The 140,531-nt window shown below is 44.5% G+C and overlaps 7 protein-coding genes and 1 long non-coding RNA gene across 16 annotated transcripts in view; 5 read left to right on the top strand and 3 right to left on the bottom strand.

Moving 5' to 3' along the window:
* B4GALT1 (beta-1,4-galactosyltransferase 1) overlaps positions 1–11,814 on the top strand; it is a 27,259-nt gene extending 15,445 nt beyond the window's left edge. Inside the window, exons 3-6 of the mRNA XM_014888143.2 lie at positions 4,510–4,697; positions 6,116–6,238; positions 7,762–7,866; positions 8,445–11,814. Coding sequence (XP_014743629.1) covers positions 4,510–4,697; positions 6,116–6,238; positions 7,762–7,866; positions 8,445–8,580 — 552 coding nt within the window. The 3' untranslated portion in view covers positions 8,581–11,814. The remainder of the gene's footprint in view (positions 1–4,509; positions 4,698–6,115; positions 6,239–7,761; positions 7,867–8,444) is intronic.
* Positions 8,559–38,473, bottom strand: LOC148219781 (uncharacterized). Of its 4 annotated transcripts, none has more exons than XM_088156850.1 (4): positions 37,270–38,473; positions 30,602–30,717; positions 29,375–29,462; positions 8,559–24,388 (listed from the first exon to the last, which is right to left on the bottom strand). In XM_088156850.1, the coding sequence occupies exons 1-4, from the start codon at positions 37,291–37,293 to the stop codon at positions 24,296–24,298; spliced, it is 321 nt and encodes a 106-aa protein (XP_088012976.1). In that variant the 5' UTR covers positions 37,294–38,473; the 3' UTR covers positions 8,559–24,295. The 4 variants fall into 4 exon arrangements, 2 of the variants coding, with proteins under 2 accessions (XP_088012976.1, XP_088012977.1); XM_088156851.1 differs by having other exon boundaries at positions 8,559–19,029; XR_015799584.1 differs by lacking the exon at positions 37,270–38,473 and having other exon boundaries at positions 8,559–19,214; positions 30,602–36,793.
* A 134-nt stretch (positions 38,474–38,607) lies between these two features.
* Positions 38,608–46,470, top strand: SMU1 (SMU1 DNA replication regulator and spliceosomal factor). The gene is made up of 12 exons (XM_014888140.2): positions 38,608–38,761; positions 39,025–39,235; positions 39,343–39,495; positions 40,105–40,215; positions 40,581–40,709; positions 41,641–41,760; positions 42,162–42,278; positions 42,469–42,596; positions 43,371–43,497; positions 43,889–44,056; positions 44,350–44,502; positions 45,145–46,470. Exons 1-12 carry the CDS (start codon positions 38,736–38,738, stop codon positions 45,241–45,243), a joined length of 1,542 nt encoding a protein of 513 aa, XP_014743626.1. The 5' UTR covers positions 38,608–38,735; the 3' UTR covers positions 45,244–46,470.
* Positions 46,471–53,933: 7,463 nt separating this feature from the next.
* DNAJA1 (DnaJ heat shock protein family (Hsp40) member A1) lies at positions 53,934–61,224 on the bottom strand. The gene is made up of 8 exons (XM_014888142.2): positions 61,079–61,224; positions 60,789–60,966; positions 59,595–59,699; positions 59,267–59,494; positions 58,054–58,168; positions 55,992–56,107; positions 55,323–55,423; positions 53,934–54,541 (listed from the first exon to the last, which is right to left on the bottom strand). Exons 1-8 carry the CDS (start codon positions 61,208–61,210, stop codon positions 54,323–54,325), a joined length of 1,194 nt encoding a protein of 397 aa, XP_014743628.1. The 5' UTR covers positions 61,211–61,224; the 3' UTR covers positions 53,934–54,322.
* On the top strand, positions 61,216–71,538 carry APTX (aprataxin). Of its 4 annotated transcripts, none has more exons than XM_014888152.2 (8): positions 61,216–61,860; positions 62,608–62,744; positions 63,437–63,483; positions 65,149–65,457; positions 66,829–66,888; positions 69,702–69,928; positions 70,757–70,860; positions 71,160–71,538. In XM_014888152.2, the coding sequence occupies exons 2-8, from the start codon at positions 62,615–62,617 to the stop codon at positions 71,312–71,314; spliced, it is 1,032 nt and encodes a 343-aa protein (XP_014743638.1). In that variant the 5' UTR covers positions 61,216–61,860; positions 62,608–62,614; the 3' UTR covers positions 71,315–71,538. The 4 variants fall into 4 exon arrangements, with proteins under 4 accessions (XP_014743638.1, XP_088012974.1, XP_014743639.1 ...); XM_088156848.1 differs by having other exon boundaries at positions 62,474–62,744; XM_014888153.2 differs by lacking the exon at positions 61,216–61,860 and adding an exon at positions 61,882–62,091.
* On the bottom strand, positions 71,379–107,438 carry ELP1 (elongator acetyltransferase complex subunit 1). Its single transcript, XM_014888144.2, has 36 exons — positions 107,232–107,438; positions 106,001–106,153; positions 104,339–104,420; positions 102,385–102,465; positions 101,958–102,043; positions 101,288–101,387; positions 100,329–100,419; positions 99,717–99,840; positions 98,357–98,447; positions 97,118–97,348; positions 96,687–96,857; positions 96,086–96,185; positions 95,282–95,464; positions 94,358–94,464; positions 93,762–93,865; positions 92,963–93,016; positions 92,759–92,864; positions 91,967–92,082; positions 91,154–91,227; positions 90,495–90,573; positions 90,145–90,224; positions 89,115–89,255; positions 87,933–88,018; positions 86,738–86,886; positions 85,805–85,928; positions 85,288–85,385; positions 83,946–84,147; positions 82,941–83,002; positions 82,319–82,381; positions 82,139–82,199; positions 81,432–81,545; positions 80,748–80,859; positions 79,477–79,604; positions 78,933–79,087; positions 77,858–77,936; positions 71,379–76,870 (listed from the first exon to the last, which is right to left on the bottom strand). Exons 1-36 carry the CDS (start codon positions 107,385–107,387, stop codon positions 76,803–76,805), a joined length of 4,011 nt encoding a protein of 1,336 aa, XP_014743630.2. The 5' UTR covers positions 107,388–107,438; the 3' UTR covers positions 71,379–76,802.
* Positions 107,439–107,508: 70 nt separating this feature from the next.
* On the top strand, positions 107,509–115,383 carry LOC148219780 (uncharacterized). Its single transcript, XR_015799277.1, has 2 exons — positions 107,509–107,629; positions 113,709–115,383. It is a non-coding gene; the product is annotated as an uncharacterized LOC148219780 (long non-coding RNA).
* Positions 115,384–118,247: 2,864 nt separating this feature from the next.
* TBC1D2 (TBC1 domain family member 2) lies at positions 118,248–139,024 on the top strand. Of its 3 annotated transcripts, XR_001403951.2 has the most exons (15): positions 118,248–118,526; positions 120,222–120,709; positions 121,338–121,470; positions 122,427–122,568; positions 124,225–124,361; positions 124,946–125,130; positions 126,206–126,592; positions 127,436–127,546; positions 130,203–130,390; positions 131,367–131,837; positions 132,968–133,088; positions 135,090–135,275; positions 135,912–136,033; positions 136,696–137,579; positions 138,231–139,024. XR_001403951.2 is itself a non-coding variant. In XM_088155890.1 (14 exons), the coding sequence occupies exons 2-14, from the start codon at positions 120,302–120,304 to the stop codon at positions 136,895–136,897; spliced, it is 2,793 nt and encodes a 930-aa protein (XP_088012016.1). In that variant the 5' UTR covers positions 118,248–118,526; positions 120,300–120,301; the 3' UTR covers positions 136,898–139,024. The 3 variants fall into 3 exon arrangements, 2 of the variants coding, with proteins under 2 accessions (XP_088012016.1, XP_014743617.2); XM_088155890.1 differs by having other exon boundaries at positions 120,300–120,709; positions 136,696–139,024; XM_014888131.2 differs by having other exon boundaries at positions 136,696–139,024.
* The last annotated feature ends 1,507 nt before the right edge of the window (positions 139,025–140,531 follow it).

The following is a 140,531-nucleotide window of genomic DNA, read 5'->3' as shown; positions in this document are numbered from 1 at the left end:
CTTGGCTGAAGTCAGGGGGATGATGTTTGTGAAATGTCCAGCGTGTAACAGGAGCCAGTGGAAAATAATGTATTATGTTTCACCTTGCACGCTCCACCCCTAGAAAAACCCAAACCCAGTGCCTGGAATAGCCGTTGGAAGATTTTTCAGGTAAATCTGAGATGAGGACACATGGCTGGGCACGCTCTGACCAGAGGCCATCTATGCCACACAGGTGACTCCCTCAGTGAATTTGCAGTGTCTCCCTCAGCCCTGCTCATTCCCACTATCTCTATGTTCTCCTGCACCTGTGGTCATTGCCACGTGGATGCTTAGGTCTAGAAATCAGTCTTCTCACTGCATTTCAGCCCATGCAGATGCCCACACAGACAGACTAAAGTTTGGGAAAGGGAAGATTAGCCAATTCTCTGAAAACTGGGCAGTTGTTCTACCATTTTCCACTGGCCCCTGGTACTATTTGCAGTGTCTTGGAAGCAGTTTTCCAGAGAGTTGTGTGAGTGTGGAGTCGTTGGGGCATCACTCTTATTTGTGTTACTTTGCAGGAGGGAAAAAGAGATATGTGGGCAAAGGAGGGAATTGTGCTCAGCTCCTGCTTACCCTTGCAGTGGCAGGGGAGGCAGCTTTCCTCTTGGGCTGCTCTCTCCCATTGCCCAGTGTAATTGTGCTGAGGCCTCGAAACACCCTGTGACAGAGGAACACCAAAGTATCTCCTGATATCTCACTGTGGCTCTGGAAATTTGTTTCTACCTTGTCAAGTCCACTGGATGAAGGACTTTCCCACGGACATTGCGTGTGTGGTTCAAGCTATCTCAGTGTATCCCTGACTTAGCTAGCAAGCTCCCACTGAAGGTGGTGGCTCTCTCCTCGTTGGCCAGAAACATACATCCTCACCGTTACTTCCCTGAGATCTGATGAGCGTAGGATTCAGGTGAAAGAGATATAGCCACGTTTCATCTGTGATCTGCTATCACAGATCTGCCTCCTATATAGACGTGGGAGGCAAAACAAAGTCAGGACATGTGTGTTCTTGCTGGTTTGCAACCCCTTTAGTTTGAGTAATGATTCAAAAAGCCTCAATTTTTTTCTCTCTAGGACTAAAAAAAAAAAGGAACCTTCCTTTGGCAGGTCTGGCTGAACAAACCAGATTCAGCTGAGGTAAGGGATTGGAAGTAAAAAAGCCTGGATTTTGTTCTGCTCAGGCTCATCATTCACCTCTAGGGGCAAGCACAGTCGGTGTCAGACCTTGCAGGACTGAGGCAGCAGTTTGTTCTGGGAGTGACAGAGAGAGTTAATTCAGGAGCCAGAAGCAGGTGCTGGGTGCCAGCACTGAACTCAGACATAGGTTAAGTTTAAGGACAAGAGAACATTGGGAAAAAATTGTCAGGAAAAAGAAAATATAAAAAATATGCTCGGACTACATATTTTCTGTCTGAAAGCTTAGGAAAGCATAGAGGCTATGTTTAGAGCTTGACTGCATTGTCAAACTAGCAGTCCTCTGTGCACTGCCTTGCTCTTCAGGATAATGCTTCTCTGTCCAAGCAAGTTCAAACTAATCAATTTCTTTGTGACAAATAGCAGCATTCCTGGGATGACAAGCTACCAGGCAGAGGTGACGGATGGAGTTTTTTTCAGCTGTGCTTTTCCCACTTTCTCAAGGGTCACTGGTGGGTACTGCACTCTGTGCTGACTTGGAAGTTTTCACAGCTCTGCTTTGTTGTTTGGTTATTTTTCCAAAATGTCGGGGATCAGTCAAAGATTGCAGCATGCATGTGAGTTTGGAGAGATTTGAATCTGAGACACTGCAAGCATGCCAGTGCTTCCACATTGCCTTAGGTAAAGAAACAGAGCTTCTGCAAAAAGCAAAACCTCTTGTCAGTTTTGTTCTAATACATCGTGTTAAAGCCCCACATACCTTCTGGGACAGAAAACCAACCTCCTGCCCTCAAAGCAGTCACAGTTGATAACAGCCTTACAAAGTTTGCTGCATGAGCTGCATGGCTTGGAGAGGGTTCTTTGTTTTCTTGTATAGGTTGTGATTCCCTTCTTCCTAGTCTTTTGGATGCCAGAGTGTGAAGCTGTGTGGCCATTTAGGAGGAGAGTGGCAATGCCCACATGAAGTGTTTGCCCTGTGTCCTATACCTCTCCATGCATGGGGCTCCAGTGTGAGCTCTGCCAGGGTCCTGTGGGTGAGGTGGCAGGAAGGGTCCGGCATGCTCTTGGTGCAAAAGTCTCTGTGCTTTGAGGTTGTTTGGGGAGAGGTTTAAAAACACAGCTCCTCCTAGCACTGTTAATCCCCATATGTCACCCAGAAGAGTTAGAGGCTACCCGAAGCACAGGTTAATTACAGCTGAGCCTCTGCTGGTAACAAAATCGGTGTGAAGCGCCCTTTGCCTTGAATTTCATTAGGGAAAGAGCAGCCAAAGGGTCTGAAATGAGGCCACTCTCCTAGACTGGTCCCAGCAGTTGCTTTGAGGTGTGAGCACTTCACCTCAGCATCAGGATGAGTCCCCCTCAGAACCCTGGAGCCAAGTTTGGGTTTGGTGCCATGGGACCTGAGGAGTGCTGGACGGCTAGGGCTGGCAGCCCCCTTTTCTGGGGAACGAAAACCCTCCAATCTCATTACCTCAGCTGCTTCCTCTCCCCAGCCTCTTTGTTCCACTTGCCTTCATTTTCTGTAATCGAGTTTTTACTCCTCTTGCTTTATGCATGATGGTGATCGTCCACCCACCACCTCAGTATTGTGTGAACCCTTTTGTTTTGGGTGAGGATGCTGAAAATTTGCTCAGATCCTCTTCCATGAAAGCTTACTCCTCCCTGTGAAATCATTTATGCCCAAGGCAGGAGAGGAATGCTTTTGAAAACTTTGGTTTGACACTTGCATTTTAAAACGTACATTTGGAATATACTTGGGGCTGTTTCAAGAACCTGCATTGGCTCTTCAGCAGCAGATCTATTAACCAGTCTGGATTAAACAGTTACCAAAATGATTGCTTATTAACCAGGTAAAGCTGTTACAGAAAATATGCTTTAAGCTGCTGCTCCATGGGCACAGTATGTTGTCTGTCCTTGATTTGCATCCCATGTTGGGTGTGGGTAGTGCAGGATGGGGGGGATAGCTTGCACAGTGGAGAAGTCCTTTGTCTTGACACTGCTCAGAGAGTGTGGAAGAGTAAAGGTAGAATGGATTTGGCAGTCTTGGTTTCCAGGCTGGGAAAAACCTTCAGTTTCTTTGAGTGATGCCCTATAAGTTTCTTTCTGCCTGCTCTATTCCCTTGTACAGGGTTTGGGTTTGAAGCTGCTGCTGCAGAGTGGGGTCTTCGATTGGAAATCCTTACTCTCAAACCACCAGTATTTTTGAGTTTGGGGTATGATCTTTTAGCTTTTCTAAAGTGCTCAGCAATTTGCGAGCCTGTACTTGTGTTCAAATCCACATGTGGTTTTGAAATGTTTTTGCCTGAAAAAGGCCAAACAGTTTCTCCTCAGGTGCTTCATTGCTTGGGGAGGAAAGTGGAGGTTTTCCTGCCCTGCTCTCTGCCAGTCCTCTCATTAGCTGTGCTTGCTGTGGGATAAATATGCCCTGCTGTACTGTCAGCTCTTTCCAAGTCCTTCCCATCATGGTGAGAGCCTTCCTGATGTCATTTTACCAGGGAGGCCCCCCCAGGATAGATGAACAGTGGTGGAAGAGCACCAAAGAAGGGGATGTTCCACCGCAGCAGTGGCAGTATCCATCTGTGGAGCAGTAGCCCTTTCAGGACGCAGCTCGTGTTGGCCTGCCATGCAGTAACCAAGGCTGTGTGTCACAGCCACGGCTGCTCTGGGCTTGGCAGAGGGTCAGAGGTGAGCAGCAGAGCATCAGACCTTGGCTCCTGGTGCTGTCTCGTGCTTTGCAAATCAGGTCTGGCATGTGATCATTGTGGCTGCACCACAGTCTCACAGCCATGTTGTGGCAGAGCCTAGGAGGAGGGTGCTGGAATTCCGACCACAGCAAGGTTTTGGTCCATGGTCTTTGTCGTGGCTGTAAGCTAAAGCATTGCCAGTGTTTCTCTCTGTAGCAAGAGTCCCTTCTTCCAGAGGAGCTCACTTCTTTCTGCTTTTCTCTGCCACTCCAGGAAGCCCCACCTGCTTGCCCATATAAGAAAATTCAATCCTTAAATTCCTGTGCAGGGAGTGGGGCATAGGGACTGCTTAGTATCATCAAACTTGCCCTCTTGGAGGCTCCCGGCAAGAGATGGGAGCAGAGCTGGGTCCAGCCTTTCCTCAGCCATTTTTTCTGTCCCCATGGTTTGTGGCTGTCCCTGGTGTTGTCCTGCAGGCAGCATTTGGGGTCACGGAGTTCTGCTGCAAACATGCCATGGGTGCTGCAAGGGCAGTGCTGGGGCTCGAGCTCAGTCCACCATAGGCATGCCAGCCCTCTGCAGCAGCACTGGCATCTGGCAACAGGTAAGAAATTGCTGATACCCAACTGTCAAATTTAAGTCACTTAACTGTTTTTATTTGTTTTTAAATTAGGATGGAGAAGAAGAATTTAACCGTGCTAAACTGCTGAATATTGGATTTGCAGAGGCCTTGAAGGAGTATGACTATAATTGCTTTGTATTTAGTGATGTAGACCTCATTCCAATGGATGACAGGAACACCTACAAATGTTACAGCCAGCCACGACACCTCTCTGTATCCATGGATAAATTTGGATTTCGGTGAGATACCTTTTGGAGTAGCATCTTTTTTCTAATACCACTGCCAGCCTAGCAGGGCAGGCGCAGTGTTACACATCCCCGCCCACTATTGAAAGCATGGGAAAGCATCTCTCCCAAAAACCTGTCTTAACGTGCACGGCCCTGCAGGGAGCGGGTGGCTGCAGGGGAGGAAGGCGAAGAAATGCAGCTGAGCAGTTTATTAAAATTCACAGCTTCTGGAAGGTGAAATGTAGGGTGAGGAGGAGCTAAGCACCCTTCATTTTGCAGATGCCCACATATCCCTTCTTGTGTTTCAGTCTGGAAGCTGGAAGACAGCTAGTGTTTCCACCCAGTCTGAAAAATGAGACATTCTCACACAGTGAGAATTATGTGCAGCTTTAAAAAGACTGCATCACACACTATTTTAAGAGCAAGACAAAATTTTTTTGGCTGTTTGGTTCTATGCCACTGAGAGACCTAGTACGTGAGAGCAGCACAGAGTGAAATTTCTTGCAGCATATATTTGGGTTCAGCAAGCCGTTCTGAATAAAAGCGTGTCTTGCTTTTTGTTTTCTTTTTTTTTTTTTTTTTTTTTCCCCTTCCCCTGTCCCAAATCCCCAAGGAGGAGTTTAAAAGCTCATCTATAAAGTGAAGACTGATTGTGACCCTGTGGTGGCCAGTAGTGCTAAAGCTATAGGGTCCTTACGTGTCTCCACTTCAGACCCAAGCCCTACTTGGAGCAGGACTGAAACTGGCACTGCAGCAGCTGCAGTTTTTTCTTGCACTGAGGTGAAACTTAGAAATGTACAGCCCTGGGGATTCCTCTGCTTGTTAAACCAGAGACAAGTCTGTACTACGTCCTGGTGATCCCTGTGTGGACCCTTTCCTTATGCTCTGTGTCTGAATTTCATCTGTCCTCAATCTCCTGGTGAATTGTCCCCTTTCAAGTGGGAGCTGGCTAGCTTTCTGTATGCAAGGTCACACTGCCAGCTCAGTTTTGGGCTGCAAGCTTTCTTTTGGGGCACTGAGGAGTGTGGAGGTGAGTGGTAGAGCTGCAGGAGGAGAAGGCTCTCTGGCACATCCAATGTCTGCCTGAGCTCTTGCTACTCCTGTGGCATTCATGTTATCTTTGGTGAGGTGATATGTATTTCAGCCTGTCTTTTGAGGACAGTGTACTGCTTAGTAAAGGGCTGCAGCTACTTCCAGTTGCAAAATACTTCTCAAATATATTTAGGACTGACCCCACCAGTTTCCTCTCTTTCAGCTGAGTCCAGGGTACCAAAACACTTGGCTGCTTCCTGTGACAGGAAAGTGCTTTGCAGTGGGTGCTGGCTGTGTGAGGGCTGTGTGAAGGGCAGCAGCAAGCCCTTTTCAGGCAGGCAGGCTACCCCTTGGCTAGCACCTCTTCTCCTTTAATGTTCTCTTTTCTCTGCTCCCAGGTTGCCTTACAATCAGTATTTTGGAGGCGTGTCTGCCCTGAGCAAAGAGCAGTTCACAAAGATCAATGGGTTCCCAAACAATTACTGGGGCTGGGGTGGTGAAGATGATGACATTTATAACAGGTAAATAGTTTTTCCTCCTTGGTACCCTGGGGTGCATCCAGGGTGGGGATGAACATAGACCCGCTGCTCTCACCTGGGTTTGGGGGACATGGGGTGTCTCCAAGCAGGAGGTGAAGGTGGTCTGTGGGCAACCTACTGGCTCAGCTAGAGCATGTTTCTGCTGGGTGCTGGCACCCCATTTCTCAGCTTCCAAGGGTTCGTGGGGAGGGGGTCTAGTTGGAAAAGTCACACCCCGGCCCCCTCCCCCTGTCATGGTTCATTCTCCCTGTAGCCTCACCAGCATCCAGTGCACTGACTGGAGCACTGTGCTTCTGGGTCTCCTAGCACAGGCTCAAGGAAGGGGATTCAGGACATGGCAGTCGAAGGTGGATGAGACCTTGACCCACATTGCCCAATGCAGCCCAAGATTTATTTGGGTCTGCAGCCTTGTTAGCAGATGCCTTTGTTCCCAGGAGAGTTCCATTTGTCAGGCTCCATTTGTAAGCAGTTCTGTATAATGCTGTGAGCCATGTGAGCTTGACTGGAAGGAAGCTGAGCAAGGCTCAGAACTGCAGGAGAAGAGGAAGGTGTTCTCACAGGGCAGTCTGGGAAGACCAGAGCAAAGGATGAACATGGGGTTATGCTACCTTACAGCTTCACATATCCACAATATTCACTGAGAGAAATCATCATGAGGGGCTTGTATTTGGAAGCCCTTCTCAGTGGCAAAACCACTCTGTGATCTTTTCTCTGAGGTTTCTGAGCTCTTCTGGGCTTCAGGAAGGATGTTCCAAAAAAAAAAAATAAAATTGTACCTTCCTGAGGTTTTGTACTTCTTCTGTTAAGAAACTAAGAGAGGGACAGCTTTCCAGTAGGGCATTCAGAGCAAGGTGGCAGTCGTTTCTTTTTGGGGCACTTGGGTTTTTCTGATGCTACACAGAGTGAAAAGGGGAGAGGCAAAGAAGAAATCAAATACTTTTTCATCACTCATATCCATGAAAAAACTCTGCAGGTGCTCTGTAGAGAGCATGCAAACAAAGACAGGCTGTTCTTCATCCAGTAGGTCCCAGCTGGGACCACTGAGACTGACCATGTTTCTCCCTTATGCTGCTTCACTACCATTCACGTCGGTTTCCCCCAGCACTGCAGCTTCCATGTCACAAAAAAATAAGTGTTCCTCTGGCTCCTATCCAGATGGTTTAAAAACTAGATGACTCCTACTCAAATTTGAGTCTACAGCCTGAAGCAAGGTTAATGTGGGCGTTGGGTGTTGTTTGGAGGAGATGGAGGTGTTAGTGAGGGTGTGGTATATTATCTTGGTGTTGGCAGGGGGAGGTTTCTACTCCGCACCATAGATAAGGTGTCTGTGTGGAAAAGGACTGGCTTTCCTTCCTTGTATTGGCAAGCTTGGAGGTGCCTTAGTAACATCTCTGCTCAAAAAAAAAAAAACAAACCAAAACTTAGGTAAAACCAGTGGTTATTTGTGGAAGGTGTGGCAGAACATCCCACACCTGCTGGATGTTTAATGTACTTTCTTTCTACAGGCTGGTGTTTAAAGGCATGGGGATATCCCGTCCGGATGCGGTCATTGGGAAGTGCAGAATGATCCGGCATTCCCGGGACAGGAAGAACGAACCCAACCCTGAGAGGTGTGTCTCACCCTGTCCCACAGCAGGTTTAGGGATGTCTCCTGCCCTTGCTGCTCTGACTGCTTGGCTTTCTCTTTGCCGGGCACAAAGGTCCAGTGTGGAGAGGTTGCAGCCATCTCCTCCCTGACTGAGCTCTCTGCTCTTACCCCGTAATCTGCCACCTTCCTCTTGCCAGTTTATTATCTGATTATAGACCTTTCCCCCAACATCGCAGTATGACAAGAAGATCTCTCTTCTTCCTTTTTTATTTCTTACACGCAGAAAATTAGATTCCAAGCAATTGTTTCCAGCTTGTCTTTGGGGTATAAACCTCTGTTCTAGTGCAGAGCGGGAAAAGGACCTTTGTGATTTAGAAGCTTGGCTGCTTCTTCCTAGCTAAAATTTGACCCCGTAAGGATGCATTGGCCCACTGCTCACACTGGCCAAATCTGGGAGTTTATGGCACTAATACTCAGGTTTTTCTTGAAACACTTGAGATGCTGCCTGAGAGGCATGCAAAAATCAGATTGTTTAAACATTTTTTTCCTTTCTTTCTTGTTTCTACCCTCTCCCCCACTTTTTTTCTTCCCCTCCTGCAGGTTTGACCGAATTGCTCACACACGGGAGACAATGAATTCTGATGGCTTAAATACACTATCCTACAAAGTGTTAAGAACTGACAAGTACCCTCTGTATACAAAGATCACAGTGGATATTGGCTCCCCCAATAGCTAACATCAGAGACACAACAGAGACTTGCCTATATTGCCCAGGATATCTGGCCTCATTGATGCATTATATGCACTGGTTTTATAACAGTTGCAATGAACCAAAAAAAAAAAAAAAAAGGCCTCTTTTGGCATGCCAAAGTGTCTCCAAATTGTTTGGACAAGTGCTTTTTTAAAAAAAAAAAAAAAAAAGTAATTTCAAACTTGACTTTACACAACTTTCTAGCTCTCCATCATTTTGTAAGTCCAGAAGCTGTACATACAAGTTGTAAATAGTTACTTTGCCAGAAATTATTGAATCTGATCTATTTGCTGCAGTACTCCCCATGTTGAGTTCATTGCTGGACTCAAATTTTTCTGATTATGGCCGTGATGTATCAACAGTTGCTGCCCATGATATTTGGTATTTTGAATGAGGTGCGTGCAGGCATTCTTTTTAACTCATTCCTGGTTTTACTTTATGAAGGACTGTAAAATGCTGCTAAAATTGTCCAAGTTTACGCTTTGCATTAGATTTTTTTAATGGAGACAGCATGATACAAGGTTTTTTTCTCATAGTGACCAAAACAAACATCTTCTCTATGTGCAGAGCAGGTGTCGAACAATCAAGTCTGGATTCAATGAATGTCATTATTTCATTTAGTCTCAAAGGAGGCTTTGAGTGAGTTGAGACAGTTTGCCAGAATTTGTGGGTAAGCTCCCTGCATAGTGTGGGAGCTACACAGATGACCTCTCTATAAACCGCTGGCTTCAGATAACCTTACTTCTGGATATGATAGAGATTATTTGCTTCAGCACAACACCACCTGGGATTTTTTTGGGAGGGGAGGAGTTCAGAGAAGGGTGGGTTTGTGGTGTTGGTGTGGGGTCTTTTTTCCCCCATGAAATAAAGATTAATTTAATTGCGCAAATAAATTATGGCCTTAAAATTTGCTAACACTTGTTAGCAGTGATAGGAAGTTACCACGCTATTTAAGCATTGTCTGAAGCTTCCTGAAACCAAAATTTTCTCTTGCAAGATTGTGCATAAAACTTGAAATATTTTACTACTTTTGTTGTTGTAACATTTTAATAGCTTTTAAAAGTAATTTGTATATCATAAGCAGTATATTTAATACCAGATTAAAGTAGGGTGCAGCGTAATAGGATATGATTCAAAGCCTCCTTTATCTTTAGACTAGTAGGCTTTTTATGTGTGTCATTATATATAAGCCATGTATTTCGTTTGGTCTGCGTATTTGTCTATTAAATCTCCTACAGTGCTGAGATATTCACAGCAGGGCTGACATCCAAATGATTTTTCTTTGCCTAAAGCCTGTTTTCAATGTGTGTTCTCTATCTGGAACCTCCCTTCTGATTGTCTCAGGCTTGAGGGGCATGCACATTCTGCAGTACTATTTTCTGTCAGTGCACCAGGGCACCACCTGTACAGACCCTGCTTTTCCTCCCCTTGATCGTGTATGCGAGCCTCAAGCGCTGACACCCAAGGAGCTGGTTTAAGTGATTTAAAGCTCTTAGCCAGAACTGAGAACTGAATTCTTTCTGGTGAGTACCTTGCCACCAGCTCTGACCACAGCAATTTGCACTTCCTTGGCCTGTGCTGAAGTTTGTTAAAATCAGGGACACTTGTATTGGGGATCATCTTCAGCACTGCCTTTTTTTTTTTTTCCTTTTTCCCTTTGTTTGATTTAGTTTGTTTTTTTTGTTACATTTTTTGAGACCTGAAGGTTTTGCTGAACCCTTGCACTGCAGGGGTGGGATCCTGCAGGGACCAGGGAACAGTGCATTTCTTCTTAGGCCAGCAGAGGCTCACAGGATGCATAGAGACTTTAATTACTAGATACCTTTTCAGTCTCACTTTGGAAAAGCCTACACCTCCTTTGGTTCAAAGCACTTTCTGGCTAGACTTGCTCCTCCAGTCATGGTGGGAACTGAGGAAAGATGGGCTTGCATGGAGCAGGAGCAAAGTTCAAGGAACGAGGCTTGTGGTTAAGAGTTTATCCTTTGTGCTTATCATTTATTAAAAAAATATACAATACAGTAGTCCTTATGGCAGATCAGGCTCCAGGTATTAAAGATGCAAGGGAGTAAAAGAAGATATGTTTTACAAAATGCAGGTCAATGTGTCTCCCTGTAAAACATTGGCACGGGTGTAGTTTGTAGCAGTAATGGAGACACAGGAGAGAACTATTTTTAATTTTTTCTTTTTTCAAAGCTGCCTTAGAAGGAGGGTCTCACTTCCATGGCTGGCAGCAGATAACCAAAAATTTATTAAGGCTGCACTTGAAAATGCCATGTGTTTGCAGAGAGCACCTCAATTTTGTGCTGAGCCTTTTGTAATCAGGAAGGATTCAAGCCAAAGACTCTTCAAGCCAAGACGAAGAGTTGGGACCTTCAGCTGTAGTAGTGTCTGACTGCTACAAGGCGAGTGGGGGAGACGCTGGCAGCATTCCTTGCAGTGAGATTCTTTGACGGTTAGAAAAAAGTTATTCCAACAACTCATTGTTTGGCTGTATGCAGAAATTATTCAATGTCATGGAAGTGGGATGATCACTTGTTTCTGCTGTTGCGATAAAAAGTTTCTACAACATGTGCCTTGAAAGAGGGAAGAAATGGAAACTGGAAAATCAGGAAATCTGAAAACCCTTTTCAACAGAGAGGTACTAGCAGTGCAAGAAGCTGCTGCATAGTTTCTCTTCCACTGCTAAAGCCACAAGCCGTGTAAAGAACTGAAGCCATCTTTCGTAGCTCATGTTGCCCTTTGGTGCTGACCTGTGATTTCTAGATCTCATTGTCTCTGTGTAAACTGTATCAGTGAAACTCATTAAATGCTCTTGACTCGACCTGGCCATGAAATTTCTCTCCCTGGGATTTTCAGGAGCCACATCCACAAATATTCCTGTTGCACAGAAGCCAATTCCAACTGTGTCCTATGGTGGGTGGTATTTTTTTCCCTCCTGTACCAGTGAAAATGCTCAAAGTGATACTGATTGTAACTAACGGTTGAAATCCAGAAAAAAACAGCTTCAAAGGAAACGCTAATGCTTGGCTTCTTTGGGATGACTGACTGCTTGTTAGCATGAGGAAGGGTTCTCATATGCTGCTTTTTCCCAGGACACTACTTGTATACTGGGTTTCCTGTAGATGGTTTTGCTTTTGCATTCTCACCATTTATATATTGAGGGATGATTAATCCAGTGTTCCTTCTTTACTATTGATCTCAAATAAAAATATTTTCAGTTACAACGTTTGGCAGCATTGCTCTGGATTACCCCTCTGTCTTGGTGGGTTTCTGGCTCATGGAGTGGACTAGGCTGTGCCTTAATCTCCTTGAGATCTCCAGCTTTTCCTCCCTGTGGCTGCCCCCTGAATTAATTCTTCTGTGCTGCAAAATTTTTGCCCGTTAGAGACACACACCTAAGAGTCCCCAGATGACACCAGAAAACTGTAGGGTGGTTCCTTTTTCTGTGAGTAGACGGACAGCATGCACTCCAAACTGAAATAAGGTAGGGGATGCAAACTCTCACTCAGACTATGACTGCTTGGGGGAACAGGCCACTGCTTGCTCCCTGAGTGCTTGTGGGTTTGGCTAGAGTGTGGAAATGGAGAAGTAATTCCTGGGAAACTGAAGTAAACACGGGCCTGTGTTTCTTGGCAATTTCTCACAAAAACAGTTTCTGTGGAAGAGATCTTTCTGGCCAGACTGTGGCTACGGCTAGGCATGAGCTCCAGTGCTCTCCAGGGAAAGGTGGGCTTGTTTCCAGCTGAGACCAACTACCAGCCCAGGCTGGCACAGTGGGCAGGACATCCCCAAGCTTCTGCAGCTGCTGTTGCAGGCATGCTCTGAAGGCCATACTGATTCAGGTCTCTGGAAAAGGGCAGTGACCTCTGCCTGCTTTATCCCTTCACAGCTGCCTCCGAGGGCTTTGGGGACAATGCAGGACCATCACTACAAGGAAGTTGCCAGCAAACTGGGGTGCTGCAGCAAGCTTGGTGGTCCCTGTTGTATCTTCTGTTGACTCTTGAACCCTGAAATATTGCAAAGGAATCATGGGTTTTACCTTTTCATGCTTCCAAATTTGGCATCTATAGGCAGAAAAACAGTCTGAGAGCAACCTTCCACTTCCTCCTGCAGATGGGAGGAGTATTCTGTGGGCAGAATATTTCTGACCATAGAGTACTGAGCTATTCCTCCTCTCTTCACCCTGAGTCGGTGAGGCTCAGTGGCTGGAAGAAACCATGTGTGGAAATGTTGTCCCTTGTTGAAAGCAGCAGCTGAGAAGTATCACCAGGATTTCACCCTTCTCCCCACTAGTTACCAAGGCTTCCCTGGACCAGATGAGCATGTGGCTGGTAAAGGATCTCTTGACTCTTGCTGTGAGACCACATTTGCTCTAGCAGAGCCTTCTCCACCTTGTGCTCCACCTGCCTGCCAAGAGCCAGGATGAACGAGCAGAGGTTTCTTGCATTTATCCCATGTGTTTATTCTGCTACACTTTTCTGTTCTCCAGCCCACAGGAGGAAAAAAGAGCCCAAAACCCACAACAAAAAAGAAGCTGTTGTTAAAAGTTCTAACGTGGAGTTTGCTAAACCTTTTCACCCTCTGGGAAGGAGTCTGAAGTAGGCATGCTTATCCTTTGTTCTTGCTTTGTGTCTTAGCACAGCACTGCTGATTGTTGGATCTGTTCTTATTTGACTGCATCCAATGTGCAAGATGTCTATGTACTCAGGGACAATGCACTCATATCACACCTCTGTTTTCTGTCAACCCAAGACAGCAATCTCACTCCTGAAATCTGTTTTCCTTATTCAATCACTGCTCTAAATAAAAGAACCAGCAATGCAGATGAGTGCACAAAGATCTCTGTAGAGACAGGAGTGACTTGACTTCCGAAATCTGCACTAGGCTTTGCAGTGATAAGCTAAGTGGGGAAAATAAGGGGTTTGGGTTAAGTCCAAAGACTGGACCAGTGGACTTTTTCCTGATTACCTTCCTGCCTTTCACATGCATAAAAATTATTTCCAAGAATTCTTGCTCCATGATTTTTCCAAGGATGGAGATACTGTTCATAATAATTTTGTAATTACTACACAAGGATGGAGGTACTACTGCTGTTTCACATATCCTTCTCCTTGCCCTCCCTCAAGGTGGAGATCATACTAGGTTTTTCCTTCAGCCTTTTCCGATTTCCCATGATATTCCACCATGGCTGACAGCAGCTCCATTGACGTGAACTGATAACTCATCTAGGTTAGTATCATCTATTCTATTCTCTAAGTAGTCCTTAAGTCTCACATTTGGTCTTCCCACCTACTTCCAAAACCAAGCTTGTGAACACAGAGATCTGGGAGCAGGCTTTGCCTCTGAAGATGCTACAAAAATCCATTGATCATTGTGGTTTTTTTCCATATTGTCCAGTACCACAGTGTTTCCTCCATCTGTCAGTGGATATATATTTTCCCCAACTTCTAAAATACCTGTAGGGTCCTTTTGTACTACCTTTAATGATCCTTTCTAGTCTGAAGGTGGAACTAGGCCATGCTCAATACCACCTCTAAGTACCCAAGCAAGCAATGTTTACTACATTCTTTTGCTGTCTATCATATTTCCCATTCTTTCATGCTGCTTTGTGGTTGTTATTTTTGTTGGGGTTTTTTTGTATGTTTGCTTTGTTTTTATTTATTACTTTGCTAAAAGAAGTGCCCTTTTTAGTCAAACATGACTTCTAGTGAAATTCCCCATCTTCCTGCAGAAGGGTAGGCTTGAGATATTCAGGATGAGGACCATGAAAAAACCCTTCCCAAGGAGGGTGATGCAGTCCTGGAATACATACCAAGGTGCTGGGGGTGCTGACACCTTGGAGGGTTTCCAGGGTTCATCAGTGGCTCCTGGGCTGTGTGACTGACATAGCAATAAACTAGCCACAGCCAAGCCAGAGCCAGTAGAGCTGCTGGAGGGCAGTCCCTGTGTGAAGGGACACAACTGCACTAAGGTCATGGCAATGCCAACAAGGCTGGAGAAGCCTGCAGGGCACTTACAAGGAAAGAGCAGGGAGTCACACGATTGCCTGTGCTTTCCAAACCTGCTTTACACTATATTTTACTAATCAGAACTTGGCATAGTGTTTACACTGTGTGACCATCTGCCATGCTGCAAGAGAGAAAGGGAGGAGCTGTGAAGCTTTCCAGCTTTCCAGGTTGTGTCCAACTCATCCAGAGCTGGCAAACCTGCTACGCCCATGTCTGGGAGCATGTGGAGGTGCTGCTGACTGTTGGCACATAGGAAATCACATTAAGAGCTCACTGACTGGGTTGGGATTTTTACATCCTCCAACTTTCTCTCAAGAGGGAGAGAAACAACCTAGTCAAAAAATGCAAAGCATTGGTAAATTCCTATGTGAAAAAGAGTTTGAAAAGTCATCCCTTCAGCAGCACCCCACCTAGTAAACACCTCAGTTTTATTTAAAAAAATACAATCTGCAACTGAAACAGAATTTAAAAAAAAGTCATTGCCAATGTATCTCTTTTCCATGGGATTTAGTGACCCCTCTAAGGGGAATGTGCTGACAAGTCTTCAGGGGAAGGGCAGCACTGATGAAGGGGGTCTGGGGTCTGAAGTCACGGCACTCCAGAGCAGCATGTAGCCAGAAGATGTATTTGCAGCATAACTGTTCTTGCCACTTCCAGAAATACTGTCAGAGATACATGCACCCAAGGAAGAGTGAGATGTGCCAGAGAAGAGACGAGGATGGGGAAAAAATCTGTATTGAAGGGAAGAGAGATGATTCTTCTGTTCGTGGTCCAAATGTGTCCTTCTGATTGTAATACGATGAGAGCTGATGCATTCTTACAGAGGAGGCAGTGGTTTGGTCAGCCCTGGCACTGGGGTCTTCATAAATTTAATGCATCCACACATCGACTGATCAATGCCTGGGGATGTGCTTGACACAAGGAAGTGCAAAGACTGTGTAAGGACACCAGTGGCACAGCTGAGGTGGGGTGTGTTGGTGAAATAAGTCCACAGAGGCAGCCTCAGAATGTCACAGAAGCAAAGAATGGCTGGGGTTGAAAGGGACCTTTAAAGACCATTTAGTTCTGACTTCCCTGCCATGGGCAGGGACACCTTCCCCTAGACCAGATTGCTCAAAGCCCCATCTAACCTGACTCTGAATACTTCCAGGACTGGGGCATCCATGTCTCTCCAGTTTTTAGAGATGTCATGTGAGACGGTGTCAAACTGTTTGCACAAGTCCGAGTAGGTAACATCTGATGCTCTGCAGAATGGCTAAATTTTGTTCATTTCAGGTGGAAAACATTGACTTTCTGCCTGTGTCTCTAAAACTTGCTTTCTCACCCAGCTGCTAGAAATTTACCTCACATATTTACCAGGCCTAGGTGTTTTTCCAAAATTAGGTCTAAACAGGAGACCTACAAGGGAGCACAAAGCTAAGGGGACAGGTTGGATGTCTCTGAAGCAATAGGAGGAGGAAGAGTACACTTCAACTGACAAATCCCTGAGTGATGATAAAGTGTGAATTCAGATTTACAATAGCTTTGAGTAAAGGGATTGAGCAAGAGCTCTGGAGAGATCCTTCCCTGCCATAATCATTCTAAACCACCATCATACCCTTAAAGACCACAACTAAAGAGGCAGCAATTGACTGTGTTTTGGTTACCTCTAACTTACATGAACATTGTGGTACTTCTCAGCAAGAATCCTGGAGAAACAAGGTCTCAGCACCCTTGTTAATATAACAAGGATTGCCCCAGACAACACAGAGAACAGGAATGGAAACTAGGATTTCTAAGAGATCTACTTAGCAACCCTCAAAGTTGTGATCTTACTGCAGTGAGAATTTCTGGTGGACAAGATGTCATCTGATTGCAGAGGTGGTGATGGCCTTTAACATCTAAAGGGCCACTAAGTCTCAGAGTTGGCTACTGCAAGGAGCAGGGCTATGACTGGCTGATGTGGCTCCATGCCTTAGAGTTGCTCTCTGCAAAATCAGCTGCTTTGAAAATCAGCATGTCTAAACTACTACAACTGGCCCACCTTTGAAGAATTTTGCTAGAGAGTACTCTGTCCCACATGTGCTAATTATATATAATACTGCCCAAAATGATTACACACACTGACACTTACACATTAAACCCATTGAGAACTGGAACATTAGATGGGTACAAAAAGCTATGCTCAGACACAGCTGTAGCACCATGCACCCGCTATTGCCAGCTCAAAAGGGTTTTGCCACCAGGCAGATGATGAGAATATCCATCCTCAGAGATGTTCAAATGCCATCTGGACATGTCCTCGGTGATTAGCTCTGTGTGGCCTTGTTTGAACAGGGGGTTTGGACCAGATGATCTCCAAAGTTCCTTTCCAATCTCAGCTGCATGCAGTCTCCAGGAGAGCATAGCTGTGTGGAGTAAAGTTGCTCACAGCCCCATAGCTGTGGCACAGAACCCCCCAGAATCACACCATATTTGGCATCCTGGCACTTATTCAAGGTGTCTGAGCTTCTAGACAGCTCTTAGCCCTTGTTCTCCACCCCCTTTCTTGCACAACACTAGCAAGTGTTGCTTTCCCACATCACAGCAGGTGCCTGACCCTGTTACTCAGATCTGTTTCTCATTGCTCAGCTGCTGCTGCTGCTTTTCTTTGGAACACTTAACACAGGCTTTGCCCAGCTTTTGAGGCTGCACACCTAACCCACTGCCAGTGAGTTATTTATAGTTCTGGAGCCTCTGCTTCTTGCCTGTTCCAAAACTCTCAAGGCCCCTGCTGCTATTGTGCTTACTTCACACATTAGTAACAAGAGACACCTGGCACCACAGGCCAGTTCACACACCAGGCACTCATGAGGAGCTGGCAACACATATAACAGGCCACAACAGGGTCTTGGTATGCTGAGCATCCACTGTTTCAGTATAAAGGTTGGGGCTGTTACCAGCATCAGCAGTGTCCTTCCTTGTGGAGCCCCAGGTGACGGCAGCAGATGGCTAAAAAACAAATCAGAAATCTCAGAGCAAAAACTTAGCTTGCACAAAGACAGCAGAGCTTGCTGTCGGACCCTATGGGAACAAGGAATACTTATTTTGAAACGAAGCCAGTCCTTCTTATTCACAAGGATATTCAAGCTGAGAGCATCTGATAGTATGTCCAGAACGAAAGCACCAAAATGCAAGCAGTCTGTCCAAGGACACTGAATCCTGACTGTCTTGGCTTCAAAGACAGATGTCTGCTAAGGAAGGCAGGAGGTTCCCTTGAAATGGCAGATGTAAACCCCCTCTCTCTGAATTATTATAATTTTGAAATTAAGGGGCTCTTAGGCAAAGATATGAGAATAGGAATAACAGTTCTTTACTAGTATGTGTAAATAAAAAAACTATACAAACAAACTACAACTTAATAGGAAAATTAAAATAAAATGCAGTAGTACAAAAAAACACTGACAGAATCAGAATACAACCCTGTCAGTCAGGGTGTTGGTATCAGTCCCATTAAATGGTGGCTGCAGTCCTCCTGGATGACAGATGTGGTTCTGTTGAAGCAGTGATTCTGTAGAAGGGTGCAGTTTTCCTCCAAAGGTCCAGTGATAGTGTGGAAGGGTTTGATTTTCCTCTGGAATCCAGTGGAAAAAGGCTGGCCTTATGTTCCAAATCTCAGATTTCATCTAGGTAGGAAATGCTTTGCTCCTCCCCCTGGGTGGAGCGTCTCCCAATGGAATGATGTAATATTATCAGTCATTCCGTAGGACCCAATGGGATGATGTAATTTTATCAGTCATGCAGTGGGACTCAATGGCCCATTAACAGACGATATCTCCCTGGAGGAAGGAGGGGTCCCATAGAAGATAAAGAACACTGCCTCACCTGATTTTAACAGATGGTCCATTAATAATAGAAGATATTCCCTCTGAAGACAAAGATCACTGCCCTACCTAGTTTCAAGAGACGGTGATAGAATACATAGTTTTGGTTACATCCTGCATTGCAACCTACGACAGTGATGCAGAGTTAAACAGACACTCACTACTGAACTCTTATGGTGGCTCCTGTGTTGTTATCTCAGGAAATGTCCTGCTTTTGAGTCTTGACTTCTGGTAACTGTTAGGAGCTGATTGTGATCTCTTGTCTCTCCATTTTCTTTGTCTCTGCTCCTCTTCTGGGAACCATTAAGAAATACTTACTGCACTTTGTCTCTTTATCAGGATGCTTTATGTCTCATCTTCCAAACACTATTTTTAATGGCTTCAGTATATCCTGCTTTAGGCTGTCAAATATTTGAGACCATCCAGGGGTTGGAGTGGTCTGGAACGCAGTTGGAACCTGCAGTTGGAACCTGTAGTCAGCTAATGCAGACACCATCCATGACTCCCCACCCTGTGGCCGCTCTTGCCATTTGTTCCTGCAGGTGCTCCTTCACCTACATACTCTTCATCTGGTCAATGTTTTCCTTGCAGAATAATGAAAACCAGCATAGGATTTCCATGAAGATAAAAGAAGTAAGGGTAAAGGAACAGTTGGTGCCTTATAAAAATGTTGGTTTGACGCTCAGGATTAACAAAGAGGCTGAAGACCGCTACCACAGTCACCCATGAGGCACAGTAGTGTCAAATAAAGTTGTTTTGTTCTATTTTTCTTTAAAAATAAAACAACCAACCAAAAACCAACCAAGAAAAAAAAAAACAACAAACAAAAAAGAAACAAAAAAACCCAAACAAAACCAACACAAAATAATAAAAAGAAAGCAGTACAGGATTACTGTTTCAGTCCAATAAAGGGAATGGTTATTCTGTTATATAATTGGATTTCCTCAAAGCATTTTTTCACTTAATATCACATGATGCTTCAGTAACACCCATGCCTTATACAAGAGAAACAGGAGTTTAAAAATGGTCTGGTGACCTTTCAAAAAGTAGCTGTTACAAAACCTTTAAGAAGTTTGCATATGGCAGAAACATGGTGGCATGGCAGATAATGTCTCTGTTCTAGGAGGCTCTGGATCTAACCAAATCGTTACAGTTTGGTGAAATAAACTTTAACAAATTACAGAAACATAACTATGGCAAATAATGTCAAATGTGAGATCTGCCTTGGAAAGCAGTGTTGCAGAGAGATTGAAGTGTATCTGTGGGTAACACCATGAGCTCTTTGTGCTGCAGTTAATAAGGAAAATGCAACCCCCAACTGTAAGAAAGTAGGTAACAGCATTAGAAACAGACAGCTTTGGCTTCTGTGCACAGCCCTGGTAGGCAAAGCACTCAGTTCCTGTCTGTATTTCCAGAGGAGCAAGGACACATGCATACTCAAAGAACTGCAGAAATAAGCAAGTAGTGCTACAAAAATTAACCTTATACTCTACATCCAAGAGGGAAAAAAAAATCTGAGCCTGGTTCAGAGGTACAGCACAAGGGAAAAGGGAAAAGGCTGTAATATTCCCCTCTAGCCTTCAGTCAATAAAGTCTCTGCTGTGCTCCTCCCTCACACTAGGCATGTCTCTGGGGAGGAGGCACTGACAACTCTGCAAGAAACTTCTGTCTCTATGTTGCAACAAGACTGTAAGCCAAGGCTCAGGCTGCAGAGCTGGACACTGGCAGGAGTCAGGAAGAATGACTCCATGCCAACTGCATTTTATATTTTAGATTCTCATAAGTGTATTGTAAGAGATTAAAGTGCTGAGCTATTTTGGAAAAGCAGTGAGTTAAAATGACCAGTGTAAGCAGTATGCTCAAATGGCACAAGGTGGATAAGCAAAACTGAGCATACCTCTGAGCCGAGATGGAACTAGAGATCTGAAGCCATTCATTTGGGTGGATATTTCACCTTAAAGGGCTGAAATTATTAATTCCTAGTGTTGTCTCAATTGTCAGGGCATTTCCTTAGTTTCTGTTCACAGTATGAGCCTCATCACTTGAGTATATTGGGGAGAGCTAGGTGAATGCCTTGCATCCACCTGTCCAAGCACTGTCTGTCCACCTTTCCCTCTGCAGCTTGTCCAGCCAGTGAACCTATTTTTTCATATCACTTATTTTCCAAGCTGCAGATGTCGACAGTCCTGGGATATTGACCTTGGCTCTGACCAATCCCTTGCCGCCTGTCAGTGAGAGAACAGCCCCTCTGCAAGTGTCAGGTGCAAAAGCCCCACTGTGGGGTCAGTAAAAGTGGATGCAGACATCTGGTTTTAGCAAACAAATTCTTATTGAATTCCAAGCCAAGAGCAATGCAGCTTTTCCTTTGTCTCTGGGAAGAGGGGACAAGGCCCTGGACCCCAGATGTTTTCCAGCAGAACCCTTCTGCCAGAGGAGTACCACATGTCCAGAAAGATGATAAACAGAGCTGTACCCTGAGGGGGTTGGTCGTGAGACAAGGAATCTTGGAAGCTGAGAGCAACAAGGCCCAGGACAGGGAGAAAAGCAGACAAGCCCCCAAAATCCCTGCGACAGTGCAATACAGCTACTTGGCTCTCCACAGAAATGCCTGAAACCTGCACGTGCTCTTACTAAAAGAGCCTTGTGATGAAAAAGCCAGAGGAAGCCCAGGGGATGGCTGCAAAGGAGAGGAGCTTGATTGGCTCATTTGCAGAGTGGAGTGGGAACAGATGCCCCTCTACCACCTTGACTCCTCTAGTTGTATTTATATTCCCTTGCCACTGCCTCAGAGCTGTCTCCCCAGACCCTCCAGCGGAGCTGATGTTAAGGCAGCACCTGGGGCAGAGAGGGGTGGGCTAAAGTTTCATCCTAAACAAGCTGAGAGACAGAGGAACTTGCACAGTTGTCAAATCAACCAACTTCTCCTTATCTGTGTTGTGATTATTTCCTCCCCCTGCTGCATTCCTTGAATAGCAATACTTGTTTTGGAAATTCCTCTCCCCAACATTTCAGGACGGAAATCTTTGAGGATGCAAGAGCAATCTCAAAGTGCTGCAGGTGTCACTTGCTCTAGAAGTTGCACTTGCTCTAGATCTGTGTGACAGGCTGTCCTACCCATGTGGACCCATGGGGGTGCCCGGGGAAGCAATGCCCCAGTCTGGCAGCTGCTGAGGATGTCGTTTTTGTTTTTGTTGTCCCATCACTTACAGGCCCTCTGTGGTTCAGCGCCTTGCTGCACAGCAGTGGTGGCACAGGGAAGCAGTTCTTTCCTTCCAAACCTGCTGCTCCAACTCTCAACCTCTGCTTTGGCTGCAGCACTGTGCAAACCAAAGGACAAACTACCTCCTATGGCCAAAGTACTGCAGCTCAGCAGGAGGGATCTGGCAGTAGTGCTGCCAAGCCCTTTGGCATGTTTTGCTCTCTCTGGTGGCCACCATATAGTATTTAATGTTTTGCCCACTAAAACATTATTATCTGTACTGGTAATCTGGCAATCACAATTGCACAGGTGTCAGCATGGTGTTTCAGAGAACAGCCAGTGGTTAACTGGGGGCTCTGGCCCATGTTTGAGTATGCTGGTAGGAAGAGTAGTCTTGGGCTGAACACTGCATTTTGTGAAGTCAAAAATCAAGGGAGGGAAAGAGGCTGTGGCATAGTTGTATGCTTTTCAACCCTGGACAGCTGGTTGGTGTCCTGGTCCCCTCAAGAGACAGCTGCAAACCAAGCACACAGGGTATACTCCCATCCTGACCCAAAGAGGACTCAGTAGGGAAAAGGACTGTTGGCACTGAACTGAGCAGAGGTGCTCTTAACCTAAGCCTGATGTCAGCAATTGCTCGCATGACTAGAAGGCAGATCAATGTCACAGATCAGGGGCTTGTCTGTCATGTTTCTGGGGAGCCTTCTGGAGAAGGCACAGAATGTGCTGATGCACAGGACAGTGCCATGCTGCAGCACATACAGCACTCATTCCAACCTGTGAGATGCTGGACAGGTGGAAGGAGGGACACCCAGGTCTGTTGCTATGCATAAGCAATGAGTGCACACCTCATGCCAGCAAAGACCGTGCAGATATTTACAGGCCAGACCACCCAGGGGCACTGCTGTCAGGACCCCCAAAATCTGCCTGCTACAAAGCAGTACTGCTTCCTGCAGGCTGTGGGCTTCTGCTTTGGCCAGAAAGAGGCACTTCATCCACATGAAAGATCCTTAAAGTAAGAGAGCAAGTCCTTTGAACTGCAAACTGACCCAAAGGGTGAGCAAAAAGAGACAGGAAACAGCCTGCAGGGCACCCAAAAAGCCAGGTACCATGGAGTTGGATCAGAGGCTGAAAACCTTTTGCCATACCCATTCTCTCTCTCTCCTGCCCAAACACTGCATTGTGCTGTGGGTCCACACTGCGTACAGAGCAACATCTCTGTGTATCTTACACTGGGCCTACTCTACCTGGCAAACATCATCTTGAGGATCGTATTATGTCTCTGTTCATATATGCGGTTCTGCAAGGTCCTTGCATATAAAAAGGCAGCAGAGACATCTTGCATTGGAGCACAGGACAAAGAATAAGGCTGCTGGGCTATGGAGGTGCCACAGCTCCAGGAAAATCTGGGTAGTTTTGGAGGTCAAAACTTTTGCGCCATTATAGGAATGTCAGTCCTTGAGTCAATGCATAGAAGAGAAACAACACAATCCTGCACACTAAAATCCTATGGCAGAGAAAGCCTAAGTTGCAACGTTTGTTTTGGCAACCTCCAAGAAATAAATTTTTATCACTAATGCTAATTCACTTCACTACACACACACACTATAAACACATTGTGAGACAGCTGACGAGTCCTGGGAGCTGTGGCTGTATTGAGGAGAGGAGCTTGGGGTGTTCTGGACCCAAGGGCAGGTTCTGTTACTGCTTCTGACAGACATTCTCAGTGGCAGATGAGGCAAGGAGACTGCTCGCAGGTTACAGGAGTTCCAAGTCTGGACATGCCTTTGGACATGAGGTGTGAAACCAGGCAAGGGTCCGTTAGAAGGAGGAGCCAACTTCTTTACAGTGGAGACGGACAGGGAACACACAGCCAAGAAGGGCAGCAGGGGGTTGGGGATGGATATGAGCGCTGAGGGATGGACCTGGGACAGGTTTTTCCACATTGTGCTTCGAGCTCGTTCCTGCCAGCAATCCTGTGATGCACCCAGAGGAAGCAAATGACCTTTCTCAGAGGAGTTTCATGTTTCAAGCACAGCTTGCTTCCAGCACACCAGTGTTTACACAGCGCTTACTGGTCTCAAAATAGAGCACTTAAAGAAACACTGGGGGGTTTCCCCACATCCTTACAGTGCCATTTGTCACTGGTAGAGTTGTACAGGGGGACACAGTGAGCTGGTAATTTGAATTTGTTCACACATTCATCAGAAGAATGCCACATAAGAAGAAAATATATTTTGCTACACATGTAAGATTGAACCTTATCTTGAATGCCAGAAAGTGCTCAAAAGACTAGTTATGTCGTTTCCCAGTCCAGGGAGGGGGAGTTGTCTCTCCATTTCTAATTGGCTTGCTTTTGGCCATCCTGAGCAGAGACACCGAATCTTTTCTTACACCCAAACTCTGCACAGTGAGTGCTGAGGATACTCACTGGGTGCATATCCTGGTCGGGGAGCAGCATGGATGGGTGCATGACAGATAAAGCCTTGCCTTTCCAGACAGACTTTCACCCGACTGTTCTCATTAAAAGCAGATGATCAGAAGCCAGGGCTCGTGGTGAACTGCCTGAGAGTTTTATGCCCTCTGACTCCCATGGATGCAGAAGGCAGAGTTTGCACTGCTGGTGCTAATGATAATTTGCAGGTCCCAGCTCAGTACATGGCCTCAGTTGCAGTGGGACATGAAGAGCTCAGAGTGGTTCTTGCTAGTCCTTCACACTGGTGACTCCTGCTCTCAAACTGCAGCTGTAAAGACAAACACAGTTATCTCTGTGCCTAAGGGATGAGAGAACCATGAGAACCATGCTTCAGCTCTCCTGCCATCCAACAAGTTTGAGCCAGTGCATAACTGGACACAGCATTTTGCACAATTGCACAGTCCCAGCCTGCACACGGCAAGAGCAGAAGCAGATATGCTTGGAAGAAGCTAAAAGGAGGAGGTTCATGCTAAAGAGAGCACTCATCCTTCAGGTGGGCCTTGGCAACACCCATTCTTCAAAAGGGATCCCTACACGTAGCTGTGAGAAAAACGGATTGGATCCTCTCTTTGATATATTTCCTGTCCTCAGAGTAGCTCAGACCTTACACACACTACCTTTGCCTGCAGTGTTGTGTTTTCTTGTGCCATGCCTGGAACAAATCTCCTAGCCACAGCAAGTAGGGAGATGCTGACTCAGGCCTTCAGGCTGCTATGGAAACCGTAGTCATCGTGCCTGAAATGCCTTCGTACTCACTTCTACAAACCAACCCCTTAAAACCCAGCATTAAAGTCAGCTGTGGGCCAAACCCCTGCCTGGAAGGCACAGCTCCAGCTGAAACTGCAGGGAGAGACTCACTGTGGCACTGCTGCCTGTGGGAGGCAGTGAGAAAGCCCTGTCCTTGCCACCATCTCTCCCATCAGCCCTGTGTGGGCAGGCACAGCAGGAGGGCAAATGAGGGGGCTGGTCTAAACTTCAGGAAGTGCTTTTTCTATTTTAGCTCCAGCCCCACTACAGACATCAGTACTGAGTTTTCTTGCTACTTCCCATGCAGTCTGAGTCACAGATGTCTCCCCACCCCAAGACTCCTTCCCAAAGGGCACACAGGGCTTTCTGGCCTCACTTCTCACTGCTGTCCCTGTGTGCCCAAGGAAGAGCATGCATGTGGCAAAACCATGTGTTTCGCATCATTTGGGCAAAGACTTGACACAGAGAAACTGCTGTTTGGATGCAAGAAAAAAGCTGCATCCTTTCTACATAAGGGATACAGACATGCACTAGAGGGCTGGTAGGGTCTCTGGTCTTGAAGATACCATAAACATAAATTGATAAGGCTCAGAACAACTAGACGTGACATTTGAGCAGGGGATGTGTTAAAGAGCACTCCAGACCTCCCTTCTGGTTTGTTTTTCTGACTGCCTTCCAGCTGGTTGTCTAAGTTTCTGGAGGACATGTTCCATCTCCATTCCCTAAATTCAGGGCTATATCTTGCACTAGACCAGCAGTCTTCTCGCAACTGCCATGACTGAAGCCAAGGAAAAAGACTTAGGAGTGCTGGTTGACAAGAGGCTCAACAGGTACCCTGCCATGTGCATTCACAGCCTAGAAAGTGTCCTGGGCTGCATCCAAAGCAGCGTGGGCAGCAGGGGAGGGAGGGGATTCTGCCCCTTTGCTCTGCTCTGGTGAGACCCCAGCTGGAACCCTGCATCCAGCTCTGGGGTCCCAGCACAGGAAGGACATGGACCTGTTGAACTGACTGAGCAGGCCACCAACTCCAGAGCAGGACAACAAGATGATCAGAGGAATAGAACGCCTCTGCTATGAGGACAATCCAAGCGAGTTGGGGTGTTCTGCCCGAGTAAGAAAAGGCTCTGAGGTGACCTTGTAGCAGCCTTCCAGTACCTAAAGGGGGTACAAAAGAGCTGGAGAGGGACTTTTTACAAGAGCACATAGTGATAGAACAAGGGGAAATGGCTCTAAACTGAAAGACGGCAGGTTCAGACTAGATATTAAGAAGCATTTATTTACTGTGAGGGTGGTGAGGCATTGGAACAGGTTGCTCAGAGACACTGTGGGTGTCCCAGCCCTGGAAGCGTTCAGTGTCAGACTGGATGGAGCTCTGAGCAACAAGATCTAGGGGGTGTTCCTGCCTTGGGGGGTGCTGAGATGGGGGGAGGGGCGGCAGGACTGATCTTTCAGTTTGCTTCCAACCCAAATCATTCTATGATTCTATTATGTCCCAGCATAAATCGCTTCAACACTACCAAGGTGCAGGGTTAACAGTCCTACAGAGTGACTTTTCTGGTGGCTGCTGAAGGAACCAGCCATAGCAAACCTACCAGGAGAGAGGGTCTCATGATTTAGCCTGGTGCCTTCCCCAGAGAGACAAACGAGGGACATCAGCTGATGTCAGATGACATAACCTTTCACTATTTGGGGATGTGATCAAGAAAGAAAAATAGTTCACAGCGGCTGCAAAAGTCCAGCCTGCAGGTTGATCATTAATACCTGACCGATTTAGTCTTGACTGTCTTTGGCAAGGGGCCAGTGAATTATCTCCAAATGTTAGGGTGCAGAGAGAGAGAAAAGGACACATAAACATCACTTTAAGGGTTGAGGCTGTGAGAAAGTAACCTGGGCGCTTCCAAAATACAATTAATCTCAAGCACAGCTTTTAGGGAAGACTGAACGCATCCCGCCCCTGGCCCCCACTCTTGTCACTTTCTGTTCCTGCCTGAAAACACAAGAGATGCACAGAGGCGACTCTGGGTGAAGCCCCACACGCGTTTTTCTGCTCCGTTTCCAGAGTGACAGTAGCAGGAAAGCAGTCTGGCCTCAGCAGAGTCTGGCCCTTTGCTTTGGGGTGTCTCCCGTTGGTATGACCCAAGCAGCTCATACATCAGACCCACTGCAAACAGAGACCCAGCCCAGCCCCTCCTCCCGTCCTCCAGACCTGCTTAGCTAATATCTCTCTGCACCAGCATTTCTTCCTGCCACATCCCCAGAGTTTCAGTCATGCCCCCTGGGGAAGCCGCTCTACCCCAGCTCACCAAAGCTTCGGGAAGCTGACTCCTCCCTGGTCTACTTTGTTACGTCTCTCAGTCCTAGGAATTCTCACTCAGAGATACCCAAGCCGTTGGATGTGTCGAGTGTAACTAATTACTCATGCTGATTATGCATTCCTGGTTGACTAATATCCCCCAAACCAAACACCCATCAGTCTTCACATTTAAACATAGAAATGTTTTTCAGACCTGGTGTTAATAAAAGTTACCAATTTGCATTTGGGAGAACAAGAGAAGAGGAGAAAAGAGGAGATGGTTTTTGTATAAGCAAATCTTTCTTTCATGCCTGGTTCTCTTTTGAGTCCTCTTCTATCTGTGTGCACAGGAAAGACAAATGGTGCTGATGCTCTGCTGTATTAGCTGTATTAGGTCCAAAATTTGTGCCTGGACCTGATTAAACCGAAATCTTATAGCTTCTCCAAAGTATTCCATCTATGGTAATGTGAACACACTAGACAAAAGAGTCCAAAGAAGAAAAATCTTCACCATTCTGGCATTTTTGGGCTACGAATAATTGCCCACAGAAAAAACTTCAGACCAAGGCTCTTATTACAATACCAAAGAACCCTGTCTTCCATCCCCTCACTGGGCTTCCTTGTAAGTGAGAATAAACAAAAACTGGGACAAAGGGATAAATTTCATTACAATGTTTAGGAAATTTTTGTTGGAAAAATAAGCAGTAAGGAATTCCTTTGTTAGCAAAGAAACTGCTGCTTCTTTTGTGAGCAGCTTCCATGTGGTTGTTGGTTGCACATGAGTAAGTGATTATCCTGTTTCAGTAATATCCAGGAAACTCTGAAAAAAAACCCAAGACATAATGCCATTGCAATGTCTTAACAAATCAAATTTCTAACCCCTGCCGTCAGAGTTACAGTATTTCTGAGACTACAACAGAAAATATGGGCAGAGCTATAAAGATCCCCCTTCAGGGGAAATAAGAAACTTCTGCTAGTGTTTAACACCATGGCTGCTGCTGCACCACCAGCAGCTTAAGGGCAGAGACTGTTCCAGCTGTTTCAGCAAATGCTGCTTCATGCAACACGAGATGGTATGATAGTAAGAAACCCACCCAGCAGGAACCACAGTGGTATTGGAAAGAGCAACATTGGAAACATGTTGTGGCCAAGGACCCCAGGCCTTCAGAGAAAACACCACCTAGCAGCAGCAAAACATAAGAACAAGCTGAGGGATAGTAGACAGTTCCAAAAAACTGCCATTTTGACTGAAAAAAAGAACAGGCTGGGTTGCAAGACTCACCCTAACCTTTACCTCACCAACACACTGGAAGTGATGGCACTGGGAGGAAGCAAAAAGGATGGTGCAGCTGGTACCCTGCATGCTGGCCCAGCTCGCATGGCTGACCCATCCAGGCAATGAGTTATTTAGGCCATGCCAGCAGGCTGTGTATTGCTAAGTGCCTAACATACAGCAAGACATCATGCCTGCTGTCTTCTACTAGCAAGCCTGCACACTTCATCCTCCCTGCTTAAACACTTAGGTTTCCACTGGTCTGACTACCTGTAACCTCAGCAGTTTTGCAGAGGGCTGTGGAAGAATGTTGAACTTGGCCAGCATCTTTATCCATTTCTCCTCACTGTAATGTATCATCTTGAAAAGCTTTTGGAGTTGCACCTATACAAAAGTTATCAACACCCTCCACTGTGGTCCTCCTTATACAGCTTAATAAGCAGTTTGCATTATACGCAATGAGAATTAATTTTGGCCCATGTTCAAAATCTTTTCACAACTACCTCCAAGTCCTATCCACCAGTTGCTTCTCAGTCTGAACCAATGCTTAGGGTTATTCCTTTCTCACCCCTGTGTACCAGATGCTGCTGACACTTTTGCTTGCTGAGCTTTGTAAAAGTCCTAGTGGTCCAGTCCTCCCATTTAGAGCCATCCCTCTGGACCGAGGCTGTGCCTTTCACCACGTCAGCCTCTCCCTCATAATTATTTCCAGCACTGTAAAAATATCAGAAAAATAATATGTAAGTATATATCTGCACATATATATATATGTGGCAGGAGAGATAGGTAACATTTCTGTGTTCTGCAGACATGTGCTGTTGCACTTCTGAATTTTACGTTCCCTGGCAAAGAAATACTTCCATTAAAAGCAATAAATATAAAAATACTCGATGAACAAAACGAGTACAAAACAGGAGCCAAAGTTTTCTTGAGGTTCATACCTGTAGATGCCAGTAACCATCTGGGACCTTTACTGGATCCTCTGCCAACTTCATGGCCTCTGTGTCTTGGAGTGGTGCTGTACCTTGGCTAACAAGAACAAAAAGCCCCAGGTGATTAAAGGACTGATACTGAGTGGCACCCTTCCCTTTTGGTAAAGTTCTTCTGGAGTGGCAATCAAAGAAAAAGGCTCTGTACAACCTTCCCACCCCAACAGCAGTCTCCAGCTATGGCAAATTTGTTCTCAGTAAGTTCTTGTTTAGAGAAAAATAAATAAAATCTAAGTACACCTGCCATTACAGCAGAATCCTGTGAAAATTTAGGTTGGAAGGGAACCTCTGGAGGTGCCCAGCTCCAAAGTCGGGCTCATAGCAAGGACAGCTTCAAGGGGCTCGCACAGCCAAACTGAGAAGTCTCAAAGGTCTCCTTTCCTTGTAGTGTAAACACTGGACTCACAGACAACATTCATTGCATGGTGTGCCTCCTCAGACACCCTCATCATAGGCAGGCATTGTTGTGTACTTACTACCATTGTTGCATCACAGGAATCTACCACCAAAGCTGCCACAACCTGGATAGGCAAAGACACAGTGCACTAGGGAGGGAGAAAGTCTCCACCCCTAGGGAGTGTTTCCTGGATATGACTGCACAAAGCCACAACTGTCCTGACGTCATTCTGGGAAGAGACCTGTTGTATGCCAGGACAGGAGACCTTCAGACAGTCATGCTGGTTTTTGTTCTGCTGGGTCTCATGCGGCCTTACATGTCACCCTGGGCTTAACTGCAGGCCCTGGCCATTCTGGGCAGGTGAGAGCAGGAGGAGTTATGTGCACACAGAGGTGCACCAGGGGCTGCCCCAGGTGTTCACCTCCACTACCCCAGGGGCATTTCCAGCCCTTGTCACCTCTGAGATGAGCTGCATCAGATTACTCATCCCTGGTTTGAATGGACGGGTGTGAACTGAAGAACCCCAGAGGCTCCACCACCAGGAGCACTGCTGGGGGTCTGAAACCAGTCAGGTGAGGCATATTGGTCATAAAAGCAGTGGTGAAGGTACTTTACGAAGTTACTCAATGAAGTGTAAAACACGGTCTGTGGTGCACAACAGAGATTAAATCACTAGGTATTGCCTACCGTTTCTCACCTTGCACAGATAAAAGAAAATCCTGCCTAGGTGCAAATGCCTGCAAAGCTTCTCTTTGTTCTGAAATGACTGTAAACTGACCCACCTTGGCTTAGAAAAGACTCTGCAGGCAACTGTTTTGTTTCTTCTGCAGTCAAATAGCTGGCTTTCCTCCCTTTTCCAGGAGGAGATGGGCTTCCTCCACTCGGCTTGGGGTTCAAACTGTGAAAACAGTAAGAGGAGGGTGCCAGCAGGTATCTCCAAGACTCTCAAACTTTTGACTTCAGCCCCTTGTGAGGTGTGTGTTTCCCAGTGACAAGGACAGAATACTCAGGCATCTCATCCAGCCACTCTGCTGCATGACGATATTACAGGTATTGATTAAAAAAAAAAACAACATACCACTTACAGTTGAAGGGTTGTGCTAGTCAACCAATTGTGCCTTGTCCACTCTGCGGTTTGTTATGGTCAGGCTACACACAAAGCAACAGGAAGGACACCAGCTCCCGTGCTGCCTCCACAACCAAGTAGCAGTACAGGCTGCTGGAGTGTCTCTGTCCTGGTGCCAGTCCCTCCTATCAGCCCATCCCTCTCTTGCCATCTGGGAAAAAATGTCTGGTGAGTTTCCTCCCTAGCCAGGCTTCTACACAAATGGGTGAGAGGAGCAATGTTTGTTGTGGACTCCTTTAATCTGCACCTTTCTTCAGCTGGACACTGCCCATCCTAAGGGATAGCAGCTGCTCTCTTGCACTGAACCCCGCAAGAAATGCTCAGATGTGGAGACATGGCCAAATGAAGGGCAAGCTGCTTGGTCATCTTGAGACTGCTTTTTTTGCATTATCAGGGAAGAACAGCCTGAAGGCAGAGCTCTTGCATGAACAAGAAATTCCAGCTACCTGGATGCCTTCTTGCCATGGTGCACAGGGCAGTGTGGTGGCCAGTGTGTGCTATCAAACTCCAGTCCTCCAAGTCTGCAAATGGCACAGATTCAGCCTCACCATGCTGTCAGACAGTTTGGTTTTCTCCAAAGCCAACCCTCATTGCAGGCAAAAAGCATTTCACACTGGTGACAGAGCAGTGAGACCACTAGTCCTGGAGATCAGACTGAGTGTCTTGCTGGTGATCTCAAGGCAAGGACTGGGAATGGAGCTAACCCTGAAGAATGGCTGCTGCCTGCTAAGTTCCTGTCCCTTCCTTACTTTTACTGCTCATTTTATTGGCCTCTTGCCTCATTTGTAAAAGCATCCAAAGGCCTTGCCCAAGATTACAGTTTGGAAGTGTAACACAGCCTGCAAGTTAAATATACTCAATCCTATCAAACGTCACCAGGGAGTGTTGTTACTCATAATTAGTCTACAGTTACATAGAAATTAGTCTTCTCACAGTCCTCCCTTGTCTACAGTCCTTAAAAATGAAAGAGAAATATCTTGAATCAATTTTTGCCTGTGAATAACAGCTTTTCAGCCTAATTTTTAATTTCACTTCTAAACTTGAAGCAGTTTTGACATGACTCACACATTAAAATCACTCAAATGGGTTGGAAAATCCAGCTTCTAATATAAGTCTGTAGTGTGGTCTCCCCTTCCAAGACAATACAGCTGAAGTACACCATGCCACATTTTGCTTTCATGAGGCCTCCTGTGCTCTGCATGCACCCAAATGAATGCCTGTCTGTCCTCGCATCACAAGCTGGTTTAGGACTTCAATGCAGATTAGAAACATAGCAGCCACATCTGTGAAAACTGTGCAAAGGTGCCTGTGGCTCTATTAGTTTAATGCACCCAGTGCCCCAGCACCGGTGCATAGCTGCATATAGAGCTGCATTTTCTGCTAATTGCATGTGGAAACACTACCTGGAAGCTGTCCTCTCTGAAAACCCCAGTGACTGCCTATCATCTTCAAGCTGTGCTGGATATCCTCATGCCCCTTCACTGCAAACAGCAGAAAACCAACATGCACAAAGCAGAGCCTAACCAGCCTCAGGTCAGCTAGCCTGGGGAAGGTGCCAGCACCTCCGAAATGCCCAAGCCAGGAGTTAGCTGGGCAGATGAACTTAAATGAATCCAGTGGGAATCTGAGCATGGGCCCTTTACATGCTGCTGCAGACCCCCATGTAGGCAAGTGTTAAGAGCATGAAGCAAGCTGGAGACTCCCTATCACCAGCTGTTTACCCATGCCAGAGCTCAGCCCCTGCTGCGGCCGGATTTGGTCCTCTTCACTGCAGCTGTGGGAGAGGCACAGTATGAAACAGGATACGAAAACTCACAGCCTAAGGACTGCAGGTGGGCACTAAATGTAAGTGTAGGAAATCTCTGACCACACTTGGGCCATCCTTTCACCTCTCAAAAGGAGAAGTAAGAATGACTCCAGTTCTAAAAATACTCTCTACCAGTCACCTTTTGCAGCAAGGCCACTTTCCAGAGAACTAGTAGTTCCTACTGCTCTCTCTGGATCTCTGGCCAAGAATGATGGAAGCTCAGGGCAGTTTTCAGGACCCCTGCTAACCCATTGCAGAAGCATGTGGTGGAAAGAAGATTTCAACCCATTACAAGGAGAGATAAGAAAAAGCCCATAATTAATATCAACTGGTTGCTGTGTTTAAGGAGGAAGTCCTGTCCCCTGATGGGATCTCAGCTGGTGGAGGAATGGACCAGAAGCAAACTCGTCAATTTCTGCACTGGAGAGGTGATTCTTGCTCACCCCTTTGTGCTGCTGCTGACTCATTTCACTACTGCATCCTGCAGTTTGGGCCTACAGGGAAAACACTGACAAACTGGAAGGAATCCAGCAATGACCACCAGAGTGGTGATGAGGCTGCAGCACAGGGTGCATGAGGAGACACTGAGGGAACTCCATGGCTTCTCCAGCCTGGAGAAGAGACAATGGGGAGTTCTCACAGGGTTCATCCACTTCCTGAATGGTGGTCATGGAAAAAAACAGAGAGAGACTCTTCCAAAGGCAGACAAGGACAGGACATGGGGAAGCAGATAACATGCTGCAAGATGAGACATTCCAACTGGACATGAAAAAATTCCTCTACTGAGGGTGGTACAACTCGAGAGAGACTAATCTCTCTCCTCGGAGGTATGAAGCATTCAACATGGCTGAACACAACCTGATCTAGCTTTGGACTGGAGAGTTGAACTGCAGACCAGAGATCCCTTCCTACTAAGACCTTCTAGAAATCTGGTATTAGAGGGAATACATCTGCCTTCCTTTGGAGCTTTGGGCTCCCCCTGCTCTGAAACATCCTGAGTGCCTAGGACATATCTGAGACACTATGTACCTCTCCCTAACCATCCCCGGGCTGCTTTCATCCTCATGCAAAGATAACATGGAAGTGAGGATTTTCAGTGTGGTTTCTTCACAGCCTGGGAAAGGCTGGAAGCTGTGTCCAGCAGGCTGGCCTGGAAGAAAGGTCTCAAATCCCAGAGCTCAGCTGGAGCAGGCACCATTGTATTGCATAGCGCTATGCACTTCCAGTTGGCTCAAGAAATAATACAGTGCTGCAACTCAGAGTCCTCTAACATGCCTTTGCATCTTCTCTGTTACCTCTTTGAGAAGTATTTGTATTTGTGCATCTACAGTTTTACTGATGCAGAACAGTGACAGAGCAGCCAGGGGAATTGAGACAAGGGTGGAAAATAACTGCAGGCATGCATTAAAATACTTAGCTTGTCCAGCTGAAAGAGATTTTTGCCAAACGATTTTATAAGGAATGAGGCATTTTACAGGAAAAGCAGGGCCTCTCCTCTCATTTCCTTTCCCCTCTCTTCTATGAACTTCAAAGGAAAGAGGGGTCAAAACAGAGGCCAGGCAACTGGAACTGAATTCCTGAGCCCTAAGGCCTAATTAGTCCAAGATACTTTTCACTGGGTGTGTTTCGGAGACTGGCTAAATCGCCAATCTTCCCTGCTGTGGTGCTGAGGGTCAGATGAAGCCAGAGTGTGGTCCACAATTTGCAGGGGCCCAGCATTACTAGAGCTCTTGGGGGAAGGGCAGATTGTCTCAATTCAAGCCCCACTGACACAAGGCTCTCCCAGCCCCCTCCAGGCTTTCTGGGGCCACACCTAAAATACCCTCTTCAGTACAGAGAATATCTCCATGACTAAACCCGTCCTCTCTCCAATGTTCCTACCTCCCTGGTGCTTGCCCCAGAGCTGCTGGTGACTGCAGCTAACAGTCCCGGAGCTAGGTGGCCGTTGCCCCTCCTAGGATCAGCTGAGGCTATCAAAGAGCCTTCAGCCATTTGGAATTACCCTTCCAGCAATTATAGGCTGATGTAAAACCTCCCTCTTGCCTCACCTCATCCAGGCAAGCCGAGCCCAGCTCCTGCCAGCAGACCATGTGCTCCACGCCCTTTCCTGTCTTGCAGCTGTTTGCTGGTCCCTCTCCAGCTTCTCCACATCTTTCCCTACTGGATACCCAGAAAAAGGGATAACAATCTCCTTTTATCTGTGTCTTCTCACGTGGCCCAGCATGTGGTCTGCCTTACTAGCAATGACAAATAAAACTTGGTTTTGCACACAGGTTTAACAAGTCTCTGGAATGACACATCAATCTCAATTCACAGGTCTCTCCCTTTAAGACACACTGGTCTTAGGGTGGGGATTTTCCTGAGGGATTCACAAAAAGTATTCTCAAGAACTGAGAAACAAAAACCAGGCAGGCTGTTTCCCCTGAACAGCCTCTCTCAAGAGGCTGTCCTCATAGGGGTGCATCTTATTTTGGACTGCAGTAAATGCAAATACTTTGACGGAAGGACTCATTTCCGGCCTTGTGGCCTGAAAGCCCGATGGAAAAGGACATCATTGTCACTGTGAGTTTATGTGGCCTCCTAGTGCCACAGCACAACTCTAGAGCATAGGAAACAAGCCTGGCAGCTTGTGAGGCAGCAGACAGCTGCACGTGAAGTCAGATGCCTGAGTGGTGGGGAATGTGATGTCCTCATGGATGTGGAGTGGGCTGTGATTCTGCACCCCATCCATTTCATGGATCCTGCTCCTCAGCCAGTGCAGACGTGGTTGGCATAAGGCACACCTCACTCCTGGCTGGGTGCCCAAGCTGCTCCCCCAGAGAAGCAAGAGAGCAGGATGCATGAAGTAGGGAAAAGGAGGAAAAACGGACTCCTTTTGAATCAGGAGAAATTTTAAAAAATATTATATTTCCTGCCAGAAAGAAAGGTAAACATCTTGCCTTAAAAATTTTTATTCCAAGGTGCTTGCTCATGAGAGGAATGTTGAATTTGTCTTTACAAATGAGTTGTGGATCAGCCTGTAGATAAGGCTAGCACTGAGAGATAAAAGAAACAATGGGATGGATTCCACTGATTGATGAATGGAAAGAGATATTTGCCTTTACAAACAAACTGTAGGGCTGCTGATAAATGAAATTGGATATCAAAAGATGAAAGAAGCAACGGGGGGGAAACTATGAATTCTATAAGAATTAAAAATTAAAAGGGAGGGTTATACATTAGAGGGGAATTTCAGGTATCAGGCGTTCCGGGAAGTCTGTGCCTCTCAAGTACCTAAGCCGATGGGGAAAGAGAGAGGGAAATGCGGCCGGGAAAATAGGATAAAAAGGAGGCTGCGTCCTCCAAAAATTTGAGAGATCCCAGGGGAATGTCCCATGGCCTCTCCCTTTATTCGAATAAAGCAAAAAGGACTCCTCTGTCTCCTTTTTGGACATAAACCTCTGGTGTTTTTGGATTAATTTTCCTGACACTCACCTTCCATTTAAATAATGGTACTGGGACCAATGAGGACTGGGGTCAGCTCCAGAGTACTGCAGATAACTGTGCAGCCTAACTGCATCAAGACTGTTTATTTCCCTTTGCATCCACTTCCCAATGGAGCCAAAACATAAAACAGAAACCTCTCTTTCCTTTATGTAATGCTTTGCCAGAGCTGGCACCCTGTGAGTGTTGGCTGGAAGGATCTCTGGAGGTCTCCAGACACTGGACGCCTGCCAGCACCAGATCAGATTGGCTGTAGCTGTGTCTAGCCACAAAGTATAAGTCTGATTCTTGTGTGCTTGCAGAGCACTTGGAGCACTGGGACCCTTTTCTCAGATGGAGTTCATGGAGAGCACAGGAAGGTTTATCTGAGGTGCCCACCTCCCCCTGCATCTTTCAGGAAAGAAGGGTCAGAAGGGCTAGGTAAACCAGCATACGTTCAGTCTGCCAGCAGGTTCCTGTGCTGAATTCACCTCTCAGAAAAATGCTATCCGGAGGACTGGCACAGATCAGGACCAGGTAGCCTCCCTGTTGGGTTTTTCCTGCTAGAGGCCATTTACACTGGATGGAGAACAGCAAAAGAGAACCAGTTGAATTTACTGAGGAACTGAGCCAGATTCCTATGTGCTGCCAGCACAAAAATAGGTGCCATCTTTAGATTTTATGGCTTTTCTTTGTTTGAGTCTGGATCAGACTTGTTTTCAAAACAACCTCCAAACAATATAAATATACCTCTCATTGAATACCTCTCATTGAAAACAAACAGGCCTGCAACAATTAAACAATACTTCCCTGAAGTAATCCCTGCACCTCTGTAAAAGCAGTTAAATTAGTTGGGATCACAGAGAGGAAACAACAGAATGCAAAATGTTAGCCTTGTACCTTGCTCACTGGTTTTTTTCAACTTCATGCTATTGGATTACTTCCTTAAGTACTCTGGGAACAGAGACAGAAAAGAACAGCTTTCCTTGGCAAAGGGAGGAGGTTTCTCATACATGGCTGTATTTTCCATGGCTCATTTAGCAAAATGCACACACCTGAAAAAACAGCAAGAAGTCCATCCAAGGCGGGCTGATACCATGGATTCCGCATCCCCATTTACTGGCACTGGTATCATCTAGGTGGTATCACTGGATCACTGTGTGCAGGTGGGAAGTGCTGCATGCTAGAAAGCCATGAGCAGCATGATCTTGGTGCTGCCCAGGGAACAAGGAACCTCTCTTCCTGACAAAGAAGCTCATGCACAGCCAGGAGGGTCACAGTGAGTTTTACTCATCTTGTAGCACTAAACAGCACTACAAGACTTTTGGCCTCAGTCAGAGTCCATGCAGGACAGATGGACTGCCAGAGCCACCCTAAGTGTGTTTCAAGGCGAGTTGTCTTCTCATGCTCATCCAAGCACCACTGAAGGGCTCTGCCCAGTGGAGCATACTCATACTGCTTTGTGCACTGTCATACTTTCATACATGACCATGCTCTTGAGATGCAGAGCTCACAACAGCTTTTTAAGGCTTGTAAACTGCAAGCAACACCCTGGACTTCCACCGGCAAACCTGCATGTGCAAAGAAACAGGTGGCCAAGGAGCTGTTGCGTGTCTTTGGCAGAATACCTGATCTGCAGCCCACCATGCCTGTGTCACCACACACCAGACCACAGCACTAAGAACCATGTCCAGTCTTTCCCTGAACACCTCCAGGGACAGTGACTTCACCACCTACTTTGGGCAGTCCACTCCAATGCCTAAACATCCTTGTAAAGAAATTCTTCCTGATGTCTGACCTGAACAATCCCTGGTGAAGCTTAAGGCACTGTGTCCTCTTGTCTTGTCTCTAGCTACCTGAGAGAAGAGGCCGACCCCACCTGGCTCCACGCTCCTCTTGGGGAGTTAAAGAGGTTGATAAGGTCACCCCTGAGCCTCTTTTTCTCCAGCCTAACCAACTCCAGCTCCCTCAGCCACTCCTCCTAGGGCTTGTGCTCCACACCCTTCAGAAGCTCTCCGGCATCCCAATGTCCTTCCTGCACTGAGAGGCCCAGAACTGGCCACAGCACTCGAGGTGTGGCGTCCCTAGTGCCGAGTACAGGGGGGACAATCAGCCCTGACCCTGCCGTGACGCTATGGCTGATACAGACCAGGATACCATCGGCCTTCTTGATCACCGGGGCACACCAGCGGATCCCGCAGGCCGGCTGGAGCAGTGCCCTCCGGGAAGCCGGCGGGAACACCGGCGCCGCAGCCGGGCCGCTCCCGCGGGGCCCTGCGCTGCCGCCGCTCCGCCGGCGGGGGGCGCGCGAGCTCCGCCGCCGTTGGGCGGGGCGGTCCCTGCAGGGTGACGTCACCCGCGCCAGGCACGGGGCGGGGCCGGGCGCGCGCGTTTATATTTCCGGGGATGAGGATAGGAAGCGGAAGTTGCGGCTGAAGTCGTAGCGGAAGGCCTGGTGACGAGGCGACACCGACGCCACTACCACTGCTAGCGGCGGCTTCAGCACCAGCGGCGGCTCAAGATGTCGATCGAAATCGAGTCCTCCGAGTACGTATAGCGGTGGCGTGGGGTGGCGGTGAAGGACTAGGCCGTCGCGGCGGCTGGGGGAGCGGGGAGGGAGCGGTCTCGCGGCCCCGGCGCTGACCCGGACCCGGGCCCTAGCGGCACAGGGGAAGGGAGGCCAGACCCGGCGGTGTCGGCGGCCCTGGGGCCGTAGGGGGCCGAGAGTTGCGAACGGTGCTCGCCGCGGCCGGGGAGGGCGGCCCATGTGTCCAGTGCCCCGGGTGACCGTGCGCTGTGCCTCCCCGCAGCGTGATCCGACTCATCATGCAATACCTGAAGGAAAACAGCCTCCACCGGGCGCTCGCCACCCTTCAGGAGGAGACCACCGTGTCTCTCAACACCGTGGACAGCATTGAGAGCTTCGTGGCAGATATCAACAGTGGGCACTGGGACACGGTGCTGCAAGCCATACAGTCTCTGAAGCTGCCCGACAAGACCCTCATTGATCTCTATGAGCAGGTGAGTAAGTGTGGGGTTCTTACGGACTCTTCTGGTCCCTGTGGAAGCCTCCGTGGGGTGTTTTCCACGAACTCTTTGCTGATGCAGACATTTGTCTCTGGGTGCAGGTTGTGCTGGAGTTGATCGAGCTCCGAGAGCTGGGTGCTGCCAGGTCTCTGCTGAGACAAACGGATCCCATGATCATGCTGAAACAAACTCAGCCAGAGCGCTACATCCACCTCGAAAACCTTCTGGCCAGATCTTACTTTGATCCTCGTGAGGTATATTATGCCTTTCTTTAGAGACTTCTCCTGCGTGACCCTCAGCATCGCTGCCAGTTGCTAGTGGCTCATGGGGCTGATTTTTTTCTTGTTTTGGGGAGTGGGAATGTGCAGTTTCATAGTTTGATGTTTTTACACCTTCTGTGAAGTGTCTGGGAAGTAGTGCATGATACCTTATTATGAGGCAGCAGAGCAGTGGTTTTGAAGTATGCTGCCTTGGGAGTTTGGGGATTTGGCCGCGTGTCCTGCCGCTGGATGACATCTGCAGCTTGCTTTTTCAAGTAAGCAGCAGAAGAAAACGCAAGTTGTGTGAACAGAAATAGTGCTATGTAATAACAGTAAAAACAATGCATTATTTCTGACTGCTTATATCAGTCTGAAAGTCTTTGTGAGAGTATGTTAGGTTAATAGTTAACTTAGTTAAGGGATTGATTCTAGAGGTATTTTCCAACCCTGATGATTTTTTGCTTTTAAGATTCTGTTAAAGAGAAGAGGTCTTCTGGAGGCCTAACAGAAAATTTATATGGAAGGGGTTTCAATTTTAGAACAACTTTTTTGGGGGGGGCGAAATTAGTACAATAACCTAATAAAAATAACTTCTTTTTTTAGGCATACCCGGATGGGAGTAGCAAAGAGAAGCGGAGAGCTGCTATTGCACAAGCTTTGGCTGGAGAGGTCAGCGTGGTGCCTCCATCTCGTCTTATGGCATTGTTAGGGCAGGTGAGTCTTGAAAAATATTTTGTTAGCTGTGTCTTTAGGTTGTTGCTGAATAAAACTAGTTAGGATGTAGTTGAGTCTCTAACTATGTAAAAGTAAAGTTTAAATGTGGTATAATCTAAAAAAATTCCCTTCTGGCAAAGATTTAACAGCTGTAGAAAAAGTCATCACTCTAGCAGTAGACCTTTTCCAGTAGAATAAATGTGCAGCACAGTGTGCACTTTAAGAATAACGTTCTGTAACACACGTTTTCTAGTGTGATTTCGGCCCTTTCTGATTCTCAGAACGTTTTCCGTGCAGGCAGTGTTTCACCTGTCCTAGATCTCTGTTAACTGTAGCTAATGGTGTGCCTTTCATCTCCTCTAAAGGCATTGAAATGGCAGCAGCATCAGGGCCTGCTTCCTCCCGGTATGACAATTGACTTGTTCAGAGGCAAAGCAGCTGTGAAAGACGTGGAAGAAGAAAAGTTCCCCACGCAACTGAGCAGGCATATTAAGGTAATGTTTACTTTTGTGTTTCTACTGCATTTTCCTTCCTGTGTTTTATGTTGGAAGATAAGAAGTCTTCTGAATGCTTATTTTCTGTTGTAAGTGGTTCCCCTACCCCCCACCTGTGTTTTTTCCTCTTTATCTTATCAGAAGGTTTTTCTTAATGGGTGTCTGAGATTAGGTCTTTTAACAAGATTGGGTGCTTATGGCATTTGTGATTAAGATAAGGCGTAGAATCAATCCATTTACAGGAATTTGCATAGTCTCCTTTATTTGTATAAGGAAGTACTCATGTCCTAGACTGTTCTGCAGAAGCCACGAGCTGGAACTTATGAAGTCAATTTGTGGTGTTCAGTAACAACTTGATAAAAATGCTTTATTAGAACTTGTTTTCTTTGTCATTGCTGATCTTGTATTTTTGCTTGGGCTAGTGAAGTTTTGTTTCTGTATTTAGTTGTCGTGGCCACTTGTATTTAAAAGTTTAGAAATCAAGAGATTGGACATTAAAAAAACCAAACGTTCTCTATAAAAATTCCACTGGAGAAACAATTCCAAATGAAGCAACTTCAGAAATTCGTGAAGTTAGGAAGTCTGACTGCGATATGTGTTAGGTATTGGTATTTTTAGCAGAGAATTCACCGCAAAAACAAAACTACAAAGGTAAACAAATCAGCTGCTGCTGTGACCATTGAGTTGTAATTTTGTTGTTGTAAGTTTCATGGACATTACAAGAGAAAAAGGAGGGGTTTTTTTGTTTTACCTTTAAAAAGAATGCTACTCTATGTATTGACAGATTTTTTAATAGCTCAGTATTAAATTTGTGAATGCATATCTCTAGAAGATACTGTATTTTTACCATCAGAATGACACTGCAGTTTTGTTTTAATGAGTTGAGTCTTTAAAATTGCTTATTAAGCTTTGATTGTTATTTTTTAAACAGTTTGGACAGAAATCACATGTGGAGTGTGCTCGGTTTTCTCCAGATGGCCAGTATCTGGTTACTGGCTCAGTTGATGGCTTTATTGAAGTATGGAACTTCACTACTGGAAAAATTAGGAAGGTAAGTTACTCCTTATTTCATACAAAGTGACTATGACTTGCCAGAGCTCCTGGATTTATTCTCTGAGGTTGTTTGTTTGTTTTAATTTCTTAGGGACTGTTAACCTGAGAAGATTGTCTGTTTAGGTGATTCAGATGTCAATCTGGAATATTTATGTGGGTGTAGTTGTTTGGTTTGGCATAGATTTCTCTCTGTGGTAACTTCTTTACCTTCTTGCACTGTTGTTGTTACGTTTAAAATAGCAACAGTGATAATATTCTGTATTACAAGGCTATGAAGTCCAATTTGCAGTAAGTTATAAGAGATAACTGAAGTTAAAACTTAATACTTCTGCACTTTGCCTTAAAAGAAATTTCATCGATTTCATTGCTTTGATTGATGAATCCTCTGCTCCTGTTTAGGATCTGAAGTATCAGGCACAAGATAATTTCATGATGATGGATGACGCAGTGCTGTGCATGTGCTTCAGTCGAGATACAGAAATGCTAGCAACTGGAGCACAAGACGGAAAGATCAAGGTACAAATCTTTTTGTATGGTATGCTGGGAGAGGTGGTAACTAAAAATATTAGTTTGCACTAGCAGTAATGTTCATTCTTTATAAACTCGAAATTTAACATGGGTCAGAAACAGGTGTGTCTTGGCTCTGATGTTTAAACTCATGTGGTCTCATAACAAAGTAATCAAATATTTGCTGCTTCCTTTTCAGGTGTGGAAAATCCAGAGTGGTCAGTGTCTGAGAAGATTTGAACGAGCTCACAGTAAAGGTGTTACGTGCCTCAGTTTCTCTAAAGACAGCAGCCAAATTCTTAGTGCTTCTTTTGATCAGACAATCAGGTAAATAAGCTGAGAATGTGTGAGTACAGTCTGAGAGAAAAGAAAATGGATTTTTCTCATTGAGCAGATTCACTATAAAGTAGTGTTATATAAAAAGTAACTGTAGAGGTCTCTAACCTACTGCTTTTCAAAGCAAAGCCAACCTTAAAGTTTGGACAGCCTGTCCAGGGCCTTGTCCTGCTGAGATATAAAAATCTCTGTGTTTCAAGATCCCACTGCTTCTCTTGAGGAAAATCCTGTTGTAAAGATATTTTTGGTTGATGTTTTTTTTTTTTTTGGCGGCGGGGGCATGAGGATTTGGTGTGTTTTTTGTTTGGTTGGAGTGGTTTGGTGTCTTTTTGGTTGTGTGGGATTTTTCTGTCTCCCTTTCCTTTTGTACTTCATCTGTACACCTTTTGAAGAGTCTAACTCCATTTATTCTGTAAAGACATGCTGGTTGGTGATGTTAACCCAATAGTTATAGTTTTTTAGGTGTTAAGGTGTTAAAATGATTCAGGTGAATGTACCTTCTTTTCTCCTCTTTTCCTTCTCTTTTTTTATTCTGATGATTATTGCAGGATACGTTAGAAGTAAGAATTAATATACTCAGAAGAATACTCAAACACTGTTCTAATCTTAACAAGCAAGAGAATCCTCATCAAACCCCTTTTCCTGCAGGTCTTAGCATCTGGAATATGTTGATTATTGTTTCTGTAGTGTAGTAATTCTTATTCTGCACTTGTTTGGTTACTGACTGGAATTTGCTCACTCATTTCCTCTTATGTTATCTGATAGGATTCATGGTTTAAAATCTGGGAAAACCCTAAAGGAATTCCGTGGTCATTCTTCCTTTGTCAATGAAGCTACTTTTACCCAGGATGGCCACTATATTATCAGTGCATCCTCAGATGGTACAGTGAAGGTAAGATGGCAATTACCCTTTGTAAAGAACACCTTCATACTCTTGTTATCTTATCGCCCCTTTCCTACAATTGTTCCAGTTATTGGGGGAGGACTCGGGGTTATCTGCAGCAATGAGTCTGACTTGTGACTTTGCTGTAGATTTGTGTGAGAACTGATTAAATTTGTTACTGTGCTTACAATCCCTTGCAGAGCCTGTCTCTGCTGCGTTTATGAACTGGGGACATGAGTGCAGTGCTTACTGTCTGTTCTGCTCTATTCTAGACACTGGAATGACTCTGATACCTTTTGTCCTACAATGTGGGGATTCCTTTATCTTAGATAATTGTGTATCAGCTCTTTCTTTTCAACTATTAAACCTAAGTGGTTTTATTTTATTTTTTTTATACTAGGTTTGGAACGTGAAGACAACAGAGTGCTCCAACACCTTCAAGTCTCTTGGCAGCACTGCTGGGACAGACATTACTGTTAACAGTGTGATTCTGCTGCCTAAAAACCCAGAGCACTTTGTTGTTTGCAACAGATCGAATACAGTCGTCATCATGAATATGCAAGGACAAGTATGTGATCTTACTGGTATCCTTTCAGTTCTCTCTGTCACTTCAGGAATATAGAAAACCCAGTTAACAACCTAGCCATATCCTAGCAGGGTTAAACCTGATTTCTCTGGTTTGCTTGCATGACAAAACTGTTCTGAACTCAAGTTTACAGAACACAGAAAGCTCTTGAAGCTATGGAGAGATCTGTGTTCTGAACAGACCTAGTATACTTCGTAAATATGTTTTCCATAAACATGGTATTTACATGCTGCTGTTTAATCCTGACAGATGTTTTTTGGTGTGTGTCTTTACAGATTGTAAGAAGCTTTAGCTCTGGTAAGAGAGAAGGCGGTGACTTTGTCTGCTGTGCACTTTCACCTCGTGGTGAATGGATCTACTGTGTTGGTGAAGATTTTGTGCTGTACTGCTTCAGCACAGTGACGGGCAAGCTGGAGAGAACTCTAACTGTAAGTGTTCAGCTTGGAGCTTTTTCAGAGTTTTAAACTCAGGGATGATGTAAATGTTCATTATGAAATCCACGAGGAGGAATCTCAGACCAAGGAATCGTTCATCTCTAGCAGACATGATTGGTAACAAATGAATTTCAGGACATTCAGCCTTAGAATGTGTTTAGGTTTTTTAGAATCGTTTAATTGTAAAAATTTGGGGAGTATATACCCATCAAGAAAAGACTGAATTGGTTCAGACTTCCTTGAATGAGAACATGTCTTGACCTGGGCTCCAGCTGGTGGAGAATCTGAAAAAGCTGTCAGATTTAAATCTATCAGGTTTAAATTTGCTTCAGATTAAACTTAAAGAGGAATACCAGCTTGAATGTCTAAATTTAATGGAGAACACTTAGACGTTGTGGATTTCAATGGATATAATTCTTCACTGAACCTTTCCTTGCCCGACAAAAAGTGATTGCCATGTCATAAAAATTGTTGTGACTGGAGTTGAATTTTGGAGGGTATCTACCCCTGCTTCTGCTCTATGCACAAAGCAACTTAACCCTCAGCTCAACTTTCCTCCAGTTTTTTGAAGAGAATATTTGTCTTGAATCTGCTGAAGGAAGACTCTCCTAATGCATCTTTCTGCTTACTCTCTAGGTCCATGAAAAAGATGTCATTGGCATTGCTCATCACCCCCACCAGAATCTGATTGCTACTTACAGTGAAGATGGCCTCCTCAAGCTCTGGAAGCCATAGATTGATTTTTCAGCAAGCTCTGAAGCATTGAAGCATGCCTGTTAGTTGCAGGTTACTAGTGTTTGTGCTTTAACGAGGTCTAAATATGCAGAATGTGATACTTGCTCAATTTTCAGTTCAGGTTTCTAGAGAACTACATTTTTACCTACCTAGAGTGGACTGATGCATAGGTGTAGCATCAGTTAATTTCATATAGTTTTATTTTTACTAGAGTAGTTGAAGCAGCTTCGGTGAGTATGCTTTTTCTGCCTCCTGAAGTCTGTACTCTTCCTACAATGTTTGTAAAAGTTCAGTGAGCCAGCAGCTGTTTACGATTATGAGTGGTTGCTGACTACCTAGAATACAGTAAAATTCTTTTTTTCTTTTTTTTTCTTTGTTTTGTTTTGTTTGAGTGAAATGTGGAATGGAAAGCTGTCCCTTCCCCACTGCTGAAACAGGAATAGTTTCCTGGAATGCAGATAGGGATACAGCTTGAAGATGGGGTCATTTCGAGGCCATTGGGTTTTGCTGTATTCAATTTTCACTATAATTTTTCCAATTATGTTGGAAAGTAGTGTCACACAGCTGCCTCAGAATGAAACCATCCTTCCCCATCTGTCAGCGCTTCCTACTATAGACTGTAAACTTGCCTAATGAGGCAGTAAGATACAGTTGATTTTGTTTGGGGATTTTTGTTCTGTTTTACTTAACTTCCAGACGAAAAGGAGCTATTATTGGAGCCCTCTTCCTGTAAGTGCAAAATGTTTTCCAGCTATAGACTAGCTATGACTGAAACAGGCTCCAGGGGATCAACATTTCAAAACAAGCAAAAATTGGTTTACATAGGCTGAGTTCCTAGTGCTGTCATAATGCTTTAAATAATTATTTTTAATATTTTTTTTAAATTTTATATGCCTGTGGAGCTAGCTAAGGGTATACCTAGGTCCCACAAGATGATAAAAAGATACTTTTAGGCTCTTCAATTTGAAGCACATGATTTTTTTGTTGAGAGATTCTGACTAATGTTCAGTGTTCTTAATGTGCACAAGAATCTTCTGAAGTCTGATTGTGTCTTTTCTAGGATGCAGAAAAATTAAGTTTTTCCTGTAGTGATGAATCAAATGCATGTTGATTTGATTTTGCTACGCTGTGTTTTGTCCTCATATCTTGTAGAATGCTTTTGTACTGCAGTAATCTTCCAGACAGTAATAACTTGTCTTCAACTTAATAAATTAGTTCCACTTCAAATATTTTGTCTGTGTTTTTAGTGGTGTGGGGAGATGTAGAAAAGTTCACCTGTTACTCTCACACAGCACCTTTGCTACAAGTATAGTGTTTAATTCTCTGAGCTATGATGTCTGAATTCCCAGGTTGTTACTTCCTTAGATATACTAACAGAAGTGGGTTTTAGATAGTAAAAAGGGATTCTTTTTCCTGCCTGAAAAAACAGAAGTATCTGACAGTGGTACATCTGACATCATGGACAGTGAATAATTCTGTTAAGGGAGAAGATCTTGACCCAGTATTTTTACCACTACTTTCCTTATAGAGGAGATGCTCCCATCCCTTCTGCATCTTTGTGACCTGTTACTGGTCTCTCTCCAGTACAACTCTGTCCCTTTTGTATGCGAAGACCCAAAACCAGATATGTCCTTGCTCTTGCTGAGTAATGGGGAAGGATTGCCTCCCTCTGCTGCTGGTAACCAGAACACCATTTGCCTTCTTTCCAAAAGATGGGTCCTGTTGAGCTTGATGTCCACCAGGAGCCCCAGGTTCCTTCTTGGCTGTTTTGCAGCGAAGTGTCCCCTGCCATGTGCTGTTGCATTGGGGTGTTCCCCAAGGGGTGTTCCTCCCCAGCTTCAGGACTTTGCACTTCCTCTTGAATTTCATGAGGTTCTTGTCAGCTCATTTTTCTGGCCTCTCCAGGTACCTCTGGATGGCAAGAAACACCTGCCTCTGTTTTACCAGCTACTTCTGTCTTCAGTCCTGTCTGCAAACTTGCTGAGTCCTGAGGCAGTACTGACCCTGGGGTTCTGCCCTCCCACTGCACTTTGTTGCACTCATCACTACCCTCTGGGCCAGGCGTTCAGCCAGTTTTCAATCCACTTCACTTCCCATCTGTCCCCATACCTCAACAGCTCTGCATGGAGCTTAAGGAAGACAGTGCCTTACAGAAGTTCAGGGACACAATACACACTTCTGTCATGTACCAGGTCAAGTCGCTGTGTTGTGAAATTTATCAGGTTGGTTAAGCATGACTTTGCTTTAGTGAATCCCTCTGACAACATCTGATGGTGTTCTTGTTCTTGGTGTGCCTGCAAATGGTTTCTATGTTTAGCTGCATCATTACCTTCCCAGGGATTAAGATGAGGTTGACAGACTATTTCTATGATTCCCCTATCTTGCCCTTCTCAAAGACAGGTGTGACATTTATTTTCCACCAGTTTTTGGGCACTTTTCCCAGTCACCATGAACAATCAAAGATTGTCAAGAGGGGCCTTGCAATGAGATCTGTCAGCTCCCAGAGCACTCATGGGTGCATCCTAATAGGGCCCATGGTTCTGTGTGTGTTCAGTTTGCCTGTCTTCCTTGACCTCATCATCCTTATACCATCCTTATACCAAGGATACATCCTTCTTGCTCCAGACCTTCCCCTTGATCTCTGTAATTCTGAGAGCTTATGTTGTCACTCAGTAAGACTGAGGAATGAAGGTACCCAGCACCTCAACCTTTTCCTATTACACCTTGTAATGTGTAACCAGAAGCCTCATATAATTCTGTAATGGCCCCACATTTTGCCTGCCCTTTTCCACTTTTGTAGTTACAGAGTTGTACTTATACTTGTTATCCAGTTGAGTTTTTGCTTCCATAACTTAATCCCTGGATGCCCACACACCACATCTGTGTCCCTCCCAATATACCCAGCCTTGGTTACACCCTTCAGATGATTCCTTTTCGTGTTCTAACTTAGCCAAGAGTTCCTTGTGCATCCTTACAGACCTCCTGGCCATTTTTGCCTGGCTTGCGGCTCACTGGGATGGACTACTCTTGAACCTGGAGGAGGTGAGCCTTGAATATTAACTAGCTTTCTTGGGCGCTTCATTCCAGGGCCTTATCCCTTGGAGAGCTTCTAAGCAGATCTTTGAAGAGACTAGTCTGCTTTGCTAAAGTCCAGAACTGAGAACTGGCTTTTCATCCTAGTTCTTCCTCTGAGTGTCCCGAACTTCACCATCTCATGATCACTGTAGCTAAGGCTGCCCTCGACCTTCAAAGTCCCAATAAGCTCTTTGGTTTTGAATACAAGATCCAGCAGAGCACCTCTCCTGGTTGATTTCCCTATCAGTTAGATCAGGAAGTTCTCATTGAGGCACTCCATGAACCTCCTGGATTGATTATCATAGAATTGTTTGAGTTGGAAGGAACTGCTGGAGATCATCTAATCCACCCCCTGCCAAGGCAGGGTCACTTAGAGCAGATGGCTTTTGAATGTCTCCAGAGAGGGGGGGGGGGTTTGTCCAGTTCCAGTGCTTTGCCACCCTCAAAAGAAATTCTTCTTCATGTTGAGGGAACCTCAGCCATTCCTCATACAGCTTCCCATCAAGGCCCTTCACCATGCTCGTTGCCTTCATTTGGTTGCTCTTTATTAGCTTAATGCCTTTCTTACACTGTGACACCCAAAACTGCACACAGCACTCGAGGTGAGGCTTCCCCAGTGCAGAGCAGAGGGGACAATCCCCTCCCTTCTCGTGCTGGGGATTCTGTGCTGGATGCACACTAGGACAGGGTTGATCCTCTTGGCTGCCAGGGCACACTGGACAATTCCCACGTATAAAGTCTCAGCTTGTTTGTTCGTCCCTGGATAGACCTTGATACATTCCAGTTCCTCTCTCACGTGAATAGAAACTCCACCACCTTGCTCCTCTGACATTTCTCTGTCCTTTCTAAGAAGGACATACCCATCCATAACGATATTCCAGTCCCACAATATTCTATCCCACCATGTCTCAGCATTGCAGTGAGATCATGGCCCTGTGAATGCACATATATTTCTAGTTTTCATTTATTCCCCATGCCGCATCTGTTTTTATACTTCCGGGATAATCTAAGAATGGGTTTCCTAGAAGGGATGTGAGAGAATTTACTATAGCTGTAAGCACCATGCCTTAGGTTGTAATACAGGATGTGATCGGAGGTGTGTATTCTATCACCATCTGTTAAGGCCGGGTGGGGCAGTGATTTTTATCTCTGTGGTAGATATCCTCTGTTAATGGGCCATCTGTTTAAATCAGGTGGGGCAGTCATCTTTATCTTTTCCATAACCCTTCCTTCCTCCAGAAAGATATCTCTCTTAATGGGCCATTGAGTCCCACTAAATGACTGATAAAATTACATCATCCCATTGTGAGAAGCTCCAGCCTGAGGGAGGAGCCAAGCCTTTCCTATCTAGATCAAAACTGAGATTTGGAACACCAAGGCAGCTTTTTTCCACTGGATTCCAGAGCAAAAAACCAGACCTTTCCACATCATCACTGGACCTTTGGAGGAAAACTGCACCCTTCTACAGAACCACTGCTTCAACAGAACCACATCTGTCATCCAGGAGGACTGCAGCCACCATTTAATGGGACTGCTACCAACACCCTGACTGACAGGGCATCAGGTTGTATTCTGACTCTGTCACTGTTTTCTTGAGTTTGTTCTCTGTAACAAAGAACTGTTATTCCTATTCCCATAACTTTGCCTGAGAGCCCCCTTAATTTCAAAATTATAATTTGGGGGAGCAGGTTTACATTCTCCATTTTAAAAAGAGGCTCCTGCCTTTCTTTGCAGACAACTGTCCTTTAAACCAAGACTCACCCACGATGTGTTTTGTGCTTTGATCCTCAACTCCAGGGGCAGCCAATGAACATCTCTCTCTGCACTGGTTGCTCTGTCCTCCTCCCCAGGAGGAAGCAATAGCACAGCTGTTGCCTTTTGAACTCCACTCCTTGAGTCCTTCAGTTTAAAGCCCATTACACCAAACTGGCCAGTGTGCTATCAAAGATTCTCTTCCCTTTTTAGCCAGGAGGATTCCATTCCCCTGTAACAGGCTAAAAATCATAAAAACCCAACCCACTGTTATAAAAGCCAAAACCTTCTTGATAGCACCAGGCACAACCCCCGACACTGATCTGCACATTGTGTCTGCCACTGGCTGTCCTGATTTCTCTAGCAGGGAGGACAGATGAGGAGATGGCTTGGGCATGGGGAAGACTTGGGATGCTTTTCACCTGCCTCACCAGGGCTTTATAGTCTTCCTTGATCCTACCTATATTTTGGCTTGTGGAATCATTTGTACCCATATGAAAAAGTGATGGGGGTAGTCATCTGTGACAGGTCAGGGTATTCCCTCGGCAACACCATGGATCCCAGTTCCTGAAGGGCAGGATGCCCCTTGTGACTGCCTATGAGGCTGGCAAATGGACAACTCAGTGCCATTACAATCACTTGATAATTCATTTTACAGTAATCATGATACACTGCTAGTGAGGTTCTATTTGTTGACTTTGCTCATGGACATCTAAAGCCTTTAAAGCACCAGATCTGCATTTTTGGTCTGCAAGTTGAAGGATGGAGATTGAATTGGAGCCCTGCTTTTGTGGGTCACCAGGGTGCTAAGTGCCTCGGGCTCAGTAGTATCCATTGCAGGTATGTAGCTCTGAACTCACTTAGCTATCTCTGCTTCAGCCCCTCTAATACTGCACAACCAACTGACTGTCTCTTGTCATTCAGCCCCCTGTTGCAGCTGGTCATCCACCTGTGCACACTTCGTGCAGGTACCAGCCTTTTCTTCAGGACAAGTATCTGGGCATCTGTCGAAACTTACCATCTGTACTGACACTTCCTTCCTCACCAATTTTGTCTTTGTGGAAGCATTAGGCTTGAGAGGGCTGTCTCAGTAGACACACTGGTTTTGGCTCTGGAATGCTCACCATGGCGGAGACCCAAAGCACTTAGCACTTATCTGAGATGTGGATCTATTTGTATATTTATTATTATTGTTGTTGTTGTTATTGTGTTTTCCTGACAGCAGTTAACAGGATATGTGAAGTCCTATTCTTTGGGCACTGTAACAGTGCTCATTTTAACCCCAAAGAAAACAATAAACCTGGCATTTGTTTGTGTGTGGTTTTTGGAAAGGGTGGCTTAAATCAAACCTCACTTTTCTTAGCATGCTTTCCTAAGGCTCTGACCAGGAATCAGTCACCAAAATGTCTTCCCAGGGGAAGCTGCTAATATAGGGCAAGTTGCTTGCTTGCTTGACCTTCCATCACACTGCAAATTCAGAGCAGATTTGGGATGATAGAGTTTACACCCCTGGGCTGAGCCAACCTCTTCCACCGCTGCTAGCTAGCAGGTATTTAAAACTATGGAAAAGAGAGGACCTGTAGTCTAAAGGCTCTGAAAGCAGAAGCAAAAATGAGCATAGGCTCTTAAACAACCCGGCAGTGGGTGTTCTGTTTCACAGCCTACCTGTGCAATAGTGGAGCTGCTAGTTTTAAGGGGAAAAAAGTCTTAAATGCCTGGTGCACAGTGAAAAGAATCATTGTAATAGACTAAAATATAAGCTTGATCATATAAATTAGGTGGTGTTGAAACACTGGAAGTAATTGTAAACTCAGCTTACAAAAGGTCAGGTTACTATACTGGTAGTTACAGAAACAGCTATTTTTTGCTACTGTATCCTCAATTTCTATAGCTGTCCATTCTGTTCATTTCCTCAAATTAGAAACTGTATTCCACATAAAGCAACAAGTCAGAAAAAAATCTTTAATTTTTCAATAGCATGGAACACGTCTAGCTACTTGCTCTAACTGTATGGTACACAGAATATCACAGGTGAATAAAGTCCTACTAGCTCTTGCCATCCAGTGCTTTTTGCCAAAACCTTACTGTACTGCTGCCAGTATTTGTTTGGGGTAGAGATTTTTTATCAGTAACTGGCTCATTTCAAAACAGAACACTAACTTGGTGGTGTTCCTGCAGCCCTTCGTGGATTAGCAGAGCATCCTGCCTTGCACTGCTCTGCTAAGGCTTTTAGAGGCAGCTCCTGGTCAGCTAGCCTCCTCCTGGAATTCAGAACTGCCCCATCTGCTGTGGTTTCATCAAAGATGAGGCAGAATTGTCCACGGCCTCCAAAGTCAGGAGTATGACCTCAACTACACCAATGCAGCTATGGGTGTGGTGAAAGAAAAACTAGTGTTCCTGAGAAACTAAGTCTATGGAATATTCTTTAATATAATACACAATCATCTGAAGCAAAATCATGTCCTACTGTCATGCTCAAGGCTGTGAATGGAGTGCTGTTTGTCCTTGCTGTTTTGATCTAGTGGTTAAGGAAAAAAATAAACAAGGGTGCGTATTGAGCTGAAAAGAAGTAGCTTATTTTACTGCTGCTTAAGCCTCAAGCCAGCTGTGCAGGAGTCAGCCCTAGCCAAAGGAGGATTTGTGTTCCTCTCCTTGACTCAGAAAAACCATCCTACTGAGAGAGCACAGCTGCCTGCAGGTCACATTTTTCAGCTCACTCATGAGCTCACTCAAGTAGAATTTGGAAAAATGCTTGGCCTATATAATTTTATTTCTGTTGAGAAAGAAAACAAAAAAGTAGGTGAAACATGCAGGTGAAAGATCAGTTCTGTAGGTACGTGAAAGGGAATACATTTGAGGTAAAAAAATCCATGGTATACCAGCTGTCTTTATAGAATAAAACTTGTAATGCTTAGATAAGCTAGAGATGTTTTTTTCCTAAGAGCTTCCAGATAGTCACCTTACAACTATGTACTGCCACACAGCAGCTACTTAGATGAGTTCTCATGACACTTTTGCTTTAAAGCAGTATGAAAAGCGTAAGCTCTGTCCCAAGCCAGATGGTTGAGCAAGACTGAACTACCACACTAGAGGTTAAATGTGGACCCATCTTCTCAGCATATTTTCAGAAATAAGGCTTTTAAGATTTTTCTGTGAAGAGCTGTCTAAAAAGAAGGGGGTGGTGTTTTTAAGCCCAGATGTTGGTTAAGAAAAGAGGCAGTGAACAATTTTGTAATTATATCGGAAACACTTCATCAACAATAATTAGAACATTCATACAGAAATTTAAGAGTCAGCTTGAAATAATGCACACAATACTTTAATTTCAGAACATCCTAGATGCACTGGTTGGTTGTATTCACTAGCTTTCTCTCCTCTGCAGGACTACTCAGAGGACTGGGACTGCTTTCCATGACATACAAAGGGGTATCTGATTTCAGTAATCAAAGTGGAAATCAAGCTTTACCTAGCAGCAGTCTGATGTTCCAAGCCACCCATGTACTGACAAAACCTAGAGGATTTTACTATTCTCAGTAGCCAAAGCACCTCCAAGCAGCCACTGGCTCCACAGGCAGTGTGTCACAGGACAGCAGCCAAACAGGAGGTGCCAATGAAACAAAGCAAGCTCCACATCTAGCTCTGGGGTCAGGACCGGTGCTGGCACAGTAAAGGACTATGTGAACTCATATGGAATAGCTTGGAGAGCTTGGGGATATCATTAGTTCAATGGCCTGTGAAGATCAACCACATCTGTGTCAGCCTCATCTACCATGTGGGTGCATTAGAGCCAGTCCCCATTTAACCAACAAACCAGTACAAGCCCAAACATTAATATCCTAATTGGTACAAAGCTTAACTACATCTTACCATGGATAAGTACTTGTGCATACTTTATTCACAGAGTATAAGATCTAGAATTCCTAAAAAGCACACCACAGAATCTTAGTTTAAGCCTGGGCAATTGCACACATAGAGGAATTACAAGATTCAAATAAAAGACAAGCAGGTAAGGGAGTTTTCTGGACCAGGAGGCAGAGGTGAAGCGCAGTCAACTTCATTTCAGATTGCATCCTGGAGCTTTATACAAATTGCAAAGTCAGTTTAATTACTTAGTTTATTTCTTTATGCTTTTAGAAATCACTATGGCTGGATAGAACAACAAATAGCAGGAGGTGAGGGCAAACTGCTTGTAGTCCTTCACTCATCCACTACTGCATACAAAACAAGCATCACAAGTTATTCACTGGCCCATTTATGATGTCTGGCACTGAACACCACCTCTAGGCTGATGCTCATCATCTTCATACACTTCTCCATTATAGTGGTGTTTTCGCTTCTGAGATGGATCAAAGTCCACTAATTCCACCTGTTCCATTTCCTCAGTTTCTTCTATCTCCTGCCTTGTAGGTAGCAGTTTTTCGAGTAAGGACAGCTTATCTGAGGAGAGGAAGCCACTCTCTGGGAAAATAACCTGAAATCATCAAGAACTAAGGTTACTCAAGTCTGTCTGAACAGGCTTTTTTTATTAGGTCAAATAGATCTACAGGTTAAAGATCTACCAAAGTCAGCTTTACTGTCATAGAAGACTTAAATTCAGAGCTTTAAAAAATTATCAATATCACTAAGCTGTTTTTTAATGCCTGCAGGAAGTTAGCTTCCAACTCTGGCATCTCAATCAACACTTTTCTTCTGCCTCAGCTTGCCCTCTGGAATCAACCACAAAAGCAAAGTATTTATGTAATATAATAGCACCAACAACTATGCATTTATAATAGCATATACAACTACATATTAAATATATATAAAACCAAAATGTCAACATTGGAGATACGGTTAGCTGTAGCAGATGTGGCCTGCTGCTATAGCTCCCAACATTAGCTTCTCCCCAGAGAAGAAAATCAGCGTTTTCCAACCTAGTCTTCTGCTCTAGCACAGAAGCTGAAGTTACTCATGCATCCTTCCTACAGGACAACAGAAACCAAAGAGTATGTCAAGCAAATGGAAATCCACAAGGTTGCTGAAGAAACTCCTCTGGTACCTAATATTCTTAGATCACGCAGTGTTTTGTAAGTTTTCTCTTTGTTCTGAACTGTAATTCTGATGGGCTGCATGTTCCCACCATTGCAAAGAATGAATACCAAAACAACTATCTCATTACTGCCGTCTCTTCTTGACTGAGGTAGTGCTTATTGGTTAAATTTTGGATGGAAGTTCAGTCCTGAAATGCTGTGGAGTTGAGTTGATTCACCTACCCTGAATTCTATGATGAGACGTCCTTTTTCATATGGTCTGCGATAAATTGGCATACCTTCATTCAACACACACTTAATAGCCCCATGCTCAACAACCTGGCCTAAAAAAAACCAACAAAAAAATTACCAAAAAAGAAAGGATCCATGTAGGCAACATAAGCAGCTTTAGCTTTAATTCCCTTCAATATTTACGTAGCTTTCTACATTGTGGCTAGGCAGCAACACCAACATGTAGTAGTCTAACAAGAACTTACGGCCTGGTAACATCTGCATAGGAAAGCAGATTGGTATGTACATTACATTCCTGTAACCTTGTTATGCTTCCCAAAGGAAGCATACTTACAAATTTATTAAGTGCTCCATCGCTTCCAAGGCTGAAAAAGTGGTTTTCAGAGACCCACGGCCTTCAATTCTCATGAGATATCCTCAGTATGCAAGTATGTCCATGAGGTAAGGTCTGTTACTATGTCACGCAAAGAGAAAGTTACTGCTGACTGCTATGCAAAAGTCCTTTTTTATATTAAGATATGTACTGCAAAGACTAGGGCAAAGAATTTGATACCAGCACACATCCCTTTGACATTAATATGGGGTGCTTCTGTTCCTTTAGATTTCCAGCTTACATTCACTGTATGCTAGAAGTTCAATAGAAAGCAAACCAACTCTTACCAGGATGGGAGGTAATAATAATAGTTCTGTTATCCAGGGTTGTGATAGGCTTTTGAAAGCCACATAGTGCTTCAACCAGTTGAATATCCATGGACAGAAGCAGATCTTCATCTCGTCTAAGGCAGAAGCAATCAACAACAGTCACAGTGAGAAACAGTGAAAGGATCATACCCAACTTCAATATTTAACTTGGAAATTAAGATAAGCTGTAATTGTAACAGAAGCCCAGGCACTTAAACAAAGAATACCAAGTATTAATGCAGCTCCTCAATTACTAGAATGATGCCCACTCTGAAAGCCATTACAATCATGTCAACCTGTCTAAAGTGTTAAACATGTTTATTGAAAAGAAATAAATACAGTAAGGCCCACTTGCATCCAGTTTCACTTCACTGCTCCTTCTCAATTAAAAAAAAAAATTCTCCCTCATAAATACTGAAACTGGGACAATTAATTCCTTTGTGTAGATAAATACCATCTTAATTGCACTAGCTTGCACTACAGTAATCTGTTATACACTGAGGATTTATTACTAGGGAATGAACAGGTGATGGTAACAGATTACTCTGGGTAATGATATAAGCACCTTTTAGAAAGTACCAAGATATATCTGGGATAGACAGTGTCAATTACTTTAATTGTGTTCTGACTTCAGTATGGCAATACAAGTGATTGCCTGCATGTTCAAATGCTACAAAATCCTTCATCTTATTCAAAGAACGTAGAGCACTCACTCTGTTTTTGAAAGGTCTCCGGCAGGAGACTTGAACCAAAAGCTAATTTTAGACTCTGACAAGAGAGCAGGAACATCCCACTTGTGTGAGAGCATGACCTCAGCATAACCCCACACAAGACCAGTAATATCAAGGGTTATCGAAGGACACTAGAACTGAAGGCAGTGGGCAGAAGGACAGACAAAAAAAAAAAAAAAACAAACAAACAAAAAAAACAAGCAGAATTGTGACTTCAAGTCCCAGGAAACCATGAGAACAGTGGCATATCTGAATCAGTGTCTGGTTTCACTGGAAGTCAAGAAAAATCAGCTGAGTAACTTCATCCAAAGCAAACAGAGGCGATTCTTAACCTGTAAGCTCAGTGTTCCTTGGTAAAGAATTCTGGCACCAGCTCCAACAGCTCAGCACCATACATGATAGTTGGGCAGATCAGGTGCAGGCTTCCCCAAGAACCTTTGGATCACCGTTCCTATTTACAAGCACAAGGTCAGTGGCTGGCGTTTAAACAAATAAGTGCTTTCTCCAAACACACCTATTCCCTTGTAACTGCTCTGAACGACAGCAGTGAGATAACAAATGAAACACATTTCTGTGAGATCATCAGTGCTGCTGGATGGACCAACCGGACCGAAACACCTTGGACAGACTAATTCCACAAACAGTAGCACTAAAGAGGGAGGTGTACAACACTGAGCAGTATTGCCTTGGAAAACAAAATAGTTGAGATCTGGTCAGTGCTACTCGAGCCACTTTTGCTTTCACAATAAAAACCTGACAGGACCAATTACCCTGCCCAGAGCAGTCGGGCAGGAAATGAAGTGTAGGAAACCACGTTTGATCACGTGCATGCTATACTGAGTAAGTTTGTCCTAAGTAAGATCCACAAACACACGCACGCACACTCCAAGTTTTCTGTGCCTCGAGGCCAATACAACAGTTGACTACATTAAATGGCAATTTTCTGAGCTAAGTAATTGCAAGGAAGGAAACAGCCACAAATATTCAAAAGTACTAAAAGTATCAGTATTTCAAGGAGTTCCTAAAATCAAAGGTTTGTAAACTCTTAACTGCAACTGCTTTTGTTTGCCTTCTATCATCTTCTGCTGCCAAAGCTCACAGGAGATTGTCTCATGCTATTAGAACACAAGTGGCCAGACTAGTTACCAGAATTCCCCCATCTCAGTGCTCGTCTGACCACCCAAACTCATGGCTGACAGTCATGTGATCCTATTTCCTGACACTTCAATACGTACAAGATGAGTGGTAACCAAGGAAGCATGTGGAAAAACATCACAGGAGATAACGTAAGAGAAATCAAGTGTCTTTACCTTGTAAATACAGAGTGGTCTTTCTGATCCAAGACAATAATAATATCCCCTGGCTCCAGACCTGGCTCTTGGTCCCCTTCACCATGGAATGTTATTTTCTGACCATCCTTCATTCCTGTTGCAGAAAACAAATAAACATTTTTCTGATTTTTAAGGTAAAAGCACCAACAACGAACACTTCTATAGGCATGAGCTGGTATCAAGATATCTCTGGATCTTTAAGCAATAACATCAGGATCTTCCCTTGAAGCATTTTTTTTTTTGCTTTTTTAATCCACTCACTTGTTCAACAGATTTTAGTGTGCTAACCTGAATTCAGTGTTATGTCACAAGACCATCAGGTTTAATTGTACTGGCAAAAGAGCCACCGATACAAAGTCCTGAAGGGAAATATCATCAAAAATTTTCATTATATACACAAATACAAAGAAGAAATCAGAAACACTGTGTACAAACTGCATTTCAAGAGCAATTGACCAGTCAAATTCAGGCATTGCATAAGCTCTGCTTACACACGTAACAGTTGCAGGTTGTAATCACGACCTTTTACATGACTGTTCAAGTCAAGTACTTGTCAGCTCGCTCTGTCTTACAAGCTGTACTACTCCAGAGACTTCCCCAGCAGATTTTGGGCAGCCCCCACAAGAGAGGCATTTGTCACTCAGTACCATTACACTCACCCATCATGTTGAGGGTGTGTGTATTGAGCTGCATTTTGCCAGGCATGGAAGTAGTACCCGGACTGAGCAGCACTGTCAGGGTTGTGTAGCCAACAGAGTTCTAAGCATGAGAGGCTCAGCACTGTCTCTGCACCCTAATCACAACAGCAGACCTGGTTCCCCTTCACACTGAAACACAGCAGAAGCGATCAGAGTCTGCAGGGTTTTGCGGCAGGCAGTGAAAACTGACTAGGGCTATTTGACCATAAACTGGGCTTAGAGGGACCTGAAAAATAATTCACTGCTTACAATAATGCAGGTTACAGAATTCATTCTTAGTTATGTGCGGCTCTAGAAGTGAACAGAGATAGCTAAACCTTCCCTAGAAACAAGTCTACTTTTTGTAAAGCAGCAATAAGCAATTTTACTATGTATGTATTCAGCACTGTTACTCACCAAATCAACACCACGTACTTGCTAAAACTTCTGTTTTAGAGCTGCAAAGTCAGTCAGCACATCCAAGTGCAATACTTCACCTCAATACGACACCTCACCTTTGTCAATGTGCACTTCTAGGATCTTCTTCTCTCTAACAATTTTCCTGCCATTGCAGCTCTTACACCGGTCCTTGGGACTGATACGCTCCCCATGCCCCTGACACTCCATACACACGGACTGGATCTGCTGCACCATTCCTGGCCCGATCTGGTGAATTCTGATCTGCATGCCTGTTCCCCTGCAATTAGGGCAGCATTCTACTGCACCTTTCTTACCACCACGACCTGAGAACAAAAATTGGAGAGAAGTGGTTATGTGCTACCAGAAAAAAAGTCCCCAAAAGCTTTAGAAACATCTCCTGTTTAGTTTCAGTTCCAACATTACCTTCACATTTGTCACAGATAACGTTTTTCTGCAGAGCAAGTTTTCTCATTGCACCATTGTACATATCTTCTAAACTTACTGATAACTGGTGGACCACATTTTTACCTGTAAAAGAACACAGATTTACTTAAGTTTAGAAGCTTGGTCTGCACATGACCCTGACAAGCCATGATAAACCAAAACTGGGCTTTAAAACCTTATTTCAATTGGCCTTTGTCATGTTTTGTTCGTATTGGTCACAAACCCCTTCCCAGCTGCTGTCATATTAGGTAACAGTTGCTATGACTTCGACTCTGTTAAAGTCAGAAAAGACCTTCCGGAAAAGTACAAGTAGTAACAAGAACAGAACATACAGAACCTTAGACGCCTAAGTTCCATAATGCAGGACTCTGATCTTAACAAAGCCACCAACCAGATTTCCTACAAACAACTGAGAGACTCTATTTGGAATCTCGACTTCAGCACTTTCTTCCTCTCAGTAGGTGACCTTCTGGAACCAGAAATGAGCAATTACATTTTTACCCTCAGGAACCACTTAGCACTTCAGCTGCTGTAGGCTTAGTTTTGTACAGGATGCTAAGCTCTAGGTTGTTACAAGTACTTTGACACTCTTAACACTTCGATACAAAACATTTTTTTTCCCTTTTTCACCAGATCTGCACTAAGAGGTGATGAGATCAGCACTGCTCTTTAAGAAGTTTAAAGCTTTTCCCAGAGTGATTAAACTGGAATTTAACTTCTGGGTAGCAATTTACTGCAGCTTCAAATTAGCTACTGCAGCTTCAAATTAATTCCACCGCACAGTACAGGAACACAGAAAAGTTTCACACACTAAAATGGATCTTGATTTCGTGTTTAGATAGTTGTTTTTAGACGCTACACTTATAGCACCTTAGTTAACAAAGCATTTTGAGCTTCTTTATCCTTCCATTTCCTATTCTGTCCATTAGCAGCTCGGCTTACCCTCAGCTAAAGGCTCTTCAAACACATCTGGTTACCGATTAACAGGGGACGATACACAGAAGACCAAACTACCACCGTACCAACCAAACGCCCTTCCTTGTGTTTCATGCGTTAAGGGACAAGTTGTCGCAAATTTTCAAGTTAAGCCTGTAACTTCAGTATAAGTCTGTTTAAATTCCTACATCTACGGTACTCTCCTCAGAGAATCTGATACCCCAGCCGACACGTTACCTCGCCTCTCTCTCTGCATCCTTCCTCCACCGCCGAAGAACATATCGAATATGTCCATAGGTGACCCAAAGCCGCCGCCGGAGCCGCCCTCCTTGATAGCTTGCTCGCCTCCTTTGTCATACAGCTCCCTCTTCTTCGGGTCCGACAGCACTTCGTAAGCCTGAGAGATTTGCTTGAACTGCGGAAAGGACAGTCACTGGCACTCAGGCACCTGCAGCACCCCCGGCGGGATCTCCGCTCAGCCCCCTCCCGCCCGGCCCCACCGCCCCGGCCTGTCCCGTCCCGCCGACCTTCTCGCCCTCATTGGGGTTCTTGTCCGGATGATACTTGAGCGCGAGCTTGCGGTAGGCCTTCTTCAGCTCTTCCGCGGACGCATTAGGCTTCACGCCCAGCACATCGTAGTAGGTGGTCTCCTTCACCATGGCGATGGCGGCGGCAGCAGCTGCAGGAAGCCCCCGGGACAGCGGGCGCAGATCCCGCTCTCCACCGCTCCGATCCCGACTCTTCTGGAAACTTCGGGCCGGTCCTGCAGCCCCGCCGCTTAACAGCCGGCCCCACCCCGGAAGTCCTGCCCCGCCGAGAGCCGGGCCCGGGCGAGCGGCCCACCAATGGTTGTTCGGGACGTCAAGGCACTTGGCCAATCAGCGCCCGCCTCCGCCGCCCGCATTGAGAGCGGGCCCCACCCCGCAGCGCGCGGGCGGTGGCTCCCGCCCTGCCCAGCGGCTGCCTCGCGTCACGCTTGCGCCCCGTCCGGTTCCCGCCCTCGGAGGTACCGAGCTATAGCGGGTACGGGACGCCGACCCGGCCAACGCCTTCCCGATACCGCTCCAGGCCTTTCCCCCCCTCACCCTCCGCGGGCCTGGCTCCGCTGCCGCACAGACCAGCCGGCGCTCCGGCCTGCTCCACGCTACTGAGCCTGTGCCAGAATTCAGCGCCCACCCAACGTCAGCGCGGGCCCAGTGCGCCTGCTCCGGGCCACGCGCCACAGCGGGAGCCGCTGCCTGGTCACGTGGAAGACGCACTGCAGCATCTGATTGGCTGAGGCGGGGGCGGTGCGAACGTCTCTCGCGGGGTAAGGGGGTGTGGTCAGTCCCCATGACGTTGCCATGGGAACGGGGACCATGGGGATGCGTGTGCTATTAGGATTGGGGTGCCATAGGGATGGGTGTGCCATAGGGATGTGGTGTACTGTAGGGATGAGTGTGTGTAGTACCCATGCTAAACTGGAGACGGAGCCTTGCTTTCTGCTGGGATGAACTTGCCACCACAGAGCTGTGAGGAATAGCGCTGAACACTGGGCAGGGTGAGGGTGAGAGATCTTTGCTGTCCAGGGTCAAATTAGTGTAAACTTGAAAGTTTCATAGTATGGTCTGTGGTTAACTGTTGCTGGATGAAGCTATCCCGACTCTCTCATCATCTCTTGTCTATTGCTGCTCTCTCTTGTTTTGGTAGTTAAGTTAATCTCCCAGATGAACTCTGATTCAAAGGGAAACAAATTAGGCTTTTTTGTGGCCAGGCTCTTCTGTCAGATGGAACTATCAATCCAATTGATTTTTCCAATATATGGTTCATGGATGTGAGAATGCATGGTAGTAGTGTAGGAAGGAACACAAAATTACACTTTCAACAGGAACCTGCTCTTAGATTATGCAAATGCTGATAATGTGCTTTGCCTTGAATTTCAGAAACGTGAACCAAGTTAGCAGAATTGGCTCAGCTAATGGATGGGCTGGCAGTGGAATTCATGGACCCTGTTACACAGGAAGGTGCCCATTGAGAAGCGGTGTGTTGGTAACACACTGTTTATTTTGCTCTATAGTGCGGTGATGCGTGTGTGCTGGCTCGTGGGGAAAGAGAAATGCACTCAGCGAGTGAAACTGCCCCACTTGGAAGCTGTGGTGATTGGGCGTGGCCCAGAGACTGGGATAACGGATAAGAAGTGTTCGCGGCAGCAAGGTAAGGTGATTTAGCTCAAATCCTGCTTTCTACGTGGAGCAGCAGCTGAGCTTGCTTGGTTCCTCTGTGTAGTCTGCAGTGTTGCCTGGTTCTTGAAGTCATCAAGCCTTTTTAATAAGCACTTAAGAAGATCTCTGGGACCTAAAAAATCAGAGACACCAAATGACAGGATGTCCACCTCCATAAACTAAAGCATTGAACTTTAATGTGAGTTCTCAGGCCCACAGTTTTGTTGCACTGCCTGCATCTCTGCTTCGTGAGCAGCACTTCTACTCCCTGGTATATCACCAACTGATTTTTAGCGTGACTTAGCATTTTATACATAAAATAATATGATCTTGGAGAATATATGAAAATACCTGTCACCTGTACAATACTGCACATCTTCCCTGCCTTATCCTCTGTGCCTCTGGACACAGTCTTGCTATATGCCTTGTCACAGAGGACAAGATTGTCAAGAACATTTATAAAACATGAACAGAATCCACCTTCTTTCTGAAGTAATTCCACCCTTGGCTCAGTGTATGGGTTGGCTCTGTTTTACCTGTGGTCCTAGAAAGAAGAGATGAGGCAGAAATATTCTTGGCATACATTCTTGGCCTTTAAAAAGAGGAGTGTTTTCTGCACTGGATGGTTCAGTAGAATTCTTTTTATTTACGTTGTTTTGTAACATGTTGTTCTTTCTTTTCCAGTTCAGTTAAAAGCAGACTGTAACAAGGGGTATGTCATAGTTAAACAGGTATGTCTTTATGTGTGGATTTACAGTGTTTCTGATATTTACTGGGACAGTTGTACTTAACTCCACAAATGCTCCAAGTGATGATTTTGATCACTGGGTCTGAGGGTCCTGAAGCTTTCTTATCACCAAGGGCGGTTACAGCAAGTGGCTCTCAGAAGTGAACTGTTTTCTTTGTGCATCTCAATGAAAGACTGTACTATTCCTTCTAGATATGCTCTAGTCTAAGACAGGCAGACTTGTAGCATCAGGGAATGCTATTGTGAGTCTTCAACCAGTTCTATCAGGTGCTGCATTTGAGAGACTTTGGACTTGTTCTACTAAGCTTGCTTATCTTCCTCCTGAGCCTTAAACTTCATAAGCTGAGGCAGCCCTTTGTTTAAGGTTGAAGTTGTGTTAATGGGACTACGCAGTTGTAGGAGGTTTTTGTTGGTGGACTGATAGAGCCAGAGATGTAGTTACTTATGGGAAGGGATGGGATGTGAGAGAGCACTGCAGGAATGCTCATGTTACCAGATAGATGGAGGCAGGCCTACTCCCTCACACTTAGGAGACCCAGTATCTTTGAGATAACATGAAGGGAAAGGTCTCTGGTGCTGGCATTTGTGTGTGTGTGTGCCCGCAGCATCAGCCTGTATGGACCACACAACATGTTCTATGTACTGAGGGGTAGCATCTTCTCTCAAAATGGCTCCTGAGCCCACTAAGCACAGGCACCTCAGTGTTATCTGATTATCTGGCAGAGATATCTTGGACAGTTTTTCATAGAAATCAACCTTGTCATTATTTGAATACTGTGTTACTGGAATCTCAAAACTGGGAATATTTTCTGGTGGCGGGTGCTAGCATGTTTTCTCTGCCTGTTGAAGAGTTGCTCCCCAGGTGAGAGGTATGTGGCACAAGATTCCAGTGATCAGTTGTTTGATACTTTATTTGCTGATGGGAAGCATCCTTGACCTGAGTGAAACTGCAGAGCTGTAGACGAAAGAGATCCTAGCTGGAATCAGGCAGGCGTGTGCTTCATTGCAGTGAATACCAAGTGAGGGGTATAGTACCATCTTGTGAAGCATGCTGGTATGGCAGTGACAAAGCTAACGAAACACTCTCTGACTGAGTTCATCAGTCACACGAGAGAGCTGATTTCCTAAAGCCCGTTCCATGCATAAACATTAACCAAAAGCATTTTGCTGAAGACTCCTAACTTTCGTAGGGTCACCCATGTCATGAGGCAAAATCCATCTATCAAGCAAGCACTGTAACTTGCCTAGACCACAATGTGATTGCACTAAAATAATTCACCAAAACTACTGTTACTCCTCAGAAATAGTTGCTGCTGTTACTAGTTATTTAAGAGGTTGCTAATTTGGGAGGGAAGTGTGGCACAAGTGATGCTGTATCTGTAGCTGCTGCAGACCCAGGCTCCCTGTGACATCCAGACCTGGAGGTTGTGTGCTGACAGCTGTTACTGCAAGACTGGGACAGAAACAGATGTCCACGGTGCTGCACTGCCTGGTCTGCTAAAGCAGGTTGATGTGGGCAGGGTGGGGAGTGAATACAAATTGCATTTGCTTTCCAGGATAGTGGTATTCGAGGAGAACTGAGCAGAAGTTGGTGATTCCACTTAAAACTTAATTTTCTACTATTTTTTCCTTTTTCTGTCTACCAAAGATAGGGGTCAACCCAACTAGTGTTGATCTTGTGAATATTGGCAAGGATGAAGTGGTGAAAATGAAGCCAGGCCAAATTCTGCATCTTGTAAATAACCTTTACCCCTACACGGTGCAGTTTGCTGACGAGTTTGGGAAAACTGTTCCAAAAGCAGACAAAATGCTACATGAGGATCTTTGTGAGAATGATGATACAGAGCTTGTGCCCAGAAAAACAATGAAGTTGGAGGCAGATATGCAAGGCAGTTCTGCAAATCCCAAGCTAAGCAATACCAGTGTATCTACACATGAAGGAACTTCAAGGAATAAGGCAAGTGTGTTGGTACTAATATTTGTGCTGTTTTCTCCTGGAGTTGTTGCCTCCAAGAGGAGGAGGTCTTTTGTGGATTCTGCTGGTGGCAGGCATCTCAGGTGAGCACAGATCCTCAAAGTATACAGAGCATGAGAGGTGTTACGTGCTCCAGACATCACCCAGACTCTGGGAAAGTTACTTGGGACCCATTCTAACCTGACCTGAGGGTTAGGTGTGTGTGAGGGGGCTTCCCTGTGGCAAATGAGGATTTAATCTCTGGTTTCTGCTAGAAGGACAGTCCATGTGAGTTCCATTTAACTGGAGTCACTCAAGGACACTGGCCTGCCTCTTGAGTGGTTATCTAAAAGCAAGCGCACAGAGAACAGAACAACCTGAGTCTTTTCATTTTTTTTTCGTTTGTTTGTAATTGCATTGAGTTTTTTTTTCTTCTCCTGCTTTGTTCATTCCGTATGGCAGAACCATGTTTACATTAGTGTTACCAGCCAGAATCTTTGAAAGGGAACTTTTAAAAGCCCTGTGACATGGGTAAAATAAAAGACCTTTGAAACTAGTGCAGTGCTGGAGGAGAAGGCACAGAAATAAAACCACTTAAGGCAAAATCTTAATCTCAGATTTCTGTGAGTTAACCTCTTACTTCATTTGTGGGCTTGGGCTAGTTATATTAGGGCTATTATAAAATATTATAATTAGATTTCTGGTGGAATGAGTAGGGAGATGACAACTCCTACTGTTTCCTTGCCAGCACTATAATAATACTTGAATGTCTTCCTTTATAAGAGTATCATTATTGATTAGTTAAGACATCTGTTTTGAAAAAGGTGCATTTCAGACGCACGTCTATTAGGTGTTCTGTAGCCAAGTTAAGAAATGGGTTGGCTTGATCTTTCTGTGCCTTTCTTGTTTTCTCTACAAGCCACTACACAATATAAAACAATCAGTACATCTAAGGATAAGGCCATGCACTGCAACTACTTAGTTCTGTGCAGAGCAGTATAACTGGGATAGGACAGTTAATGGAGATCTTTGTTCTTTCTTTGGTTCTTGTGATCCCTGAAGCAGAGGGCCTTGTGCCATGACACGTGCAGGCAAATCATTAAACACATTTATAGCTCCCTGTTGTTAAATTTCCGATGTTTGGAAGATTGAACTTTCCATCTTCTCAGTATCTTGTTAAAAGTTTTCAAAAGTAGCTTTTTGAGGGCAGCTGGGGCAGGTGTGTTGGTATTTTATAGAAGGGAAATAATTGAGCTGTCATTCAGCTGTTATTGTACTGCTGTATATTACTGAATGTTCTTAACTGAATCCTTTAAAATACATAATTGGGCTCTTAATTGTCTTACGATTTATTTTTCCCATTCTGTGTCATAGGAACATTTAGGACACTGGAGTCAGGGTCTGAAGAGCTCCATGCAAGATCCAGAAATGCAGGTGAGAGGTGTATACTTGTACTCTACAGTAGATCCTGTCTAGCAAACTAAATGAGCTTTCCTTCTTCCTTCTGCAATTTGTTTTAACAGTCTGGTTAATCAGTGGAGTCCTGCATAAGGGCTGATATGTACTTGGAATCTCTTTCTGTAATAACGTTAACTTGGGAGTCTCTACTGTACTGATTTTGCAGAGTGTCATTATCTTATCTTTGAGTTCTCTGTACTGTGAGATTTGGCCAATAGATTTCAAAAAAGTTGATGGGAGAGCAGGTGAGCTTTGCTGTTGCTTTGTTTCCTCAGGGAAACCAACTAAAATGGGGTTATCATTTGAAGCTGAGCAAGCCACAGAGGTTCCCATTCTCCAGCAGTCAGCACTGTCATGCTTCTTAGTGCAATTTCCTGGTTTCCAGCAAATTCTTAACTTTCACACCTTTATGTCAAATGACAGGATCTAACCCCTCGCCTCACTGGGCCGTTTGAGATGATGATCACTGTCACTGAAAATAATTTAGAGTCAGTGTATGTAGAATTGGAAGGTACCCTTCAGGATCATTGAATCCAACTCTTAGCCCTGCAATGAACATCCCCTGACAACAGAAATCACACCATGTACATGAGAGCACTTGAACTCTTGACGGACCTGGTGCCACGACAAATTCCCTGGGGAGCCTGTTCCAGTGCCTAGCCACCCTCTGGATGAAGAACCTTGTCCTGATATCCAGCCTAAGCCTCTCCTTACTCAGCTTCAGGCTATTCCCTTTGGTCCTGTCACTGGTCCTGAGAGTGAAGAGATCAGTGCCTGCTGCTTCTTGTCCTCTCACACCAAAGTCCCCTCAGTCTCCTCCAGGCTGAAAAGACCCAGTGACCTCATTGTTCCTCATATGGCTCCCTTTCAAGGCCCTTCACCATCTTCTTAGGCCTCATTTGGACACTTTCTAAGGGCTTTTTATCTTCAATTGTGTCACCCAAAACTGCCCCCAGGATTTGAGGTGAAGCTGCTCCAGTGCAGAGCAGGACAATCCTCTCCCCTGCCTGGCAGCAGCCCAGGACACAGGTGACCCTCCTGGCTGCCAGGGCACTGCTGACTCATGTTCAGCTTGCCATTGACCAGGTCCCCCAGGTCCCATTCCATGGAGCTGCTCTCCGGTCTCTCTCTCCCCAGTCTCTCTGTATGTCCAGGGTTGCCCTGTCCCAGGTGCAGAATCCGGCAGTTTCCCTTGTTAAACTTCTGCCCAGCCCTCTAATTTGTCCGGGTTTCTATGCAGGGCCTTCCTGCCTTCAAGGGAGTGGACAGTTCCTCCTAGTTTAGTGTCATTAGCAAATTTTTTTCTATTCCTTCCAATCCTGTGTCCAGGTCATTTATGAAAATGCTGAATAGCACAGGGCTGAGGTTGGAGCCCTGTGGAACCCCACCAGTGACAGATCACCAGTCTGATGTCACCCCATTCACTGTAACCCTTTGTGCCTGATCCATGGCCCAGTTCCTCACTTAGCTGCTAACTAAACAGAAGGCTCCATTTCTTGATGGATTTTTTTATTAAAGTTCAGGTGTGAAGTGATGAACTGCTAGATTTACAAGAGAACTGGATGCCCATTGTCCTAGAATTGCCAGGACTTTCAAATGAGTCTGTCTATAGGAGATGATAAAACTATGGAAATTCTTCCTTTTTAAACACGAAGCTTAATTTTAATCTGTGAAGCAGGATTCTATATACTTACCAAAACAGGGTTTTCTTGACCCAAAATGTAAGCAGGTTTTAAAACTGTTCTTTTAATGTTAGACACAAATAACTGTTTATGAGTGAAGGTTAGGTTTATTAGTTGTTGTTTCAATCTCAATACACAAATAATAGAACTCCTATCTTTTCTTTTTAGTCAAATATTAAATGGCAATACTTCTTTCTTCTGGAAAGACTTGAAAGAGATCCTGTTCCTACTGGTGGCAGGAGCAGACACTAATATGTGTGTATAAAATACCTTGTGGCTGAAAGAATCAGTCCTATGATTTGTGTACTGATAGAACTTTAATCTTCTTTCCTGTAGAGTAAGACTGATCTGTATATAAACATACAAGAATAACTAGTAAAGGCGACAAAGATATCATCCATCTATCATCAGCAAGTGCACTACTAAGAGACCAGAGACACAACCTGGCAGCTTTTTATTGCTGGGTTCTCCCCACTGTTTTTCACAAGCTTCCCAACTCTTTCTCTTCCTTAGCTGCATTGAATTGTTGCAGAAGGCAAAACAAAGTGAAAACAGGAAGAAGGGCATGATAGACAGGAACCTATTCTCCTTTTGAGTGATAGTGATCTCATAAAGCAGCACACTGGGTAGGATGAACTGAAATTCCCCAGACTTTAATATTTTTGTCTTTGTAATGCTGGTGGAGATCTGTACTCCAGAAATCTGAAGCCCAGTGCATTCCTACATGTTCTGTATTGAGCACAGTGGTTTTGTTTGTGACTGCAGAGCTTGAATGTAGCCTGATAGAAATTGAGCTCCCTAGGCCTCACTGGTATATCAGTCTAGGTGATTTTCAAGAGTTCATATACACCTGTAGCTGTGGTTAACTACTGCAAAGTAAGATGAGAAAGCTTTTTCCTTTTATAATAAAGTATATGGAAAAGGATGTTGGAACACTTCTCCATAACTACCTGGTATGTGTTATGAAAGAGTGTGTTTATCCTGGAGCAACTTAATTCCAGCAAAAGTTCTTGTTGAGTAGCATCTTTCCACTAAATATAGTACTTATAGGAATAATATATTTGACTTTCAATCAGAAAGTAATCAAGTTACTTCATTTTTTGCAAGGTTTACAAAGATGAAAAGACTGTAGTCATCAAGGATAAATATCCCAAAGCTCGTTACCACTGGCTTGTGTTACCATGGGACCCCATTCCAAGTCTGAAGTCAGTCACCAGGGACCACCTTGAACTCCTGGAACATATGCATGCTGTTGGGCAAAAAATGATCGAACAGTGCCCTGCCAGAGAGAGCCTGGAGTTCAGACTGGGGTACCATGCTATCCCCAGTATGAGGTAAGACCTAGAGGAGTCGTGTGGTAGACATACTGTTCTTCCAGTAACACAAATCTGGGGCTAAATCCATGAGGAGATTTGGCATTGCTGAAGAACGGGCAATCCTCCTCAACACTACAGACAGCTGGGTGTGCAGTACTTTGCCCCGCACTGCTGTAGAGATCCCAATGCACAGGCATCTTGGCCGTGGTGGGAAATGCCTGTTGGGCTTCTCTAGCAGAGGTTGGTGCCTGGAGCTGTGGGATACCTGTGGCCCAGCCCCTGTGACAGGAGCACTGCTGCCAGTGCTCAGGCGTCCCCCACTCAGGGCACCAGTGTGGGATTAGAGACTGACACCTAGACCTGTCAAGTCCTGTTTAATACCAAGCAAGGATTTGAATCTTGTGTCTAGGTCCAGACCTTAGAGTGTCCAAGTGCCTGTTGATACTGCAGTCAGTTGTTCTCCAGTTCTTGAATGAAGCTTTTGAGCACTGATCAAATCTCATTCAATTAACTCTACAAATAATAAAAGTTTGGTTTATTAATAAACCTTTAATAAACCTTTGGTTTGCTAACACTACTGTCTCCACCTTTTTGGAAACTAGCAGGAATATAGACTGCAGTGAGGGGCCAATGAAATATGCAGGCTAGTGACCCTGACTGTTTATAAATGAAATGCTTGGCAAGAGACAGTGCTTCCAAAAGAGACTGTATTTCTTCTGTCAGAGGGTCAGGACTGACACACAAGGCTGCATTCTGCTGAATCATGATTGCAACTGATTCAACTGCAAAACAGCTTTGAGCATTAACCTTCTTCTCTCATATCTACATTATATTTTTTTTTTTCAGTCAGCTACATTTGCATGTAATCAGCCAGGATTTTGATTCTCCAGCTCTCAAAACCAAAAAGCACTGGAATTCTTTTACTACAGAATACTTCTTAAACTCTCAAGGTAATGATTAGAAAAGTATTTCATAACATATAATCCTGCTTGTATGTTCTGGCTTCGGACTTTTATTCCAAACAAATGTGCAAGTCATACATTTTATTGCAGCAAGTGAAAAGTTTTATTTAATATAAAATACTGGGGAGTAGCACTGAGTAAAAGTCAACAAATTTTGTGGCTGGTTTAAATTAGAATGTAGCAATGACACACTGTGCATGCAAAATAGTGCACATAGATTTACAGTGTCGTGTTTCATGATGCTACCTGATCTCAATGCCTTTGGTCTTTTTTATTTTTATCCCCAGATGTGATAGAGATGCTAAGAAGCAAGGGAAAAGTGATGGTGAAAGACCATACCTCTGAACTTCTCAAGCTTCCCCTCAGATGCCATCGCTGTAAACAACAGCTGTCTACAATCCCACAGTTAAAGGAACATCTTAAGAAACATTGGCCAAAATGATTTTGCAAAAAATCACCTTTCAATCTGTCTTTAGATTTCAAGCCAACACAAAGACCACAAAATGTTCACAGAAATGTATGTTTATTAACTGGAATGACAAATGTAATGCAGGGAAAAGTAGCCTGGAAACAGCAGGATTCTAATTTAGTAATAGCTTCAATAAAAACCCAAGCCGTCTTCTTCTCCCTACTAAAAATACAAATAAAGTGACTTCTGAAATAGAAGCTTTTTGGTTGCAGTTGTATTGTGATACAGCCACACTAATCTGTAAGTGAACTGAAGAAGTCGGGGAGAAGTGCTTTGTTTGGATGAAAGGATTTATTTTAACTCAGAAGCTGAACTGAACCCAGGTCTAGGTTTCTACTGGGAAAGAAACAATGATTTAGAGGCCTTTCTATTGGTGGCTTCTGCCTACCACTGAAGTTCCTCCTACACGTTAATGTTGCAGGCACTGGTGTGGCTGACAGAATGTACTGTCAGTGGAGGGGAAGGAGCAACAGCTGATCATCCCCACTGAAAGGCCTGACAGTTCAGTATTGCTGAACTGCCCCTCAGCTATGGTGTGCACTTTGCCCCTCATCAGGGTGCCAGGACAGCCACTGCTCAGGCTCTAAGTGGGGCAAACAATCTCTTTTGGGTACAAGGATGTATTTAAACGTTTTTATATGAAATACATGTGTAATACACAATGACCAGCTTTACTGCTTCCCAGAGTAATAAAACTATCAAGATTTGTAGTTGCTTGTCTGTGTATATTGAGGTTGGTACAGAAATTCTGTGCTTTAATCCTGCCCTCTTTCTCCAATCAGGATTTTAGTGAGCCTCTAATCATTTGGTTGTTGTCAAGATGTGAACTTCCCAAAGCAGCAGAACACTACTAATAAAAATCTCTTGCGTTCAGATTTGGTTTGTACAGTTCAACTTCATCCTAAGCCTAGCTTTGAGTTAAGTAAGATGCTCTCTGGGTGAAATGGCTTTCAGCAAAAGAGCGCATAGAGCTTTTGCTATACAAGCAAAATGCCGCTCCTAACAATAACAGATTCTGTGGGGAGAGTGTCTGCTTCTTCCATTCCCCCATGCAGCAGCATGTTGCCCCACTCAAATGGGGCAAGTAGTAGGTTGATGTTGCTGGAAAAGATGTTTCTGTCGTAAAGTTGCCCTCCAAAGTGTATTCTTTCAACCTGGGTATGCAAGGAGCCAATCCATACAGAGGGTTGTGTTTATTTCATGTTTGTACAGAGATGGGTGCTGGGTGGTGAATCCACAAAGCCAGCACACCCACTTCTAGCCAAGCACTTTCAAAATATCTAAGTCTGCACTCACCTGATGTCTAAATATCTGCCTACTCAACAGGTATTGGACAGTCTTTTGCCTGCTTCGATTTAAAGATACAATGCATTTTTAATTTATTGCATGTGTTCAGTAGGTAGGATTATTAATTTGGAGGTGGGTAATTTAAGCTTAGAGATGTGGTTTTCACATTATAATAAGCTATGTTCATCTAAAGAATGCATTTTTAGCTGATTTAGTTAATTCCAGTAAAACATTTCCAGTAAAACATATGGAACGTTGCCAAATGCAATGTCCAGTATCTTATTCAAGATTTCTGTTTGTGTTCTCTACTTGTTTCAAAACTACTCTGCAAGACCTTGCCATTTCCCACTATTCTGTGTCTTTAAAGTATTTATTGTTCTCTTGCGACTCACTGTGCAAAATTTTTTCTTAAACCATTCATCTTTCACCATAGTGGCATACAGTAAGGTGAAGGATTGGTCATGGCCTAATTTAAAACACCAGCCTCAGTTCAGCTTTTGTTGACATCAATAATAATATGCCTTAAATTATAAAATAAAGCGTAGAGAGTTAGGAACAATGACAAAAGCACAGCCAGTTTGTGAATTCATTCTTGACACAAACTAGGGCTTCAGCTGGCTCGAGGTAAAGTGCTAATGCTTTGCAACAGGAACTAATTTTGGACAAAGACCAGTTGCAAATGCTGGAGAGCTGTGTTCTTTCTTATGGCAGACACAGGCAAGAATGGGAAGCCATGCTTCTTCACGCTGAAATGCACTGCTTATGGCCCATCACATCTGGGTGGGAGTCACGGTTTTAGTACCCCTCAGAGCAGGTCAGAATGAAGCATAAACCCCTATAATCCATCTGTATGGGAACAGCATGCAGCCAAGTCAGTTGCCACACACTCAGATGCAGAGGGACAAGCCTATGTATGATGTAAATCAGTGGAATCACCAGAAGAACTGCCACCAGCCCTGACCCCAGGGGGAGGCAGGGCAGCATGTCCAGCACTTGCTGTGTGAGGTCACCACTGTATGGGAAAAGTCTGCAGGAAGGCAGCAGTGGGCACAAGCTCTCTGAAGCCAACAAGGGGCAGCCACCTACAGGGATAGCCTCAAGGCCATGAAGGAAACTAAGGCAGAAAACACAGATGTTGTCACAAGTTACTTTGCATCTGTGCAGGGGACCCACAGCCTTCCTCCAATCTTTCATGTACAGCTGGTAAGTCCATACAGGAGACTGCAAGCAACTAACACGACAACAGCCTCAGAATAGCAGCATAAGCTTAACACTCAGCAGCCAGTAAGCTGCTGATAAAACATCTTCCTTCCATCCCTGGCTGCAATTACACCTCTTCTGGAGTTGTGTTATCTTCTGTGATAGTTACAGGAATGAGGCCTAAAGCCAAGGAACATGTGGTAAGGACTTCCAATGAGAGGTGCCACAAGACATGTGGTGAAACAATTAACATGGGCTGATGGTAGGCTGATGGGGTGACAGGCCAGGTGACTCTAGCTGCCCCTGCAGCTATCCAGATGAGAGTGGTGCGAGTTCTGTTCCACTCTTATGAAAACCCCACTGCCTTTATCCTCTCTTTGCAATACTCATTTACACAGAAAGTGGTTCTCTCCCTCTCCTCTCCAATGACAATTGCAGTTACAGAATATTTGACTATACTCTTATCTCTGCTTCTCCCCAAAATAATAAATTTATTCTTTGAAAGCCTCCAAGGCAGAGGATGAGAACATGACCACCTTGCAGACAAGTCAAGGATCTTACTTGTTTTTTCCCCCTGAGTAGGGATGCCTCTTTGGAAAGATCTGTGGCTCTGACTCCATTGGAGTACACCTGGGAACAGCTGTACATAGTATACACTTGTATTTTGCAGGTGTGTTTATCACTGGAAATCTAACAAGACCTTTTGCTCCAGTGAACCACACTGTTTGTGGATCTGTTCATGAAAATTCCTACTGAACTTGATGGATTTATTTTCCTTTTGTGTTTAATGAAGCTAATCAGCAGACAGGTGAAACATACCTAACAAGAGAAACAGGTTTCCATACAGCCATATTTGCTCAGAGGCTGAGAAATTTTTAAAGTTAACTCCATATTTCTGCATTAATGACTTACTTCCATTCCTGATAACTGTTTATAGGAGCCTCCACAGAATTCATCAGAGCAAATTCAATGTGTCAATAACGACAGTAACTAAAGCTGAGTATATTTCAAGATTACATGCTCCACTAAGAAAGCAAAAGAACACGCCAGCAGAAATCAAGGGAAAGCTGACTCCTAGCTGCTGCTGAGAATAAACGAAGGTACAGCAACTGCAGAAGTAGTAAGCAGGACATGCCCCCTCCAGGCTCACCAACACTAGGTGCTGCTCCCAGCTCTACTGCTCCTTACTCCAAGTTCACTCAGGAGAGAAAGGTGTAGGGGAAGACAAGAAGAATTCAGTGCTGAGTGATTTAGAAGACTGGTCTTTCACTTGCATGGCAGATTTAAAGGGGTTTTGCCTTGGTGGGAGATCAAGAAAGCAAGCCTAACACAAAAGGGTCTTTGGTTTTCACAATCACCATGATCGAAAAGCAATCATACACATACTTAGGTACAATCCTCAGTAAGCCAGTGGCAATTTTACCTTTTCTTGTGTTCTCTTTCTAGTCAATAGATTAGGTTATGCAAGATGACAGCATTTCCTGGCATCAGATTTAGGAATGTCAGGAATTACTGGTGTCAGTGTCACATTTCAGTTACAGGGCCAGAGTGCTCTGCAGAGGAGCACAGACTTCCTCATCAACCCTTTCTCCAGATCTGGTAGATGTCTTCTGTATTTTACCATGGACTGTGCTCTGCTACCATTTTGAAGACTGAGAGCCTGTAAAACAGTCTTGCCCTGTAAAGCCTTTCATGTGTTTTGCCACCTCAAAAGGCTTTATTTACTTTTAGAAAATCTCTTTCCAGTGTAGTCACAGTATTTAACAACAGGCTTAAGTTATCCCCACACAATTGAAACTGACAACTGGAAATGAGATGTGCTCCAGTGCTTCACACTGACAAAAGACTTTTAACACTCCTCTCCAACAAGCCCAAGACATACAATGCAAGACCAAATGGCCACTCCAATTTGATGGAGCTCATGCCACACAAGAACAGTGACCTGCAGTACTGCACGTGCTCATGCTGTGCAGTCAGAACATAGCTCACTGCTGTGCTATTAAACACCTCCAACAGACAGTAAGCACCTTGTTTGTGTGGTGTTTTTCTGCAGCACCCAACAAAAATGGCCTGAACACTGCAGCTGCCAGGCCAAAATTAACCAAGAAGGGGATGCTACCACTGAAAGGGTTTGCCCTGCTCCTAGAACTGCTGCTGTTACTTCTTGCATCAGATCACAGAAGTATTCTGGGGTAGAACCTGATTCTTAGTACAAGACCAGTTTCTAGATGACAGGGTTCTGCAATAGTGCACAGCATTATAAGGGTACAGCTGCTGATCTGTCAGTGCCATAAAGCAGAATTAGTCTATGTGCTTTAATCCCAGATAATTAGGGTAGCACTACCCAGCAGAGTGTGACACTGACACCTCTGCCTAGCTTTTATTCTTGTTTTCCTCTGTCCAAGACCGCCCTGGTGTGAATGGGCCCAGTTTCAATACAGCAATGGCTGTTGGCACTGCAGGATTCATTCTGATGTAACAAAGCAATCATGAAAATATGGTATCAGCAACACCCAGCCTCAGCAGAGAAAACACAAACTTTGTTTAGCAACTACAGCAATTTGCTGGTACGTCTTACAGGCGAGTTCTCTACAGCAGGTTGAAGTGCTTAAAATGTGGCCTGTCATCATGGCAGGTATCAACTCTGGGAGGGAGGGATAGCAGAGAAGATAACCCATCCAATACTGATGGGATTGCTTCATCCAGAAGTGGGGAACAGTGGCAGGAGCTTTCAGAGCTGCATATCCTTTTGCTCCCCAGCCTCACAAGCCACCTCTGCAGTGGACGAGTGGTTGTGCCTGTATGACACCATATGGATCACAGTCACAGCTGCACCAAACAGAGGGACCCTTCACTTTCACAGCCCTAAGAACAGTGTATCAGAAACACCAGAACAGCAATGGCTTCTGCAAAATATAATGCAATTATAAGAAAAGTTAGAGTTCAGAGTCCACAGGGCTTCCTTGGCCTCTGGTTACTGGAGAAGATGCAGTTTCCACTGTAGGTTTTTATTGAATTTTGGTGGAGTCAGTACTTCTGGATCTGAAAGGCAAATGGAACAAGTGTCAGAACAGGGGGTAACAGGAAAAAAGTTTTTTCAAGAGATGTTAACTACTTTATTCTTTTCTTACATCAAAGGATGCTGACAAATCTCTTGACATCTACCATTTCCCTGTAGTGAGTGATTACCAGGAGAGTGTCCTCAGAAGATTTGCTTTCACCAAGAAACCTCTGGGCACACCAAGTCCCCTCTCAATTATTAAGTGTTACTGTTTAGAACAGGAGGCACAGGCACAAAGCCACAACCATTAGTGGCACAAAGCACAACTCTATTCATTCACCTGTCACTCATAATCATGCACCACAATGAGCTGGCTCCTTTTGGAATAAGAGGTATAAGACTTCTTCTGAAGCCAAGCGCTGTCAAGTGGCAAAAGACAGGTTTGCACCTATAGATTCAATAGAAGATTCCCCCAGGCAATTTCAGGACTAGCAGGGAAAGAGGATGTAAGACTAGAGGGAAGATGGAAGACTGAGGAGTTGGGACCACCGTTTGCTAGGTCTCTCAGCCCTAATTTTGTATCCACTGAAAGAACTTTGAGATGGCAAAGTGACATGACAGATTGTAGCCTGGTCTGGTCAAGAGCCTGGCCAAAGCCAAAGAGAAAAATTCAAACGCCAGAGAGAAAAATGCAGCAGGTAAGTTACAAGAATTGTCAAATCCATTTCTTAAGAAATCAGATTTTCAATTCCCTCACAACAGACTGACATTACACACAGGAACACAGGAGCAGCTGAGATATTTTAGCACAGGAGACAGTTTTAGCACACAAATTCAGAGCAAAATAAACCTTGTTAAGAAAGCTGCTCACTTGCCACAAGGCAGGATGGTACACCATAAAGAAAAGCAAAGAACAACCATAGCTGAGTAACTGCAACTGTTGGCAGGTAGCAGTGCTTGGAGAGCCTCCAAGCCCACTAACCTCCCTGACATGTCACACCCAAACTTAACTCAGAGCCTCAACTAACCTTGGACAACAGGAGGTGTCATCCTCTTTTGCTGATAAGCAGCCATAATGCTGTTTGCAGTTGAATTGGGTCCCAAGACCTGTAAGAAGAAATACCCAGGTTTCAAACTGAACAAAGCAAGGCATAAGCAGGGATACTCTCAAAGGAAATTGCTATTGCTGTCCAAAACCGGGAGACTTCACAGTACAAAGTGAACAGGATCAAAGTGTAATCAGTGTGATCAAAGCCCAGTAAAGTTAACACAGAGGCAGAGAGAATTACTTTCACACAGCTTTTCAGGACAAAGAACTCATATCCCAGCACCTCCTTCTTTACAGCACCATAAATGTAATGATTCAGCAGGACTGATTTCATTAGAGAACTATCAATATTTAAAGTTCACTTGGGAGTCTCTGTTCCCTGCCACACAGAACAATTTTTGATCTGTCTTTAAGAGTCCTGCTAATGAGCAGTTAGGGAGAAGTTACTGGGGAACATCTTGTGTTGACCATAAATGCACAGAAACCACTTATTAGAAATAAAGACTTTTTTACTCTGGAAAGGAACTAACTAAAGCCCTTGTGATTTCCTTGTTCTGCACTAAGCTGAAGCTTAGGAGCCTGATATAACCCTTCTTTTCGTAATTTACTCCTTATGATATATAGTTCAGAATAAATGGTCCAATCAGGGAGCTTTTCACTTTACAAGACCAGGCTGGGCAACAATTACTCTAGTACACTTCTACCACTAAGGTTAGAAAAGAAGGGAGTGTTCTCATATTCTACAAATTGCTTAAGATGGAGCTTACAAAAACAAGTCACCATTAGGACAAGGCAACACAAGCCTCAGAAGACCTCATCACATCCAGTGTGCAATTCAGTGTAGGGAACACAGTAGGCTATACATGTTGTACCCATTTAGAGTGTACTGACTCGACAGGTCCTGCCCAGAATGTCTACTGAATCTCTAACAGAAAAAAACCCCAGATTTTGAAAGCCATGGAAGGATCCTAGGCTCTCTGTCAGAGAATGCAAAACACTGCTAAACACTTGATACTGTCTAGTGAGTGTGATAGGTAGTGTGGATGAGCACAGACCAGGCTGGCAGAGCTCTGTTGCAGGTCTGGAGTCCAGATTTCTGGGACTGAGGTCTCCATCAACTGCAAAACTTCTTCCAGGACTTGCTGCAGTGCCCCAGCTTGCTCATCATAACCAAAGAGCACAAGCTGCTTCAGAAGGATGTGTATCTCTCCTGCAGGAGGAAACAGAAGCAGTAAGTAGCAATCAACACAGGTATACTAAATAAACAACTGCATTTCTTTGCTATCAGCACACAGGAAGGAGAGCAGCAACTCAGAACTGGTTCTGTTCCTCCTGAGCCCCTGAAGTGTCTGAGAAGAAAAATAAGACAAATTTGTAGTGGCACTGAGAAGGCTTCTTTTCTCTGCTCCCAACTTCAAATGCAGAGAGCTCACATGTTACTCTGAGCACAGAGGCAGATTAACTAAACCAAGGTCCAACACAGATGGCTGTATGGACCAGGCAGCTTTTCTCCCCAGTAAGAACAAGAGGGGGCACACTACCTTAGCTGTCCTCATCCTCACAAGCTACAGCATGGATTAAGATCACCAATTGTCCTACCTTTCACAGTCTCGACAGCACGAACACTCTCTCCCAGAACTTCCAGAAGGGCAATATCCTCAAAAGGACTCCCCTCCTTTAGGCTGTATCTCTTACGCTCTGCCTTGCGTCGGTTCTTTGAGGATCGCCTGAAAACAGCATGTTCAGTTACAGTGTGTCCAACAGGATTAGCTGTTAGCAAGATTAAATCTGAAGGAATATCAACAGTGTGCAAAACTTGTCACTCAAATCCTTGCTTTCTCCAGCAGCAGAGGACTGTGTGCAACCTTAGGTGCTATGACAATGTTTTCAGTGCTACTCAACCAATATTCTTAGTGGTCTGAAACACAAAACAGGAGCCAGGCCGTTTCTCTGCTCCAAAAAGGACTGCTCCATGTTCCAGCAAGGTTAAAACAGGTCTACAACACAAAGCAGGAGCTTCTCCAAGCACAAAGCAGTAGTCACCACTAGGCAAAGCTGAGGTCCACTTAAAACACTGGTGGCCAAGGTCTGTGCTTGGCTCTGAGCATTTTAATTTCTGTCATCTCCAGAGCCTGCTCAGCTCTGATCACAGCCACGATCACAGGAAAGCAACTTCATTCATAGACCCGACCTACTTGCATAATGTTCCCAAATGATCCACACACTCTGACTCTCAATACGAAGGAGGAATACTGTATTCACCTCCTGTTTACATATAGTCCACAAAAAAAAAAATCTGTCTAGAAAGACCACCTTTTTCCCACAACTGTATTCTTCCACAATTCAGCCACGGAATTCAGAAGTGGTCCCACAGACCACACCAGCCTGTTACAAAACCCACCCCACACTGCAGCTCATACATTTAAGAGCACTCAAAAACAATGCACACAACCACTGTGGGAAGACATTGGTATGAAATTTAGTAGCAACTCCCACGCACCAAGTGCGAAACCTGGGCCAAAGAACACAAGACATTCACACAAGCTGTTAATGTTTGAGAGGTTCTGCCTGTATTCTGTATCTATCTTTCTACAGCCAGCTATTCTGGCCACATGCCAACACCCATGGAGCCAGAACCTGCCCGGAGTCTGTGCTCTCAGTTCCTCTGCCAAGCACCCAGTTCCTGTTGCACTAGTAGCTTCTGGCTTTTTTCTGCTCTTTCACTTCCAACGAGAGTTACAATAACCACGAAATCCCTGTAATTAAAGCAGCTCCAAGGCATATACAGCTGCAAGGAGGAGCATGCCAAGCTGACCTCCTGAATGCTGATGCCAGAACGGTCACTATCTGATTTCAAGGCAGATACCTACGCTGATATTCTTGAATTGCTGTGTGAGTATCTGCTGTTCATGTCACTGGCTGTCACAACACTGCTGGTTTCAGAGAAAAGCTCCAATTCTGGACAATTTGGCATTTCATAATCTGCAAAACATAGTAACAACTGTCACAGTATGGAAAGAGGTCAGAATTATTTCAAGCTTTCTGATTGATCTGTGCAGCTTGCTGGGCAGATTCATTCTACCTGCTAGTGTTCTGGAGCCTAACGGTTCTCCCACTGAGTCAGCACACAAGAAGGAACAGTAATTGTGAGAACAACACTGCTCCTCTGCCCTGGCGGGGATCATGATATTGAACAGCACAATCAGAGGGATGACAATATTAGCGCAGCAGGTACTTGGCACAAAGGACATGCTGAGCACTGTCTTGCCCAGCCAAGATGGTACTGTGGAGACAATGCTGTCTCATTTTGAAGAGCTTTCAGGTACATTTTCATTGCATGAACGCTGTGACCCAAGGAAGAGCTGAAACTACAGAGTAACCATACTCCAATTATGGAGCGAGGAGGGGTTGAGAAGGGTGCTGTTTTAGTGCTGTAGATCTCATTGGAGCTGAGAAGAGCACAGCTCCATCAGAGTAAACAGAAATCACAAAAAAACCCATGATCACACATAGTTACTTATGCAGGAGAAAGTCATATGCACTTCAATACTAACCCTGCAAGTTCTCACAGGCCTTTTCCTTCAGCTCTCGCACCACTTGCAGGCGACTCTTATGGCGAAGAAATGCTGTTTTCTGGGAATCTAGGAAGATCAGCTGACTTTTCTGAGCTGATCATTTAGAAAATCAAAACAAACATTTGTGCAAGAGAAACAGAAAAGCATTTTTTTACACAAGCACAGTCCTTCAACAAAGATTGTGGTTTTTCAGGAAAAAAATCCCTCAACTCATACAAGCATGAAAAGGAAGAACAAGGAATAGTAACAAAACATTCTTTTTGTGTGGAGGGAAGAATAAAGCTATCAAATAATTTTTATTTTCAAAAACTACTCATCAAAGCTTACAGGACAGATAGCCATTTTCCTGGTCCATAGCTCTGCTACCATATACACTCTGGAACAAGGACTGTCCTGCTTGTTCATGGACATGCAGACACAGACCCTTTTGCAGCTTTTGACTATGAGATCTGGAAAAGCTCCAAAGGAGCCTGACTAAGCTAAAAGGATCCCATGACACTGCAGGGCTTCAGGATGCACTGAGGACAGCCAAGTGCAGCTAACTGAGCAGCATCAATTTGGTGGAAGCAAAGTATACTTCCATACATCTTCCAGTACAGGAATGTTGTGACTTCCTACAGACCTAGCAAAGATCTTCTTTAGCCTTTATAGCGTAGAGAAATCTTAAGATTCTTGAACAGACTCACCTTCCAAAATAGCAGGTTTCAAGTTGGTCTCCAAGATATCCAGTCTACCATACTTGTGAATCTGGATCAGGGAAAGAAGAGAAGGTATCATTTAAGGATCTAACCCAGATCACATCCCTCTGTTTTGCACTCTAAAAAGATGTATTTCCACTTCTGTTCTTGTGGTTTGAAATGTCTTACCAGTCTCAAAGCCTCTTCCCAAAGAGCCCCTTCTAAGAGCAGGAGAACAGCCTCTTCATAGTCCTAGAAGGAAAGAGCAACCATGGGCTGCTGCTGATAGCAATACATGTTCAGGCAGAAGCTAGTTAGTAATACATGTTCAGGTAGAAGCTATTTAGATGGGTATTTCTATGCAGCAGTATCACAGTCAAGAGAGGAAAACACTACTATGCCAGCTACTTTGAGGTGCTGACACAAAAACCCAAACAAGCAAACAAAACTCACAAACCAACTCAGCAAAACTATATTACTTCTCCCACACTAAGGGGCAATCTCTCTGGAACTCTGTCTTCCTTATTCCAGCCCTTATGTTTCAGCTCTCTGAGACAAAAGCTTTTCATACTAAAGCATGGGCAGCTTCAGAAGTGAAAAAACTCAGGGACACAGCATTTATCCCCACCCTGCTCACTGCATCACCCAGGCCTGCTCTGCCCTCCCCAAGGGGGCCCACGGCACAGACTGTTTTGCTGTCAGCATGCATGGAGTCACATGTGGAGCAGGAGAACAGAAGAAACACGGATAGTGTATGTGACGACAGTTACTGGGCGTTACTGGGACACAAGCAGGAGGGTGATTAAATTACCTGAGTGTACTGCTCCAGGAGTATGGCTGCCTCTGCATACTTCCTCTGTTCAACTAGTTTTCCTACAAGAAAAAGTGGAGTTTCAGCTTTTCAGAAACAGCTGAGTATCATGCCAGAAAATGAAAAAGTAGAGGAAAATCCCACTCACAGAGACACTTTCTATCTGTTCATACATGTACTCAGTTGCTAAATTACAGCTGTAATTTAAAAAGGGCACCATAAAAAAGCATTAAAGGCATGAAGGATTTAAATCACATTAAGTGACAGAAAAAGCAAATACTGGAGTATCCAGGTCTGAAGACTAGATTCCCAGAAGCCATATTCCCTCTGTCTTAAGTGACCCTTTGTAAGCTCTGCCTCTGAGTAAGGCTGAATTCAGGACAATGCTCCATTCTCTTGCTGAAATACACACCAAATCCACAACACACCTCATGTCTGACACGTGTTAGTGAGCACAAATTCTGTGACCAACTACCTTCTTTTCCTTCGGAGAACACACAGATTTATTTATTAGCTGGTCCTAGCTGCTAACTGGCTTGAAGGAGAAAACAAGATGCAGCTCAAAATTATCCAACAGACTTTAAGGTTGGTGAATAGGCACAGCACTTGCACTAGTTAATATCCAGAGGCCTCAGTAACATCAGACACTTCAGCACCTGTCCATTCCCTGAGGTTAACTAATGAGGCAATTTGGAAGAGCAGTCTGGCAACCAGCTGCAAGGAAACAAAGCAAGAAGCAGTAAGTACTGGGCAGCCAAGGCCACAGTTTGCTTGGCAGTTCCTGGGTTGCCTACCAATTCAGCTTCAACATCTTTTGGTTCCTTTGAGAAGCAAAGGTCATGTGCAAATGCACAGACTCTTGGGGAAACATGGGATCTTTGTTCTCATTTAAGAAAAGCACTCCTGAATACTGAGGTTTTCATTGAATTTTAGGAAAAATCGAAATGAACCATAAACAACAGCAGCCACTTCTGCTCTGCACATTTTCATCTCTTCAAGGCCTACCTGCCATGCTCCGTGCCAGGCTGGACAGCTTATCCTTTGTGTAACCAAGCCGTGATGCCATGCACAGGGCTTGCTGCCAGCTGCCACTGCTCTGAAAAGCATCAAGTGCTTTTGCAAAGATGCCAGCACGAGCAAATATCAGTGCAGCCTGTTCATACAGCTGCTTCTGCATCAAGTACTCCCCATATGCATCACTGATATCCTGAAAGAAAGGGACAAAAAAAGGGGAAAAAAAAAGGTTAGTAAGGTCAGTAGCAGTCCTCCATTAGTAAAAATTAAGTGCCCATAACAAAAGATTCTTACGCAGCTTCTCCAAGGAGTTTCTAGGCATGAAGTTTCTACCCCATTTCAAACTACATCAAGCCAAGGGCGGATGATCAGCACATGGACACACTTCACAGAGCTACAGCAAGTGACACGGGGAGGCACTTGACTCTTCAAACCAAATGCTGGGTAAACTAGATACTGCAGGAAATCAGACCTCTTCTCCCCACTCATATGAGCAGTTTTTGTTAGAATGCCCCTCTGAACCAACCTACTTTAGGAAACAAACACTGGCACAAGGGAATATGCAAGCCCTGTAACCCTATAGGCACAGGCTACTCAAAGCTCACTATCTCAAGAAGGGGTAAGTGGATTTGACTGGAAGGATACAGGGGGAATAATCAAACACTTCCTATGCGTCATTCAGAAACAGAAGTCTCTCGTGGTTAAAGACTCCTTTCTGCTTTCACTGTGTTGCAAATAGACCAATTTTCTCCATTTCCCCTCTCACTCAACTCCTCTTTGTACAAAGGCTTATGTGCTGTGTATTTACAGTATCTATATTAGATTATATTAAATGCATTTACATTTTATCTCAGTCTTGAACAAGCTAAAGTTCTTCACTAACACTGAAACCAGTAAGGGATACTATACACTAGGAAACAGCACATCTCAAAGTGTCCAAGTTCCACAGCACTTTTCCGAATAGTTTAAAGATAATTCATTGTCCCCACACAATCTGCAAGCCACATAGAGACCAAAATAGGGAGAAGTCTTCCTGAGGTTATGGGAGTTATTCAGCAAGATAGTGCAGCAGAAGAAACAGGTGCTCTCTCTGAGTCATAGGATCGAAGGAATAACAACCATCGATGACCAGGCCCCAGAAGGTTAGTGCTGAGAGTCATTCCAGCTATCTCAGAAGAGGATCTCAGACAACACTGGAATACCAATGACCTACGAACTTGAACACAAGGAGCTGCAGTTTCATTCCTGCCCTCATGCAAGGTGCTGAGGAGATACAAACACATGCATAAGGGAATATAAAGCTTTGACATTGCATTGTCAGAAGCTTACGCACCTTGTACTCCTGAGTGCTAGACGGGTACAGCTTCAAGGCCTCAGAATACAGATTTTGATCTTTCACCAAGTTCAAAAATTCAGGGAAGTGTTCAGGACCTGCAGAAATAATCTAATTTTTGTAAAAATAAAAGAGAAAGTACATGGCCCTCCTGGCTCCCAGACAGTCTGGGTTCACAACATGAAGAAGCAACTAGAGGTGCCTGGGTGGAAGACCACCATCCTACACTGTAAAATCAAGGCGTTCGCTTCCTTGAGGTTTTGCCAGAGAAATTAACCAGGCACAATTCACTTGAACAGTAATAACACAAGACTTCATCTGCTTCATGACCACAGAGGAGTAAACATTTCTTTCTTCCCACACCAAGCTACAGTACAAAAAGCAAGTAGCAGAAGTTCACCACGCATTACCAGATGGGAAGACGATCTTGTGCAATCCTTCTTTCTTTAGCTATTTCCCCCAAAGGCTCTCCAAAATGGAAATGTTACACTGCAGAAATCCTCCTTAGGACACCTACCACATTTGCTGAGGTGGCCAAGAGCTTTTGCGTATCTCTTCAAGTGTCTGTCTATTGTGTATCGCTGATAATTGGTTTCCATTTTCCGGAGGGTATTTAAGAAGGGCAAGTATTCTTTCGGGTCCTGCAAAGAACAATAAAAACTGCAGTTGAGCTAATCTGCTAAAATCCTTATTTGTTCCCATCTTCACCAACAGACAGTCCCATATTTGAAAATATATGATAACACACTAAAAATGGCTTTTTTCACCCCCAAATGTAGGCCATCTTAAAAAATCAATTTGTGCATATACTCTCGCCAGAAATTGCTAACTTGAATTACCAGGCTCCCACACGGACTTCAGCAGTATCTAAAGGCTGGTAACATTTAAATTTCAAGCCCATGTGTCACAGCTAATGTTGTTTTCTATTATCTATGATTACGTATAAATTTGCAGGCATAAAGCTGATCAATTTCCCCACTTCAAGGGTGTTCTAAGTAATGGGTAGCAGAATTTGCTGTAACATTAGGTAACTGACGATGCAGAAGGGTATTTCAGTTCAGAGATTTCACATTAAACCCACATGAAGACACATGCTGTTATCATGGGAACCACTAAATAAGCAAGAATCAAGAATACAGAACTGAGAATGGAAGGCATGCAGACACAAAACTTCAGATACCAATCCCTCCCTTACTCAGAGGTACTTTGCCCTTCTGCTCTAGAACAGCACAAATAAATTTCCCAAGTTGCGCTCAAGAAGTACCAAAGGATGCAGAGACACGACACTTTCCCCACATCATCCCAAGTACACACAGGGCTTCTGAGTAACTGGAATCCTGCCTGGTTAGAGAGCCATTACTAAGAAAACATGCAGGCTGATCTACAGACTACAAAGAACCTCTGAGAAAGTAGAAAAAGAAGTTCCTTAACTGGAACTACAAGCCAAGACCTTTTGAGACTTTTCCGCCACCATGACGACTAAATCAAAGTCATACGTCCCCAAGGAATAATCATACAATTCATTGACATCCACAAGGAAAAGCAGGTACTTTAGTGCTTCTTCTGCACTCACAGCTTGGGCATGTGGTGTAATGCTTTCTGCAACGAGATAAAGCAGCATATGACCTGTTACATCACCAGCAGTGGAACCCTGCTGTGAGGAAAGGATGCATCATCAAGCACAACTTGACATCAGAGAGGGACCATCAGACTAACAGCTTGTTCTATCCTGCAGAAGGGTTACTTTGCCTGTACTGGGCAACTTCAATTCCAAGCATAGCGCTGAGCATGCAACTGTGATGAGCTCAAACCACCAGCCCAGAATAAAGGCAAAATTTGATAGTTTGAGATACCAGAATCCAGAACACGAACTTCTTATTCCATGTTGGGAGAACTAGAGTTTCAACTGTGAAGTGAAAACAGGTCCAACTCCGGGGTATCTGCCAGCAAAAAGATGAGCTGAGGGCATGTACAGCAGCCTATCTTAACTGATATGCTACTGTACCTAAACACACAGCTGGTTTCAAGTACATTTCTGGTTTTTGGATTGCTCCATAAACAGTCACCTTAAAATAATTTTCTGGGTGAACCATGCTAATAATCAAAGTGTTGAGGAACACATTCAGTGCAGTATCTCAGGGTGCAACTGCACTGGGAGCTGCAGGTTGAGCTCTGGGCGGTGAGAGCTCCAGTGTGAACTGCCAACTGCATAACAAAGGGGACAGAGACCTGTGAGACACAGCAGGAGCTGAGATCTCCAGATTTTTGCAGAGATAGACCGTGAAGGGATAAAAATTCTCACAGGCCCAGGGGTTCCCTTCTCAGAGGAACCACCTGGAGCTGATATTTTATTACTTAGCTATTGCACTGAGACTAAATTATATTAAGGATCAGGATGTCTGAGACTCTGCTATGGGAAACCTGAGGTTGAGCTGGTAAGGAATCCTGCTCTGTGAGTGTGAGAGGTGTAGCTGTGGGGGGTGGTCCCAGCTCAGGTGGTGCAAATGTGACTGCCAGCGTGGCTTCTGGGTGGTCAGATGGAGAAGTTTCCTCCTTAACAGTTTTGGTTGGACAGTGAAGTTTCCTTAACACAAAGCTCCTGCAAACCAGCCATTTTCAAAACTTCTGAGTTCCTGATACAAAACCTCGAAGATCGTGAACCTTCTGGAGAGCAATTTCCAGTTCTGGAGGACTTTTCTTTACGTGTGCTGTCAGTATTGATAGGCAGTATCTGAAAAGAAGAGAAGTAGTGAATGAAAAAGTGAGGGGGCAGAAACACAGCTTACTCCTTTTTTAGCACAGTTTGTGCAAGTTCTAGTCTATGTCATAGTAAAAAACATAAAAATGAAACTGCTCAGGCACTTTGATCCTCCTAGAGGAAGGCAGCAAACACGGGAAAAGAACATAATATACCAGAAAGGTTCTTCTCAGCAGGTCTTCCCATACATGTCACAAAGCTGGAGGTGTGTTTTGAGTAGAATGGGCTTCCTCACCATGCCAGCCAGCATGATGAAGAGGACACATCTCTCTCTGAAAGTTCAGATAGTTGGATACAGTTTTCCAAATGAAATCTGGCACGAAAACAGCCTTTTTTTAACAAAAGGAAAGCTTTCTAGGGTGTTATTTATACTTTCATACATTTCACATTTACTATTTCAAAATAGCTTTCCTTGTCAAGCAGATTATTTATTATTATTTTCTGAAACAGTTTGCTGTAAAGTGTATAAATTCTCAGGGCTCAGCAGCTACCCACCACCTGTCGCTCCTCTCTCCACTGTTTAACACCAAGCTACTAATAGTTTAGCACATTTCACAGGACACGGTTATTATCCTATTTTCCCAGCTTTTATCTTTGTCTGGTGCTGATTCATCCAAGGAGGATCGTTACCAAAAAGGTAATCAATTAGGAACATGGAGCTGATCATTTACAAAGTAATTCGGTGTCAAATGGAACAGCTGATATCTTTCCGAAGAGTGAGCTGCTTCAAACAGTCAGCAACTCACCAAGACGACAATCTTGCTTAAGTCTCCTTTCCCACACAGACCCATCCTAAATTGGTGTATCTCCTAAACCTTTATAAGCATCCTGCCTCTATTATTTTAATTCTGGTAAAATGTTGGTATGCTATCTGTGGAATTAGACATTTCCAGGACAGCATCCTTAACAGAAGAAAGGCATGGTATAGTTAATCTTTTGGAGCACAAGCTCACTTCAGAGAACCTAGGGCCAAACAAGGACAAGATGTCAAGAACAGCTTTGCTTCCTGCTAATAACCTACTAGAAATCTCTCTAATGGTTCCTTCACCTACAATAAAAAAATGCTCACTTTTGAGGGTCAATGTGTTCCATGGCAACTCTCATCATGTCACATATGAGGTTTACTTTTTTCTGATCAGGATGCTGGTGTGGCTGGTTGTTAATGCTACCATTTGGAGATGGGTACATACTCTTCGTGAAATCTTCTTCTCTGGATAAAAACAGGTAATGTGAATAAGAGCACTGTCCACCACGTAGCCCAGAACAAAGACAGTAAGATTAAGGGACTCAAATGCATGCAGAAAATAACTACTCATTAACTGCAACACTAACAGGAAGCTCTCCAAAAATCTCTGTCAGTCCAAACTGATTATCAGCCAAGGGAGGCATTTAAAAAAATCCCTAAAACTGGTCAAACAACTACTTCAGTACCAAAAAAAAAAATCAGAAGGCAAGATTTACAAGATACAGCTGTCTTCTGCTAAATCCACTATGGATTTATTCACTGAACAATTCAGAAAAATAAGCCATTTGGTATTATTTCTGGTCTGCTCAAAACTGAAAAATCAAACCAAACACCTAAGTGATAGAACCAGCTACTAGACAATTACTGACTTCAGCAAGCTTGAGAAGTCCTCGAACTACCATCACCATAAAGCCTCATCACCAAGCCCTTAGGAAAATAGTCAGGGGACTTGGTTTGAGGATCCAAGCTAGTATCTTGGCCTCAACTAGATATGAACTGCCATATTTAGTCCCTCCCCTCCCATCCTCTTTATGAGTCCTCCCATGTACTCCCCTCTTTATGAAGGAACAAAACTTTCTATGCTCTCATTTACAGCTCCACAGCAACCCAGCAGAGAAGTCAAAGCACTCTGATAATGCACCAATTACTTGCTGCAAAAATCTAATGGCTGCCTGCAAACTGGAATTCCCAATAAGACACACTCTCCCTGAAACTACTGAGCCTACTCAAACATTTATGACTCAACAATCCAGATTTGATTCCTTGCACCCACACGAAGAGTTGCCAGTATTTTGACAAAATAATGTACCACCACTGATTACCCGCATGCCTCCATTTGCAGACTTATACTTACTTCAGTTCGGTGAAAAACAAATTGATATAGTTCACAGAATCTATTTGCCTGATAAAGGTTTCTGTGTTTTCCAGAAAAACCTGAAACGAACAAGAGTATTACCACTGTTATTCTGAACACTAAGAACATATATATCAAGTACAAGAATAAATTCAGAGATCTTATCTGAAAGTACAGGATGAAGGAAATGCTAAATCGGATCTATCTGTATGATGATGTTGCAGTGCAGAACAGCCATCACTGCTGAAAGCAGGAATGACAGCACCACCTACACTTTTGAGCACACTGTTCGGTGGATGCCAGGGCAGGTTAGTATGGCAAACAATACAAAGAGAACTGGGCAGACTTGCCTTGGGATTGTGATCGTAGAGAAGATTGAGGTTGATTCGCAGCTTCCTCATACACTGAAAAGCTTCCCTGAACATAAGCCTGGAGGAATGAGTCAAGCGAGACAGTTTACATAGTGGATAAGATGCAAATAAAGGCAACTGACTAGAGCTAGCACAGAACCAGTGGGAAGAGAACAGCTTACACAATAAGCTGTGTAGACAGTCTTCTAGAAAAATGTGCAAGGTCAATACTGTTCATTGCTGACCCTTGCAGTGGGACACACCAGCTTGCAAGGTTAATGAAGCAATACAGAACTTAGATTATTTCTCCATTAAAAGAAAGTGTTACATTTTGTATCAATTTCCCTTTCAGAAAATTTCAATGTAAATTAATTCAGTAAAAAATGGAAAACAGGCAGCTTAATCCTAAAGTAACTGAGATGCCTGGAGAATGGACCAGATGATTTCTCTCACCTATGAAATAAGCCCTTCAGTGGTGAAGTGAGAAGTACCTGGCACAGCTGAAAGCTAGACTTCTACATGGTCACCCTAGAAACAGTTTTGTTCCCTCTAACAAGGGCAATTCCTCTGAGTTATGCCTCCTCCTCTTTTCCAGGTCAGTCAGCCTCTAACAGCTCAGACCAGGGGAGGAAAGATAACAACACACCAGTGCCATTTACCTGTCTAGCCACTTCCGAATCTGGGCAAGCACCAGAGCACGATGGTGAATAGTCTCCAGATTTCCTCTTGGCATCTATAACACAAGATCCACACAATTACTTACTTGTAGTTACTCTGCCTACCTTGTGGAAAAGTGAGAACTGGCCAATGTTTTAGACTTGTCTGTGACTTGAAAGTGCATGGGCCTGTTTGCTCACTTCAGAGGACATGCAATTTCAACAACTGAAAAATACCTGAACATTCTCTCAGTTCAGAAACACTCCTACCTCAGAAGGCTGAACTCTACCAAACCAGGCATGACCCAGAGCAATCTGATCAAGTTTTCATGTTAGCCCAGATCTGAGGAGGATGTTGGGCTCCAAACTTCCAAAAGTGCCTCTCAAATTACATCCTCCTCCATTCTGTGAATCTCTGGCAGTTCTGAAGAGTGAGTTCGGCAAAAAACTAAGTGCCATTGCTAATGGAGGGCTGCTAGCAAGTACTAGGAAGTGAGTCTTGAGATTCATGATGAGAGGCCACAATACGTAGCACTACACTACTTCAGTCATTAGGACCTTGAATAGCCCTTCCCAGTTCTGCATATACCTATCTGCCTGTACTGAACCTAACTCCCAAAGGCATGCTCAAAATCCCTCTGCATCCAGCTGGGCAGCTGGATTTCTGGGAGATGTGTGAGGTGCTGTGCTGCGGCACTGCTGGGCACCAGCTTTGTAGCGCTGCACATCCTGTTTGCAGGTTGGCCAGGTGGCCACAGTGACAGGCCTCTGCATACCCTGACAACACATGTCAGCAGACGTGGACAGAGCACTGACCTGCAGCACCACCTTTGTGTCCTGAGGAACAACGGTGACAATACGGGAACCTCGCTCCACCTTGCGCAGGGTCTCACTGCTGGGTGCAGCAGCACTGCTCAGGCTAACCTGGAGGGCTGAAGACAACATTTATCAGCACACATGGCACACGCAGCACAGTGCCTCGTTAAGGACCTCCTATGCTGTAGGCAAGGTTGTACTGGATCAACCATGCCACCAGTACAGCAGTGATCTTCAACAATTCCTGACAGGATGAGAACTTGCTGAGTGCTAATGACTGCTGTACCTGTACACAAAGCAGAGGTGTGTCCTCTGCACAACAGGATGACAAAGCTCAACAAATCAGGTGAGAGTAGCACTGAAGGATGTAAAAGGATCCTTTTGCTGTTGTCCTGCCTTTACCAAACTCATGATACTTCTCACAGCCAGACACCACCAGAAATTCTTTCTACAGTGATCCCCTCTCTACCACACATCCTCAAACAGCACACAGACTTCTTTTGGACATGGAGGGAAGGGAGAGAATGCAGAGTTAGGCAGTTGTAAACAGTGTAAAGAGTCAACTACAACACAAATTCTCTTCCCTATGAAAAGCATGTGATATATATAGTCAGTTTCCTGAGCCCCTTGCTCTCTGGTAGATTTCTGAAAGCAACTCTCTTACTCTCATCTCTTAAACACTTCCTTTGAGGAACCCAAATACAACACGCTTGGATGTGAAAAATGGAGGCATCTTGTGTTTCCAAGACAAATGCTACAAGCCAGCAGCAGGTAGCCAGTGCTGATATTTACCCTTCACTGATAAGTTCTTCAAGGAGAAGCACTGACAGGTGTGCGAGTTGGTTGTCACCAACAAAAACTCATTGTATGTTGCGAATGATGTGATGTTAGAAGCAACCTGTAAAAAAAATGAAGTTTATCACAGTTTAGACCAGAACACGGAAGCTGCCTTTGGCAGGGAAAATGGGTCTGAAATGAGGGGCAAGAACTTTGTACCTCAATATCATTAACAAAAAACCGGCAACGATCTGTGAGGCCCAGGATAACCTCCTGTAATTAAAATAATAACAACTATGAGCTATCAGCATCAAAACCTCCAGTCTTTCACAACATTGACAAGCAGTGGATTGAACTACCTTACAATTAGGTAACGAGTACCTCATGTGAGTACTTAGGGAAGCCAGACAGCAAGTCATCCAATCTCTCTTCCAGGAGGACTTAAACTTGAACATCTTTTAAACACTGCTGTTGAAAACCCAGCTTGGCCTACCCTGTAACTGCACAGTAGCAAAATGGAAGCACAAGCGATGCTAGAAATCTAGCTGCTTTTCTATTCAGCAGAACTTGGCGTGGGATACCAGAGGAAAAGCACTACTACAGAGCTGAGCAAAGTAGTTTCCTTTAGCTGGACGTACACTGAAGGAAGGAAACCCCTGAAATAACAGCAAAACAGCTAGTCATTTTTTAAGCTATTGTAACTATCAAGAAACCATCTCCAACACGAAAAACCAGCAGCAGGACATCTGCAGTAACTCAGTGCAGCTATATTTGCTAACAGGTTAAGTTCAGATAAAACAAAGCAAAACAGTCCTTTTAAGAAGAGTGTGGTAGTAACTGCTAGAAATTTCCAATCTGAATTTTCTTACTCTTCAGTGAAATTATCCACTGTATTCATAGAATGGTGTGAAGAACATAACGAACCAGAATCACTGGGCCCTGGGCAGAAGACTATGGTGTACTTTTGGCACAGGGAACAACTGAGTAGGGAATTTAATCTGCTCACAGTCTTACTTACTTCACTACTGATCCTCGTGATGGAAGTCTGCACACAGCAGTAGGGGAACTGAACAGCAGAACTACTGCTACTCCGCCAGGGCTCAAGGACTGGAGTAGAATCCTCTAAGGAGCAAAGGAGATCTAATTGTTTTCCAGCCAATCAAAAATTCATAGATTAAAACCATATGATACGAATCTTAAGAAAACCAGAACTAGGAATACGCTACTCTATCTGACAGAGGGGCAGTATGCTGGCACAGAAGTCCAGGACACAGCAGACAAAAAGGTGGTAACTTCCAGGGGGTCAGTATTACCTTTACTCCACTGTGAAATGAGAGAGAAAATCTAAGGATGTGGCAGTATGTCAGCACTGACCATTGCCTGTGTGCATATTCGTGTTAACATATGCATGTGTGTATATATATAAAGTTACTTTTAGTTGAATTCTGACACAAATCACTAATTTCAGCCCATTTCTGGGAGCAGAGGAAATATAAAAGCAGCACCAACTACTCAGCAAGAAGTCACTCATGTCCCTGAAAGTCAAATCATCTCATTAAACCTTTTAAGAAATATGTAACAACTACACCTAAGATCAGGAAGGGCCCAGCTTACCCCACAGGTATTTTAAGATCCGTCTATCAGTCAGCTGCAGAGCTACAGTTTTGGTAACTGGACTGCAGTACAGGCTGATCACTTCTCCATCTACAGGCACTGACAACCTGATGTAAGACAGAGACAACACAGAACATCAGTTATTGTAAATACACTCAAGAGCAGATACCTTGCTCCTGCTTTTCTTGTAGCCAGATGAAAAGATGCACATATCCAGCATGGACATACTTTAGCCATGTAAGAATCTTCTGCAGTCTTCCCACATTTAAGTCAGCTGACAGAGGCACCACAGAGCATCAGCTACTCCAGCCAACAGGCATCTGCCTAACTGTGCTGGTCACTCTCTGCACTGCAGCACTCTGCAAACACACCCGTCTTTTTCTGTCCTACAGTTCACAAGCAGATCATTCTGTCTTTGCTGGGTGAGTGCTGCAAAAAGCAACTCTCCTGATCTCTTTGGAAACCGTATTTCTGTACCCCAGGTGACCTTCTTTTGTGTCTAGTTTTAGCTCACAAAGACTAGCAGGTTAGGAGGAGGAGAAGGAGGAAGAGGACAGCAATTTTGATGTCTGCTGGTCTCCTTCTGGACCTTGATAATGGTGGGCAAAGGGTAGAATGGAGGAATTCAGTGTCACGTGCTATCCTCTCTCCCCAAGGGCCTTAAATTCCAAGGAACAGAGCTATCCTGTACTGATACGTGCATGTTTAGTATGCATCCTGGCCAGCTGGATGTAGGCATTGGAATAACAGGCAAGTGCTGACCAGCAGGCAGCTTCATGAACTATTTGGTTCTCCCACCAGAAGAGAGCCAAATTCCTTAACCCATGGCGTCCAGGTTGCAGGTCTAATAAGAGACTTAATTTCTTCTGGGCACTGTCCAGAAGTATTCTCAGACTTCAGCCACAACTGACAGATCTCTAGTACCGTAAATTCAGGAACTCTTCTTCTGCTCCAGCCACGTGAGGCACTGCAGTCAGATGGTGAAGGACAGACTGAGCAGCATGCTGACCTTGACCAACAACCAGGAAGCTGCCATCTGGCAGCCAGGTGAGAAATCGGAGCCCCAGAGGATTCATCACTTCATTGCTGCTGCTGCTCACATCGACTCTGTTACAAAGTAAGAGAGGTTGGCACACAAATAGAACCTGATTTCAGTAGGCCATCTCACTAGAGAGGTAGAGGACTTCCTGAGCACAGCCTGGCTGTTCAAATACACAGCATGGCTGTGAGGGTTCCAGTGCAGAAACACAGATACCTAAAGCATGCATCCTGCCACACAGGCTGAGCTGGAGAAAAAGGATGAGACCTAGGAAGCTCCATCTGTTTTCCCTAGGTAGTACTGCTTCCATGCCAACTCTAGGAACAAACAGAGAGCATGGTGGGATTTTTAACCTCATCACTGTCTCTGCCATGCAAGCAGTTCTGCTGTCTATGTGTTGTGATCATGGGCCTGGGCACTGCATGATCATTCCTTTGTGCACCAGGCACAGAAAGGCACAGGAAAGGATATCTCACTGCTGTCACTAACAGTCACTGGTTCCGCTAGGTTGAGATCTCAGTAAAAGGCATTTCTCAGCACTAGTTGCAGACAGTGTCAACAAAATGAAACCATGTTATCTGACAGCCTCTTAAAAGTCTTGAGAAAAGTGGTCAGAGCTGTGACATCCAAAGCACCCAGTCAGGTACAGCCCTTTTCTCCCCTCTACAGCTGTAGTAGTTCTATATTACCTGTAGGTTTTATCGAGGTATGGTGTTTCCACAGCTGTTTTAAAGCCATTTTGTCCCACAGCTCCAAACTTGACAGAAGGGTCATTCACTGTACTCTGCCCTAGCAAACACAAAGCACAACAATACAGAGTTTAGAGATCTACCCAAAAGAGGCCCTTCCATCTTCAATCTTAACAAAAAGTAGATGCTACATGAAAGTATTAAAAAAGTCAGAAAATGCCATCCCTACTTGTACAGCCAAAATGAAATTCTCATTAACACTCACTTTGAGGAAGTCAGTTACCTTCCAACACTGCAGTAAAAAACAGCTGTTTCCCCACAGCACACTGTATATAGAACTCCTTTGGGAAGTGCTGGGTGCCCCAGACAGATTCTCAGACACCTTCCAGTGACAGTACGCATCATGTCATCAGAGAAGCTTATGCAACATACTATGTGCTGCACTCAAGTTGAAACCAGGCAGGGGAATATTATCAGCACAATTACATAGTCAAGTGCCAAATACCATCTTCTCACAAAGTTAATGCACCTTACAAGTCTTCCAAGGTACTGCTCTCAGGAACATAGGGTTTCTTTTAAGGAAGTTGCAACATGCTCTCACCGTATCTGTACAGAGAGATCCTGTTATCAGCATCCAGGACAGCCATGTCCCCGCTATGTTTGGGATCTGTGTGAAATGCAACCTGATTAACTGCCTGTTGGAGCTGGAGCTCATAGGTACACATGGGTGGAGGAATGACAGCATGCTGGAAGGCTGTGACAAGTACTTTATCTGGAAGAAAACAGAAGAAAATCCAAGATGCACCCAAGTCCCAATGTTAGTGAAACTCTTTCTGGATTCATTATTGGAAGCAGAAATAATGTTACAAGAAAATGGTTGCGCTCTTAGTGGTTATCTTCATTGAGCTGTCCTGTCTATCAATTACACAGACCCCTCCCTAAAAACTTTGTAGAAAGAACTAAAAGAACTGAATATAAAAGGATACCCCACCTTTTCTGACCCTAGAGCTGGAAAACTGTTCCACTGCTTACCTCCATCTATAACAGCCACATTTGCCATATGTTGACTATTCTCCCCCAGACCATGGTCTGTAGTCCAATGCCAATCATAGAAGAGGTAATGCCAACCCTGGCAGAGTATATGTAGTCTATACAAGTTCTCTCGGTCCCATAGCAGTGACACCAACTGATTTTCCTCCAGGCTACCAAAGTGTAGACTTTGCTTCAGGTACCAGTGATAGTTCCCTGTGGTCCACAGCTGAACTGTAGAAAAACAAATAGTTACCATAGACTAATATTTGAGACTCAGATCAAACTGTCCCTCCTAACCATCACTGCCCTTCTAGGGGTGGGTTAAGTGCAATTAAAACAACAGTTCTAGTCTTCCACGAGCTGTGTCATATAATACACAGCACAAAAAACCACTTGTTTTGTGCAAAAGTCAATCTTAAATTCACTGAGCTATCCTTGTGAGATGGTACCCTTGTTTAATAAAGGGCTCAGACCTTTAGTATATCTTTTGTATCACTTCCAGTTACAGCAGTCTGGAAGATGCTTTGAACTCAGGCTGAACTACCAGTTCTTCCTCACCAGCTGTGCTGGTTTAGGCTAGGCAGTTAATTTTTTTCACTGTGTCAAGTATGGGACAGTGTCTTGGATTTGTGCTGAACACAGGGTGGCTAAGTGATGTTTTCGTTATTGTTGAGCAGGGCTTACAGAGAGGCAAGGTCTCTTCTGCTCTTTGTACTGCCAAGCTGGCAAAGAAGTTGGGGATGTATAGGAGGTCAGGAGGGGACACAGCCAGGACAAGTGACTCCAGCTGACTAAAGGAATACTTCAGACCATATGACATTATATTCATATATAAAGTGAGAGGAAGAAGAAGGGCGATATTTGGAATGATGGCATTTTTCTTCCCAAGCAACCACTACATATGATGGAGCCCTACTGTCCTGGAGATGGCTGAACACCTGTCTGTCCATGGGAAGCAGTGCATGAATACCTTGCTTTGCTTTTTATGGAGTATGTGGCTTTTGCTTTTTCATAGTAAACTGTTATTATCTCAACCCACAACTTTTCCAGCTTTTACCCTCCTAATTCTCTCCCCGATCTTGCTACTGGGGAAGTGGGCAAGAGTGGGGCTTGGCTACTGGCTGCAGTTAAACTTTGACACCAGCACAGCAGTCTCAAAGCCATGGGTAAGCCTTCAGTGTCAAGTACCCACTGCTAGTAACATTTGCAGGCAAGTGTTAAGAGCCACAGTGCTCTCACCATAAGTGTTTGGGTTGGAGTTTTCCACCTTCAGGTCTTCCAGCCATATAGCCAGGATTGTAGAATCTGCATTCCAAAGCATTTCATTAACCTGCAGAAACAAACATGTCTCTTACTGATATTCCAACTCCCAGAAAGTTTACAAGAACAGGAGGTGGTCCAACAACAAAAGGTGCATCAGTTAATATAGAGTGCTCATGTATCTCAAAGCTCCTGACAAGGCATCCTGAGAAGATGTCTTGGGGTGACTGTATGATGCCTATATCCCCAAATCGTCTGCTCTGTTGGTGTTGAATATTAAATTCTGCAACTTTAAGACTGGTTCCAGGAGTGAAGGGGGGGAAAGATGAAGTGCAGAGTTTGTTATCAGAGACTGCACTGGCTCCCCCGCATTCCTGCTCACAGACTGTGTTGTCTGTGGTGGACAGCAGCAGAGAGCTCTCCTTTGCTCTTGCTTAGGTTTTTCTGCCTAACTGAGACAGAGAAGCTCCCTGGATTGTTTTTTTCCTTTTTTCTTTTTTCCTGGAACTGTTTGAACCTGCTCTGGACTGAAAACCCAGAAGAGCACCGGGACCTCACACCTGTGTCTCACCAGGCCTGGCCTGGGGCATTTCCCAGCGCTGGAGGGACTGAGGACAGACTGAGTGGGCCGGGCAGCCCAAGGAAAGAACTCTTCTAAATCTGTCATCTCTTCGGAACGGTGAGAAGTTTTGCTGTTTGGTATTCTTCAGTTTTGTGCTGAGAGGTGTGTAGCCTGTTGAATAAACAGTTTTTCTTTTTTCTGCTTCTCACCGAGGAAATTTTTTCCCCGAGCCGACTGGGGGAGGGACTGCTTGGATCTTTTTTTTCCTAGAGGGACCTCATTCAGAGGTTTCCTCCCAAATTTGCCCTAAACCAGGACAGAAGACCACAGATGAAGAGGCCACAAAAATGACAGCAGCTTTGCTTGACACTGAGGAAGCATCTGCCAAAAGACCTGGCAGCATCCAAGCACAGAAGCTGAAGTAACGTTCCAGCAATAGCTTCTCACTTATTTGGGATAATGTGAGCATAAAACCTCAGTCTTGCAAGGGCTGACATGCTGAAAAGTACTTTAGAATAATTTGCCTAGTATAAAGTATATAGAGCCCAGAAGTACCCCAGGGCTACAATCATCCTTCACTACATGTCTTTGTGCTACGGGCTTTCAGAAGGCATTACATCTTCTCCACTGGCTTCTTCACTGTTGTCTTTTCAGGTCACTTCTTCCATTAGGATAAGCTCAAAGTATTAGGTTAAAAACCTCTTCCTAGAATCTGTAAGACATCTAGTCATCTTCTCCATTACACTCCCATCAAAGAAGCCCAGACAAAGAACTTACTTTGACTTGCCCTTTCTGGAAAGGGAGGGTGAACTCTCCATGAAGAAGTCCATTTTTTTCCAAAAAAACCACATCATGTCTGTTTGGTTTTTCTTGTGTAGATGCTATCAGGTTTCCTGAGGGCCTTAAAAAAGAGCCAAATGAAAATTCATTGCTCACACAATAACTAACTGTCATTTTAAATCCCAATCATCTTATACTTTTTCCAGTAACACAAAGAAAAAGGCAGCAGAGAATGTGTTTTCCTCAGCACTGTTCAGACAGTCACAGGTCCAGCACAGATCAGAGCTTATGATACCCACAGGTGACCAAATTAATGTCAGCACTAGGAAAGGAACCTGAAATTTTTTTTTTATACAGTTGAGCCCAAACCCACTTCACACAGACTATATGCAGAGAATCTATCCCTTCTTCCCACTTGTGTTACAAGTATTAGGATTTTCAGAGTTTAAAGGGCTACTTTTCCTCATGCTGAATCAGAAGGCAATTTTCTTCAAGTTTTGGGAAATATCAACAAAATGCTGAAGAAATTTAAAAAATGCTGATCAAAGACTGTGACCAGGGAATAACAAAGAACACTGCTGTTTGCATGCAGACTGCAGTACTACTCACTTCCAGGACAGTGCTTGCTCTAATCCTGAGATAGGCTCACTTGTTGACTGCAGCACAAGCTCTCTGCTCCATACCCGGACCTTCCGAGCACCTAAAGGTTGAGAGAGCAATGAGACAAAGGTCTAAGAAAACACTGTGAACAGACTCCTAATCTAATGAGGGTAGAAGAGCAAATTTTGATGCACATGCATAAAAAGGAGATTTCTCTTAAAGGCTAAGAACTTATCCTGTGTCAGGCAGTTCTCCCATAGTAACCAAGTGACTAAAGGAATTGTAATAGGAATTTCAGTCTGATGTAGTTCAGTCATAATAATTTCCCCCTCCAGCTTTCACCACAAAAATGTTAACATTTTGCTCTACATTTATGATCCTCCTTAATCTGAAGTACTGAAGGTAAAAACCCAAACATGTGGAACAGCAGTGTGGTTTGATGCAGTTAAGTATGCTGATCAATACACTTAAACTGCTCAAATAGTAGTATTTATCATGGAAAACTTCAGTCTTAGAAGTAATGCATGTGCTCATCACCTCTTTGACTTCAGGGCAAAACCAAGGGAAAAGTATCACAAGTTTTTCTAAAAAGTGTGCAACGCTAAACTCTAGTATGAGGGACAGTGCGTATATGAACCCAAATAGATTCATCCATTTGGCACTGAGAGCCTATCAGGTATTGCTTAAACCTTGAGCAGGTGAAATAAACAATTCAGATAGTATCTACAAAGTAGTAATCCCTCCTGGCATCTCACGGAACTGATAACCAAACCACAAAGAAAGTATTCAAAATATCGTACCTATAAAATGGCTCTGAGAACATCAGAACAGAGAAAAGGGTAATGAAATAGCTCAACTCACCCTTGCTTTAGGTGGCCAACAGATCACAAACAGTTCTTGCCTTACCTAGGTTCTGCTTAAGGAGCACTTTACACATGCTGGTATTTCAAAGAAGATTGGTGCCATACCTGTCTCTGGACAGACAGCACTCACTGCAACAAACTGCCCATCTCCTCTCCACGTCACCCGAGGCCTGCCATCATCCCAGGCTGACGTTGGTAACACTTCCTGAAGCCACACAAAATAAAGTTGTATCAAAGCTTGGGAAGGCAACTGCTGTCTTTGCCTAAAAAGACTGCTCTTTCAAGATGAAATCCATCCATTAAAAAAGCGTTAAGACTAATTAGTTAAAAACTCAAAATTCAAAACATTGTTTTAGCAAATATTAGAATTAAAACTATTTAATTCAATCTGCTCCTGCTCCAAATGCATAGGACCGTCTCTTCACGTGAGCAGACACAATCCTTTCCATCCACCGAGGTCTCTACTTAGAGACAGCAGCGCGTAAGTTGGACACAGTGAATTGAGATTTGTTGAGGATTGATGCTGGAATGGCTGCAAATCTTACTTTGACCTCTGTTTGAAAAGTAGGAAGTACTCCTTGATGCTTTCTTGAATTCAATGGAAGACAAGAACGCATGATATCAGACAGCACAGAAACGGACAGAAGCAGCCTATGAAGAGAACTATCAGAAAGGTGATGGCAAATCAGCATCGCAGGAATAGCAGAAACTCTATTTATGCATGTTTTTCCTGAGAGAGCATTGGCCTGACACAAAAAACAAAGAAATATAATACCGTCTGTTTGCGATGTGCTGCCTGTTTCCCTTCTGATCCATGGAACTGTGTCTCCTTTTTACCCCAACCAAGAGCAACAAACTTTCCTGAAGAAGAAATAATCCTTGTAATGGAAGATTTACAGATAATACCTTAACTACTGTGCACTATGTGCATAACCATAGCCTCAAGCAACCCACATCTTCTCCCCAAAAAACCTGCTGTAAGTTATATAGTCTAGAAAGTACTTCGGTACATGTAACTCACTTGAATTTATGCTGACAAGTAACAATATTGACTTTACCCTTCAGCTGTCCAGCAGCACTACAGTCTAAATAAAATGTCTCCTGAGGCCTCAAAGTGGTCAGCTTCATTTCCTTACTTTCCACATGCTTACAACATATCAATTACGTCAGCTAGGGCGACTTCATTTCAGTGCACCTCTCACCTTCTCCAAACTCATCTTGGTGGATTTGCTTCTCAGTAATTGGTTCAAAATCCCTTGTCATCATGATGAGTGTCTGCTGACCTGCAAGGCAGATATTAAATACAATATTGGTAATGATATCTGCAGCAAATAAAACCTCAGATGTTCTCCTGTGTGCTTCTATTGTTATGCCGTGGACCTGAATATAGAAAACATGGTACTAGAGAGAACATATCCTTCAAAGCAAGAAACCTCAAACTGGAATGGAACACTTCTAAGTTTTTCTCCTCAAAAACATGCTTCCTGGCCTAATCTTAGTAAGTTTTTTTCACCTTCCAAACAAGTACCTGGTTCCTTTTCTCTTGAGATATAAAGGATAAGAAGGAGACTGGGAACAGTCACCATGGATTTATGAAGAGATAATAGCATCCTGATAACCTCCTACAATGAGATGACCAGCCTGTGGATATGGGGAGAACAGTGGATTTCATTTATCTTGACTTTAACAAGGCTTTTGGTGCTGTGTTCCACAATATAATCACAGACAAAACCATGAAGTATGGGATAGATAAAAGGACAGTGAAAAAAACAGTTGAACTGCCTCAAAAGCTTGCTAGCACTGTCAGTAAGTGCAGCTCCAGGTCAGTCACTGGCATGCCTCTGGACACTAGGGGCAATTATTAACATCTTCCTTAATGACCTGGAGCATGGGACCCTCAGCCAGTTTCTAGATGACACAGAACTAGGAGAAGCAGCAGGTACAGCAGAAGGTTGTGCTGCTGTCGACAGGGACAAAACTTCATAAAGCTCAACAAGAAAAAAAGCCATGTTCTGCATATGGAAAATAATCTCTGGGACTAGACTGGGAACCAAATAGCTGGAGAGCAGCTTGGCAAGAAACCATGAACTATGTTTCCTGTGGCACCTAGTTTCACTAGCTAGCAGTACGCCCAGCTGCACAGGTGGACAACAGCATCCTGGGTGCATTAGGAGTGCTGCCAACAGGTTGTGGAAGGTGATCTTGCTCCTTCACTCAGTGCTGGTGAGACACATGGAATGCCGACTCCATTTTTGGGCTTCCTAGCGCAAGACAGACAAGGACATACCGGAATGAGTCTTGCAAAGAGTCAAAATGATGATTAAGCGCTTGAAAAATCTGTCACATGAGTGGAGGCTGAGACAAGCCAGACTGCTGTGGAGAGAAGGCTCCAGGGGAATCTCATCAACGTGTGTAAATATATTATGTGGAAGGTGAGGTACAGTAAAGAAGACACAGCCACATTGTTTGTAGTGCTGAGGAACAGCATAAGAGGCAATGGACACAAACTAAAGTACAGAAAATTCCCTTAAAACCTAAGAAAGTGGTTTTTTTTTTAACTCTGAGAGTGGTTACAGATAGAAACAGGATGCCCACAGGGGCTGTGGGGTCTCAGACCTAACTGGGCACAATCCCCCAACAACTTGGTCTAGGTAATACACTTTGAACAAGGTGGTTGGAATAGCCAACCTCCAGTTTCCTTTCAGTCTCAAGCACTCTATGGTTTTGTTTCGTCTGAGGCTAATTTTATTTTCTAGGTGAGTCACAACTGTAGTTAATTAGGGCCTGTAACACATACATTTCCTACCAAAGGCCAATGAACAGTTTTTGTTACTAAGAAGTCAAATGGTGATATAAAGAAGTCTCCACATTTTTGAGGCAAGATCAAAGGTACTCTCTGGGAAGATTTTAAAGCCTAAAACCTCTTCCACAAAGAAGCTTTCTGGGCCTAAACAATTACTGCTTGGATCTATGAAGCACTTTATGAATCATGAAATTAAATCTAATGTATAGGATCTGGTAGTTTTTTCCACTTTAAGTCCTAGTCCCAGTTTTGTAACTTTTTCTTCCTCTCTCTCAATCTTAGTTATGTTTTGTGCTTTGGCCATAGAGAGTTTCATTCCTACAGGCAGAAAGCTTACAGGCTGTTGTTGATACCTGTTGCAAGCAAAACAAGCTCTTGGTCAGGACTCCAGCTCATGACACTCAGACCGCTGTCCACACTTCCAACACATTCCACCTGCAAGAGCAAAATAAGAACACAGGAACGTGAGTGCAGCACTATCCGAGCACAAAAGCAAACAGCCACCAAGGCAAAAGAAAAATTGCCTGCTACTTAGAAATGTCAAAACTCTAACTTCACATTTTGTGTTGAACAAAACAAAAGAAACATTTCTGACTAAAAATGGTTCAAGAATGTTATGAATAAGAGCCCACGTAATGTGGAGTCCAGCACATCCTACCACACACCGTTTTAGAAAGAGCTTTATTCTGCAACTCTCAGTCCTATGCCAGCACACATAGTGTCAATATTAATATGGCCTGATTGGGCCTGTGATTACACTGGTAAATATTCTTTAGTAAAAAAACACAGACATCATGATTCCTACCTAGAAAATTCCAAAACACAGGTAAACTCTGACCAGCCTGTGTGTGCTAAACTTGGCAAATGTATTTACCTGCACAAGTGTCAAAGTTTATGGAAAACTGGGCTAGTTGTACTGAGCCATCATGAGCAAGAGGCATGGAACAGAACAACAAATACACTGCTCATTGTGTTAAGCAGCAAGATGATGCCATTCAAGGAATTAGGCCTGGATGTCGCAATCTTTTCAGGTAAGAAAAGTGAGACTGGGCACCAGTCAACAGAGTAACTATCACTCTTGTAGAGAGGGTTTCAAAATAAGCAGAGGAATCTTCCAGACCTCCTTCCTGGTGCCCAGGCTGCACCAAAGAAGACTGGAAAGTGAAGCAAAAAACCAGAAAAGCAAGCCAAAACCCCACAAAATAAAGAATCTGAAGTTAAACGTGTTTGCTGATGCATCTATGACTGCAAAAAAAGTCTCCCGTATTACAAGCTCTGTTAATTTCTATTCCCTTATGACATGTTTTAAGTTGCAATACAGGACTCACTTTTCAGATACAGCTAACTGCACATTTAAGTGGTATCTGCAAATCAAGTGCAAACATGAACCAAAACAGACCAGTAGGAAATAACCACAATTTTACAGCTAACCCAGATAGACCACTGTCATCTCGTGCCCATTTAAACCTACACTGTTGGACTAGTATTGTGGAAGATGATTTAGATTTCAGAGGGTGCTTGGTTGTGGTGTTTAAGTGTCTTGCTGAAGATGGTAAAAATTTGACACATCTGACACTGAGGATTGAACAGAAAACAAGAATCTCAATTTCTGCTATATCTGAAGTCATGTCAACATGTATCAACTGATAACAAAATAGTAGCCATACTGAGAATTATGAATGGATTACTTTATTCTTTACCTAGTCTCAGCAACATCCTCTTTCTGTAAGACTCTCCAGCAGATCCTCTGCTGCTGGGAGCCCAGTGAGCAAACTTAGAGGACCTAGGCTATGGACAGGCAAGCCATCATTTCAGTTTCGGTTCTTTTACAGAGCATATATTCTGACTTTAGTCATTCTCAAGGCTACCACAAAAATCAGCTTGTCTGCCCAGAGAATGGAGACTAGCCACAGTTCAGTACGCAATGAGCGTATGACTGGCACCTAAAGAAATGATAAGTGTTACTCTTTGCTCTGAATTTCCTTCGTACTGTTGAGTTTTTCCTGTCATGTTACCTGTTTTGTGCTCAGATTGCACATCAGGATATCTCCAGCTGCTGTTGCAACACACACACTCTCCTGTTCTGGAAGATCTTCAACACCCACGATGCAGCCACTTCCATCCTCAGGTAGGAACCCACCCACAGTCAGGGAAACTTCTCTTGACACCTTGGTACAGAAAAGCCAATGTCTTATTAATTACACAACATCTCACTGGGATTTTTGAAGAAATGACAGAATAAAACCCATAGATATATTTCATCCTACTGCAATACACAAAGCATTACACAGTAGAAAAGAGTGTGTGAATGGCACCAGAAAAAAGCCAACTTGCAAGTACTTATCTTCACTTATCCATAGGAAACCGTGAAGATTCTCTTATGGTAAAAGTGATAGAAGAAAATGAGAAAAGCCATATATGAAGCAAATAATACACAACTTCTAATTTGCCGTGCTAATCATCTTTCAACACCCTTTTCACACTTCACCACAGTATCATTAAGAAGTGCATGGGTAGTTGCTTAAAGTGCACTGCTCTTAAGGGGCATGCAAACTTCTAGACATAGCATCAAAAATAACTTCTAACGAAATCATTTGGATGGTTAAGGTAAAGCAATCTTTGAAAGTTAAATCCCCGGAAAGCTCCAAAGGTCTTTTGACAGTTAATTTCAAAACTGAATGTACTGAAGGAATTAGATGCCTCAGAGTTGCACAGTGAGAAGAAAGCAATCCAGCTCTAATAGGAATTAATGACTCCATAGCATTTTATTATTCTAGGGGTATGTTGGGCTTTTCCCCCCCAGCGCAAAGTTTCAAAAGCTTCCTCTTGTACTCTTCACTATCTCTTTGCTTGCTCGGTTCTGTTTTGTGAATCTGTCTGGATGCAACTGTTCGCCAGGTCATGCTTATAAGACTAAACCACGCGAATGACATGCGTCTAACACAGCCACACTCTTAAAAAGGCAGATTTAGTATTCTAGAAAGACAAAAAGCCTCTTCAGCCACCAAGACCACATTGCAGAGGCGCTCACGGCACCGGGAGCCAGCAGCAAGCGGGGGGGAGCAGCGGGAGGGTCCAAGAGCCCACAGACACGGCCGCGAAGGAGGAGCCGCCTCAGGAAACAGGCGAGTACCCGGCGGGCCCCCGCTGGCCGAGGCGCAAACGTTTCATTCCAGCTTTGCAAACAAAGCCGACCCCAACACGCCGGCAAGCACCAGAACCCTGCCCCGCAGCTGCGGCTCTCACCGAGTCCCCGGCGGCATGCAGCTCCACGAGTCCGTACTGGGAGCCCACGATAACCGCGCCGGGCTCGGCACCAAGGCAGAAGCACTGTGGGGTGCCCGTGGCGGCAGCGGCGGCGGAGCGGCACCCGCCAGCCCGCAGCAGCCGCAAGTTCCTCATGGTGGAGGAAGCGAGCGATGGAGGCCGGAGAGCGAGGGAAGCCGGGCACCGCCACCGCCTCAGGGCGCCGCCATGTTGTGCAGCGCAGGCGGGCGGGCGGGCGGGCGCAGGCGCCGTGCGCGGTGTCGCTCTGGCAGGCGCAGCGCGGCCTCTCCTTCCCCTCACGGGCCGGGCGGCAGCGCCGGGCCTGCGACAGCGAGCGGCCGTGGTTCAGGTGGCAGATGAAACGCTGCGAGGTCCTTGTAAGCCTGCACAAATAACATGAGAGGAATGTTGAATTTGTCTTTACAAATGAGTTGTGGATCAGCCTGTAGATAAGGCTAACACTGAGAGATAAAAGAAACAATGGGATGGATTCCACTGATTGATGAATGGAAAGAGATATTTGCCTTTACAAACAAACTGTAGGGCTGCTGATAAATGAAATGGATATCAAAAGATGAAAGAAGCAACGGGGGGGAAACTATGAATTCTATAAGAATTAAAAATTAAAAGGGAGGGTTATACATTAGAGGGGAATTTCAGGTATCAGGCGTTCCGGGAAGTCTGTGCCTCTCAAGTACCTAAGCCAATGGGGAAAGAGAGAGGGAAATGTAGCCGGGAAAACAGGATAAAAAGGAGGCTGCGTCCTCCAAAAATTTGAGAGATCCCAGGGGAATGTCCCATGGCCTCTCCCTTTATTCGAATAAAGCAAAAAGGACTCCTCTGTCTCCTTTTTGGACATAAACCTCTGGTATTTGTGGATTAATTTTCCTGACAATTTTGGGGGCTCGTCCGGGATCTTTCCACCGTCCGGGGCGGCGGGCGGCGAGCGGAGCTGAAGGCACGCCTCACCCAGTTTCGGTGATCAGCTCCCCTTGGTGCCGGCCGGTACCGGGCGATTGATTGGGTTCCCGAGACTGTCCAGGAGACAGACGAGTGGCGGACCAGGGGGGTCCATGAAGAGTCCGCAGGGAAGGACCACTGAAAATCTCACCGGTGAGTAAAATGGGATCTTCGGGGAGCAAACCTGGGAGGGCACCCATGGAGGGTAGCACAGGTAAAACGGGGCACCCAGAGAGGGTTGGAAAGGTGAAGCCGCGAAGGGGCCCCGGCAAAAGGGATGACGATCCATAGTACCCCCGGAGAGTCCCTTGGGGTGAATACTGAGGTCTTGGGACAGATTGTATATTCACCCAGAAGTAACTGTGGAAATGATGGTAAAATATTGTTATTTTGTGTGGCCAGAGTACAAGCTGGCAAGGGGACTTATATGGCTATCTTATGGAACAGATAAAATTCATTTGTGTCGAATTTTGTGGAGGTATCTAGAGGAGAATTGGAAAGGATGGATTGAAAGGGAATGTGGATTAATATGGGTCAGACAAGAAACAAGAGATATGTATGTGTTAGAAAAGAAAAGGAGAAGAGGAAAAAGAGGAGGAAGAGGAAAGTGGTGAGGATTGGGATGTTTTTCAGCACCTTCCCCCGTCTTGTTGCCAGCTGCAGGTCGTCTGTATCCTCAACTTTCAGAGCAAGGGGATCAGGAAAATGTTATTCCTACAGCCCCACCTGAGAAGGATAATGGTGTAGGGGGAGGGGAGCAGCATGTTGTATCACCCCCCAGAACTAGAAGAGGAACTCAGTTTAGGGCATCAGAAGCCCCCCAAGAGACAGGGGTACACCAGATGCCACTCCGTCAAGTTCCTTTGGGGAGTCAAGGGGGAGGATTTGGATTTGTAATTGTACCACTCACTACCCAGGATATAAGAGGGTTGTAAAAAGAATTACCCCCATATTTGGATGATCCCACAGGGGTGGGGGAAAAGATAGAGGAATATTTGGGAAATGCGGATTATACATGGAAGGATTGGGATTTTCTTTTGGGAATTTTGTTTGGGTCATCAGAGAAACGAATAATTTTGCAGAAAGCTCGGGAGCTGTGGGAGAATGAACATCCACAAGCAGCAGGGGGGGCTGGACCCAATGCACCTACGGTGGGTGATGCCATCCCCCAGGCAGACCCCCAGTGGGACCCAAATAACCAGGCCATTCTGGCTCACCGTGATTACCGTGCTTATTTGATTAGGGCAATCAAGTCAGTGGCTCCCAGAACTAACAACATAGCTAAGGCTATGTCGTTAGAACAGGAGAAACAGGAAAGAGAAAGGAGAGGATTAGGGATGCCTTGAGGAAGCACAGGGGGATGGATCCTGAAGGGCCAGCCTTCAACACATGGCTTAAAGTACAATTTGTTACTAAAGCCTGGCCTGATATACGGAAAGGAGTACAGAAAGATTGAAGAGTGGCAGAATAAGCCTCTAGAGGAATTGGTTAAAAAAGCCCACAGCAGATATATGTAAGAAGGGATGAGGAAAAGGCAAAAGCTAAAGCAAGGATGATGGCAGAGTTTTTGCAGCCCCGGAGGAATAAACCACAGGGTCTAAGGGGTCCCCAGGGACAGAGGGGACGGGGTCGGCCACAAGGAAGTGGCAGAGGGATTCCCTCCTCGGCAGGGGACAGCCGACCCAAACAGCGGCTGGGGAATAACCAGTGTGCTGTCTGCAGGGCAGAAGGGCATTGGAAAAACGAGTGTCTGCAGAAACAACTGGACCCTCAGGAGGAGGAAGTCCAGAGGATAATGGAAATGGATTGTTAGGGGTGTCAGGGACTCCTATAATACCAAGGACCCACCACTCAGGAGCCCTTGATAACTTTTAAGGTGGGTCCGGATCGAGAGGAGGTGTGTTTTCTGGTAGACACGGGGACCTCTCGGTCCACCTTAAATTTTATACCTAAGGGGGGAAATTGTCAAAAAGATCCTTGGTTATTCAAGGAGTAAGCGGGAAGGATGAGCGAGTGCATTTTATTCAACCGCTGTTAATAAATGTGGGGGACAGATTTGAACTGCATGAATTCTTGTTTGTTCCTAATTGTGATTGTAATTTACTGGGAAGAGATTTGATGGCTAAAATGGGAATGCAAATTAGCATTGTAAGAAGTGACACGGAGTCCGAAACTGTGATATCTTTGTGTAAAATGTCTGAGAAGGCTTATGCTGAAATAAATCCGGAAGTATGGGCAGCTCCAGGGAAATATGGGAAACTGGACATAGAGCCTCTCCAAATTACTTTGAAGCAACCAGGACAAGTGGTGTCTAAAAAGCAATACCCTCTTTCAAGGGAGGGAAAGAAGGGGTTACAGCCTGTTATTGAGTCCCTGCTAAAAGCAGGTCTTTTAGAGCCGTGTATGTCTCCCTATAACACTCCTATCCTGCCGGTTAAGAAACCAGATGGAACCTACAGAATGGTGCAGGATTTAAGAATAATAAATGATATTGTCAAATCAAGGCATCCCACGGTTCCAGATCCATACACAATCCTGAATCAAATCCCTTCTTCACATCAGTATTATTCTGTATTGGATTTGAAGGATGCTTTCTAGGGGTGTCCAATCACAGAAGATAGTAAACAGTATTTTGCTTTTGAGTGGGAACAGGAGGAAGGAGGGAAAATGATAAAACAACAATTGACATGGACAGTACTCCCTCAAGGATATACAGAATCACCAGTTCTGTTTGGGCAAGCTTTGCAGAAAATATTAAGAGAGTTTACTCCACCCTCAGGAGTCAAGTTGTTGCAGTATGTAAATGATTTGCTCTTATCAGGGGAACAGGAAAAGGTGGTTGAAGAGGCTACTGTAAAGCTGCTTAATTTTCTTGCAAAAAAAAATGGACTTAGAGTATCCAAAAAGAAAGCACAGAAGGTCAAATATTTGGGACACATTCTGTCCGAAGGGTTACGGTGTATTGATCCAGAAAAGATACAAGAGATTTTACAGGTACCATTACCCCAGACTAAAAAGGAGTTACGGTAGTTTTTAGGGTTGGTGGGGTACTGCAGAGCATGGATCGAGGATTTTTCTGTGGTGGCCAGACCTTTATATAACTTTTAACCCAAAACAGTCCTAATGTCGTGGTATGGACACCAGAAGGAGAGAAAAGCTTTAAGAAATTAAAAGACAAATTGGTTAAGGCCCCAGTCTTAGCTCTTCCAGATGCAGAAAAAGAATTTCAGCTATATGTGGATGTCAAACAGGGTCATGCTAAAGGAATTTTGGTGCAAGAGCATGGGGGAACACGGAGGCCTGTTGCCTGTTTTTCTAAGTTGTTAGACCCGGTGGCCAGAGGCTGGCCCCATTGTCTGCAGAACTGTGCAGCCACAGCTCTGATGGTGGCTGAGGCCCGAAAGCTGACAAGGGGAGGGTATCTCATTGTTAAAGTCCCAAAGATTAAAGCTTTGCTAACTGAGAGAGCCTCTAAGTGGATGACGAGTGCTCGATTATTACAGTATGAATCTTGTTTAATGGAATAGGAGGATTTAGAATTTAAAGGTGGAGAAATTTTTAATCCAGCCTCTTATTTAAATGGCCCTGGAGAAAAGGGGGGCCAGGAAGAAATCCATGATTGTATCCAGATTATAGACCTCCAGACACGGGCTAGGGAAGATCTACGGGATATTCCCTGGCCTGAGGGAGAGAATGTGTTCAATGATGGGTCCTCCAAGGTGGTAGAAGGGAAACGATTTACAGGATACTCTATCGTGAATGGAAAGCAATTAAAGGAAGGGGGGAGGTTACCAGCCACCTGGTCAGCTCAGACAGCAGAGCTGTACGCGCTTGTGAGAGCCTGTGAATTATACCAGGACAAGACAGTAAATATATTTACTGATTCTAAATATGCATATGGGGTAATACATGCATTTGGAAAACTATGGGAAAAAAAGAGGTTTATTAAGCTGCAGAGGAAAGAAGAAAATAATTGGTTTACAAAGGATGGTAAGCAGTTGTCTTGGATTGAAAGACAGGTATGGTCTAAGGAAAGGCAAGAGCCCTTTTTCTGCGATGCAGAGTGCAACCCCCCTCCCTTTTAATTATTTTAGGTCCAATTTAGACACCTTCAGGCAGGAGATATGGGGATAAGAATAACAGTTCTTTACTGGTATCTAACAAGGCAGAAAAAAAACAACAGCTATAAAAATTGGCAACAGAAACAGTCTAGCTCCGCTCCAGTCCCTTCTGGCCGCAGGCCGTCTCCCTGTGCTGTTACCGGTGCTGTGGGGGCAGGGCAGGTCCCGCGCAGTTGAAGAGGGCTGGGTGATGGCGGCCGCGGCCCAGGGGTGAGAGGGATGGGGAAAGTGACTCCCCCCTCATGGTGTCGGTCATGGTGCTCAGCAGAGTGTCCGGAGATAGTAGGGTGAGCTGGGAGAGCAGCAGAGCGATATCCAAAGGCAGGGAGCGTGGATCTCAGTGCTGGGATGGCAGGGGAAGATGCCAGAGCGGAGCCCAGGTTGTCTTCCCACTCCACGAGCCAAGCGAGAGAGCCCCGCTCCAGATCCCCCGTCCCACCTTTCCTTTTCCGGTTCCCCCCCCTCCCCCTCCAGCCACCCCACTACGAGAGAACATTATCTGTCGTTTTAAGGTGTAGCCACAATTACTTAGCATAACAATGGGAGAAAATTCCACTGAAAGAAAAGGGCGTAATTCAACCTCCAACAGCAGTGGATACCAAAAGCTCTGGCCTTACAATTGTTAAAACAACTTCATGAAAGGAGTCATTGGAGCTCCCGAGGACTGGCAGAAGCCTTCCTCAAAATGAACACTGCTGTTGGTCTCTTTAACCTGGCAAAGCGAGCTATTGAATGTTGTTTGACTTGTGCTAAAACCAACAACAAAGTTACAAAGAAACTGGCCAGGGGAGGGAGGCGTTGGGCAGTACGTCCCTTCCAGAGATGCCAGGTAGATTTTACTGAAATGCCTCGAGTGGCAAGATTTAAATATCTTCTGGTAATAGTATGTCAATTAACCAAGTGGCCAGAAGCATTTCCAACTGTTTCAGCAACTACAGGATCAGTTGTTAAAGTATTTTTGAAACAAGTAATTCCAAGATATAGGATGGTGGAAGCAATAGATTCAAATAAGGAAACTCATTTTACAGGAAAATTTCTTCAAGAACTTATGACTGCCTTAGGAATACGGTGGAACCTCCATACCCCCTGGCACCCACAAAGTTCGGGTCAGGTTGAGGGAATGAATGGAGAAATAAAGAAACATCTCCTGAAGCTGGTGATAGAAACTAAGATGCCGTGGGTACGGCTCCTGTCCCTGGCTTTAACAAGAATAAGAGCCAGACCCAGGGGAGATATTAAATTATCTCCCTTTAAATTGATGTTTGGAATTCCTTACCCTTGTAATTCTCAGCCTAGTGGGGGCATAGAGATAAGTGATGTGTATTTAAAACAATATGTGGCTCGGATACTGTCTCTTGTGAAATCTCTTCGACAGGAAGCTCAGCTGGCACAGACCTTGCCTTTGGATTTTGCTGTTCACAACATCCAACCGGGACACTGGGTCCTAGTTAAGGAGTGGGAAGAAGCACCACTGGTGGCGAAGTGGCGTGGACCTTTCCAGGTGTTGCTGACCACAGACACAGCCGTCAAGACAGCTGAACACGGGTGGACCCATCACACTCGGGTCAAGGTCTCTGCAGCCCCAGAGGTTTGGACATCTCAGCTGGAGGAGAAGGACGGGAAGCCGCGACTGACACTCGGCAGGAGTGGACTGGAGCAGCAGCCAGTGCGTCGACATCGGGGGAAGCCTCGTGTGCCCACCCACAGACTGCCTGCTGAAATAGTCTGTGTGGGCATCCCTCCTCTCAGATCTCCAGGCATTGGGGGCCAACCCTTGCTGTCATTGTTTTCTTTATGTTAAGCTGTTTCTGTGCCTTCACTCGCCACAAGTGGTGTGAAAGAAAACGTGAAAGTAAAAATTAAGTTAGGAAATTAGATTACACAATCAGAATGTTTCTCTAAATAATGTTACCTTTATATTATCAGTTAGGTTGGAGCCAAGAATGGGAAAATAATTGTTTTGACCTTAGGAAAAAAAGTAGCAAAAACCTTTAACCTTAGCAATTGTTGGGTCTGTGGAAGGCCAGGAAAATCTGAAAACGGGCCATGGGTGGCCAGCCCAGTAAAACCTAAATAGTAGATTAACACCCTGAGTAAGGTCCGTAATGGAACAGGATTTTAGGATGAAGAAGGAAGTCCATGGCGGCTTCATTCTTCTGAAAAAGGCACTTATTGTCTAAATAGACAAGTAGATGACAATAAAAAAATAGTGGAACAAATAGCAAAATGAATAAAAAATTAGCTCATGTACCAGTCCAAACATGAAAAGGATGGAAATGGGACATATTTTCTTGGCTACCTGGTGGACTATAGGTTAAACAATTACTTTTTTCCTCTTATGTGCTGTAGCAACTCTAATCTTTTTACCATGCATGATCCCTTGCTTAGTACAACTTATTCAACATATGATCAAAGGGATGCAGGTAATAGCCACGCCTACTGATCCAGAGATGGTTACAAAAGGACAAAAATTGATGTCACTCCAAATAATTACAAAGCCAAAAAAGACTCAGGAACAAAAAAATTAAGTCAATGATAGCTAAAGTTTGTAAAGACAATTATTAAAAAATAAAAGAGGAGGGATTGAGAGGAATGTTGATTTTGTCTTTACAAATGAGTTGTGGATCAGCCTGTAGATAAGGCTAGCACTGAGAGATAAAAGAAACAATGGGATGGATTCCACTGATTGATGAATGGAAAGAGATATTTGCCTTTACAAACAAACTGTAGGTCTGCTGATAAATGAAATTGGATATCAAAAGATGAAAGAAGCAACGGGGGGGAAACTATGAATTCTATAAGAATTAAAAATTAAAAGGGAGGGTTATACATTAGAGGGGAATTTCAGGTATCAGGCGTTCCGGGAAGTCTGTGCCTCTCAAGTACCTAAGCCAATGGGGAAAGAGAGAGGGAAATGTAGCCGGGAAAACAGGATAAAAAGGAGGCTGCGTCCTCCAAAAATTTGAGAGATCCCAGGGGAATGTCCCATGGCCTCTCCCTTTATTCGAATAAAGCAAAAAGGACTCCTCTGTCTCCTTTTTGGACATAAACCTCTGGTATTTGTGGATTAATTTTCCTGACAAACAGAATCACCGAGTCTGGAGGAGAGCTTCAAGGTCACCCAGTCCAACCATCTACGCAGCACTGCCATTGTACCCTTAAACCACATCTCCAGAATCCAGATGCTTAAACAAAAGGGGTGGGAGACTTCACCGCCTCTCTGGGCAACCTTTTCCAGTGCCTGACCATCTTGACAATGATAATTTTTTTTCTAATATTTAATCTGAATCTCCAGTGTCTCAGATTAAGGCCATTTCCTCTTGTCCTCTCACTGCAGGCACGGCAAGAAAGACTGATACCCACCTCACTACAGTGATGGGGTCACCCCGAGCCTCCCATTCTGGAGACTAAACAACCCCAGCTCCCTTAGCCTGTTTCCATAAAACATATTTTCTGGTTCTTTCATGAGTCTTGTTCCCTTCTCCAAACGTGCTCCAGCACATCAATGTCCTTTTTAAAGTGAGCAGCCCAGAACTGCACACGGCGCTCGATGTGCAGCCTTGCCAGTGCCAGTGTATAAAATGACAGTGGGAGCAGGATGATTCTTTTGGAGCCATTTGGGCTGAAGAAGTCCAGCTGAGACTTCTAAGGCACTTACAGGCCAGCCTTCACATAGGTTAGTGCTGCCCTGGTGCCACTGTTTCTGTCACACTCTGCCACCTCCCTCCAGGTGTGGCTGAGGGGGAGAAGGTACTCCAGCCTTCGGGGGAAGAAGGACTGCATGCAATCACAGTTATACCCTTCACACTTCCTTCTTTTCCTATTTGAGCTGGACTCCCATCAGTAAGTACTGATGATGTTTAAGAAAGATGAGCTATTAGAGAAGGTTAGTGGAGGTGACAAAGGTGATCCTGGGCCTGGAGCTTCTCTCTTATGAGGAGACACTGTGGGAGCTGGGCCTGTTTAGCCAAGAGAAGGCTGAGAGGGGACCTCATCAATACATACAAATATTTCAAAGGCAGATGCTAAGAGGATGGTGGCAGATCCTTTTCAGTGGTGCTCAGTGAGAGGACAAGGAGCACTGGCCATAAACTAAAGCACAAGAACTTTCAACTCAGCATGAGGAAGAACTTCTTTATGTTGAAGTCGGTAGAGCACTAGAACAGGCTGCCCAGGGAGGTTGTGGAGTTTCTCTCTCCAGAGACATTAAGATCCTATCTCAATGCATTCTGCTCTAGGTGATCCTGCCTTGGCAGGGAGGGTTGGACTAGATGATCTCCAGAGATCAATTCCAACCCTAACAGTTCTGTGATACAGACTAATGGCTGGATCAAATACCAAGAAAAGACAAATTTGTGACGAATTGCTTTTGTCTATGTCAATCTATAAATGTTGCATGCTGTAATCAGCTTAATGTGCTCTACAGTTTGGCCGTTTAGGCGAGTGGAAAGATGGGCCATTATACAACTGGACAGGTTTGCTTTTTGCTGTTCTGGTGATGCCAGAGGCATTGTCGAGCCTCTAAAGGGGGAAATGATGCCTTAAGTTTTAAATTTTTGTATTCTACTTGGGTGTGCTTTTCTGATGTGCTAGGGTGATGAAGACAAAATAATCCTATTCCAGTTGAGAACTCAAGGATAATTTCCTCAAACTTCAAGCCCTAAGCATAAACAACGTGGAAAGAGGAGGATGGGTTCATGCAAATGAACCAAAACCTACAAAGATGTGAGATCTTGTGACCAAGCCCTCCTTTGCTTCCATCTTGGAGCCATCCAGGCAGGGGCCACAACTGTGGCACTGATGCTGCTAGGATGTGGCCTTTTGTAGGCCTCTCAATAAATACCCATTTTATTCCCCTTAACTCTGTGTGTAGCCTCTGTTCCAGCTCCTCTAGGCATCACTGGTACTAAATTTGGCTAAAATCAGTGCTGAAACTCAGTAGAACTTGCTAAACTCAAAGAGGGCTTGAGACCAGTGGAAAAGGCACAGCTATCACTGCATACAAGGAAAATCAAAGCTATCCAGACTTCTTATTATTGGGATAAAGGCATAAGTGCCTTCCCAGGTCAGTACAGCACCCGCCAAGGCCAGCAGTGCTTGGCTGCACTGGTACGAGGAGAGGCAGCTGTCAGAGGGCATTTGAACCTGGCTGTGCCTTGTGTCCTGCACCCCCGGGACCTGCACTGCTTCATTAGGGTGCTCTGACACCCCTATTCCTTGCTGTATCTTTTCCAGAGGCTTTTTCCTTTGACACAGCTTGATCCCATCGGCCTTCAGTGTCCCAAGTGACGAATTTACCACTGTTCTTACCCTGCTGAGCTGAGTTGCCCCAGCTGACTGCACAGCCGTGGCTCTCGCAGTACATCTGCACCCACCACCCGGTGGTTTTGCAGCTTCGCAGAGAAGCCCCCTCGTGGCAGATGGCGCTTGCTGGTCCCATCTAGCCCACGAGCTGTCCCCCCTCTGCTTGCTTGCCTTCCACGGATCGCATCACCCTGATCAATCACTTTCTTCCCGTCTGAAATGCCCTGCATTACTGTAGTTGCTACTCTCCCCACGGCTGCAGCCGACGCTCGGCCGCCCCGTCCCCGCCGCTGTCCCGGGGCCGCCCGGGCCCCGCCCCGTCCTGGCGGCACCGCCGCAGACCGGCGCGGCAGGAAGAGCAGGGCGGCGGCCGCCGCAGGTATTCCCGGCCAGGGCTGCGGGCTCCCGCGCCGCCACTCCGCCCCCCCTCCCGAAATCCCCGACCGGCGAGCGGCTCGGCTGCCCCCCCGCCCCAGCCGGGCGCTGGTACAAGCGGTGCCAGGCTCAGGCCAGCCCCGTGCCAGGCTCTGGCCGCCCTCGCTGGTGGCCCTCGCGGTGCAGCTGGGCTGGGAGGCGCTTCCGCGGCGCTGCGGGAGGCACAGGGAGGGGCGGTGCTGATCGTACTAGCAGCTCCGGAAAGGGTCATGCAGGGTCCACCCTGATCCGTTTTTATTGGTGAGTCAGTGCCAGGGCAGCTTTCGGCTAAATACATCTTTCAGACAGCTCCCCGGCGGCGACTGAACTGAAGAAAACCTGAGACAGACGCTGCTTTTCTGTTCCTGTTGGATTTGTTGGAGGCTGTGGGTATCTGCTTGGTGGTGCTTGCAGCAAAAGCTCTATGGTAGGAGACGGTGACTTCCAGGAGCTCCTCTCTACTTCCCTTAAGGAGGTGAGGTCTTATCTAGAGGTCTTGGAATGCACCTCTGACGTGATTCCTTATAACTTGGTTCTTGAACCTAATGCTTACTAAATAACCTAAATTAAATTACCTAAAATGCTTACTTTATCCTGTTCATGGTGTGGACCCATGGACCATCACAGTGGCAAGAAGTAGAAGTGTGATGGAATCTTCAGAGGGTACAGAAGATACTTGCACTGGTACTGATGTAAAAGCCCCATCTGTTTGGAAAAGTTGAAAGTGTTTGTTACTCCTGATGATAACTTCCTTTGTGACAAGCAAAATTAGCTTGGAAATGGAGGTTTTTTGTGTGTTTCAGAAGCTTAGTTGAGGCACCACCTTCTCAAGGAGTGCTTGTTGCTGGCATTTGTGAATGTGTTCAGCACCATGATCCACAGTGTCATGGGAGTGAACTAAAAGAATTTAAGTAGCTTTTCACAAAGAGTGAACATTATTGATAGTTGTCTGTAAAGCTAATGTGGGAACAGGAGGGGGCAGCAATAAACATGATGGGGCTTAGCCAGTGCTAGGATGGATAAACCTTCTTTCAGTCATGAGGACGAGTTGTTCCTAGAAGCAGAGGAAAAAGATCAGCTTGGGAAACATCTCAATGTGCTCCATTGTATTATATCATTGACATGGTGTCATACAGCTGGATATTGTGTTGAATAGTTTTGTGTCTGCAGTTGGATTCACACTAACTTAACACTGCAGCAATTTATTTGCTCACATATTTGCTTCAGCTATGTTAGTGTCTGGAACTGAAGTTTCAAAAAATGCAACAAATTATTTATAGATACTTTTCAGGAGAGTTGTTAGCTTCCTTTATACAGGAGCTGTGGGTATCTGAAGCTCTGAGCAAAAAGTCACGCCTGTCATATGGTTAAACACTTGAAAAAGTGCTTGGAAATGTAGCAAAACTGCCATCTTTACATAAGGAAAAAATTATCTGAATGTGGGCCTTTGTAGCTGGCTACAGCTTTTATGCCTGAGAGAGAAGTTGAACTCGAGATTTACGAAGATCCAGCCTGAGTTTTATCTTTTTCTGTTATACTTCTGGGACCCAGGTGTTACTTTGGTCACTAATGCAACCAAGTCTCTTTTGCAGTGACCGCATAATTATTTTCTCTGGTGCATAATCTATCATATGAATCCGTAGTACTGGATGAAGAACTAACACGTAACATGCAGGCATTTTAACAACTATAGTCAGCTGACATAAATTATTCATAAGGATGCTGCATAATGCTGGATTTTTTTCCAGATGCCATGGTTTAAAATATTAATTGAACATTCATTGCAAATACCAGGACACATTTACCTGCAATCCCTTGACCTAACTATGTGCCTACCCCCAGAGCTTGTTATCTTGCCAAGTTTTCTGCAGCTGTTCCTTAACATGAAGTATCGAATACCCTGGTTATTGTTCTTGATTTGGTATGCCCACAAGCTGTACTTATTTTTCACACAAGAGATTGTGGTACTGTTTCTTGGCTGCTCGTCCAGCATAATTTAGGAATGAGAAAGGGAGAAAACAGGTATTAGAGGTCTTCTGAGCAGAGGAGGGCAGGGAGCAATGACCAAAAATAGAGTTGGAGACCTTGGCTGGGTAGTTTAAAAGCTAGGAAGTATTTTTTTGTCATATGGCAGACCTGAGCTTATTCCTTCCTTTTTTGTTGTCTGCAGATTCTGTAACAGTGATGATATAATTGGGATCGGCTTATTTACCTAGAGAATTTCCTGTTTCAATCTATTTCCTTAAAGAGATGAAGAAAGGACCAGAAAGTGGAGCATGTACCCTTGCTGCTCCTGGCATTTTAGTGGAGTCAGATCCAGACACTAACAGCAGCAATGGAACCTCAGCAAAAGAGAAAGACATGCTTCCTTCTCCTGGAGAACTGGAAAATGTACCACTGAAAACCAGCACAGAAACATCCAGAAAAAAACTCTGTGGCTATTTAAATAAGCTGGGCATCAAGGGGCCAATCAAGACCTGGAAGTCTCGCTGGTTCTTTTATGATGAAAACAAATGTCGTTTACTATACTACAGAACTGCCCAGGACATTAATCCTTTGGGGTCTATTGATCTCTCTAGTGCCAGTTTTGACTGCAAAATGGAAAATGGGGAAGGAGTTTTTGAGATCAGAACACCAAGCAGAGCTTTTACTTTGAAGGTAATGAAAAATTCCCAGTCAAGACAGACACATCTGTACTAAGGTATCTCTTAGCTTGAGTTTCATTTAAGTCCTCCTAGCTTGGATTTCTACCACTTGGACCTAAATTACTTGCATTGTTTTGGCAAGTCTTTGACTCCTTACCTGTGATATGGCTGTTGTTTAACAATAAGAATAAAAGCTGAACTGTGTGCGAAATTGAAGTATTTGAGGAGTCCACACGTAATTTACTGAACAGAAATGAACTCCCCTGTCTAAAATGGTTGCTCTAGGAGGATTCTTTGCTAGACTTTTATTCTGTGTAAGTCATTTCTGTGTAATGAGCTCTGACGATACTTCCTGTCTAAAATAATTGTGACATTTCTGCTTAGTCTTGGACCATAATAAACAAAAACACATTTAAAAATAGGTCAGTGGTCCACTGAGATTCTACCCCTTAAAATCATACTAAAGATTTCCTCTGTCCCAAATCAGTGTTAGTACCAGAGGACACAGATACAACATAGGCTTGATATAGCTGACTTTTTTTTCCTGCTGGCTTGTGCAGGAGAGGGGTGGTCATCTCCTCAGGATGTGTCTTGTGTTGATGAGATGATTCCCCTCCCTTTCCTGTTTTGTGTTATGTTAGGCAATCAGCAGACAGGCAATGATGTACTGGCTGCAGCAGCTGCAAATGAGACGTTGGGAATTTTGCAACACTCAGAGCAGATTTCCTGTGGGCAGCTCCCAGCTTGTGAATGAACCTCTGGCTGGAAGAACAAGTAGGTGTTGCACATGTCAGCCTTTCTTTGCTTTCAGCCCCCTGGTGATGAATGATGTTCCTCATCTGGAAGCGGGTAGAAGCTTTGGCCAGGCTTTTAAATACAGGTGCCAGCTATCACTGCTTGGCCAATGTTTGACACTTCTGTCTTATTATGTATGAAAGTGAGTGAGCTGGATCCTAATCCACAGCATATGTTTTGAGATTTTCAGGTGTCTTGTGGATCATCTTGATTTTCCTCACACATGTGAAATGTGCACATTTGATATATCACTCTTGTAAAGCTTCTGAAATTTAGAGCAAGTAATGTTTTTTTCAGCAGTGTGCTGAAGATGTTCATTCCTTGAAGTGCTAGTAGACAGGTCAGTGGATCAGGGGAGGGCACAATCAGGGTATACACCTGTTTAGTAATGACTAGATGCACATTGTGTTTGAAACAAATAATCCCCTCCCTAGTAAGTGTCTGCTCTGAAAGGTTCTGGTATCTTGCTACAGCAGGCAATAATTTGGTAACAAACTATGCTTGCAGAGTGTTATCTGCATATTAAAACTATCAAATGTGTTTTAGAATGTGGGAAAAGAACAGCAAAATTCTCCTTCTTTATCTTTGTGCAGTTAAAGTTCGATTGTTTAAGGTTAGTCATGCTCATATATATATATATATGTATCTATATATATATATATATATATATATATATGGTTGAAATCACTTGATTGTCCTTGAGTAGAACATTATGTTTGTACATGGAAACTTCTGTCATTTCTGAATTTATAATTTCTTCTTTTAAAATTAAGGAAGCCTACTCTACTGTCCTTTTTCCACTTGACCACTTGAACATATAATGTATACCTGTAGTAAACTATTGTGGCTGTCAGGTTACATGAAGGACGCAAGGTCCAATGGAATTCTGTCTTGCTCATTTGCTTTTGTGTCTTATTTTGTTTTTACATTTGTAGATGTAGTTGACAATGAAGACTTTCTGCCTCTCGTGAAAACACCTACAGAAGCAGTGGGTTTAAAGGCAGCGTCTTTGCCTGCACCCCAAACATCTACTGCTCTGCAGAACATCTCCCTTAAGCACCCTTGGACAGAGTTACAGTAAGTGCATGAAGAGAACTGCAATGTGGTTGATGTGCTGGCCTGCCACTGTGTGCCTTCCTTGTCTGTCATGCATTGTGTGAAATGGGACCCTTGCCTAGGTGGGACAACTGTGAAACACCTTTTTGGAGGCTAGTCCAGGCCAAAGTAAACTTCCTGCAGATGGGTCTTTCACATCCCCCTGTTCTGATGCATTTAATATATAGTCTAGTTCTCTTAGCAAAGATACTGGTACCAGACCTAGGAGTCGGTTAAGCTCTCTTCAGTGCTTTGCATGCCTAATGTGATGCATCTGCACAGCAGTCTTGGAAGAGCACGTGGTCCGGTTCAGCTGTACTCACCAGGAAGTCAGAGAAGCCCATTAGCTCTTTCTAGTTGTTTCAAAGGACCTTAAATGTAGTGTATTCTCCAAAGCAGGAACTCCAGGGAAAAGGAGGTTGAGCCTGTAATGTGGCCTGACTGCACAGCTTGCTTTTGCTTGCTGAGTTTCAAGGATGCTTATATTCCTACTGCCTGCTTCTATCTGCTGTTGCAATGGGTATCCCCATCAGGTTAAAAGTTACAAGTCTTGGGCAGTTAGAGTTTCACAAAGACAACCTCATCAATATCTCAGTAAGTGCTTCCTAGTCACTTATTTACACATAATCAAAAATGAGTAAGTGGCCATAGGTGTGGTAGGCAGCCAAACACCTGCCGAATATTGTTGGTGTGGAAGTTGCATGTAGTTTTTTTTACCACCACTGCTGCAGCTATAGTCTATATGAAGAAAGATCCCCCATGAGACCAGAGTTTCATGTTAACAGCTTCATTTACAGTTAGGAAAGCAATGAACACTGAGTCTTTTATAGATCTCAAACCAATGAACTTGTTTTGTTTTAGCTGAAGAGAGGAGAAGGAAAAGACCTGTATGCATACTTTCTGGTACCGGTTTTACAGAAACTACTTGTACATTTATAGTTCCCCATGATTCTATGAAGTCATGTCTTAGTGCTTCTGGCAATATCTGATAGCAGCTGTTGTAACAAACTGTTCCTGGATCTGACTGCGGTTTTGTTCATGAAACTCTTTACTACATTTTAGTTTGTGACTTTGTAAATAACCTTTGGCATGGTTATTTATTCAATGATTCAGAGCACAGGATCTGTGGCTGTTTCAAATGTAATAATTTGACCCAGTTTTGGCTGTGTTGTAGGTAATTTGGCTTCTCGTGCTGGCTTTTCTTGGCATCTGGGGATTTATGCAGTGAACTAAGGATAGGGATGGAGGAAGGAAGTGAAGGAGAGAGGGAGAGTGAAGAAGGAGGAGAAGGAAGACGAGAGGAGGGGGTGGAATGTGGTTGGTCTACTGTTACCTTTGATCCCTCTTTTTGATCGGGTATGTTTATATACAGGGCTCAAGCACATGAGGAAAGATCATCTGATTTTACATTGCTGTGCGTACTGATTTTCCTGGTTTACACCAGTTACAACCTTGCTCTCCTCAAATCCTCCAATTCTAGAAAGAGTTCATTTTCTCAGCACATGAAGGAGATAAGTTTTGGGAGGAGGGGTAGGAAGTAAGGGGAGGTAAGGCATTGAATAATTTGAATATGCACTGGCTGGCTGCAGTGATCATGATTTATGTTCACTAGGCTGTCTTGATCTCCTCTTGTTTCAGAAACACTGTCTACAATATTTGTGGCTCCAAGCAGCTCTGGGGGAACAACGGGAATGTCTTTAGCTTTGATGAATTCCAAGAGCATCCTGAAAATGTGGTTGAGGAGCAAGAGGCAGAAGTGGAGGCAGGATGTGCAGGTGCTTGTTACTGAGCTATGTGAGCTATGTGGGATGCCTTCTAGCAGGGATTAGCAGGAATGGAAGGGAGGTGGCGGCAAGTTTTCTACAGATATGAAAACTCTGTTACATTGTCTCAAGTCTCTTCCTGTGTTGTTGCCACAAGACTGACTCTTTTGGCTCTGCTTCAGGCTCCATCTTGCCTCTATATTATACCTGTGGAACCTTCTGCAGAGGCAAAAAAACCCCCCCTCCTGATTTGTTTCTTTGAGGTAAAAGTGTAATTGCTGCACAGTCACAGGCTACGTGTGGCAGCTCCACTGCGTGCATACCTTTCCATGGTGGTAGCTTCCAATTGCTGTGGGCCAGATTGATGAGCAGGGTGCAAGGTGGGTTACAAGTACTATAAACCATCACAACTTGGTTTATTGTGGGCATATCAGTGTCTGATCCCTACTGTTTTGGCTCCAATCCTGTGGGTCAGTTTTCCATGTCCTGTATGTCAGCCTTCTCTGCGGAATTGTTGTGAGTCCCTGTAGCAAGACTTGGGAGTCTGTAGTAGCAAAGCAACTAATTCTGTGTAAATTTAATCTTTCTCCCCTCAGTTAAGGAGGGGACCCTGGAAGATGGGAGGATGGGGCCTAGGCTGAACTGGATTAGGAAAGCCAGGTGGATGAGCAGTGGCTTCCCAGGCTCTGAAGAATTGTCAAGGGAGAAGAATTCAGTGGAGAAAGTGAGTGTCCTTCAACAACAGATTCTGACGCTCACAGAGGAAGTCAAGTCACAGAAGGTGAGTGTGGTGAAGAGACTGCTATTTCAGAGTGCTGTGCCTGGTTACAGGGACTCCCTTGCACATTGGTGTGGTAGAAGCACTGAGAAGTGCTCAGCAGGCAGTAACTGGAGACCAATTGAAGCTCCTGGTGTTACCACCCTGTGTGTGCCTGAGTGTGCTCAGCACAAAAGAGGACCTTCAGCCATTTCTAGAAAGTGCAGCTAAGTGTAAGAGGGAGGTAAAACAAATCCAAGTGTACTCTGCTGTTGTCTTGCTTGTGCATCTCTATTGCTCACGAAGTACAGTCCTGAATAGGTACTGTGACACTGGTGAGAATTGCTAGGTGGAGTCATGGTGTTAACAGCAGGTCATTCTTTCTAACAGTGACCCACCTTTAAGGTGTGATTTGACTGTAGAAGTCAGGGCATGGATCACTGCAAGGGCTGTCTCTCATGAATAATACTGTTCTTCAAAGCATGGAGCAATGCCAGGTTCTCTGCTGATGATGCTGGTAGCTCTTCCAGCAGAAGAAGCAGGAGAGCCAAGTCCCATGTCAGGCAGTCAGTTGTGTCCTTGATTTACCTTCTTAAGTGTGAGATGTCAGAGCCTGAATCAGCAACATGTTGTGGGGCAAGGTTCCATGCCTTCACACAGGATAGAGTGCGGGAGGACTCTGACAGAAGGAAGGTTAAAAAGGATGCTGCAGTTTCCTTCTGGTAGGACAGGTAGTTGCAGACTGCATTATTTTCCTCCCATTTTATCACTCTACTGACCAGATCTCCATGTTCTATGGGCTGATTGTAGGAATGATGATGTAAGAATGTAGGAAAGCCAGAGTTCAGACAGTGTGGGCAGCAGCTTTTCTGCTAGCAGTCCTCATCAAGTCATCTGTGAACTGCCGCAGAGACCTTTCAGGCCCAGCTCTGAAAGCAGAACTTCTCACTTTGGTGTCACTGTGGTTTCAAGATTTCTGCATAGTTTTCTTTCTGAAAGCAGTCAATTTCAAGATATTGCACTGTTGGATCTGTACTATCCATACTGCCATTGCCCTGGACAGCACAGTGATGTGATGGTTTTTACATTCCCTTTCCAGGAACTGGTCAAACTTCTCCACAAAGCTCTGGAGGCAGCCCAGCAGGAGAAGCGAGTATCTAGCATGTATCTCACTGCAGGAGAAGATAAGGACAGGCTGGAACTGGTGCGCCACAAAGTGAGACAAATTGCAGATCTGACAAGTCGACTGGAAGCTCTTGAACAAGAAAAGAAGGAACTGGAGCAGATACTGTCTTTGAGAGACAGCCATATCCAGGAGCTCAAGGAACATGTTCAGCTTCTGATGGAGAAGAACCATGCCAAACAGGAAGTCATCATGACTTTGACGGAGCAGATGGCCCGAGAGCTCTCTGACCCCCTGCAAGAAGCCAACACAATCACTGTAGAGACATTGTATAAGCAGCAGGAGGAGATTGAGCATCTGAAGGTGTGTGAGATGGCACAGGTCTTTTGGGCCCATTTTTATGCCTCAGGTTCAGTGGAAGTGTGTTCTTTGCGGTAAGCACAGAATATACTTCTGCTGATTGCTCCATCCGTCTCCAAACAAGAGAAAGGATGGAAGGGGCTCACCTGATGCCAGTAGGGTACTGCAAAGCATCTGGATCAGTTTCAGCTTCAGCTTAGAGCCTGTTTTGTTTGACTTTCTGTCATCGTTCAGTGCCTGACACTTTATTTTCTTTCGTTTCACAGCTGCAGCCTGACTTGCTGTCTTCACTTACTTTGCTGCTCCAAGTTTCAATCTTTCAAACCATTTTCCAATAGGTCCTGGTTCTTTCAGATTCAGGCTGTTGTATGTGCACAGCTGTAATTATGGGTTAATGTGAGGTAGAGAATAGCCAAAAGAGCCACCTTCTGTAGAGAGTGTTCATTTTTCCTGCCAGCCATGGTACTGAGATTTGTTTCATTAAAAAAAAAAAAAAGAAACTAACCAAAATTAAACCAATCAACAAAACAAAACACATATGTTCTTAATCTTATTTAAGTGCATCCCTGGCTTTATATGATCTGGATCTCTCTGTGTTTTTAAGTATATATATGCATTTAGCATCTTCAAGTGTCTTGTTGATTCATGACAATATTGTACCTTGATTTCCTTTATAGGCAATATTTGTACTGGAAAGTTCTGTCTGCTCTTCAGAACACAGAATTTTTGAGATATTTTATTGTCCTTAACATAATCTATGTCCATAACATAATGATATCCCTGAAATGGGAGGGGTTTCAAGCCCCTCAAGAACTCTTCTTGTATGACTGTTTTGCTTCATGGCAGGATGATATTGATGCATACAAAACCCAGAACCAGTTTCTCAATTCAGAGATCCACCAGGTTACTCGACTCTGGACAAGTGTTGCTGAGAATGAAAAAGCTCTTCTGATGAAGGTAAGGCCAAATGACCTTTTTTCCTTGGTGTGAACTGTTACTAATTTATTTGCAAGGTTGGCACCAGAATAGATTTTGATCCACAAGGAATAAGTTTTCTTGTGGTTTTTTTTTTTTTAGTGTAACCTCTTTACTGCTTTGTGTTGTTCCCAAATTAGACATGATCATTTTAATTCTTCAACAGAAGTAAAATACCCACGAAAATTAGTCTTAAGGGTGCTGAAGCTTAACCCAGATTTCTACATTTTAGTTATGCAAATTAAAAAGCAACACTGTGTAGGCAATCAGAAAAGTTTCCTGAGAGCTGACAGACTGAGCCCTGGCTCCATCTAGTCATGGTTTCTCTGCTGGACTTGCAGCTGCCAGGTGGCAGCATGTTTGAAGTCCTGCAGTTAGATCAGAGTTCTTATGTTTTCCTAAGCTATATTTTTATTTCTAGCTGTGTAAGTGTGAAAAACCTGGTTAGTCTCAGACTTGTTTAAAAATCCTATTTTCTGGTCCTGAACCACTTTCGAGGCTGGAGGTGTGTGCTGGTATTTTTTTTTTGTGGGTTTTGCCTAGGATTTACTTCCCTGGGTCTTAAGGTATTGTTGTGAATGAGAGTCTTAAGGTTCTTAAAGAATCACTGGCAAAGGTTAGGCAAAGCAGGTTCAATATTGAAGTGAAAATGGCAAAGCTAATTGCCAAGGTTCACTCTGCTACTTACTAGATGGTTAAAGCACACAAAGATAAAATAGTACTAAATCCTATAAGCAGTTAATCTAAAACTAAAATAAATTAAAAATCTATGTGGAAGCTGGGGATGGAAAAGGGTAAGGATGCAAAAGCTTTAGCATAAAAGGAATAAGGGAGGCCCTCCCATCGAACCACAAGGTTCAGTGTGGACTCCTGTGCAAAACTCAGCTCTGGAGTTGAACAATAGTTTGAGCCCTTAAACTTAACAGCACTTAAACAATGGCTGAATTTAAACAATTTACAAAAGATTCCATGGAATTTACTGCAATCACAACATTAACTCACTTATAGGCCTAACTTACTTACCAACCTAAAATACTTAAGAATCTAAGATTCCAGGTACATTTTCTGTAGCATATTCACACACGGACCCAGAGTATGTACAAGGTACCTGTGAAAATTCTGCCATGAACTCAGTGAAACGCTCATGTCAGATGTCTGCATCTTCTCAACAGACAAAGGTTTGAGCCTCGAGGAGAGAGCCAGGCTTTGCCATCATTGTTTGACAGTGGTCCTTCAAGTACAACAAGTCTGAGAGTTCTCTGGCTCTGAGAGGACCCAGTCAAAGGGAGGTTGCTGGTCACAGCTCACTGTGGTCCAGGAGAGCTTAAAGGGTCTCACTTAGAACCACTGTTTATAGGTTCAAAAGAGAATTGCCTTTAGTCATAGCAATTTGCCGTCCTGGCTGCAATTGGTAGTTTTTGAAAATTTGATGACAAAAATGTTCTTCCACTTGAGTTTGCAAGAAAAATAAGTTTCCAATGGTGTTTGTTAAAAACATTAGCTCATTAGACAACACCAGCTCCTGGTGACAGTATTTCTGATAAGCACAAGAGCTTAGCCCAGGTGTTGTTCATCAAGACTAACAAGCATTTCTGAGATCACAGGCCTTAGATGGAGGAGTGCACCACAACAGGTCTGTCTTCACAATCATGGATTCTGGGACAGAGCAAAAAGCTGCTTCTGGAGTGTTATTGCCATTCTTACATCTGTTTGCTTTCTAGTTATTTGAAACCCTGCCTTCCTCCTAACTTACTGACCTTTCATCCTGAGACTGCTATAACCTTCAAAAAGGAAGTAATCAGATGAGCACAGCATGCTCAGTGTGAGGCAAAATGCTGATTAAAGTGGTAGTATGAAAGAAACCATGCTCCTTTCTGTCCCCTCTATAAGCATCCTAATTCTCTCTGTGGTTTCTGTTTTGTATTTGTTTTCAACTTCTGCTTCCCACTGGAGTCTTCACTGAGCTTCCCATGAGACACTGGGTGAGTCTTGTCACCTGTGAAGCCTCAGTTCCCCACTCATGGAGTGCACTAATAATCCTTATTGTTTTTTTCTGCTTTCTGTGCCCAGGACTAAGGTGATGGCAGGTACTCTCCTGCTATTTGATCTCAGTTGGGCTTGATGTATACCAGTGCCATGGGACTGAGGGGCATGCGGTCACCTAGTTTGTGGTGCTACAACATATCCTAAAAAGAGTATACTTACAGCTCAGTCTCCAGTGTGGTATGCTTTATCAGGATACAGCTCAAGGTGGAGTAGAGAACTTGTCTGAGGATGAGGGAAAAAGACTGTAGAGAACTCAGATGCAGTGCTGGCTCTTTGATTGTGTCCTTAGTTGAGCTGGTGGACTGTGGCCATCTACTGATACAATGCAGTAGTTAAAGTAGGTGATGATGTAGAAGGTCTCCCACTCAATAAGCAACTTCTGTTGCATGTTAGCTACTGCAGCTTGTGCTTATTCCTAAACCGTGGTGATTCATTCATGGCTGCAATTCCACTGATTGTGGAAAACTACTAAATGTGTTTCCTGAGGCTTTGCTCTTCAGAAGTCTTTATGTGCAGACCAGGCCAGTAGAGAGGAGGCAATGCAGGAAGGACTACCACTGAGCGAACTCTTTCCTTCTGATTTCCCCATCAGTGTGCCTGCCTGCAAGCAAGAAACTGCCAGATGGAGAGCAAATACCTGACAGTCTTGAGAAAGCTGCAGGAGGCTGTGCCTGGGCTGCCCAGCTCATATGCTGAATTGGTGAAGGACCTCATTCAGGAAGCTCTCCAGTGGGATGTGAAGGAAGAAGCAGAAGAAGGTTTTAACTTGAACCCTGTAAGGTAAGAGTTGAGAGCATGAGGATATTCGCAGCTTTGTAGAAGCCTGTCTGCAAAGGGAAGTGTGCAGGCAAGATACATCTGAGAACATTTTATAGGAGGGATCTACATATGTGTCTATGCCTTCCTGCACAGTCAAGGCCCCTGCTCTGTAGCAGTTCCCATTTTATCTGTTTGGTCAGTCTTGAGGGTTCCCCAGGTAGCTTTTGAGATGAGACCCCCTAGGCCAGGTCTGGTCTCTTTGTCAAGAATATGATGATAAGTGGTATCTTACAAGTTTCTGTGGGCAGATGGTGCACAAACCCTTGACAAGCTGTACTATGTGTACTCTTGTTGTGCTCTGATCAGTAAGAGATTTGCATTGTGTACAAGGAGACAGCAGAAGGGACTGTGGATCTCTGTTCTTTGATCTGATGCCCCAAAGCCTTTCCAGTCCACTCATACAGAACTGTCTGTGCACTGGGGCAGGGTAGGGAGAAGGTACACAAGGTGAGCTCGGTATTTCTTCGGGAGCTGATGAGGGGTCTGATGAGGTTGGTCTGCAGCTCAGAGCAAAGTTATGTTTGAGTTGCTGTGTGTATGCCACTACTGCAGGCTCTTAATTCGTCTTCAATACTCTGAGGTAGGCTGTCACATGCAGCTGTCAGAGAAGTGAAGGAGTACTGTTACAAAAGAGTGTTTGAGATTGCTTTAAAAAAATCACTAGCAAGGGTATCAGCAAAACCCAGATTTAGTATTGAGCAACAGCATGACAACGTGAAGTTGAGGCCTTACAAGCATTTCTCAGATCTCAGTGCAGCCTGGAAAGGGAGTGGGGGTGTGGGGTGCACACCCACAAGTACTTGTGCTCTGGTATGGGTGGTGAACCTGGCAGCAGGCAGGTTCATGCCTGTAGCTCACATGACCCCAAGCAGCAAGTGTCATGACACAGGTTACCAGCACTGTCAATTGAATTAAATGCTGCCTTGTGTCTCTTCAGTGAGTATGACGAGTATGGGTTTATGACTGTACCTGACTATGAAATTGAGGACTGGAAACTCCTGGCCAAAATCCAAGCCCTTGAGATAAAGTCCAACAAACTGCGGAGCCAGGAAATAGTGGAGAAGCCCCTCCGTGACAGATGGAACAGCATTGCAGAGCTGAACCCCTCTGGAGAGCTGAAGAGTCTGATCCGAGGCGGCATTCCAGTGGAGCATCGGCAGCGGGTGTGGAGGTGGATGGTCAGCCGGCACTGCAGCCCTGTGCCAGGCCACTACCAGCGACTGCTGGAGCAGAGCAGGAGCACTGAGCACCCTGCCTGCCGGCAGATTGAGCTTGATCTGCCCCGCACATTGACCAACAACAAGCATTTTTCCTCTCCCACCTCCCAGCTCATCCCCAAGCTCCGGAGAGTGTTATTGGCGTTCTCCTGGCACAATCCTGCCATTGGATACTGCCAGGGATTGAACAGGTGAGGAGCCAGGTACGCTGCTTCTTCGTGAGATGGCACTGAAAAGGTGTGGATGCATACTCTGGGCTGTCATTCAAGCAGCCTCAGGCTCTTGCTTCTCTACAGTTCTGTCCTAGCTCTAAACATTTACTTGCAGAATTCTGTATTTGGTGAATTTTCATCCAGTGTTATTACCAGGATCCAGCAAGCAGCAGGCTGCACTTGTGTGGCATCTCTATAGTTACAGAATAGAAAAGTAGAGCTATAGGAGGAAGAGTGAAGCAGTCCCAGAATAACACCACAAGACTGGGGTTGAATTTTTAAGTAGTAATGTAATGTAGTAAAGCAGAAGAACACTCTGGTGATTCCCTTTTTTGCTGAGGACAGTTGGAGGAAATGTTGGGAAGTGTTAGCATGCAAGGGAGTTGCAGCAAATGACACAAAGAGAGACTGAGGAAACTACGGTTGTTCTGTCTGGAAAAGAGAAGATTCAGAAAATATAAAAGCTTCTTTCACTTCCCAAGGAAGTCTATGGGAAAGATGGACCTAAATTTCTTAGAATTGTGCTACCAAGTAGAAAAGGCATGTGGCATTAGCTGTAAGAAGGCAATTTCTAGTTGGACCTTTTTGCATGAGGAAGGTCTGTGTAAGCTGTTTAATCCTAATGATCTTTGGATGGTCTTCAAAAAGACCATATAAGGTATAATATAAGGTATCATCTTTCTAGTCTGTCTAAAAGGCGGTAAGTCAGAGCTGAAGGAGGTCAGGGCTGTAAAAGAATGTATGGAGAGATTAACTATATCACATTATATGGAGTGCTGCTGTGTGACCTCTTTCCTGTATTGAAATAGCCCTGATCAGCACACTACTAACTTCACCAGATCTAAGTAACATTCCTTTAGCTGGGAAATCTTGGCTTTGTAACACTAGTTCCATATGTTCTGACGGAGCCACATGGGAAAGAAAATCACATCCCTGTGGTTCCTTCAGAAACAGATCCCTTGCCTCTGTCTGGTTGTCCTGCCACATTTGATATTTTGGATGCCAATGGAGCTGGAGACATGCAAAAAGAAGTCTTGTGTTCTTCAGTTCCTGTGTTGATGACTCCTCCTGCAGTATTGAATTCCCTCACCATCTCTCGTCCATCACAGATTGGCAGCTGTTGCTCTCCTGGTCCTAGAAGATGAGGAAAGTGCTTTCTGGTGTCTAGTCTATATTGTGGAGAATCTAATGCCAGCAGACTACTACAGTGACACACTAATAACATCACAGGTGAGCTGAGCACCCTCACATCTGCTTGGACTCTCACACTGTGATTTACAGTAAAGATTTAAAAGTGAGTAGTCAACCTGCTGTGTGTTTGAGTTCTCATAGGACAGTGATACCACCTTGCAATCCCTTCTGTTGCAAAGGTATTGGATACTTAAGAGTACAAAATTATTACACGCATAGAAGCAGCACACACTGAGCAGCAAAACTGGTCACCAGCTCTAGGAAATAGTGTACCACTCCTGAGTAATAGCATGAAAGTCAGGTTAGTCAGAAGGAAAGAGCCCATTAATTGCACATTTACTTATTTTAAAGAAGTCTTTATAGAAGCAAAGCAGCAGATTCTTGTATGTGTAGACTGAGTATGAGGAAGGCACCATTTTGCATCCCTTCAGATGATGTTTTTGAAGCTGCACTCTATCTTTGGAGTGCCATGTACATGAGGATGAAAATGCTGAGATTTTTATATTCCCTATATTTGCCTCTGTTCATGGTCAAGCATGGTGTTAGTTCTCACTGTGGGGCTCTCTGCACATCAGAAATTATTCTGGCCTTTTGATGTCAAATGTGCTGCAAATAACTTGCCCACCTGATTAAAAATCACTTCACTGTTTTCAGTGTGTCTTGTGTCAGATATACTATGTCCTCCCAGGCAGACAAAGAGATAAGCTAACTCCCATACAGTTCAATGCAATTGTAATTGTGTGCCCATACCACCCACACCATCAGTGCCCAGTCTGGTAAGCCTGGCTGTGACCTTGGTGTCCCTGTTGTGCGTGGTCCTTTCAGAGAGAAGAGGGTTGGTTTTATCTGTGGGCCCACAATAGAGGAGGCTTCAAGGGTCAGTAGCTGAGAGTGGCTGATGATGCCATTGAATTTGTTGACTAACTTTTACTGGGACAGTGGTGTGGTGGTGGGGAGGCCAGCTCACAGACTGGAGAAACAGTCAAATGACTTCGAAGATAGCAAAATGTCTATCCAGAGGAGGTTGTGTTAGCTGTGTCTAATAGGCAGCACTCAATACTCAACAACAGGGAACTGACAGGGCAAATATGGCAGACTGAAGAGGCCTACATTTGGTGAGAAAATACTGTCAGCTGAAAGTCTTCTTTAGAAAGTATTTCTGATCCATGGTTGGCATCTGAAAGTCTAGCCAAGACACATGTAAAGAGGAACATCTAAGGTGATGTGTTGTGGGTTGGCTTGATAAAGTGAGTTGGCTGGAAAACTTAAAATTGCAAATTTTAAAGACAAAGCATATTACATTACCTGTATGGTTTGTACCCCTGTGCCACAGCTAAGTGGGATGACACAGCTGGGACATTAATATGATACGGCAGAGGGAAGCCCTAAATATGATCCTGATCTTTAGAACTTACGCTCCAGAAAGCATTGCTCTGCTGAGATGAAACTTCTATAAACCTAGATCAAGCATCTCACTGACTGCATTTCTGTTTTGGCTCATGCAATTGGAAGAAAAGCACAGACAATACTCAGACCACAAAGAGAAGCTCAAGTGAGAAGATCAGGTTCTGCTTGCGAAGTCAAAGGTATTCGAGGTGTTCAGTCTGTTGGGCCATGTAGAGTCATTCAGACCTGGGCAGGTTTTAATGCCTTTCATTCAATTGGATGCACACGGTATTACAGAAATGTAATGTAATTCCAATGCAGGAAGATGTGTCAGATTTTCCCTCTTGACTTTGAGATAGGGAAGGAATATGATTCTTTTAGTGAGAAGAATGTATGTTTCTCTGCTTTTATCTTGGCCTTGTTTCAGCTCCATGCTTTGCACTGGGTGCCACATACAAGTACACTGCTAAGTGAGTTTGAAGGGTTGGAAGACAAAGGATGTTCTTCTCTTCCTAGGGTGTGGTTCACTAGAAGGCAGCAGCAGTGATGACCCTGACATGCCAGGGCCATTGTCCTATTGCACTGCTCCTCTTCTCCCAACAGGGGGATGACTCTTGACTAGGACTTCATTGTTTTCTTTTTTGTCAATTTTAGGTAGATCAGAGAGTCTTCAAAGACTTCCTGTCTGAGAAGCTGCCTCGTCTCATGGCTCATTTTGAACAGTATCGGATTGATGTCTCACTCATCACTTTCAACTGGTTTTTGGTGGCCTTTGTGGACAGCCTCATCAGCGACATCCTCCTGCGAGTGTGGGATGCCTTCTTGTATGAGGGAACTAAGGTGCAACTCTCAGTCTAGGCCTTCCTCCCATCTGTACCACCTCTGTGGCATAGTGACAGGGTGATGGGCATACACATCTATGAAAGATATGTGAGGTTGAAATGCTTGTCCTATCCTGCCTGTTTGGTGGCATGCCATCAAGGCATGCTCCAAGCCCCTGTTTTCTATGTACTTGCTGCTCTAGGCAGACCTAGTCCCTGATTCTGTGCACTTGGTACTTTTTAGCAGGTAGTTGTGCTACAAAAATCTCTCTGTTAGGCCATGGGGTCTCCTGCTCTGTGACACAACTGAGAGTATTACAGACAAAGGGAGTATAAGATAGTATCTGAAAATGTGAGTCCTGCATTGTCCTTGTGCATAGGGAGAACTGGAGAACCCTTGTGAAATCCCTGTGGGGTCCTTTTATAGAGCCTGGTATTTTCTGGGATTGAAAATTAGCTAACAGATGGTCATTTTCTTGAGATTAGCTCTGTACTCCTTTAGGCCTGCCCTAGTACAGACTATTGAGAGCAAGAGAAACCCTGGATGTAGTCTGTACTTCAGTGCTGTGTGCCTGACACCATCTTTTATGCCAGGATGGCCTGGACCTTCAGTTCCTTAAAACTTTATCCACTCAAATACCTTTCAACTCTCCAGGTAATTTTCCGCTATGCTCTTGCAATTTTTAAATACAATGAGGAGGAAATCCTAAGAATCCATGACAGTGTGGAGATCTACCAGTACCTACGCTTTTTCACAAGGATGATCACAGACGGCAGGTAGGACTCTGAGTTGTAGACAAACTTCCATTGTGTATTTGTACTTGCTTGCCTGTTGGGTCAGCTTAACAAGAGTTGTGACTAGTTTATTAAAAGAGATGCAAATGCATTGGTCTGTGGGACATGGATCTGTTTGTCTCTTTTTGACTTTTCCCTCCATGGTGTTACTTAAAATATTTTTGGCTCAGGCAAAGTCCTGCTACAGCAGGGCAAGCTACAAAGTCTGGGTCAGCCTTCTTTTTGTAGCAGCTGGTAGTTGTGCTCCTGATTGCTGGGTTTCTCTCAGCTGTAGTTGGGGTGTTTTGGGAACACAGCACTACCCATGGCCTTGAATGGCAACATATGTCTGAGATGAAGATTTCTGTGATCAGAAGAGCTCAACATCGGGAATATTCCTATGTGACAGGCCATCAGATTTGCCATCTGATCCATTATCTCCTAAATGATGACTGCACACTGGTACCTTAAAAGGTAGGATGGTATGAGAGTATGTGAACTACTGCTTGGGTTTGTGTGGGAATTTCTTTAAGACTCTGCTGTTTGGTGAGTTCAGAGAGCTGAAGTCTGAAGCCCTACTCTTTAATACCCCAGAATTCTCTTGGTGTATCTATTACCATGTGTTACCAGCCAGTAAATAAATTGACATGTCCTTTATATTGTAGGAAGCTGATGAACATCGCCTTCAATGATTTAAACCCCTTCCCCATGAAACTGCTGAGGAACCGTCGGTCAATGCACAGGGAAGAGCTGGAGGCAGAACTGTGTGAACTTGAACAGATCAAGGCAGCCTATGTGAAAGAGAGAGCAGAGCAGGGACCTCAGGACCTGAAGGAGATTGCTAGTGAAGAGGAAGAAGAGAGCTAACAAAAAGAGTGTTCATCATCACTTCCCTCCCATCTTGCAGAAGGTCATCAGTAGCAACTGTCAGTAAGAAATGGACCAGAGGGGGAAGTGTGGTCACAAGAGTTCATCTGCCCCAGTAAGCAAGGCTGTAGTTATGGGACCATCTGGAGACCAAGTCAGACTTTATAATGGATTGGAAGGTGTCAGAGGAGTTTTATCCTCTTCTGTACTTCTCCCCATTTAGCCCATCCTGTTCTGTGCAGTTCAGGATTACAGCTGAGGGTGCAGAGGAAATATCAGTTGTGGTGTCATGACAGGAACTGACACGGTGCAAAAGACCCAACCAAGCAGGGCTTTTACACATTTTCTGATGGAGGCTTGAACAAGATCTACAAGTAAAATCTCCAGAAATAATGAACCAAGAACACTCCCTCATTGTTACCCAAAGCTTCTGAATTGGTCAGGAAAAGCCTTCTCTTAGAGGGCATGGTGCCTTCAGTGTCTCGCCTGCCTGGACAGTGTGTGCATAACATTGTTACTGATCAGATACTGTCTCCAGATGAAAGTGAGGTGTGTGGAGGTTCTGGAAGCTGGAGGACATCATCCCATGGGACTCAGGCTGGGACAAGGAAACAGATTGTGAGAGAGTAGAGCTGCTTCTCCAGTTTGGTTCCTTTAGGAAGTTCATGGGAGCATAAGGTGTGTATCCTGCTTGGCTGGGAAATTTTGGGAGCTTTTTCTCCTCATTGTTTAGCTTTGAGGCCCTGGCATCTCTCTCTGCTAGTGAGTTTGCTCCATACGGGAACTCTCACCTCTGTATGAAACTAACCACAGCCTGCCTGCAGGCAGGGCCTAGTGTTATGTGGACTTTTACTGGGAATGACTGGGTTTTCTGTTTTGTTTTTTTTTCTTCAGCCTCACTCCTGGCCATCTCTCTGCCCCACAGTTAAGAGTCCTCCTGTGCTGGGTTTTTGCACTGGTATCTGTCTGACTCCCATTCATTATGGGAGGGACAACAGCTTATCTATAGGAGTTTATGATATTGAAGGTGTTTCATCCCTGGCATATGGCTGGTAGTGAACCTGAAAACCCTAGGTACAAGGTCACAAAAGAGGACTTGATATTCTTTAGAAAAAAACATTAATGTCCATGAACCAAGGAGCTGGCCTCCATGGCTCTAGCACACAGAGATGCCCTATCTGCCTCTGGGAATGGGGTCTGATAGCGTTCTGCCCTCCCAGGCTTGCCCATCCCCTGGGCTAGATATCCTGCCTGTGCAGCTCAGCCCTCCACAGGCCCAGGATGAATCAAGTATTTAGATAAATACAACTTCTTTTCCTTAACATGATGCCAGATCCTGCTGCCCTACTTTCCTGCTGAGTGGTGCATTACTCCAGGTGTGCCTGCAGTGCACTGACAGCATGCAGCAGACCCTGCTATAAAGGGGGGCTCCTCTCTATGTTTTCAGACTGACCTTGAACCCAACTGGATTATGCCTTCTTTAAACATCTTGTGGTTGACAACCCAACCCTTAAAGTTGTCCGTGCTTGTAGAGGAAGGAAAGGGAGGAATTCATAGCTCATAGTGTTCTCAGCCCTGTGGGCTGTAGCCAATGACAAACTCTAGGGGAAACAGTGCCTATTTCACCTGAGACACATGGTCTGCCTCATTGGAAAAGTCAGCCAATTTCAATGAATTATAGAAGACAGACCTTGGAGGCCAGCCACACAGCAGAGAAGTAATGAAAGTGGAAGTGAAATTTTGGGAAGAGTGGCTAGATCTCCTGAATGTCACTGAGAGCTGCACACAGTGAAAGTGCGGGATGAGATGAATGTGTTACTAGAAGCCTACTACAAAAAAATGAACTTGTTTTAAAACTATGGCACCTAGATAAGGAAGTCTAAAAGAGAGACAGATGATATTTTCTTCATAGATGATATTGCTAATCTAATTTATTTATACTCTTATGTTCACACAGAGTTTTGCTATTGTTACAGACATTATCTTCTAAATCAAGACCATGAAAATTAGAAGTTTACTTACAATTTTATTTCCTAGAGCTTTTTGCAACAGCTTAAAAATCTTTCCTCCTGACTTGCCCTTATGTTTATTAATAAAGGCATTTGAAACAAATGTTATTAGACAAAACCACAGCCTGGCATATGTCTACAGTATATAATAAACATTGGTCTATGTGATATATAAACTTTTCTGAAGTAGACATAAGGATCAAGGTATTGACCCTGATGGGGAATTCTGAAAATAATTTTTAATTGAAATTGGAAGGGAAGGACACGTGAGGGTTGTTATGTTTCTTTTGTGTCTTCCTCAGCTCTTGGTTTTGGTCCACATGTATTTGCTGAGGACCATTTCCTGTGGTTATTGATTACCAATCACTTGTGATTCTTTATTAAACTGTGGTGGATGCAGGAATATCTGCAAGGCCTATACAGACCTGCACCTTGAAGCCAAGTTCACATGTCCTCATGGGCCCTCATCTACTTTTCTTCTGCTTCACAAACTTCAGTGGTACTGAAAAGCACTGAACTCAGGTCTCAGAACTGCAGTTGGGCCAGACGCAAATCCCTCAGGCCCCTCCAAGACCTGCAGTGACTATCAGTCAGTGCCACGGGTGTTTTGAACCCCTTGAACCTCTGCATGAAGTACTCAAGAATGATTTGTGCTTCCACTGCCAACTGTTGTGGCTGGGAAACAGTTTGACCTGGTTACGCAGCCCAGCAGCTCCTCCTGCCTGTGCTGGCAGCTGTGGATAAAACAGGTGTCTTTCTACCTAGAGCCAGTCTTCGCTGAGCTTTGCTGTACACATAACATTAATTGTGAAATTAAGCTTTCTGTCTCTGCATTAACTTAAACCTTGAGATACCAGCTCCAACCCTAAAAGAATGGTTTTGATTTCCACACCCACCCTCCTCCTCCCTATGATGTGCCATTAACTTGTGGTTCGCTTTGTTGCAGGATCTTGTGGCCACCAAAAGTTCATAGGGTTTGAGAGGATAAATCAGTGGAGTGGTGCCAGACACACATAATGCCACTGCTGGCTCAGTAAGTCCCTGAGCTGCCAAAAGAAGCATCCCTTCTTTACCCCTTTTTGGCCCGGGCGGCTTTGGGCCGGCATGATCTCTACCTTTATATGATACGCTTAAGCCCTGTATTCTGGCAAGCTGCCATGATAAGAGGCACTACTGGGGATGTTGTTTCTGGGTTAATGTTTAGTCTAAGCTTGAGCTTCTCATCCAGGGTGAAGGTGAGAGCTAAGGAGCAAGGCATTTTCTGTGGGTGGATAGCAATAAAACCTTGCAGTGGGAGCTGTACCACAGTGCTGAATTTCTCTTCCAGTCTGCAGTCTGGGCCACCTCCTGCCACCATCACAGACACAAGGCCTGGGGCTTGCTCTCTTCCCATTTAACTGAGACAATATTGAGACTTCTCCAACCATCTCCCAGTGCTAAGAGCTCTTTTACAAAACATTAGCTCTTGTTTGGTCTAGGGACATGCCAAGTGCAAGAAAACAAAACACTTGCCCATGACTGAGCCACAGTGTTGGAGCTATTATAATATGCTGCCATCCAAGATAATTTAACCCCTTTCTTAGAGTTCAGTGGGAGGCTGTGACCTGCACAGAAATGCTAAATCA

Source organism: Sturnus vulgaris, chromosome Z (genome assembly GCF_052056855.1).
Source record: "Sturnus vulgaris isolate bStuVul1 chromosome Z, bStuVul1.hap1, whole genome shotgun sequence".
NCBI lineage: Eukaryota > Metazoa > Chordata > Aves > Passeriformes > Sturnidae > Sturnus > Sturnus vulgaris.
The sequence above is the reverse complement of the archived record's forward strand: the minus strand, read 5'-3'. Positions and strand labels throughout refer to the sequence as shown.

Bases quoted from the DNA above. Each gene is read 5' to 3' on its own strand.
- LOC148219781 (XM_088156850.1), bottom strand. From the start codon at position 37,293: ATGGACTTCTTGCTGTTTTTTCAG. The intron at 30,718-37,269 runs GTGTGTGCATTT...CTGTTTTCACAG, and splicing joins ACTTCTTGCTGTTTTTTCAG to TTTGAACCCCAAGCCGAGTG. The intron at 24,389-29,374 runs GTATGAACCTCA...TTGTCTTTACAG, and splicing joins ATGGTTACTGGCATCTACAG to CTGCAGTTTGAGAGCAGGAG.
- SMU1 (XM_014888140.2), top strand. From the start codon at position 38,736: ATGTCGATCGAAATCGAGTCCTCCGA. The intron at 40,710-41,640 runs GTAATGTTTACT...TTTTTTAAACAG, and splicing joins AACTGAGCAGGCATATTAAG to TTTGGACAGAAATCACATGT. The intron at 44,503-45,144 runs GTAAGTGTTCAG...CTTACTCTCTAG, and splicing joins AGCTGGAGAGAACTCTAACT to GTCCATGAAAAAGATGTCAT.
- DNAJA1 (XM_014888142.2), bottom strand. From the start codon at position 61,210: ATGGTGAAGGAGACCACCTACTACGATGTGCTGGGCGTGAAGCCTAAT. The intron at 60,967-61,078 runs GTCGGCGGGACG...TCCTTTCCGCAG, and splicing joins ACCCCAATGAGGGCGAGAAG to TTCAAGCAAATCTCTCAGGC. The intron at 54,542-55,322 runs GTAGGTGAATCA...TGATGATTTCAG, and splicing joins GTCTCATCATAGAATTCAGG to GTTATTTTCCCAGAGAGTGG.
- APTX (XM_088156848.1), top strand. From the start codon at position 62,513: ATGGGCTGGCAGTGGAATTCATGGACCCTGTTACACAGGAAGGTGCCC. The intron at 65,458-66,828 runs GCAAGTGTGTTG...TCTGTGTCATAG, and splicing joins AAGGAACTTCAAGGAATAAG to GAACATTTAGGACACTGGAG. The intron at 66,889-69,701 runs GTGAGAGGTGTA...ATTTTTTGCAAG, and splicing joins TGCAAGATCCAGAAATGCAG to GTTTACAAAGATGAAAAGAC.
- ELP1 (XM_014888144.2), bottom strand. From the start codon at position 107,387: ATGAGGAACTTGCGGCTGCTGCGGGCTGGCGGGTGCCGCTCCGCCGCC. The intron at 96,186-96,686 runs GTGAGAGCATGT...TGTGTTTGCTAG, and splicing joins GATCTCTCTGTACAGATACG to GGCAGAGTACAGTGAATGAC. The intron at 77,937-78,932 runs GTCTGTGCTCAT...TTCTTCTTACAG, and splicing joins AACAGAGCTCTGCCAGCCTG to GTCTTGGGACCCAATTCAAC.
- TBC1D2 (XM_088155890.1), top strand. From the start codon at position 120,302: ATGAAGAAAGGACCAGAAAGTGGAGCATGTACCCTTGCTGCTCCTGGC. The intron at 126,593-127,435 runs GTGTGTGAGATG...GCTTCATGGCAG, and splicing joins AGGAGATTGAGCATCTGAAG to GATGATATTGATGCATACAA. The intron at 127,547-130,202 runs GTAAGGCCAAAT...TTTCCCCATCAG, and splicing joins AAAAAGCTCTTCTGATGAAG to TGTGCCTGCCTGCAAGCAAG.